This window comes from Oncorhynchus clarkii, chromosome 32 (assembly GCF_045791955.1).
Source record: "Oncorhynchus clarkii lewisi isolate Uvic-CL-2024 chromosome 32, UVic_Ocla_1.0, whole genome shotgun sequence".
Lineage (NCBI taxonomy): Eukaryota > Metazoa > Chordata > Actinopteri > Salmoniformes > Salmonidae > Oncorhynchus > Oncorhynchus clarkii.
The window spans coordinates 38,536,153-38,680,331 of record NC_092178.1 but is presented as its reverse complement, the minus strand read 5'-3'; the positions used below and the strand labels follow the sequence as shown (position 1 = coordinate 38,680,331).

The following is a 144,179-nucleotide window of genomic DNA, read 5'->3' as shown; positions in this document are numbered from 1 at the left end:
CAACACCAAACAGGCTACCTAAATATGGTTCCCAATCAGAGACAATGACTAACACCTGCCTCTGATTGAGAACCATATCAGGCCAAACATAGAAATAGACAAACCAGACACACAACATAGAATGCCCACCCAGCTCACGTCCTGACCAACACTAAAACAAGGAAAACACACACGAACGATGGTCAGAACGTGACACCTGGTTGGATTTTTTCTCAGGTTTTTGGCTGCCATATGAGTTATGTTATACTCACAGACATCATTCAAACAGTTTTAGCAACTTCAGAGTGTTTTCTATCAAAAACTAATAATAATATGCATATTTGAGCTTTTATGGCTTTTTAGCAGGCCGTTTACTCTGGGCATGCTTTTCATCCGGACGTGAAAATACTGCCCCCTACCCCAAAGAAGTTAACATACTGCAAGTTTGTTTTCAGTATGTTAACGTAAATTCCAAAGAAATTCACCACCCCACACACACACACAACTACAGGTAACTGGCTGTCAGTAAGTTACCGTAAAAGAACAGGATATATTTACAGTGTGGGAGAGGCTGAGGACAAATGACAAGGAGAAGAAAATAATTATAATAAGCAAAGAAAGACAGAAAAGTATGTGTGTACACTATACTGTATGTGTGTTGTGTGTGTGTGTGTGTGTGTGTGTGTGTGTGTGTGTGTGTGTGTGTGTGTGTGTGTGTGTGTGTGTGTGTGTGTGTGTGTGTGTGTGTGTGTGTGTGTGTGTGTGTAAAGTTCAGGGAAATCAAAACAGCTCAGCAACTTTGTCCGTCTCCTCTTCTACAGTTCGAAGAACAACAGCATTATTCTAACCATCGGCCTGGTCAATACATGTGCCTGTATATTGGTGATCAATCAAAGTGCCAGGACAGAATTGATCATGCTCAGTCAAATGTGACATATACAAGGCAGTGCAGTCTATGCGATGTTATTGCATTCAGTCAGAGACAAAGGCACTGTATCTCCATTAACTCCTCATTGTGCTGGTGAACTCATTTATAAAGAAACTAATTCATGCACATCAGAGTGATGCAAAAGTGCATGATGGTGTCCCTACAGCAACGAGGACACATACCAATTTAACTGTGAGCCAATTGGATGGGATAGTGCACAGTGCGAGGCTAGCCATTTTATATTATCGGCACGACCACGCAGTGTTGTATTTTGTTGCATGTTTAAGAAATACATTTGAACTTGAACACATTTGAAAAATCTCGTTGCAGAAATAACCGCTGTATGTGTTGTCTACATAAAGCTCTCAATCACTATCCTCTGTGTCTGTCCAAATCCACAGTTGTTGTTGGCAAATAAGCTCTGGTGCAACAGTATGTGCACAGCTTACTGAGAGGCAGAAACAAAGTTAGTTCTCAGAGAGAGGCAGAGAGGTGGGGTGATGACTTGAGGTTGCCTTCCAAAATGCGAATCGTACACACAATCCAACAGAAAGCCCCACCAGGCATACAATGAGAAGTCACTTAATTATAGGTAGACGCTAATTGCACTAGATTGGAGTCATTCTGATTGTGCATGCAGAGATGTCACCACATAATGAGTGACAGTGAGGGTCAAGCACTTAAATCACAATGCAGGGTCACAGGAGATAGCGAAAGATTCTAAAATTGCAATTAAGCCAGAATGATTAGACAGTGTGTTCAATGTAAATGGGGATGCGGGGATCAATATCATTATATGTGGCTTTCCTAATGGTGTGGACAGTAACAATCATACAGAGTCATAGCTGCACATAGCTCCACATCAGGGATATCACCCTGCTCACCCGTACCTGCTACACCTGCAATTAAATGATAATGCCAAGGAGAGGAGCTGGGAGAGGAGGTCCGTGGCTCCACAACAGAGCCACTTCTATCATGGCTAAGTGATGCATCTCCTTACCTCAGGTGTTGACATTGTGTGGAGACTGTAAAAGCATTGGAGAAGTAATGCACCATTATGATATCTAGTGCCTAGCACCCCAAACCTCTGGATGGGGAGCTGCTAACACGCGTTGACAGCAGTGACACCCTGAGGAAAAGGCGAATGGCTAAATTGACTATATAACCAATACTAATTGGTCAAATACACAGACATGTCTCATTACAGTGGGAGAGGATATAATGAAGCATGTTGTAAACCTGTAGAAATGGTTAGCGTCCCAAATGAACACCCTATTCCCTATTTAGTGCACTATGGGCTCTGGTCAAAAGGAGTGCACTGTATAGGGAATAGGGTACCATTTTGAGATGCAGCCTAGTTGAATGGAAGTAGAGGAGTGCAGCACAATGGTGACCTTCTCCAGTGTGTTTTAATTAGGGATAAGCTAGTTGTTATATACTAATTTAAATATTTGAATAGGTACTTACTTATTGCCTGTAAGTAATTTGTCATTGTTAATGAGCAATTTCTGTCTTATTGTAGTAGACCAAGAGAATATGGAAGGATGGAGGGATTGGTTTTGAGAAAGGGTGACGGAGAAAGAGAAGATGTAAAGGAGGAGGCAGGTGGCAGATGGAAGGATGTTTACTTGCATCTCTCCATTCTTCCATCCGTTTTTCCATGAGGGCCTCCATCGCTTCATTGCCCTCTCACTCCACAGGCCATCCCTCCATCACAGAGTGAAAGAGGGGAACGGACAGCATCGCCTAGAGCCAACGGAGCAATAGAGTGAGGGGGTGAGAGAGATAGAGAGAGGAAGAGACAGGGTAAGAGGTATAAGGAGACAGAAAAAATGACAGAGAGCGAGAGACAGAGACATGATTGCTAGACCAGGGCAGAGGAACAACCCCCCCCCCCTCTACCAGTTATCCTTCACCACCCTTCCCATGTTTATTCCGTCCTGGTGACGCTCTCCATGGCCCCATGGCTGTGTGACCTTTCTGTCTGTCATCTACCATCCTTCATCCAACCCTGTCACTCTCTTCTCAGCCCACATGCTTCTCACATCGGAAGGTCATACAGCGTCAGCTGGGTTTGAACCACACACACACACAGATGTAATTGTAACACAGTGCAGACTTCATGACTAGAAGTGACAGTTGAATATCTGACCTTTGACCCCAGACCCAGGCGATGCACACTAACCTCCTGTACTAAGTGAGAGATGACCGCTGGTTCTTTGTCAAAGCAAAGTGTCATATACAGTACATAAACTATAGAATTAAATATACACTCAGTGGCTCGTGTAGACAATTGCGCTGGAGGGGATGGCTTCCGTTTTACAGGCTCCTAACCAACTGGTCTATTTTGTGTTTTTCCACATTGTTTGCAACTTGTTTTGTACACAATTTTTCTGCTACCGTCTCTTATAACCGAATAGAGCTTCTGGATATCAGAACAGCAATTACTCACCTCGGACTGGACAGACCAAAGTAAACTGCCTGTTACTCAGGCCAATACACTAGGATATGCATATGCATGGTAGTATTGGATAGAAAACATTATAAAGTTTCTAAAACTGTTAAAATAATGTCTGTGTGTATAACATAACTAATTTGGCAGGCAAAACCCAGAGGACAATCCATCCAGGATTATTTTGTTGTTGTTGAGGTCATTGGACTTTTCAATGCTTTTCTATGGGAAGGTCTAATAATTAGGACCCAGATTGCAGTTCATATGGCTTCCACTAAATGTCAACAGTCTTTAGAAATTGTTTCATGCTTGTTTTTTGAAAAATGAAGAAGTATTCGTATTCTTTCGAAGTGTCACTCAGAAGGACTCTAGTCTTTTGGTGTGCATGACTGAGTGCACGCTCCTCATTCTTTTTCTCCGGTATTGAACACAGTTTATTCCATCTTAAATTTGATCGATTATTTACTCAAGGTTGGATCAGAAACGTTATTTGAATTGTTTAAGCGAAGTTTACAGGTAACTTTTTAGATTCCTTTGTTGCATGTTGGGCAAGTTGGAACAGGTGGATTTCTGAATCAAATGCACCAAATAAACAAACATTTTTGGGATATAAAGAAGGACTTTATCGTACAAAATGACCATTCATTGTGTAACTGGGGACCCTTTGGATTGCAAAAAGATGAAGATCTTCAAAGGTAAGTTATTTATTTTATCGCTATTTCTGAATTTCGTTATGCCTCTGCTCCGGTGAGGGCGCACACTTGGTTATTTATTTCCGGGAATGAACATACTATTTTCCGTCTTAAATTTGATTGTTTATTTACATATTAGGGTACCTGAGGATTGCCTGACTTGTTTGGACAAAGTATATTGGTAACGTTTGGGATTAATTTTGTATGCATTTTGAATGAGGGGAAACTGGTGGATTATTGAATGAAGCGCACCAACTAAACTGAGTTATTGGGGAGATAAAGAAGGTCTTTATTGAACAAAACATTTGTGATGTAGCTGGGACCTTTTGGATTGCCAACAGAGAAAGATCTTCAAAGGTAGGTGATTTATTTTATCGCTATTCTTGAGTTTTGTGGCACCTGTGCAGGTTAGGAATTCATGTTAATGCAGAAAGTGGGTGAGACACTGTCCTCAGACGATCAAATGCTATGCTTTCGCCGTAAAGCCTATTGTAAATCGGACAAAGTGGTTCGATTACCAAGATTCTACGGTAAGGAATGGTATATAACACTTGTATTTTTATGAATGTTTAATATTACTACTTTTGTTTTTTGAATTTCACGCTCTGCAATTTCACCAGATGTTGTCGAGGTGGGCATCCCGCTGATCCAAAATAAGTTAATGAGTCTGGCGCGAAGGATATACTGCTTCTCCGAGACCAGGCCCAAATCCCCATCATTTGAGTGAAGAAAATACGGAAATACAGGGGACAGACATCGGGGTGCATTGTTAGAATTCATCGGCGAGTGGTTAACCCGCCTCTACCATCCATTCTTTTGGCCGATGTGCAATCACTGGAAAAAAATGAATGATCTCCGTCCAAGACTATCCTACCAACAGGACATTAAAAACCTGTAATGTCTTGTGTTTCACCGAGTGGTGGCTGAACGACAACATAGATAATATACATTTAGCTGGGTTTTCCGTGCATCGGCAGGACAGAATAGCTACGTCTAGTAAGACGAGGGGCGGGGGTGTGTGTCTATTTGTCAGTAACAGCTGATGCGCGATGGCTAATATTAAGGAAGACTCAAGGCATTGCTCACCTGAGGTAGAGTACCTCATGATAAACTGTAGATGACACTATCTACCAAGAGAACTTTCATCTATATTTTTCATAGATGTCTACCGCCACAAACCGATGCTGCCACTAAGACCGCACTTAAAGAGCTGTATAAGGCCATAAGCAAACCAAAAAATTATCTTCCAGAAGCAGTGCTCCTAGCGGCCGTTGACTTTAATGCAGGCAAACTTAAATCTGTTTTACCTCATTTCTACCAGCATGTCAAATGCAACCAGAGATAAAAAAAATTAAAACTCTTGACGACCGTAACTCCACACACAGAGACGCATACAAAGCTCTCCACCGCCCTCCATTTGTTAAATCTGACCATAATTCTATCCGCCTGATTCCTGCTTACAACCAAAAACTAAAGCAGCAAGTACCAGTGACTCGCTCAATACGGAAGTGGTCAGATGACGCAGATGCTACGCTAAAGGACTGCTTTGCTAGCACAGACTGGAATATGTTCCTGGATTCATCCAATGGAATTGAGGAGTATACCACCTCAGTCACTGGCTTCATCAATAAGTGCATCGAAGACGTCATCCCCACAGTGACTGTACATAAATATCCATGGTTTACAGACAATGTCCGCACCGAGCTAAAGGCTAGAGCCGCCGCTTTCAAGGAGTGGGACACTAATCTGAGCACTTATAAGAAATCCCGCTATGCCCTCAGATGAACCATCAAAGAGGCAAAGCATCAGTACAGGACTAAAATTGAATCTTACTACACCGGCTCTTACGCTCGTTCAGATATGGCAGAGTTTGCAAACTATTATGGACTACAAAGACAAAACTTAGCCGCAAGCTGCCCAGTGACGTGAGCCTACAAGACAAGCTAAATAACTTTTATGCTCGCTTCGAGGCAAGCAACACTGAAGCATTCATGAGAGCACCAGCTTTTCCGGATAACTGTGTGGTCAACCTCTCCATAGCTGATGTAAGCAAGACCTTTAAACAGGTCAACATTCACAAGGCTGCGGGGCCAGATGGATTACCAGGACGTGTACTCAGAGCATGCGCTGACCAACTGGCAAGTTTCTTTACCAATATTTTCAACCTCTTCCTGACTGAGTCTCTAATACCTACATGTTTCAAGCAGACCACCATAGTCCCTGTACCCAAGAAAGCGAAGATAACCTGCCTAAATGACTACCACCCCGTAGCAGTCACGTCGGTAGCCATAAAGTGCTTTGAAAGGCTGGTCATGGCTCACATCAACACCATCATCCCAGAAACCCTAGACCCACTCAAATTTGCATACCGCCCCAACAGATCCACAGATGATGCAATCTCAATTGCACTCAATCTCATACTGCCCTTTCCCACCTAGACAAAAGGAACACCTATGTGAGGACGCTGTTCATTGATTACAGTTCAGCAGTTCAACAGTTCAGCAGTTCAACACTTGCTTTTCCATTCTAATGTTCAATCGAACAGTAACTGAATGCCTCAATGCCTGTCTGCCTCCTTTATATAGCATGTTATGGCAACATGACTCACTGTCTGGAGGAATCAACCATTTTCAGGAATAGGTTGGTGTACCTAATCTTTAAGATTATTTACTACAAGTTTTTTATCTGGTACTGGGCTACCTTCAGACAAGGCTTGTGAGCCTTGTGGACGTTTTTGTGAGAATACCGATTTTCAAGATGTGTCATGGTCTGACAAACATGCATTAAAACAAATATATCTAGCTTAAACAGACAGATTTTATTATGTTAATTAGATTTTTGCGGGGGCGCAGAAATTCTAGGGGGTTCTAATAAACTGGTCACTGAGAGTAGAACACTGTGCATGAATCCCCATGTCTGTAATTGGGCATTCACCAACACGTGAACCAACGCAGACATGACCAAATACCAATTTAATTTACGTTCAATTTATAAAGCCTTTATTATGCCTTCATAAGTACTACATCAATTATTACAAATCATCTATAACCATATGTCATGCTTTATAATGGGTTCATAAATGTGGCATAACTGTGTGACATAATCACCAATGTCAAATGTGACATAACCCACTTATGTAGAATATGATATAAATATGTGCTTTATAAAGGGTGACATGTTGTGTTAAAGCAGGGGTGTCAAAGTCAAATGGACGGAGGGCCAAATAAAAAAATCAGCTACAAGACGAGGGCCGGACTGTTCGAATGTTCATTGAAAAATTTTTAAATGACGCATATAGTCTAGTGAACCTAATTGAACCTACTGAAAACCTAACAAATATATTACAATATGATCAGATAAATAAAGCAATATTTTCTTATGGCTCTGTCAGTAATCTTTAATTTTCAACAGACACAAAAGACAAATTTCCTTTATATAAATATCCCCATAACATGAACATTAAATGAAAGAAACCGGTATTCAAGGCACCATCAGTAGACTATATTTTCTATTTTAGCAAAAGTGGGCTAAATTTACTTCAAAGAAAAAACAATAATAGCAATTTTCTATCATCCACTCAACTGAAATATTTTTAAAATATAATTGGATTGAAATACAAAAAAATAAAGTGAAAAAATCTATTAATCAAAAACAACACTTTGTTTAAGGAGAAGTAACATGCAGTGAAAACAAATATTAAATTTTAACTTTTAAACTTGAACTGAGTAAAAACTCTAAATATGTGATTGCACAGTAATGTTCACTTGTTTGAGGTTGAGGGTGATACTTGGTGGTGTCCCATCTTTTCCACAAGTTCATCAATGTTCGGGGTAAGGCTCTGAGCTGAAGAAATCCTCAGAATTGAGTGGAGGTGTTCAGCAGTAAGTCGACTTCTGTGTGATGTTTTGTTCAGGTTCATCAAAGAAAACAGTTGTTCACACAGGTATGTGCTGCCAAACATAGACAACGTTTGAGCAGCCTGGATGCGCAGCTGGGGCATTGTGCCGGGGAGGAAACGGGCGAACTCCGCAGCACCCACTGCCGCATATTTTGCCCTCAGTGCATCATTGCATTGGAGGTCAATCAACTCCATTTGGAGGTTTGGTGGTGAGCTTTCCACGTCAACAGCAAATGGGTTACCGAGCAGTTCCAACCTGCTTTTTTGTGCTTCAAAGTCAGCAAATCGGCGTCGAAAGTCAGCGGCAAGCATACCTATTTTATCAGCCAACTGTGTGCTCGGGAACGCACTGGTAGAGAGCTTCTCTTTCATGGTCTGGCAGCTGGGAAAGTGGCTCAAATTTTCTTTCCGCATCTGCGTCTCCCACAGAGTCAGTTTGGTTTTAAATGCCTTCACTGTACTGTACATATCAGAGATGACACGATCCCGACCCTGCAGCTGCAAGTTTATTGCATTCAGATGACTCGTAATGTCACACAGAAAAGCCATTTCACACAGAAACATTTCGTCTCGGAGTTGTGTTGTGTCTTTCCCTTTGCTGTCCAAGAACAGACAAATCTCCTCACGAAGCTCGAAACATCTTTGAAGCACCTTTCCCTGGCTTAGCCATCGCACCTCTGTGTGATAAGGCAAATCACCATGCTCCGTTTCTAACTCCGTCAGAAATGCCTTGAACTGGCGGTGATTCAAACCTTTGGCTCTGATAAAGTTAACTGTGCGCGTGATGATGCTCATTACATGCTCCATTTTCAAGGCTTTACCGCACAACGCTTCCTGGTGTATGATACAATGATAAGCTGTCAGCTCACCTGTCGCGTTTTCCTCTTGCATCTTTTCCCGTATCTTCGCCACCAGTCCGCTCCTGTGTCCACACATCGCAGGTGCTCCGTCGGTTGTCAAACCCACGAGTTTTTCCCAAGGCAGCTCCATCTCATTTACACATCTTGACACCTCTTCATACAAATCATGCCCCGTAGTTGTGCCATGCATAGGACGTAAAGCCAAAAACTCCTCTGTCACGCTTAGGTTGGAGTCCACTCCGCGGATGAAAATTGACAACTGGGCAATGTCAGAAATGTCGGTGCTCTCATCCACAGCCAAGGAATATGCAATAAAATCTTTTCCCTTTTTCACAAGCTGCTCTTTTAGATTGATGGACAACTGGTCTACTCTCTCGGCAATGGTGTTTCTGCTCAGACTCACATTTAAAAAGAGTTGCCTTTTTTCTGGGCAAACTTCGTCACAAACTTTAATCATGCAGTTTTTGATGAAATCCCCCTCCGTAAATGGCCGGGCTGATTTAGCGATCTCTTCTGCCAAAATAAAACTGGCCTTGACAGTTGCGTCCGCGTGTGTGTCCGCGTGTTTCGTTTCATAATGTCGTCTCAGATTATACTCTTTCAGTACCGCCACACTTTCTCCACACAGAAGACACACAGGTTTTCCAGCTACCTTCGTGAACATATACTCCGACTCCCACCTTGTTTGAAACCCCCGGTTCTCAGTATCCACCTTCCGTTTTGCCATTTTTGATGGGTATCTGAAAGTTAATTTTACTGTGATGCTGACGACTGCTGTGCCAATAAATATTGAAATGAAGCAGCCTACTGCTCGGTGCGTCACCTTTGCATTGTGGGAAATGTAGTATTGGTGCGTGTAAAAGATCTGCGGGCTGCCGGCTTGCTGCGGGCCGGTTCTAATAATAAATCAAGATCATCCCAGGGGCCGTAAAAAACCTTCTTGCGGGCCGGATGTGGCCCGCGGGCCTTGACTCTGACATATGTGAGTTAAAGGATGGCACACGTTATAACTTGAAGTGATGTTAGTCACGTTACACCTACTCTCGTTCCCAGGCACTTTCGCCCAAATGTAGGGAAGGTCTGGTGGACCAAAGCATCCAACTTGATTGATTTAGATATTTCCAAGACAACATCAAATGTCGTCCCTTAATGTGGTTTAAGCATTTTTGTGAACACAGAAAATCTAATTTAGTTGTTTTTCTATTAAAAAAGGTGTGAAAAATTGGGGGAAAACCAGAAGGAAATAGAGGAAATCCAAAAGCTGGAAAAACAAAACCGAGAATTTTCTTTGGGAGAAAGAAAGACAGAATTGGGTAAAAAAGACCCTACCAACGTCTTTAGCTGTGCATAACTGCACTTTAGAGCGTGTGTCATCCTGCAGTATTTTTTGGGAAAGTTGGGGTCAGGTCCAATATTGGCTAGGGAGCCAGCCAGCTAATGTTAACTAGCTAGCTAACAGCACACTTTAGCTTAAGACATATAGCTAGCTAGCTAGGTAAACAATGACCCTAGCTAGGTGAACACCGTTTAAGATCACACACATCACGTAATGTTAGCTAACGACTCAGCCAGCTAACGTTAGCTAGTTAAACAAAAGGGAACAAAGTGCCAACAATGCCACAGTGCTGGGAGCTAACCAACCAGGTCCAATATTATCTAGCTAACATTAGGCTCTAACTAGAAAAACAAATGGCTCTGAGAGACAAATAATGTCAGCTAGGGAGCCAGCCAGCTAACGTTAGCTAGCTAGCTAACAGTACACTTTAACTTGAAATGAAACAACTTTCTGTCAATGTAATATCTGAAAATATAGCTAGCTAACGCTAGACTATCTTACCTGTATACAACATCATGCATGATGGACGCGTCTCCCTGTCAGGAATGCCATACCACATAATCCGGAGACAGGTGTTTTCTCCATCTCTTTAGCTATCATACTTGAATTCCACTGATTTCAGAACTTGGCCCTCCAAAAAGTGGAGAGCAACACTTATTCAGCTCCATTACAAAAAAAAGCAGCGTTTGACAGGATTACCAACACAGACTGATGAGCTCAAATAGACAGAAGCCTTCAATATGGCAGACCAATCCAAACTACAAATGTCGAGCCCACTCATTATCTCAGCCATTCATGGCTAGCGGGAAGGTTGATTACTTTTTCTGTGGCTTAACTAACAAAGCTCGTAATTTAATTTTTTTTATTTATTTTTATTTATAGATGGCATATAAGTTTGTTGTTAAGGCACATAAAATGTCATATGTTCGAGAAGGCATTTCTGCCAAAAAACGCATTTTGATAAAAACATTTTTACGTTCAAACGGCTCTCCTGTGAAGTCGTGACTTGCGACATACACCTAGTTTCATGAATCGGGTCACAAATAAAGAAAAACCCTGGAATAAGTAGGTGTGTCCAAACCTTTCTTGTACTGTATATGTGACATATAATTAGTCACGCCTCTCCATTCTTTTGTATTACATTGCGCAACTCCAAACATACAGTGGATTGTGAAAGTATTCACCCCCTTGGCATTTTTCCTATTTAGTTGACTTACAACCTGGAATTAAAATAGTTTTTTGGGGGGTTTGTATCATTTGATTTACACAACATGCCTACCACTTTGAAGATGCAAAATATTTTTTACTGTGAAACAAACAAGACAAAAAAACAGAAAATTTGAATGTGCATAACTATTCACCCCCCCAAAGCCAATACAGCTGCAAGCCTCTTGGGGTATGTCTTTATAAGCTTGGCACATCTAGCCACAGGGATTTTTGTCCATTCTTCAAGGCAAAACAGCTCCAGCTCTTTCAACTTGGATGGGTTCCACTGATGTACAGCAATTGTTAAGTCATACCACAGATTCTCAAATGGATTGAGGTCTGGGCTTTGACTAGGCCATTCTAAGACATTTAAATGTTTCCCCTTAAACCACTCGATTCTTGCTTTAGCATCCTCTAGTGAACCTCCATCCCGCATGAGGGAGCATAATCATCGACTGACACTAATTAGCATAACACAACGGACATAAATATTCCTAGAAAATATTCATATTCATGAAAATCACAAGTGAAATATATTGAGACACAGCTTAGCCTTTTGTTAATCACCCTGCCATCTCAGATTTTCAAAATATGCTTTACAGCCAAAGCTAGACAAGCATTTGTGTAAGTTTATCGATAGCCTAGCATAGCATTTTGTCCAGCTAGCATCAGGTAACTTGGTCACAGAAATCAGAAAAGCAATCAAATTAAATCGTTTAGCTTTGATGAGCTTCGGATGTTTTCACTCACGAGACTCCCAGTTAGATAGCCAATGTTCCTTTTTTCCCAAAATATTATTTTTGTAGGCGAAATAACTCCGTTTGTTCTTCACGTTTGGCTGAGAAATCGCCCGGAAATTGCAGTCACAAAAACTCCAAATTAGCTCCATAATATCGACAGAAACATGGCAAACGTTGTTTATAATCAACCCTCAAGGTCTTTTTCAAATATCTATTCGATAATATATCAACCGGGACTGGGGGCTTCTTAGTAGGATAGAGAGAAACAATGGCCGCATTTGTCCTTTACGCACAAAACACTCTGAGAGACTTCAGCTGACCACTGACACAATGTTGACGTTCAGGCTCATTTTTCAAAATAAAAGCCTGAAACTATGTATTGTGACACTAGACACATTAGGGAAGCCATAGAAAAATGAATCTCATTCACTGCTCAATAGGGACGCATAGGAATGTAGAGCCTTCTAAATAAGAGTCCCTTCCTGTTTGGATTTTTCTCAGGCTTTCGCCTGCAACATCAGTTCTGTTATACTCACAGACAATATTTTTACAGTTTTGGAAACTTTAGAGTGTTTTTTCACTCATGACTGCACGGCCAGGCACGACTCCAACACCATCATTAAGTTTGCTGATGACACAAGAGTGGTAGGCCTGATTACCGACAACGATGAGACAGTCTATGGGGATGTCAGAGACCTGACCGTGTGGTGCCAGGCAACAACCTCTCCCTCAACGTGATCAAGACAAAGGAGATGATTGTGGACTGCAGGAAAAGGAGGACCGAGCACACCCACATTCTCATTGACGAGGCTGTAGTGGAGCAGTTTGAGAGATTGAAGTTTCTTGGCGTCCACATCACCAACAAACTAACATGGTCCAAGCACACCAAAACAGTCTTGAAGAGGGCACGACAAAACCTATTCCCCTTCAGGAGACTGAAAATATTTGGCATGGGTCCTCAGATCCTCAAAAGGTTTTACAGCTGCACCATCGAGAGCATTCTAACGGGTAGTATCACTGCCTGGTATGGCAACTGCTCGGCCTCTAACTGCAAGGCACTACAGAAGATAGTGCTTATGGCCCAGTACATCACTGAGTTCAAGCTTCCTGCCATCCAGGACCTCTATACCAGGCGGTGCCGGAGGAAGACCCTAAAAATGGTCAAATACTCCAGCCACCCTAGTCATAGACTGTTCTTTCTGCTACCGCACGGCAAGCGGAACCGGAGCGCCAAGTCTAGGTCCAAGAGGCATGAGACCCCCAAGCCATGAGACTCAAATGACTACGAAGAACAATGTCATTGCCTCCCCCCCCCCCCCCGCTCTCTTCTATGCTGCTGCTACTCTTTGTTATTATCTGTGCATAGTCACTTTAGTAACTCCACCTACATGTACAGTTGAAGTCGGAAGTTTACACACACTGAGGTTGGAGTCATTGAAACTCGTTTTTCAACCACAGGGGAGAGGAGAAAGAAAAGGAAGCGACAGGGAGGAGAGAGAATAGAGAGAGAGGAGGAAGAGAAGGAGAGGAGAAAAAAGGAGACAAAAAAGAAGAGGGAGGAAAATTAGAAGAGGGAAATGAAGGAGAATATGTATGGAGAGGAGAGAGAGAAGGGAGAGGGAGAGAATGGCCAATGACGATTCACTGAGCACCAGCAGCCAAGGGGACAGGAAGCTCTGAGAGGGCCTATTCACAGCAGGCAGCTGGTAGCACATTATACTCAGTTGTGTAAAGTACTCAAGTAAAAATACTTTCAAGTACAGCTTACAGTTGAAGTCAGAAGTTTACATACACTTAGGTTGGAGTCATTAAAACTCGTTTTTCAACCACTCCACAAATGTCTTGATAAAAAAAACTATAGTTTTGTCAAGTCGGTTAGGACATCTACTTTGTGCATGAAACAAGTCATTTTTCCAACAATTGTTTACAGACAGATTATTTCACTGATTATTCACTGTATTACAATTCCGGTGGGTCTGAAGTTTACATACGCTAAGTTGACTGTGCCTTTAAATAGCTTGGAAACTTCCAGAAAAGCTTCTGATAGGCTAATTGACGTCATTTGAGTCAATTGGAGGTGTACCTGTGGATGTATTTCAAGGCCTACCTTCGAACTCAGTGCCTCTTTGCTTGACATCATGGGAAAATCAAATGAAATCAGCCAAGACCTCAGAAAAAAATTGTGGACCTCCACAAGTCTGGTTCATCCTTGGGAGCAATTTCCCAATGCCTGAAGATACCACGTTCATCTGTACAAACAATAGTGCGCAATTATAAACACCATGGGACCACACAGCCATCATACCGCTCGGGAAGGAGACGCGTTCTGCCTCCTAGAGATGAACGTGCGAAAAGTGAAAATCAATCTCAGAACAACAGCAGAGGACCCTTTGAACACAAGTATCTATATCCACAGTAAAATAAGTCCTATTTCGACATTAACCTGAAAGGCCTCTCAGCAAGGAAGAATCCACTTCTCCAAAACCGACATATAAAAGCCAGACTACGATTTGCAACTGCACATGGGGAAAAATTTCGTACTTTTTGGAGAAATGTCCTCTGGTCTGATGAAGCAAAAATAGATTTTTTTTGGCCATAACGACCATAGTTATGTTTGGAGGAAAAAGGGGGAGGCTTGCAAGCCAAAGAACACCATCTCAACCGTTAATCCCGGGGGTGGCAGCATCATGTTGTGGGGGGCTTTGCTGCAGGAGGGACTGCTGCACTTCACAAAATAGATGGCATCATGAGGAAGGGAAATGATGTGGATATATTGAAGCAACATCTCAAGACATCAGTCAGGAAGTTAAAGCTTGGTCACAAATGGGTCTTCCAAATGGACAATTGTCCCAAGCATACTTCCAAAGTTGTGGCAAAATGGCTTAAGGACAACAAAGTCAAGGTATTGGAGTGGCCATCACAAAGCCCTGACCTCTTTCCGATAGAAAATGTGTGGGCAGAACTGAAAAAGCATGTGCGAGCAAGAAGGCCTACAAACCTGAATCAGTCACACCAGCTCTGTCAGAAGGAATGGGCTAAAATTCCCCCAACTTATTGTGGGAAGCTTGTGGAAGGCTACCCCAAACGTTTGACCCAAGTTAAACATTTTAAAGGCAATGCTACCAAATACTAATTGAGTGTATGTAAACTTCTGACCCACTGGGAATGTGATGAAAGAAATATAAGATGAAATAAATCATTCTCGCTGCTATTATTCTGACATTTCACATTCTTAAAATAAAGTGATGATCCTATCTGACCGAAGACAGGGCATTTTTACTAGGATTAAATGTCAGGAATTGTGAAAAACTGAGTTTAAATGTATTTGATTTGGCTAAGGTGTATGTAAGCTTTCGACAACTGTACCTATCACCTCAATTACCCCGCCACCGGTGCCCCCGCACATTGACTCTGTACCGGTTCCCCCTTTATATAGCCCCTCTATTGTTATTTACTGCTGCTCTTTAATTATTTGTTATTCTTATCTCTTACTTTTTTTTAGGTATTTTCTTACTGCATTGTTGGTTAAGGGCTTGTAAAAGTAAACATTTCACCTGTTGTATTCGAAGCATTTGACAAATACATTTTGATTTGATGGGGCGAGGGGAAGGGTAAGGGAGTGATTTTGGATTAACTTCTCTCTCTCTCCAAGTGGCCTGCTCTTTCTCACTCTTTCTATGTGGCTCTCCCTCTCTCCCTCCATTCTTCCCTCCTCCATCACACTCTCTCTCTCCTTCTGAGTGGACACTCTCCCTAGCCTTCTCCCCTGCCCGTAAGGATGACCTGCTCTCTCTCACTCTCTTTGCTCTCTTTCTTCCTCTGAGTGGCCCTCTCCCTCTCCCTCCCTCTCCTACTCTCTTGCAGTGTTTATTCAAGAACTTTCACGGTCACTGCACTCTCCTCTCACAGGGCGGAACTCTACTCTCTCTGTCTCACTCCCTCTCTCCTTCACGCCCTCTTCCCCCCCTCTTTCTCCTAAACACACTGTCTCTCAAGCTATTTCTCTATCCATTCCTCATGTTACATTCTCACTCCTTCCCTTTTCTCCTTCTCTCCCCGCTCCTTTGAAAATTCTAAAATTCACAGTTGCTTCAAAGACTTCGCAGGCCTCCTATCCTTCTTGTCAGAGCCTTTTTAGATCTGAGGAAAGAGAAAACTGTACCAAATATAACTCACTCTCAAGATCACGTCCCAAATGGTCCACTATTCCCTACATAGTGCACTACTTTTGACCATGGCCCATAGGAAATAGGGTGCCATTTGGGAAGCTGACAAAGAATATGCCACTTAGAGTCTCAGAGACACATAATTGTTAAATGAAAGGAGGACCTTCCTAGGAAGAATGCAATTATCAAAAAGATGATGCCTTGAAAGCTATATCACATTATGGTCTATTTAAAAGCCTTGAGAGGGCCATGGTATTACTAATTTAAAAAGTGACAGTGGACAGTAATCTGGTTCATCCTATGCATAATATCCACTATGTTAACGATATGTGTTCTGGAACTTGTTTTACCATACATATTGAACCAGTATTTTAAAATGAAAATCTGATCTATCATCATGACAGACATCATATATGACAAATGATCATGCATTTCTTTTCTCACCTCCGCATAAGATGTTTATTAAACAATACAGATGGATTAATTGATTAAAATATGATTTTCATTGCTCAGTCAGTTTCAAAACATGTGGAAAGTCCATGGAGAACATGGTATGAGTGATATCGCCTGACGGCTACAGGATGTTACGTGCTGTACTACATTGTTTTACTACATTCATTCACTGTTCACTGTTCAATACATTACATCCAACCTTTTTCTCCTGTGTTAGCCTTGACACGCTCTGAGTGGTTCCTGTATGTCTAACATACTGTACCATAGCTTCCAGTTACATATATTGTTGACGTATGTCATCTCAATATCAGTTTTATACTACAACTTCCAATATCAGTCGTGCTACAATACCATTGACAGTTACAGCACTACAGAAATGTTTCGGAATTTGCCACATACTTTTGCTACGTACTCTCTTGCTAAATTTCTTTAGCACTACTCTACCTCCTTTGAGTCTCCGAATCTGTGTTCTGGAATGACAGTAATGTATTCTAGCCCTCTCAATGGTCTTGATGGCTCCTCTCATCTCTCTTTTACCTTAGGGACCAGCTTGTTGTTGTGGGAGTTGAGAACTGTGTGCCAAATGGCAACCCTATTCCCTATAAAGTACACTACTTTTGACCAGTCAAAAGAAATGCACTATATAGGGAATAGGGTGTGCCATTTAGGACACGGCCAAGGTCTGTTGACTGCTCTTTTTTTTAATGTGTTTTCTCACCTGTTGGTCCCATCTTCCTCACTTTATTATGGGTGTACAGTGCCTTGCGAAAGTATTCGGCCCCCTTGAACTTTGCAACCTTTTGCCACATTTCAGGCTTCAAACATAAAGATATAAAACTGTATTTTTTTGTGAAGAATCAACAACAAGTGGGACACAATCATGAAGTGGAACGACATTTATTGGATATTTCAAACTTTTTTAACAAATCAAAAACTGAAAAATTGGGCGTGCAAAATTATTCAGCCCCCTTAAGTTAATACTTTGTAGCGCCACCTTTTGCTGCGATTACAGCTGTAAGTCGCTTGGGGTATGTCTCTATCAGTTTTGCACATCGAGAGACTGAAATTTTTTCCCATTCCTCCTTGCAAAACAGCTCGAGCTCAGTGAGGTTGGATGGAGAGCATTTGTGAACAGCAGTTTTCAGTTCTTTCCACAGATTCTCGATTGGATTCAGGTCTGGACTTTGACTTGGCCATTCTAACACCTGGATATGTTTATTTTTGAACCATTCCATTGTAGATTTTGCTTTATGTTTTGGATCATTGTCTTGTTGGAAGACAAATCTCCGTCCCAGTCTCAGGTCTTTTGCAGACTCCATCAGGTTTTCTTCCAGAATGGTCCTGTATTTGGCTCCATCCATCTTCCCATGAATTTTAACCATCTTCCCTGTCCCTGCTGAAGAAAAGCAGGCCCAAACCATGATGCTGCCACCACCATGTTTGACAGTGGGGATGGTGTGTTCAGCTGTGTTGCTTTTACGCCAAACATAACGTTTTGCATTGTTGCCAAAAAGTTCATTTTTGGTTTCATCTGACCAGAGCACCTTCTTCCACATGTTTGGTGTGTCTTCCAGGTGGCTTGTGGCAAACTTTAAACAACACTTTTTATGGATATCTTTAAGAAATGTCTTTCTTCTCGCCACTCTTCCATAAAGGCCAGATTTGTGCAATATACGTCTGATTGTTGTCCTATGGACAGAGTCTCCCACCTCAGCTGTAGATCTCTGCAGTTCATCCAGAGTGATCATGGGCCTCTTGGCTGCATCTCTGATCAGTCTTCTCCTTGTATGAGCTGAAAGTTTAGAGGGACGGCCAGGTCTTGGTAGATTTGCAGTGTTCCGATACTCCTTCCATTTCAATATTATCGCTTGCACAGTGCTCCTTGGGATGTTTAAAGCTTGGGAAATCTTTTTGTATCCAAATCCGGCTTTAAACTTCTTCACAACAGTATCTCGGACCTGCCTGGTGTGTTCCTTGTTCTTCATGATGCTCTCTGCGCTTTTAACGGACCTCTGAGACTATCACAGTGCAGGTGCATTTATACGGAGACTTGATTACACACAGGTGGATTGTATTTATCATCATTAGTCATTTAGGTCAACATTGGATCATTCAGAGATCCTCACTGAACTTCTGGAGAGAGTTTGCTGCACTGAAAGTAAAGGGGCTGAATAATTTTGCACGCCCAATTTTTCAGTTTTTGATATGTTAAAAAAGTTTGAAATATCCAATAAATGTCGTTCCACTTCATGATTGTGTCCCACTTGTTGTTGACTCCTCACAAAAAAAAAATACGTTTTATATCTTTATGTTTGAAGCCTGAAATGTGGCAAAAGGTTGCAAAGTTCAAGGGGGCCGAATACTTTCGCAAGGCACTGTATATTCTCCTAAACCCAATGAACAGTATCGGAGAGAGTTATGTAAAGAATAGAGTCTCATTGAATAATGGGAGTCTGGGAGAGACATAAAACCAGATATTTTTCTCTCCTTATGTTTTCTGCTTCTCTCTCTGGGTGCCCTCCTGCGGTCTGCTGTGCCTCTGTGTTTGTCTTCTAAATTGAATTAATACACGTAAGACACACGCACACATTCCGAGAGAGAGAGAGACTGTTGAATAATTCACTTTTATAAACTTTTCTTGGCTCCAAAAACTGTTGGGCTGAAACTGCGCGAGGCTTTCGGTATCCAGGGGACATGTCGGTAGTCTAAAAACTATGTAATTCTTCCACAACGAACACTGTCTATGGCTAAACTCAGGAGTGCATCTTTCTCATCCCTTCATTCTTTCTGTCCAAGAGGAGAGAGAGAATGAAGGGATGAGAAAGAGAAAGACGCACTCATTAGTTTACCTGCACAGATGGTTTCAGAGGCTCCTCAGAGTCTTAATTATACAGGCAAATACTGTAGGAAAATGTGAAATTAAAGTTGACAGTTATTATGTGGCCGTACGACACAATATTTATTGGGGTTGCACCGGATTTTTGGGACTCAGGTGACTCTTTCTGCCACACAATCTTTTCTTTCTGTCCCAGGCATCTTACACAGAGCTCACTCACATTACTAAGTCCCCTAACGTCTGCTACAATGTAATAACTACTAATGTGTGTAGCAGTAATGCGATTATATGTGTCGTCACCTTACTTGATGTCACGATACTCGATACCAAAACAATATCAAGCTAAAAATAAGAAGGCATATGAATGGGACTTTATCCAGACAGATAAACTCAGCTACTGCTCTGTTCAATTGTAGGGTGTCTTTTGAGTTCAATAACATTACATTTTAAATTATTGAGTTTGTTGGCTGATTTCATGCGGCTACAGTTGACAAACAATCTGTTTCCCTTGCATGTGGGACTTGTTTTATTGTACTGATCAACAACATTTTCATAGACGTAGCTTATTTTATAAAAGTGTGCCTTGTCTCTTTAAACATCAAGAGAGAGATCGCCTGTAGGAGCCCTATCCACACCACAATCAGTTCTCTGAGGCAATAGATCATCTTTATGAAAGACGTGATAAAGACTTAAGTGAATTAATAAAGTTTTGTTAGCAATCATCTTTGAAATGATGTTATAGCTTTAGCTGTAAAATAGCAAGGAACTTAGCCTTTAAAGCTGGAAGTGACCGGTAGCTTCTTGCATTGTAAAGTGTTCTAGCCTGTATGGACATTATTTTCCAAACAGTCATTAACAGTTTCAACATTTGTATATGCTGTGATGCATTATTAAAGAGTTTTAACTTCTGTGCATGAGAGGGGAGCTAACATGATGCAGCCCAGACTCCCAGTGCAGGCTAAGTTTCAGTATACTGTGCAACACTAGTGAGAACATACCATATAGAATTACTGTTGAGTAACTCAGCTTGGATACCAAACACATAACTCCTTCGAACGTCTACATATTTGTTTTTGATTTATATCTGATGCCCCCATCATTTTTGTTGACTAGATGTAGGCCTAGTTTATGTTCGGTTTAAGAAGCTTGTTTGGAATAGAGCAAGTCCTACTGAGCTCTTCCCTATAGTAATACCATATACAGAACCCTTCGGAACATCTACATATTATTATTATTTTTTCTGAGGCTTCCGATTCTTAAACACAGTATTGCGGCCCGACCAAACACTTATGTGCTGTGTTAATCCGTCCCAGCGCTGTTCTAACATAGACTTCGGCCGATCCACTCCCCATGCACGTCATTATCAGGGGCCTAAATCCTGATAAAGACACTCCTTACACGGTGCACCATGATCCGGGGTGAGAAGCAGGAGTTGTGCTTTGCTTACCCACAGAAAGCCCTGAGCAAACACAGCAGCTGGAGAGGGTGACACTGATAGGGGCCGCGAGGCTACAGTCTGAGAGAGATGAAGGAACAGAGGAGAGGAGAAAGAAGAGGAAGAGACAGGGAGGAGAGAGAGGAGAGAGAGAGAGAGGGAGGAAGAGAAGGAGAGGAGAAAGAAGAGGGAAATGAAGGAGAATATGTATGGAGAGGAGAGAGAGAATGGAGAGGGAGAGAATGGCCCATGACGATTCACTGAGCACCAGCAGCCAAGTGGACAGGAAGCTCTGAGAGGGCCTATTCACAGCAGGCAGCTGGTAGCACATTATACTCAGTTGTGTAAAGTACTTAAGTAAAAATACTTTCAAGTACAACTTACAGTTGAAGTCGGAAGTTTACATACACTTAGGTTGGAGTCATTAAAACTCGTTTTTCAACCACTCCACAAATTTCTTGTTAACAAACTATAGTTTTGGCAAGTCGGTTAGTACATTTACTTTGTGCATGACACAAGTAATTTTTCCAACAATTGTTTACAGACAGATTATTTCACTTATAATTCACTGTATCACAATTCCAGTGGGTTAGAAGTTTACATACACTAAGTTGACTGTGCATTTAAACAACTTGGAAAATTCCAGAAAATAATGTCATGGCTTTAGAAGCTTCTGATAGGCTAATTGACGTCATTGGAGTCAATTGGAGGTGTACCTGTGGATGTATTTCAAGGCCTACCTTCAAACTCACTGCGTCTTTGTCACGCCCTGACCACAGAGATCCTTGTTATTCTCTATGTTTGGTTAGGTCAGGGTGTGATTTGGGTGGGCATTCTATGTTCTCTATTTCTTTGTGTTTGGCCGAGTGTGGTTCCCAATCAGAGGCAGCTGTCTTTCATTGTCTCTGATTGGGGATCATACTTAGGCAGCCCTTTTTTTTTCCCCTCCTTCAGTGTGGGATCTTGTCTTTGTTTGAGTGCATGTAGTTTGCACAATGAAGCGGTTCGGTTGTTGTATTGTTTTTCTTGGTGGAACATTTAAATAAAACAATGTACGCCTACCACGCTGTACCTTGGTATCCTTCTGATGACAAACGTTACAGTCTTTGCTTGATATCATGGGAAAATCAAAAGAAATCAGCCAAGACCTCAGGAAATTTTTTTAGACATCCACAAGTCTGGTTCGTTCTTGGGAGCAATTTCCAAACTCCTGAATGTACCACGTTCATCTGTACAAATAATAGTACGCAACTATAAACACCATGGGACCATGCAGCTATCATACCGCTCAGGAAGGAGATGCGTTCTGTCTCCTAGTGATGAATGTACTTTGGTGCGAAAAGTGCAAATCAATCCCCGAACAACAGCAGAGGACCTTGTGAAGATGCTGGAGGAAACAGGTACAAAAGTATCTATATCCACAGTAAAAACGAGTCCTATATCGACATAACCTGGAAGGCCACTCAGCGAGGAAGAAGCCACTGCTCCAAAACCGCCATAAAAAAGCCAGTCTATGGTTTGCAATTGCACATGGGGACAAAGATCCTACTTTTTGGAGAAATGTCCTCTGATCTGATGAAACAAAAATATATAACTGTTTGGCCATAATGACCATCGTTATGTTTGGATGGAAAAGGGTGAGGCTTGCAAGCCGAAGAACACCATCCCAACCGTGAAGCACAGGGGTGGCAGCACCATGTTGTGGGGGTGGAGGGACTGGAGCATTTCACAAAATAGATGGCTTCATGAGGAAGGAAAATTTTGTGGATATATTGAAGCAACTTCTCAAGACATCAGTCAGGCAGGAAGTTAAGCTTGGTCGCAAATGGGTCTTCCAAATGGACAATGACCCCAAGCATACTTCCAAAGTTGTGGCAAAATGGCTAAAGGACAGCAAATTCAAGGTATTGGAGTGGCCATCACAAAGTCCTGACCTCTTTTCTATAGAAATGTTGTGGGCAGAACTGAAAAGGCGTGTGCTTGCAAGGAGGCCGACAAACCTGACTCAGTTACACCAGGTCTGCCAGGAAGAATGGGCCAAAATATACCCAACTTATTGTGGGAAGCTTGTGGAAGGCTACCCCAAACGTTTGACCCAAGCTAAACATTTTAAAGGCAATGCTATTAAATACTAATTGAATGTATGTAAACTTCTGACCCACTGGGAATGTGATGAAAGAAATGAAAGCTGAAATTAATCTCTCAACCATTATTCTGAAATTTCACATTCTTAAAATAAAGTGGTGACCTAAAACAGTGAATTTTTACTGGGATTAAATGTCAGGAATTGTGAAAATGTTTGTTTAAATTAATTTGGCTGAGGTGTATGTAAACTTCCGATTTCAACTGAAAGTAGTTTGTTTGGGGTATCTGAAATTTACTTTACTATTTTTATTTTTTGACAACATTTACTTTTACCTCACCACATTTCTAAAGAAGATAAAGTACTTTTCTCCCTGACACCCAAAAGTACTCGTTACATTTTAAATGCTTAGCAGGACAGGAAAATGGTCTAATTTACACACTTATGAAGATAACATTCTTGGTCAGCCCTACTACCTGATCTGGCGGATTCAATAAACACAAATGCTTTGTTTGTAAATTATGTCAGAGTGTTGGAGAACGTGCCCCTGGCTATCTGTAAATTTAAAACTTCAAGATTGTGCCGTCTGGTTTGCTTAATATAAGGAATTTGAAATTATTTATTATTTTACTTTTGATACTTTAAGTACATTTTATCAATTACATTTACTTTTTTTTTTAAACCAAATTATTTTACTCAGGTAGTAGTTTACTGGGTGACTTTCACTTTTACTTGAGTCATTTTTTTTAATACCATATGGACATTTAAAGGCTTTTAAATTTGCAAATAGGAGACACTTATAATCATGGTGTCAATTGAAAGGGAACACTGGGGATTATGGTGGAATGACAGTTCAAGTGCTTATTAGTGAATTTTTTTGTTGTTTTTGTACCGATATATGGGTGCTCTGTGGTAGGAGATACTGGAATACTAAGAGGTTAATATGATAGAAAACAAAACAGATTATTATTTATTATTAATTTGCATATTTTATAGCCAATATCTAATCTCTGTTGTTTTTATGAATATTCTTCGCAGATTACATTACTCTCATCATTGTTATTGACAGCTTGCTGGGGAGAACTAGACAAGGAAAGGTCAAACCCCTTCCAGGTCATTTCCTTGAAGTTTGACAGCGAGGTACAGAGGGGGAAAAAAGCACCTTTAGATAATTCAGAGTGAACAGGAAACGAGAAACAACAGCATGTAATGTTTACAAGATGTTGTATTAATTAGGAAAAGAAAATCTAATGCGGGCGGCATATTAAGAAGTGAAATCAGATCTTTACGCTTGCCTCACAGAATTCACAGTCCATTCCTTTAATGACATCTACACATGCGCACAAACACACACACACACACACACACACACACACACTAATATACAAATAAGCCAACACATACAATTTCACACAAACATAAAAAAGCAAAAAACAATACTATTAGCATCAATGTGCAATGATCGCATTGACAGTGTAAAAGGGTAACCATAATTAGATTTTCCCCTTTGATAGGAATGATGATAAATAATCCCTGTGAAATCCTGTTGTCAAAATGAACTGAAAATGCTAAGCTTGATCCATGTGTAAACAAAATACGCTCATATCTATGTTTTACAACACACTAACACTCTGCTTGCCCTTGACCTGTCGTTTGCCCTCCCCCTGTTTTTGTAATAAACTTTTGTTACTTCGAAACTGTCTGCATCAGGGTCTTCAAAATATTAGTAATGGCATAATATATACTGTAGGTCCAGTATTCAGTCTTTAAGGACTGTCCTTATCAGCTGACCAGACCACTCGTGTGCGGCATTGGGCGCATGTTGATTTTGTCCACTCACACCAGAAACGATCAGGACACGCAGTTTGAAATATCAAAACGAATCAACTTAATTGATTTGGGGACAGGTCGAAAATAATTAAACATTTATGGTAATTTAGCTAGCTAGCTTGCTGTTGCTAGCTAATTTGTCCTGGGATACAAACATTGGGTTGGTATTTTACCTGAAATGCACAAGGTCCTTTACTCTGACAATTAATCCACAGATAAAAGCGAGTGTGGACCTCAGTTCATCTTTCAATCACCCATGTGGGCATTTGCGCCTAAAAACCAATGAGGAGATGGGAGAAGCGGGACTTGCAGTGCGTCAAGCATCACAAATAGAACCAAGTTATATTTTAGTGCCTGGCTACGCAGACGCTCTTTGACAGTGTGAGCAGTGCGTGTGCAATGATTGAATAATGTATGCGTACATTTATTTTGCAACGCTCGCGCACGCACTGCCAAGCGGTGTAGTCAGCATGTCAGTCTTTAAATGGAGGAAAAACAGATTTGTCTTTAGGAACAGCAGTCTTTCAAAGTAAAAGTGACCCTAATCCTGTGACCCTAATTCAACTGATATTGTTTATCATTGATTGTATGGAATTTAATCAGTAAAGAAGGCTGTCCTCAGTAAAACTCCATTTAGACTTGATTACTCATCACACCAAGGCTCTATGGGATTGAAATGGGCATCGAGTAGAATCCAATATTCTACCTTGGAAGACAACCTGCACCATTCCCTTCTTCTCTTCCTATCTGCTCCAGGAGGATTAGAGAGGAGGATATTTTTGGAGGAGAGAGAAAGGTGGCTACTGCCAAGCTCCTCTTTTCCCTTCGGACCTGCGTGTTGAGAATAACCGTCAGAAGTGGGAAGAGCCCCGTAGTTGTGGACAATACGGGCGCTTTTTACAACAGCCTCGGATCAAAGGAGGGAAGCCAAGAGCCACGAGGCGCCCACGGGGAGAGCTGGGATTAGCGGGATTAGCCCAAACGCTCCAGTGATAGGACTCTATCCTCCTGGACAGATAGGCAAACACTGGCAGCCCTGGAAGTCTGTAAGGGCACTGTCTCTGTAATACAGCGTTTAGGACTAGGACTGACTCCCAAATTACACTCTAATACCTATTTAGGGCACTACTTTTGACCAGGACCCATTGGGCTCTGGTCAAAAGTAGTGCATTATGTAGGGAATAGGGTGCCATTTAGGATGCACACTATGGCTCAAAGAGGGGACTGAGACTGAAGCACCTTCTAGCGGCCTGGATTCTTCCTTCTTTTGTTTATCACATGCAAAATGGATGGTCTTTGCTTTACATCCTCCATGTTTTGGGCCCAACATGCTCTCCTCCCTGAGTGATTTTCTTTCTCTGCACCTATACTTAGAGCTTTGTCTCACCGATAAATTATCCTGAATTTGCATAGCGTAATCTGATTCTCAAACAATGCCCCTGATAATGGAGAGAAGACAACATTGTTTTTCTCTCTATTATTATATTCTCCAATCAAATATAAATAAGGCTGCCCAAATCCAAATCAATAATAAACCATAAAATAATAATATAGCTACCATCCATAAATACACTGTGTACAAAACAGTGTACAAAACATTAGGAACACCTGCTCTTTCCTTGACACAGACTGACCTGGTGAATCCAGGTGAAAGCTATGATCCCTTATTGATCCACTTCAATCAGTGTAGAGGAAGGGGAGGAGACAGGTTAAAGAAGAAAGTTTAATCATTGAGACAATTGAGATATAGATTGTGTATGTGTACCATTCAATGGGCAAGACAAAATATTGAAGTTCCTTTGAACGGGGTATGGTAGTAGATGCCAGGCGCACCGGTTTGAGTATCAAGAATGGTCCAGCCAACTTGAGTCAACATGGTCCACAATCCCTGTGGAACGCTTTTGACACCTTGTAGAGTCTATACCCGACAAATTGAGGCTGTTCTGAGGGCAAAAGGGGGTGCAACTCAATATTAGGAAGGTGTTCCTAATGTTTTGTACACTCAGAGTACTTGTTTATGGATCACATTAGTTTAAGGTGCCAAGGAATGAACAAAATTCTTGCACATACTTACATTACGGTTGTTGGCATCTATGTTTTTCTATGATTTGTGCCACTGTTTTAATCTATCTTGTGTGTATTGGTATGTGCAAAACACACAAACTATACATCCTCATGTGTGTGCATGTAACCGTAGGGTCCATGTGGAATACGCTTCCCACGTATGACAGCACAGAGCTGCGTATGGAATGGGTCACATGCTTTTAGCTGGTGTCACATGACGTCCATGTGGAGTTTATAAAGCAGTGAGATGCCTCACCTGAGACCCTGTACCACCATCAATCACACAGACAACCATATGCTGAGGCTGTGTAATAGGGTGCCATTTGGGAAGTACCCTCTGACTAATACTACTGTAGTCACCACTGCATACAGGATAGGCTCTGGCAATGGGGCCCAGCTGCACAGCGTTTTGTGATTCATTCTCAAGTCTTGTGTTGTGTCGGTTGTGTCTTAGGAGTCAACCGTGCACTGTTATTTATCGCTGCCTTTGTTAGTCCCTGTGAGGGATACCCTGGTCTCTGGTGACGCTGTAAACTGGTTTAGTCTGGGCCTCTCGTTGTTTACCGGTGTCTTATCGTGGATTCTTATCAAGGGAGAGAGTAGGAGAAGAGAGGAGGAGAGAGATTAACAGGACATTCCCTCTCCAGCTTTCAGAGGGATATGAGTGAATTGCTTGCATATGTAGATGTGTCTGTGTCTTAAGCCAAATCTCTTTCTTAGCAAAAAATGGTGACGGTGGACTCTTTGGTGATGGAAATCATTGTTATACAGTATATTAAGTGACTAGTGATACATTTATTACATCCAATTATTAAAGTGGCTAGAGATTGAGTCTGTATGTTGGCAGCAGCCACTCAATGTTAGTGATGGCTGTTTACCAGTCTGATGGCCTTGAGATAGAAGCTGTTTTTCAGTCTCTCAGTCCCAGCTTTGATGCACCTGTACTGACCTCGCCTTCTGGAGGATAGCGGGGTGAACAGGCAGTGGCTCGGGTGGTTGTTGTCCTTGATGATCTTTTTGGCCTTCCTGTGACATCGCGTGGTGTAGGTGTCCTGGTGGGCATGTAGTTTTCCACCGGTGATGCGTTGTGCAGACCTCACTACCCTCTGGTGAGCTTTATGGTTGTGGGCGGAACAGTTGCTGTACCAGGAGGTGATAAAACTTTGTGAGTGTTTTTTTGGTGACAAGACAAATTTCTTCTCCATTTCAGTTTGTCCGTGATGTGTACGCCGAGGAACTTAAAACTTTCCACCTTCTCCACTTACTGTCCCATCGATGTGGATAGGGGGATGCTCCCTCTGCTGTTTCCTGAAGTCCACGATCATCTCCTTTGTTTTGTTGACGTTGAGTGTGAGGTTCTTTTCCAGACACAACACTCTGAGGGCCTTCGCCCTGTAGGCTGTCTCGTCGTTGTTGGTAATCAAGCCTAACACTGTAGTGTTGTCTGCAAACTTGATGATTGAGTTGGAGGCGTGCATGGCGACGCAGTCATGGGTGAACAGGGAGTACAGGAGAGGGCTGAGAACGCACCCTTGTGGGGCCCCAGTGTTGAGGATCAGCGGGGTGGAGTGTGTTGTTCCCTACCCTCACCACCTGGGGGCGGCCCGTCAGAAAGTCCAGGACCCAGTTGCACAGGGCGGGGTCGAGACCCAGGGTCTCAAGCTTAATGATGGGTTTGGAGGGTAATATGGTGTTGACTGCTGAGCTGTAATCGATGAACAGCATTCTTATATATGTATTCCTCTCGTCCAGATTGGTTAGGGCAGTGTGCAGTGTGATTGCGATTGTGTCGTCTGTGGACCTATTGGGACGGTAAGTAAATTGGAGTGGGTCTAGGGTGTCAGGTAGGTTGAAGGTGATATGATCCTAGTCTCTCAAACACTTCATGATGACAGAAATGAGTGATCAGTTACCTTAGCTTTCTTGGGAACATGAACAATGGTGGCCCTCTTGAATCATGTGGGAACAGCAGACTGGGATAGGGATTGATTGAATATGTCCGTAAACACACCAGCCAGCTGGTCTGCCACATGCTCTGAGAATGCGGCTAGGGATGCCGCCTGGGCCGGCAGTCTTGCGAGAGTTAACACGTTTAAATGTTTTACTCACGTTGGCTGCGGTGAAGGAGAGCAAAGAAGTTGTTTAGTTGGTCTTGGAGCAAGACATCGGTGTCCTCGATGGGGCTGGTTTTCTTTTTGTAGTCCGTGATTGACTGTAGACCCTGCCACATACATCTCGTGTCTGAGCCATTGAATTGCGACTCTACTTTGTCTCTATACTGACGCTTAGCTTATTTGATTGCCTTGCGGAGGGATTTGGTTATGTTTCCGGTCGCCTTGCCATGATTAAAAGCAGTGGTTCATGCTTTCAGTTTTGCGCGAATGCTGCCACCAATCCACAGTTTCTGGTTGGGGAAGGTTTTAATATTCACCGTGCGTACCACATCACCGATGCGCTTGCTAATAAACTCACTCACCGAATCAGCGTATACATCAGTTATTGTCCGATGCTATCTGGAACATATCCCAGTCCACGTGATCAAAGCAATCTTGAAGCGTGGAATCAGATTGTTCGGACCAGCGTTGAACAGACCTGAGCATGGCGTTTCCTGTTTCAGTTTCTGTCTATAGGGTGGGAGCAACAAAATGGAGTCATGGTCAGATTGGTCGAAAGGAGGGAGAGGGATGGCTTTGAATGCGTCGAGGAAATTAGAGTAGCAATGGTCCAGAGTTTCATTAGCCCGGGTTGCGCATTCGATATGCTGATAAAATTTAGGGAGCCATGTTTTCAGATTAGCCTTGTTAAAATCCCCAGCTACAATAAATGCAGCCTCAGGATATGTGGTTTCCAGTTTACATAGAGTCCAATGAAGTTCTTTCAGGGCCGTCGAGGTGTCTGCTTGGGGGGGATATACACAACTGTGATTATAATCGAAGAGAATACTCTTGGTAGATAATACGGTCGGCATTTGATCGTAAAGAATTCTAGCTCAGGTGAACAAAAGGACTTGAGTTCCTGTATGTTGTTATGATCACACCATGAGGCATACACCCCGCCCTTCTTTCCTCCCAGAGAGATGATTGTTTCTGCCGGCGTGATGCGTGAAGAAACCGGGTGGCTGTACTGACTCTGATAACGTATCCCAAGTGAGCCATGTTTCTGTGAAACAAAGAATGTTACAATCTCTGATGTCTCTCTGGAAGGCAACCCTTGCTCGAATTTCGTCTACCTTGTTGTCAAGAGACTGGACATTGGAGAGTAGTATACTCGGGTGGGGTGGGCAATGTGCCCTTCTACGGAGCCTGACCAGAATATTGCTCCGTCTGCCCCTTCGGTGGCGTCGTTGTTTTTGGTCGCCTACTGGGATCCAATCCATTGTCCTGGATGGTGGTTCAAACAGAGGATCCGCCTGGGGAAAGTCGTATTCCTGGTCATAATGTATGCAAGTTGACGTTGCTCTTATATCCAATAGTTCCTCCCGGCTGTATGTAACAAGACTTAAGATGTCCTGGGGTAACAGTGTAAGAAATAATACGTCAAAAAAACGAAATACTGCATAGTTTCCTAAGAATGTGAAGCGAGGCGTCATCTCTGTCAACGCCAAACACAATATACATTGGGTCAGATAACTCTTGGATAAATCTCACCGGAATCAACCCAAGCCCCAAGAAATGCATTTGGGCCAGATAACTCTCAACATGAATTGGCCCGAGCCCCAAGTAATACATATGGGCCAGATAACTCTCACCGGAATCAGCACGAGGCCCAAGTAATACATTTGGGCCAGATAACTCATACTGGAATCGGCCCGAGCTCAATCCCCGCATCCTAGCCGTAAGTAATTCTGCCGAAGGTGGCCCAGACTCAGCCGAATCTGACTCTCAGCCGAGTGCCCCGACTCTCAGCCGGAATTGGACCAGATCCACTGTGCTAGCTGGGTAAAGTAATAAAGTAATTTTTAATGAGTTATACCAGTCTTTAAAGGCTTTCATGTTTTAGAGTCCTATAGGACTACAGTGGGCAACAGTCAACTACATAATTATAACCTAAACAGGTGAATTAAAGTTAAGAGTAAATGTTTTTGAGGTAGAAATATAAAACATTTTAGGATGTGAATTGGATTGGAATTGAATATTTTTATGTATTTTTTTATGTTTCTGAAATAATATGTCAAGGATTTACAAGACAAATGATTAAACAGACTTTAAAGAAAACAAAATAAAACATTGAAATACAATGAAAAGACAGAAAGACGATTTGCACATGAGAGAATGTTGAATAAAATAATTGAGAGAACCTTTTAAAGAGAGGCCACGTTCTTCTGTTTCATAATTTATCCAGTGTTACAGGAACAATTATCTGCTGCACCAGTCCCAAAACTGGGACCTGTAAACATGTTCTCTTTGTCTCCTAGTGTATTTGAACAATGCCACTTCATATAATGTTTACATCGCCTACATTACTCATCTCAAATGTATATACTGTACTCTATACCATCTACTGCATCTTGCCATCTTGATGTAATACATGTATCACTAGCCACTTTAAACACTGCCACTTTTGTATGTTTACATAGCCTACATTACTCATCTCATATGTATATACTGTACTCTATACCATCTAATGCATCTTGCCATGCCGTTCTATACCATCACTCATTCATATATATATTTTTTTATGTACATATTCTTATTCATTCCTTTACACTTGTGTGTATAAGGTAGTTGTTGTGAATTTGTTAGGTTAGATTACTCGTTGGATAATAATGTATTGTCAGAACTAAGCACAAGCATTTCGCTACACTCGCATTAACATCTACTAACCATGTGTATGTGACAAATACAATTTGATTTGATTTGATTTGTGTATGTGATTGTGTGTCTGAGTGTGTGACGGAAAGAGCATGTGCTTCTTATGCAGCATGTCACATAACAAAAGCATTGCACCCCCTGACAGAAAGAAACTTGGAGGTGACAGAACAGCCATAGCAACAGGAACAACACACACACACACACACATATTTTTTGTATTACAATCCTTGTGGGACCTACAATTGATTTATATTCAAATCCTATTTTCCCTAACCCTAACCCAACCCTAATCTTTACCCTAACCTTAACTCAAAACCCTATCCTTAACCCCTAACTGTAGTAACCTAACTCCTAACCCAGTGGTTGATCACCAAACATTTCTGTAAAAACCCAATGCTGTTGGCAGCAGGTGCACTTGATTCAGCAGCCCTAGTGCCGGGGAAGGCAAAGTGTTCCCAATTTTAACCATTTCAGGAGTCTTATGGTAGATCTCCTCCTACCTGTCAGGCCCAGAGAGCAAATCAAGTGCACCTATAAGCCTGCCGCTGGCCAGTCAGATACACTATATATACAAAAGTATGTGGACACCCCTTCAAATTAGTGGATTCGGTTATTTTAGACACACCCGTTTCTGATAGGTGTATAAAATTGAGCACACAGCCATGCAATCTCCGTAGACAAACATTGGCACTATAATAACCTTACTGAAGAGCTCAATGACTTTCATCGTGGCACCGTCATAGGATGCCACCTTTCCAATAAGTCAGTTCGTCAAATTTCTGCCCTGCTAGATCTACCCCGGTCAACTGTAAGTGCTGTTATTGTGAAGTGAACATGTCTAAGAGCAACAACGGCTCAGCCGCGAAGTCTGTCCTCGGTTGCAACCGCCTCTGGAAGCAACAATAACTATTCGTTGGGAGTTTCATGAAATGGGTTTCCATGGCCATGGCACACAAGCCTAAGATCACCATGCGCAATGCCAAGCGTCAGCTGGAGTGTTGTAAAGCTCGCCACCATTGGACTCAGCAGTGGAAACGTGTTCTCTGGAGTGATGAATCACGCTTCACCATCTGGCAGTCCAACAGACTAGTTTGGCGAATGCCAGAAGAACGCTACCTGCCACAATGCATAGTGCCAACTGTAAAGTTAATGCTACAGCATACAATGACATTCTAGATGATTCTGTGCTTTCAACTTTGTGACAACAGTTTGGGGAAGCCCCTTTTCTGTTTCAGCATGACAATGTGCGTGCATAAAGCAAGGTCCATACAGAAATGGTTTCTTGAGATCGTTGTGGAAGAACTTGACTGGCCTGCACAGAGCCAGGACGTCAACCCCATCAAACACCTTTGGGATGAATTGGAACACCGACTGCGAGCCAGGCCTAATCGCCCAACATCAGTGCCTGACCTCACTAATTCTCTTGTGGCTGAATGGAATCAAGTCGCTGCAGCAATGTTCCAACATTGAGTGGAAAGCCTTCCCAGAAGAGTGGAGGCTGTTATAGCAGCAATGTTCCAACATTGAGTGGAAAGCCTTCCCAGAAGAGTGGAGGCTGTTATTACAGCAACGGGGGGACCAACTCCATATTAATGCCCATGATTTTGGAATGAGATGTTCGATTAGTAGGTGTCCACATACTCATGTAGTGTAGCTCACCATGTCTCCACAGTTTCCTCAAGCCATAGACTGTAAAAAAGAAGCCTTGAACGAACAGCAAAGTTGATACTGTGAAATTTCAGAACTTTTAAAACCATGACAAGACACTCAACAAATATAGCAAAAAGCTGCTGTTTGTATGTGTAAGTTCGTGTTTGAGTTGTTATTCAGCTCTGTCAACACTTTGGTGACAGTGCAGGTAGCCTGGCGGGTAGAAGCATTAGGCCAGTAACCAAAAGGTTTCTGGATCAAATCCCCGAGCTGACAAGGTAAAAATCTGTCGTTCTATCCCTGAGCAAGGCAGTTGACCCACTGTTCCCCGGGTGCCGATGAAGTAGATGTCGATTAAGGCAGCCCCCCCCACCTCTCTGATTCAGACGGGTTGGGTTGAATACGGAAGACACATTTCAGTTGAATGCATTCAGTTGTACCGCTGACTAGGTATCCCCCTTTCCTTTTGTTCAACACCTTTATAAGCCATATAAGCTTTATAAGTGTATCCAGCACTGCAGCTGCAATGAATGGGTGTAATGTTTCGATAAGCTTGCATTGTTATTATTAGCAGTTTGCGTCTTTTAATATCAAGGAATATTTCACTTTCTCTGGTCATAGGAACGATCTGAGAAGAACAACATTGGCAGGGCAATTGAAGCATAGCCAATATGAAGTGATAATATATTGGGCCTATAGCCTAATGCACGAACCTCATTGCTACAGAACTGTTTTTAATTGGTAAATGTTGCATAGGCTTATTTTGTTAAGTCATGCTTAAAAAAAACTGAGTGGTAGATCTCCGCTTGCATTTTGATCCAGAAAGTGATCTAGACTCAGCAAAGGTTGGTGACCACTGCCCTAACCCTAATTCTAACCCTAAACCTAACCCCTAAAGCTTAAAATAGCCTTTGTCCTCGTGGGGACCTGAGAAATGTCCTCACAAGGGAAATGGTGAAGTATGTTGAGCACGTATCGATACAGTACAAATGACCTCTATCTTAAATGCCCAATCTCACCCCTTTTTGTCTCTTCCTAACAACATTATTGCCTCCTAGTATAGGTTGGCTGTAAATGCTTGTGATTTTACACAGCCAGGGTAAAGCACCCTGAGAATGGTGTAATAAAAAGAGGGTGTGTCCGAAATGGCACCCTTTTCCCTATATAGTGCACTACTTTTGACCAGGGCCCGCATGGTCAAAGTAGTGCACTATAGAGGGAATAGGGTCCCCCTTCGGACGCAGACAGTGAGATGTAACCACTCCCACAGCAGGGCCAAACTACAGCACTATCACCAGAATTATGGAACCCAAGGGAAGATTACCTCCTTTTTTTATTTTGTTCTGGGGAAGGAAGACAATCATCTCTTGTTTTTCTGCAAATCTGCATGTTTTATCCCTGCTATCTCTTTTTCGTTCACCTCTGCTTCTACTTCTTTGTCTGTATCTTGCTGTCTCTCACTTTCGATCTATTCTTTATTTTATTTCACCCTCTAACTCCTCTCACTCTCTTTTTCTCTCTAGATCTCTCTTTTTCTTCCCTCTCTCACTATAATAACCAGTCTGATTCTGGTGGCGGTGATAAATCCCACTATCTCCCCCTCTTTCTCTCCCACCAGCCAAATTACCAGCTGGTTACTATAGAGACATGTTTATAAATGCCCTTTCCTGTTGTTATTATTCCCAATCTGCCCTTTCTCTCACTGCCTCTCCTCCCTCGGTTTTCTCTGCCTAGCTTCCTAATGGAATTTTTTCAAATTTACCACAGGTGGACTCCAATCAAGTAGTAGAAACATCTCAAGTCTGATCAAGGGAAACAGGACGCACCTGAGCTCAATTTCGAGTCTCATAGCAAAGGGTCTGAATACTTATGTAAATAAGGTATTGCTGGGGTTTTTTAATATACATTTGCAAAAAACCTACCATGCAGGACAAATGGTTATGGGAATAATTACGCAATGTATTAGACCTGCCACCAACTCCAAAGCTACAGTGCCTTGCGAAAGTATTCGGCCCCCTTGAACTTTGCGACCTTTTGCCACATTTCAGGCTTCAAACATAAAGATATAAAACTGTATTTTTTGTGAAGAATCAACAACAATCATGAAGTGGAATGACATTTATTGGATATTTCAAACTTTTTTAACAAATCAAAAACTGAAAAATTGGGCGTGCAAAATTATTCAGCCCCTTTACTTTCAGTGCAGCAAACTCTCTCCAGAAGTTCAGTGAGGATCTCTGAATGATCCAATGTTGACCTAAATGACTAATGATGATAAATACAATCCACCTGTGTGTAATCAAGTCTCCGTATAAATGCACCTGCACTGTGATAGTCTCAGAGGTCCGTTAAAAGCGCAGAGAGCATCATGAAGAACAAGGAACACACCAGGCAGGTCCGAGATACTGTTGTGAAGAAGTTTAAAGCCGGATTTGGATACAAAAAGATTTCCCAAGCTTTAAACATCCCAAGGAGCACTGTGCAAGCGATAATATTGAAATGGAAGGAGTATCAGACCACTGCAAATCTACCAAGACCTGGCCGTCCCTCTAAACTTTCAGCTCATACAAGGAGAAGACTGATCAGAGATGCAGCCAAGAGGCCCATGATCACTCTGGATGAACTGCAGAGATATACAGCTGAGGTGGGAGACTCTGTCCATAGGACAACAATCAGTCGTATATTGCACAAATCTGGCCTTTATGGAAGAGTGGCAAGAAGAAAGCCATTTCTTAAAGATATCCATAAAAAGTGTTGTTTAAAGTTTGCCACAAGCCACCTGGGAGACACACCAAACATGTGGAAGAAGGTGCTCTGGTCAGATGAAACCAAAATTGAACTTTTTGGCAACAATGCAAAACGTTATGTTTGGCGTAAAAGCAACACAGCTCATCACCCTGAACACACCATCCCCACTGTCAAACATGGTGGTGGCAGCATCATGGTTTGGGCCTGCTTTTCTTCAGCAGGGACAGGGAAGATGGTTAAAATTGATGGGAAGATGGATGGAGCCAAATACAGGACCATTCTGGAAGAAAACCTGATGGAGTCTGCAAAAGACCTGAGACTGGGACGGAGATTTGTCTTCCAACAAGACAATGATCCAAAACATAAAGCAAAATCTACAATGGAATGGTTCAAAAATAAACATATCCAGGTGTTAGAATGGCCAAGTCAAAGTCCAGACCTGAATCCAATCGAGAATCTGTGGAAAGAACTGAAAACTGCTGTTCACAAATGCTCTCCATCCAACCTCACTGAGCTCGAGCTGTTTTGCAAGGAGGAATGGGAAAAAATTTCAGTCTCTCGATGTGCAAAACTGATAGAGACATACCCCAAGCGATTTACAGCTGTAATCGCAGCAAAAGGTGGCGCTACAAAGTATTAACTTAAGGGGGCTGAATAATTTTGCACGCCCAATTTTTCAGTTTTTGATTTGTTAAAAAAGTTTGAAATATCCAATAAATGTTGTTCCACTTCATGATTGTGTCCCACTTGTTGTTGATTCTTCACAAAAAAATACAGTTTTATATCTTTATGTTTGAAGCCTGAAATGTGGCAAAAGGTCGCAAAGTTCAAGGGGGCCGAATACTTTCGCAAGGCAATGTACACTTAAAGAGGTAATGATTTAATCCCCTGCTTCACAAAATATGTATATGGGTCTTTGTGTTGTGATAATGCCACATGTTGTGAGTCAGATCATAATCAGAAAGTACTGTGAGCTTTCAGCTTCATGACTGAAGCTCATTCTACATTTGACACATTTGGTTTTGCAATAGAGATGGCCTCTTTTCTAACTTCTTTAGCAAAATAGTACAGAAAAGGCTCGGCTGATGCCAAAACTGGCTATGATACAGAGCAAGACAGCAGGGATGGGTTGCCGTGACATCGATGACACAATGTGTGTCACCCCTCCTCTGTATTACTGGCATTTAGCGGCATGTCTCTCAATCGCAGCTTGAGGCCTTGCTCCGTTCCTTCTCGGGACAAATATCACAGAGACTCAGCAATAATATTAAGAATTGACTCGGTGGCAATATGATTTGTGTAAAGATATGGTGTTGATACCCTTATCGCATTGCAGGGCTTGGTTAATGTACCCAGCATGGTTATGATCACAGGGACTAATGTTTTGATATGGTAGGATATGTGGCAATGCTTTAAAACAATCATACCATGTATAATGTCCTATTTATCGTTAATGGTGCAGTGTAGCCATTTAGTTTTTTTGCCAAACAAACTTCTTATCTGGTTAACTTCTCCAGTCAGAGTCTGTGTGCCATGGCACTAGAGACGAGCCGGGCATTTCATTCCCCCTTGTTCCCCTTGCTGTCGCGACTCCGACCGAAGGTGGCTCCCCTTCCCGTTCGGGTGGCGCTTGGCGGTCGTCGTCGCCGGCCTACTAGCTGCCACTGATTCTTTCCTCCCCCTCCTTATGTGTTTATTGAGTACACCTGTTTTGAGTTGGGTATAATTAGTGAGGCTTTATTAGTCAGCCGGCCCGCCTGGTTCTTTGTGCGGGATTCATTATTGTGACTTTCTGTTTTGTGTAACTTGTGTGCACGTCTGTGGGTTACGTGTTTCCCATTTTGTGGGTTTTGCTGAACAGTTTAAGTCCCCGTGTTTGGGGCGTTTGTTTTGTTATACGCCCTGTGTTTTCGTGGGGTTGGCTTATGTTCGCCGTTTTGTGCGTTAAATTAGCACTACCCTGAACTCTCTGCTTCCTGCGCCTGACTTCTCACCCACTACACCCAGAACGTTACACTTGCTATAATTTTTACGTACAAAAAAAAGGAATAATAAACTCATTTAATTCAAATGAAAATGCACCACATTTCTGCCTTAATCCTAATTTATTTGCCTTAATTGAGCCTCGATTTGGTCTCCCAATGGCTGCTCTTCACACACAACTTCTGCCTGCTCTTCACACACATCCACACAGACAGACACACTGTATCACATCATAATTAGGTCCTTTATATATCAAAGCATTCACTATGACATTAATTATAACAGTATAATGTAATCATGTGAAAACGTGCTGGTGTATAATGTGCTCAGATACTATTTCCTCGCTCGTTTATCTTTTTTACCCACCAAACTGGCTGTTGGTCGATCTATTTGTCTCGGTGTTCCTCCGTTCTCTTCATTGCTCATTAGAGTCATTTGGTAAATGGATATCTCTCTGATGGTTTTCTTTATCCCCCTCTACCTCCCCCTCCTTCTTCTCATAGCAAATGAGGAAAAGATATCTTTCGCTAATGGGCGCTCTGAATAATCGGGCTGTATGTTAGGGGATTTAATTGTACAGTCAAATTTTTTTGATCCCTTTTTCTGCTGTTCTCCTGCCTCACCCAAACGACTGTGGATCCATCCAGACCTGAGATCTTATGTTCACTCTATTTGTTCTTTCCCCCTTACTCTACTGTCAGTGTTGGTTTCCCCTCTCTCCTGCAATGATACCTTTAATATTTTCTTTATGTATAAAGTGCTGCAGATATTGCTCTGCATACATATTGTGATTTTTTTTCACTCTTTTTCTCTCTCCCTCTCTCTCCCTGTTGGGAAATGAGGAATCCATTTGGAAGAGTGGGGGATTCAGAGAGCGTGAAAGAGAGGTGGAACAATGGCAACACTCTCTTCCATTCTCCCTTTATCTCTCTGGTTGCTGTATCTGGTTGTTATCGAAGGCTTGATGGCCAAAATGCGTCCATTGTGGCTGCTGATGATACAGCTAAGCAGTGAGTGCACTGCAGGCCGTCTTTTTCATATTTCATGCAAGTACCTGCTGAAGTACCTGCTGGAGGGCCTGTTGTCCGGACCTCTGGCAGTCTCTATGGGGGTGCCACAGGGTTCAATTCTCGGGCCGACTCTTTTCTTGGTATATATCAATGATGTCGCTCTTGCTGCAGGTGATTCTTTGATCCACCTCTACGCAGATGACACCATTCTGTATACATCTGGCCCTTCTTTGGACACTGTGTTAACAAACCTCCAGACGAGCTTCAATGCCATATAACACTCCTTTCGTGGCCTCCAACTACTCTTAAATGCTAGTAAAACTAAATGCACGCTCTTCAACCGATCACTGCCCGCACCCACCCGCCCGACTAGCATCACTACTCTACAACTATAAAAACCTAGGAGTCTGGCTAGACTGTAAACTCTCCTTCCAGACTCATAGTAAGCATCTCCAATCCAAAATCAAATATAGAATCGGCTTCCTATATCGCAACAAAGCATCCTTCACTCATGCTGCCAAACATACCCTTGTAAAACTGATTATCCTACCCATCCTTGACTTCGGTGATGTAATTTACAAAATAGCACCCAACACTCTACTCAGCAAATTGGATGCAGTCTATCACAGTGCCATCCGTTTTGTCACCAAAGCCCCTTATACTACCCACCACTGCTACCTGTATGCTCTCGTTGGCTAGTCCTCGCTACATATTTGTTGCCAAACCCACTGGCTCCAGGTCTTCTATAAAGCTTTGCTAGGTAAAGCTCTGACTTATCTCAGCTCACTGGTCACCATAGCAACACCCACGCATAGAACATGGTCCAGCAGGTATATTTCACTGGTCATCCCCAAAGCCAACACCTCTTTGGCCATATTTTCTTCCAGTTCTCTGCTGCCAATGACTGGAACGAATTGCAAAAATCCCTGAAGTTGGAGAGTTATATCTCCCTCACCAACTTTAAGCATCAGCTGTCAAATAGGCATATCGATCGCTGCAGCTGTACACAACCCATCTGTAAATAGCCCATCCAACTACCTACTTCATCCCTATATTTGTTTTTCTTTTTCTGCTCTTTTGCACACCAGTATTTCTACTTGCACATCTTCATCTGCACATCTATCACTCCAGTGTTAATTGCTAAGTTGTAACTACTTCACCACTATGGCCTATTTATTGCATTACCTCCTTACTTCATTTGCACACACTGTATACAGATTTTTCTATTGTGTTATTGACTGTACGTTTGTTTATCCCATGTGTAACTCTGTGTTGTTGTTTTCGTCGCACTGCTGTGCTTTATCTTGGCCAGGTCACAGTTGAAAATGAGAACTTGTTCTCAACTAGCCTACCTGGTTAAATAAAGGTGAAATAAAACATAAATAAAAAGTACCATGTGTTTTTCTGGTGGTGTAGTCAGTCAACATACAGTATAGTGGTGTATAATGTCTCTGGCGTCATGGTCCTTCTCCATTTGGCCTGAGGCGAAGCATCTGTACACATCTGCAGCGATGGAGTATCCCCCATCGCCTCATTATCTGAGCTGGAGCTGCTTAGTGATTTATTTACCTGCTCACCGTATGATGCCCAGGCAAAAGTCAAAGAGTGAGATAGAGAGAGAGAGAGAGACTGGGCGAGGAGAGGTGAGGAGAGGGCAATAGAGGGAGCGAGAGACTGGGCGAGCGAGGTGGGGGGAGGGTGATGAAGGGAGAGAGAGACTGGGCAAGCAAGGTGAGGAGAGGGGGTGGAGAGAAAGAGTGATTGGGAGTGTGAGGTGAGAAGAGGGCGATGAAAGAGAAAGAGAGGTGTTAAAGCGATGATAATGTGCTGACAATGAGTGTAACAGATGGAAACATTATGTTCAGATTTACAGATTGAAATAGAGGCAAAGAGTTAGGGGAAATGATTGTCGACCGAGATTCAATGTGCTCATTCACATTTGTGTATTGAGCTTAGTTAGAATCGAGACATGATTTAATCATACAAAGTTGGGAAAATCACTCTCGAGTCAAAAAGATGACAAACCACATTAATCTGACTCTCTCCATTCATACACTACAAAGCTCAGTGAACACTTCCTAGCAACCAGATATGAGAGAATGTGGCTGTTCCATATCTATAACATCATTATAACAAGTTGACGGGGTGACAGCCAGCAGGAGCTTGCCAAGGTCAACCCAGGGCCTCTGAGCCATCACTTTTATCCTCAGCCAGTGCCATGCGAGTCGCAGGAGCGCTCCCTCTTTCTCCCAACCAACACCCGGGTCCCCTCTGGATCTCCAGGCTTTGCTAACTCAGCCGTGTAAGTACATCTCTCCCGACTGTTGGAACTAGCCTTCGTGGGGGCCCCGAGCTGGCTTTGCCACACTGCACACGACGAGCGAAGAGGCATGCACCGCCGATTTCACTGGAAGGGAGACAGGCGCTTAGAGAGAAATCTCCCCAGCACCACCACCACTACCACCCTCCACCCATCTCTCTACCCTCGAGGTTCGGTGCCAGTCAGCCAGGTCACAGCCAAGTCCTGCTGCTGTCTGGAGACGTATGATGGTTGCGTTCCAAATGGCAACATATGGTTGTATGCCAAATTTCACCCTATTCCCTACATAGTGCGCCTATTGGCCCTGGTGAGCCCTATTAGCCCTAGTCAAAAGTAGTGGACTATATAGCGAATAGGGGGCCATTGGGAACTCAGGCTCTCCAACTCGTTTCCACTGTAGACTGTGTATGAGTCTGTGAGGATTTGATCAGGATTTTCCAGTTGAAGTGCTAAATGACCCTTTTAATGTCACCGGCAAGAACACAGAGCCATCTCTCGATTTGGCGGGAGCCCTTCAGTGGCAGCCAAGCAGAGTTTGATAGAGTGTGGAGGTTCTAACAGGCAGGAAACCTGGTGACCTTTCACTGTTTTTGACGCTCTGACTCGATTGCCCTTTCGAAAATGCTAATACTGAATGGTTTGCCATAAAACGGGCCCTCGGCAACAACAAAAAAAGGGTTCTAGAGTACCACTTTCCAGGAAGCAGTGAGAGAAGTTTGGGGTCATGGCTCTAACTGATCCAGAACCAAGTGTATTCATTGTCCTAAAGTGTGTCCCAAATGGTACACCATTCCCGATATAGTGTACTACTTTTGACCAGGGCCGATAGGGCAGCCACAATGTTTTTGAGCCACTATTCAAAAGCCTCCAAGCATTATAGATTCAAACAACATGTGAAACTCAGAGTAGTTTCTAAGTTTAAAATATAACTTTTGCAATTTGTCGGTGAAAATTACAAAATCAATCAAGTCTCTTGCCGAGACTTTATGATTAAAACTGTTTTTTTTCTTCTTCAGGCTGAGAAATTATTTATTTCTCGTTAACCATCTAGTAAGCCCTGAGCCCTTAACTTCTGGAGCTGTCTCAGAAACAAGAACAACATAAAAGCAACTTCATTATCAGAAAATGTATTAATTGGTGTGCAAAATGTGATTGAGTGCAATTGTCAGAACAAAAGAATGCAATGTGGCCTTTAACACAAGCACCTCTTCACAGCCAAATCAAAAGCACACAACTGCTCTGCCCAGGGCTCAGAAGTGGATCACCTCCATCTCAATTATCGAGGGCTGATGATGGTAATAAGCTGCTTCGGTGCGATTCACAACACCTCTAATAATGAGACATCCTCAATCAGAGAAAAAAACCTGACAACCTTTATCTTTCAGAAAAGTTTGACAGGAGAGTTGCAAAGTAAGTGTATCTCCTCAAATATCTCCTCGGGTATCTCTTTTCATCCTACATCTTATCCTCTTTATTCATACACTTTTTCATCCTCTCTCACTCTTTTACCATGGTCTCTTTCAAAACCTTAATTAGCATTAACAAACTCATCACATTATTAGCGACTCAATTTGGTACAAAGATAAAGCGAAAAAGAACAATGAAGTGTGAAGGGCTTTACTGTATTAAGTGCTGCTCTTGCAGATATTAGTTCATTAGAGGAGAGAACATGCTCAACCAAGATGGCTGTCATAGTTTTAAGTCCATGGCTGCATCCCAAATGGCATCTATTTCCTTTATAATGGACTACTTTGGACCTTTTTGCCATTTGGGACAGCCTATTTTTCTATGTACTGAATCTCTGCAGATGTTTATATACTACTGAAGTCATTGGCAATGCGGTGCCTGAAAGGGCATACAAGCTGTGTCACTGGTGAACACTTGACCCCTCTGATAACCTCATTGCTATATACCACTAGACTACTGCCTAATAATGCTCCTCCAAGGCATTGCACTTCCTCCTTTACAAGTGCTTACAATTGAGAGATCCTGGTCCCCTGTCTAAAATAGCTCTCCGGGCATCGGCTCAGCTATCCCCCCTGTCGTTCACCCTGACCAGCACAATAGATGGTAGATGAAAGTGGTTTAAATAGAGGCAGATATTGCACTGTGGCTTTCAGCCGGCTGGCCCACAGACAGCCAATAGCGTCAATATCCCTGTCGGAGAGGAGAGGCTGGGTGAGCCATCTATCCATCAGACAGGGACCATGCAGGCCAGGCAGCACAAAAAGCCCGAGACCTCATTACAACGGACCAGTGTCCGCGCGGCCGTCTGCCTGGGCCGCTCATTGACCAGTCGGCTGAGCAATGAGCGAGACTGAGAGAGCAGGGCTGCAAATTCCTCATATCGGTCAGGCCATTGACCACCCGTCCTTGGCTGCTGCGCCCCCGCACCCTGCCCCCAAGCCAGCCCATCGACAATTATTCAGACAGTTAATTAGGTCAGTCAGCTCCTCCAGCCCCGCAGGAGGAACAATGTGCAAGACGGCCGAGACTGACCTACTGACTCTCCTTCAGTGGAGTGTCTGAACATCGCTGGCTGTAATCGGTCCAACACCTAGGGACGGTTGACCTAACCAAATTCATGATTAAACTTGTGACCCTCCACTGTACTGTAGACCTGCCAGCCCACCCTGCGATGTTCCCAGGCATATGACGTGGTACGACCATGGGCCACGTGAAGGATTGGACTGTGCTTAATTTTTCTCTGATAGCATGCAGACATCAGATTGAGGGGAATGGATTGATCTAGAGCAGGGTTTTAAAGGCCATAGATTCCACAGGCTTTTGTGCTAGATATTCATGGCAACCTTACCTAACCACCAACATATAGATAATAACTTACTGGAAGTTGCACATCTTACATACTGACTATAACTTTATTATACCTTGCATATCAAACCTGATTATAAGCTCTGACAAGGTTAATGGACTAAGCCTTGATAGAGGTGACAGTGAACTGCTGCCCTTCAAGGCATGTCTTCTCAAATCCTGATTTAGTGGTTGGATCCAAAAACCTGCTGTGTCATATTCTTATATAATTTATCTTACTAAAGCCCAATACGCTGTTTATTTTCCAAATGTAAGGCCATAATTCTGTCAGTGTCCTCCTTCCGAAAGCACACGGGGAAAGGTTTATGTCCATGCCAAGCCCCCCAGTCTGATCGGGATTGCGACATTTCCTCTCCTACCGGAGGGCCTCAATGCACCTCACCCCCGTCGACGTCCAAAATGCTCCAATTCCTAAGGAGCAATATCTCCTCCTCACAGAGAAAACGGTCACATGCTCCATTATTTCAAACGGAACTTTTGACCTAAAATTTACAGAGAGAGGAGGCGAAAAATAACCCTTGACGTGACACTTTGGAGTTCAGTCGGCATGTTGTTGTTTGAATGGATGCTACAGGAATATCCTTATTTTATTTTAGACATAGGATGTTAACAGGTTGTGAATGGATAACAAAAATATCTCCAATTATTAAGAGACAATCTACATTTAGGTGACTATATTTCTATTCAGTCTCTATTCTTGTTTGGTGCTGATGTCACTACAACTCAGTGTCCAAGGGAGTAAACCAGGTTCCTAAGGCTTTGATCCTGAAGACTTAGACTAATATTGCCTTTGACTCTGATTCACTCTGCCAGTGAGTTCACTCTGCCAGCGTAGTTTTCTTCTCATAGATTCTCATTAGTGTTGGGTGGTGAAACAAGAGAGGATGTAGAGTGCAACTCAGCCAATCCAAAATGTACTCCACTGTACCATCAACACCTCAAGACAATGAGAAGCACATCCAATGAAATGATGATGCTCACTATCAAACTATTACAGTACATTTACACACCACAGTTATGGATTGATGTAAACAGAGAATTTGAAAGAGTGAGAAATAAAGAGAGCGATGGAAGGAGGTGAAAAGGAAAGAGAAACATCTATGGATTCATTGAGCACCTTACTTAATTGCTTCCGTAATCGATTGTCGTCCTGTGGCTTGGGCGACGTCCCAAATGGCAACCGTATGCTTTATAGTGCACTACTTTTGACCAGGACCCATAGGGCTCAGTAGTGCACTATAAAGGGAATAGGGTGCCATTTGGTACGCAACCGTGGTTAGTTGAGACTGCTGATTTGGGAGGAGCTGGATATTGACCCTGTTGTTGATTGTGCATTTCCTTTATACATAACCAATTCTCAGAGGCTTAATAAGAGAGAAGCACTATAAAAAGAAACGCACACTTGGCTCTACCAAATACTTGAGGTACGGTACAGTCAACTATCATCTCTTAAGTTGTTTTGCTTACCCTACAGTTTTCTCAAATAGAAGTTATGGCTTCCAGGCTACAGCCTGCCATCATGCTTGTCAATATTTGTTCCTGTACCTGTCAAGTGTTGTTGTATATAGCTTATGTAAGGTACTTTTTTTCAAGGTACTGCTCCATATTTTTTTTTAATATATTTTTTTACCTTTATTTAACTAGGCAAGTCGGTTAAGAACAAATTCTTATTTACAATGACGGCCTAGAAACAGTGGGTAACTGTTCAGGAGAAGAATGATAGATTTTTACCTTGTCAGCTCGGGGATTCGATCGAGCAACCTTTCGGTTACTGGCCTAACCACTAGGCTACCTGCCGCCCCTTTATACATCCAGCTAGCAATGAGATGTGGAATTATTTCTATTGATTTTTAGTCAATGGTAAGAGAGCACTAAGACTTTCCCCAATACCTTTGAACATCCTCCCTCTTATCTCCCTCCTTTCTCTTCCCTCCTTCTTTCTACTGTAATACTCCATGCGTCACTAATGCTAATAAACACACTGTACTTTTTGTCTTTTCATCAGACCCATGCTGCTCTCCCATCTCTTGTTTGTTCCTTTCCTCTCTTCAATATTTCATGCCATTGAAAGTGCATCTGTTCTGGCGTTTTCCCATGCCCTACCACCTCCTGACTGTTAAAACATGATTTGCTATCATTAGACATCCCGCTCCATGACTCTTTCACCCCCCTTGCTTCTCAATCATCTCCATTGGGACCATCATGTTTCTTGATGATGACCCTCGCTGCAATGATTGCCCTCATTTATTTCATTTTTACCCCATATTTGTATGCCACTGTTCCATTATTGTCACTACCTCAATTTTGCAAACACGCTACCACCATTTTGCACGCACACACACGCATGCACACACACACAAAAGTCAATCACTTATTGTTCATGTGTCTTGTGCCTCTGTTATGATATCTCTCATCAATATTGCTAGGACATACAGCATGCCCCCATTCCCCTTCTCCCTTCTTTTTCATTCACCACGATCCTTTACCAATCCCCAGCTCATTCCCTGAAGGTTCACCCTTCATCCACTCATTCACTTTCTCTCTCTCTCTTTTCACCATGTCCTGACAATACAGAACATTGTTCTTGATGGCTTGGCAGATGCCATTATCCCTGGCCGATATCTTCACAATCACATTAGCCATTTGTACAGCTGGGTACTTGCTGGAGCAAATCAGGTTAAGCACCACGCTCACCTACCTACCTACGGTACATATTACCACATTTGACTCGGTGTACCGCGTTATTGTAATTTTATTGTGTTACTTTTTTATACTTTAGTTTATTTAGTAAATATTTTCTTAACTCTTATTTTCTTAAAACTGCATTATTGCTTAACGGTTTGTAAGTAATAATTTCACAGTAAGGTTGTATTTGGCGCATGTGATACATTTGATTTGATTTGAGCAGTAAGGTCCACCTGGAGTTCAGACCTGCCATCCTCCTAATTTCCAATAATCATAACAGCCACGCTATGGTGTTCTTTGTCTTTCTTTCTCCTCCTCCCTAAACTTTCTTTGACCAAATATTGTTGTTGTCTTATGAATAATGGTTGGTTACACTCATTAAATGTGTTTATTTTGGATCCCCCTCATACACAGAATTCTGTGAACACTTCATTCAAAGTGGGTTTTTGGTGTTTGAATTTAAAATATGAATATTATTTAGTGAGATAAGAAATGAAAGAAACAAAGAGAGAAAAATAGAGTGGTAAATAGAGATAGGACAAAATGGATGAGAAACAAAGCGCAACATTTAAAACATATATTTAAATATTTGTATATTAATTATGTTACGAAGAGATAGATTGATGATAACATATTATCTAAATAATCAATGTGTCCATACCGATACCATTCATGAATTAATCATTATGCATATAGAGTAAACAAGGTAACAACTTACTCTAGTGTAAGGCTACAAATGTCTGCCTTACAGTGCCTAGCATCGTTGAAAGAACAACATGCTCGTGCACATCCGCAACACATCAAATTTAAACACATTTGATTATTGATGATATGAAGAAATCCACCAGAGACCATGCCTCCCTCTCCCATACTATGTATGTACAAAGCCTACATTGAGAAGCTCACAGTTTCACACGCATACATAGGCCTACCCTTCCATGTATAGGGGCTACTGTAGGGTTCATGTTTCTCAAATAGGAATAGGTGAATATTAAATATATCCATTTCAATATTTTTGGATCGTCATTGACAGTATATACAATATGAGGTGTAGAATATACAAAAGAGAATGTTGGTGAAGAGGTGCAGGGATTTGCCAAGGAGATGCAGTGAGGGGTGAAGGGATGACAAATGGTAGTAGCAAGTGATCTGGCATAGTAAGAACAGACAGATGCAACAACAGAGAAGAGGGAGAGTTAGGGAAAAGTGTTAGTAGCCTACTCTCTCTTTCTCTTTCATCCCCCTTTCCCAGTCACCACGGCAACATGCCTGGAGGGCACTCAAGAGAGGCGTCATCACTGACAAAAACAACAGAGGGGGAGAGTGAGTGAAGGGAAACGAGAGCAAAATAGACCGTGTGTGTGTGCGTGCGCGTGTGTGTTTGTGTGTCTGGGCATGAGAGAAGGGGTGTGAGTAGGAGAGAGTAGGGCTGACCTACTGTGCTTTTGGCATTTAGAATTTTCTGCAATTAAGTATTTTAAACTTGAACTTCAGTGAGAACTAATCACAAGATACAAATGATTTAGTAGGCTATACCCAAGGACAGTTTACAGACACCCACATTAAGGGGACTAAATCAAGCCTCACATCACCAAAATCACTTTTATGAAAGTTACACCAAAGATATGATAAAATCTGTTTTGGCCTACAGAATGAGCATATTTAATCAAACACAGTAATGACTAAAATAGTTAAATTAATAGTAATTACTTCACTGGCCAAAAGCATGGTTTTACAATCCACCAATGATGAAATTGAACAGGTTAATTAATATCTCTTTGGGATATTAAACATGCGCACGCGCATCAAACACACACGCGCACACACAGTGGTGGTGGGGCGGGGCTGCTGGATGGACAGAGCGAGCGCATCGTGTCTATCAGAGGGCGGGAATGTAGAGTCAATGGGTGCGCAGCGTGTGGCTAGTCTGGACGCGGCGGCAGGTAGAAACCTAAAAGTCTCAACGGACACAGACTGAGTTGAGGCTAATTTCAAATGACAATGTAGACAATTACATTTACAGTCGAAAAGAAAAAGGAAACCTACCAACAGGAGGATAATGTAAACACATTTTAATGAACTTTGATGATACCATTTCAACGCCAGCTGTGCTTGTCCAAGACGAAAGGTTGTCTTGATGTGAGGCTACATTGAGGTGATTTGCAACGTTTCATCAACACGGGACTTCAGTTGTCATTGTCAAATATTGCAGTCTACTTTGCCTTATCACGTCTCCTTCTGAACACTATTGTTTTCAGTCTGTGGAGAGGATTAGGGAACATAAAAGGAATACTCAAAGCACAGTGACTTAAAAGTGCGCAGCAGGCAAAGTAAGTAAACATAGGGTTGGGGAGGAAACCGGGTTCGTAGTCGCAATGGAATTAGGAAACTTCAACTAGGTTGTGTTACCGCTGGGATGTTGACAGCGACCTGCTGTTTGGGACGGAGGGACTGAGAGCGAAGAAGGTAGGCTAGAGAGAACGAGGAACAGTGGGATTATGGCTCTCGCAACCGTTTCTCTCTGTCTAATAGCGCTCGCCTTTACACATTTGCACCAGACGCGTGCCAACGACCGACATGCCGTCTATTGGAACAGCTCAAATTTACAGTAAGTAAACTAGCCTACAGATATTGGCGTAATACAGTAGAACAGACTATCATCTTGGTTTTATTTGTTGCTGTGGACCTACTTTGACGACAGATGTCAGTATTAGGAATTGATCATCCCTAATTTCTAAAAACGTGAAACAAAAATAATCCAAGTTTAAATCATGAAGTGTGACTATTTTACAGGATTCTAATGTGAACTGATAGGCCTATGTATAAATCATTCGGTCAATTGTGTGATAAATGCCCACTGTGCCTTTTTAAAATAAGCATGAAAAGTAGCCTTTATGTTTATGCCATAACTTTATTTTCCCCTTCCACAAATTGTAGGCTATTTCTACAGGGAATGACGGATTTTGCCAATTGCCAATAACACACACACACACACACACAGTATAATAGCCAATAACAGGCAGCTGTGTTATTGTAATGTTCCTTTCCACCATGTTAGCGGGTACCCTGGTGTTCTATATGCATATTTAATATGGCCAACTCAGTTCTCGCTGTCCATCTCTTCCTCCACCATGACTCGTATCTCTCTCCCTCTCTCTCTCTCTCCATTTTACACACAATCCTACGCATTTGAGTGCAATCCATTCTGATATTGCCTGCCATCTTTGTCCCCCTTCCATCCTACTACAGTAGGTTACAATACTGTAGGTAAGCGTCTCCATACCTCTAACTCTGCAGCAGAGATCGATTGGGTATCTGGTGCCTTTGTCCTCTCATTATTTTACATTGAATCCATCATTTCACATTGTTTTATCTTCTCCCCTCACCCCACCTCTTGCTCTCTCTCTCTCTCTCTCTCTCTCTCTCTCTCTCTCTCTCTCTCTCTCTTTTTCTCTCTCTTTCTTTCTTTTTCTCTCTATTTGTTTTCCTCCTCCTTTCTCCCATTTATATTCACCTCAGACACTGGCCTCTCCCCTGTATGGCCTCTCTTGATCTCATACTTGGTTATTTTCCTCCCTTTCTCTTATTTTTCTACTGTCTCTGATGGCCAGCCTGTCCCCATCAATTCCTTTTTTTGTGTGCATCTCATTACCATCCCCCATCTGCTCCTGTTTCATCATTCACCTCCAAAACCCAGGTTGTACCCCAAATGGCACCCTATTCCCTTTATAGTGCACTACTTTTGACCAGGGCCCATAGGGCTCTGATAAAAAGTAGTACACTATATATAGGAAATAGGGTCTCATTTGGGACACATTCCCAGAATGAAAGGTACACAAAGATAATTACATAGGATAAAGTTGTTTGAATGCATCTGAAAGATAATTAATTAAGGATTCTGGGCATGTGAGGCTTACAGACAGTTTTTTATAATCAAGGTATCTCAATCACACAACAAACAGTGCAAATGAACGCCTCATAAAAATTCCAACCAGCTCTGGTTGCGATAGCAATTAACTATGTCAGTGAGAATCTGAATAGAGGAGAGGTATATTAGATGAGACTCATTAGCATTGCTAGTGCATGTTCAAAGTGCTGTGAGGATTTTGCAGGTTTGTGAGCGTCACATTCTGTATTAGTATTATCTATCATTGTTCATTATTAATTTGGCGTGTGTTCTATCCAGAATGACGTGCACTGCGTGAGGAGTACACCCAGGCATTGTATGGTGTAATCATTCATCAAGTGTTGGCACATCAGCACCTTAATATAAAATTTATATGAATATATTTTAATTTTAATATACTCCAATGAGTGTTTCAGTGTGGGATGTGTGTGTGTGTGTATGTATGCACGTGTGTGTTTGTTTGTAATATCTTCCCCTCTACACTGAGATAAGTATCTGTAGAATAATGCAAAAATTGACCCAGTTTGCAGGTAGCAGACAAATCCACAGAGGCTATGGCAGGAATACTGATAGGCCATCAAGCCTCATAGGCCGTAGGCTTTAGGCCACTCCAGCACCGCTTTAAAACAGACGACTAGTTTGAAAAGGAAAGACTGGGATACCGTAACAAAAGTTGGAGATACAAGAAGTGCCCTGATTGCAGCAGTCAGAGTTGCAGCACAGTTATCTACCTCCATCTCCTTTAGAAAGAGTTGCTCCCAGCTTCCGCTCACAGAGGAATGCCTAAGCCAACTCGTTAAAAATGTCCCTGCTAATGGCTGACTGAAGCAGGAAAAAACACACACGCAGGCCATTAAATCATCTCGCATCTGAGGCCATCTGCCAATTAGAGAGGGGAGATGTGGAACATCTTGAGGAGCACATGTGAGTGGTGTTGGCCTTGCCAGTGACACAGTCTGAGTCCCAAATGGCATCCCATTCCCTATATAGTACACAAAAGTAGTGCACTATGTAGGGAAGAGGGTGCCATTTGGGACACACACACAAACTGTAGCGTCTTAATTGGATGTTCAACATGATCAAAACAATAATGTGGCTATCAATCATTCTCAATGTCGCTCCTAAGGATCATAACTTAGCAGGAGATCAGGGCATACAGGTCCTTTGCACAGGTGTGGGAGGGAATAGCAAGGAACCCATGGTGTAAAATCAGCCTACCATTGCCTCCTAGACAAGATGAAATGTGGAACCTCAGTGTGTTATTGCGCTATGTGCGTTCATTGTACGACATATTGTGAACCCGATTTGAGACCTGAAATTGAGTCTGTCAGGCCTCCAAACCAAAGAAAGAAAGAAAACACTGCCTGCATGCATCCCTCCCTGCCTGCCTGGTTGGCTCACCATATCCGGTGTTACAAAATAAATTATCACCTTGACAAATAGCTTCCCTGAGAGTAAGAGGCGTGGGGGCTCCTCATGATCAATGTGGAGCGGAGCTGCTGTCTTACTCAACCGCCCCTCTGAAGATGTGTGGGTGGAGGACCAGCAACTCAGAGCTGGTGGCACTGTGTGGTTGCGGAGGAGAGGGGAGCCCCAACACACTTTGGGTAGAGAGGTTTCTGATCTTCTCAGTGAGATTATTTATAGGGAAGATGAATGATAGATAAACACACAGAGGGAGACAAATAGAGATGGAGAAGAGGAAAAATGTGGAGAACGGTTTTGAAAGAAAGGGGTCGGGAGGAGTGATGGAGAATATGGAGTGCTGGTAGAGTAATGGAAAGTGTGCCAAGAAGGTAGAGTGAGGCAGAGGATATTTTGAGAATGATTAAGAGAGCCCAAAGACAGGGAGGGAGAGTGAGGCAGTGAGCTTTTCTGGAAATTAAAGTTATTTGGCGAATGTGCTGCGGCTGCTGCTTCTGGAGAGATTATACTTATGGGAGGTGACCCGTGCTAATGTGGACACGCAGGGTTATTCATGTGGACCAGTGCTCGGAGACAATAGCAGAGGTCTGGCCCTATGCAATACTGTGCAGTGCAACGCGTGAGACACAAGTGGATTTTCTAGCTGATTACATGCAAGGCTGTCTGTCTGGCTTGCTCACTGAACAGTCTTGGCAATTTTGCATACAAATGTATCTTACTCAGTGACATTCAATTTGTTCTTTTCAACATTCGTCATACCACCGTGACACGCAACCGTCTCAAACTGCATTATATATTTACTTATTTCCTGCCTTGTAGTTGATGGCTATAGTGCTGAATGGGAATCTGTGAGCAACACTGATTCCAAAGAGAATGAAAAAGAGAATGGTGCTGGAGAGAATAGCAGCTGTTTTACGGGCTCCTGATCAATTGTGCTATTTTGTGTGTTTTTTTGCGTTGATCGTAACTTTTTTTTTAACATAATGTTTCCGCCATTGTTTCCTATGACCAAAAAGAGCTTCTGGACATCAGAACAGCTATAACTAACCTTAATTTGGATGAGGACTTCTACTTCAATGAGTCAGAGATGAAAGACATCACATGCGCTGCTGTTACTGTTTATTGTATATCCTGTTGCTTAGTCACCTCGTACGCCTGCACATCGCACAAAGCAGCATGCCTTGCCCTTAACTGCACACAAAGAACTAACATCAACTACATGCATGATAATCTTTCATGGTTGAGGGTTTAGGAGAAATGTTCTACTTTTCTTCTAGTCTTTTCAAGAAACATTTGTGTGTTGAAAATGCCTAACCACTTGTATATTTGTATACACTTCAAACAGATATGCATAACCCACCAGACACACCACTATGGGTTTCTTCACAGTACCCAAACCAAAAACATATTTAATGCGGCGCTCAGTTATGTATTGAGCCATGTCATCGTGGAATGCTCTACCACCAGAGGTTACTCAGGCAAAAAGCAAGTTTAGCTTTAAAAAACATCTTGTATCGCTGCACCTCTCATCTTTCTAAAGAACTGAATACGAATGTATATATGAATAGTTTGTAAATAGTATTTTTGTTGTCTCTTGGTGTCTTTACTATATATACAGTCAGGGCCAAAAGTTTTGAGAATGACACAAATATGAATTTCCACAAAGTTTGCTGCTTCAGTGCCTTTAGATATTTTTGTCAGATGTTACTAGGGAATACTGAAGTATAATTACAAGCATTTCATAAGTGTCAAAGGCTTTTATTGACAATTACATGAAGTTGATTCAAAGAGTTAATATTTGCGGTGTTGACCCTTCTTTTTCAAGACCTCTGCAATCCGCCCTGGCATGCCGTCAATTAACTTCTGGGCCACATCCTGACTGATGGCAGCCCATTCTTGCATAATAAATGCTTGGAGTTTGTCAGAATTTGTGGGTTTTTGTTTGTCCACCCGCCTCTTGAGGATTGACCACAAGTTCTCAATGGGAATAAGGTCTGGGGAGTTTCCTGGCCATGGACCCACAATATCGATGTTTTGTTCCCCGAGCAACATAGTTATCACTTTTGCCTTATGGCAAGGTGCTCCAATCATGCTGGAAAAGGCATTGTTTGTCACCTGTTCCTGGAGGGTTGGGAGAAGTTGCTCTCGGGGGAGAAGTTGCTCTCGGGGGATGTGTTGGTACCATTCTTTATTCATGGATTGTGTTCATGTGTTCTTAGGCAAAATTGTGAGTGAGCCCACTCCCTTGGCTGAAAATCAACCCAACACATGAATGGTCTCAGGATGCTTTACTGTTGTCATGACACAGGACTGATGGTAATGCTCACCTTGTCTTCTCCGGACAAGCTATTTTCCGGATGCCCCAAACAATCGGAAAGGGGATTAATCAGAGAAAATGACTTTACCCCAGTCCTCAGCAGTCCAATCCCTATACCTCTTGCAGAATATCAGTCTGTCCCTGATGTTTTTCCTGGAGAGAAGTGGCTTCTTTGCTGCCCTTCTTGACACCAGGCCATCCTCCAAAAGGCTTTGCCTCACTGTGCGTGCAGATGCACTCACACCTGCCTGCTGCCATTCCTGAGCAAGCTCTGTACAGGTGGTGCCCCAATCCCGCAGCTGAATCAACTTTAGGAGACGGTCCTTGCGCTTGCTGGACTTTCTTGGGCGCCCTGAATCCTTCACAACAATTTAACCGCTTTCCTTGAAGTTCTTGATGATCCGAATAAATGGTTGATTTAGGTGCAATCTTACTGGCAGCAATATCCTTGCCTGTGAAGCCCTTCTTGTGCAATGATGACGGCACATGCTTCCTTGCAGGTAGCCATGGTTGACAGGGAAAGAACAATGATTCCAAGCACCACCCTCCTTTTGAAGCTTCCAGTTTGTTATTTGAACTCAATCAGCATGACAGAGTGATCTCCAGCCTTGTCCTCATCAACACCTGTCTTAACGAGAGAATCACTGACATGATGTCAACTGGTCCTTTTGTGGCAGGGCTGAAATGCAGAGGAAATGTTTTTGGGGGATTCAGTTCATTTGCATGGCAAAGAGGTACTTTGCAATTAATTGCAATTCATCTGATCACTCTTCATAACATTCTGGAGCAAATTGCCATCATACAAACTGAGGCAGCAGACTTTGAACATTAATATTTGTGTCATTCTTTTGGCCAACACTGCACAGTTGAAATCGGAAGTTTACATACACTTAGGTTTGAGTCATTAAAACTCGTTTTTCAACCACTCCACAAATGTCTTGTTAACAAACTATAGTTTTGGCAAGTCGGTTAGGACATCTACTTTATGCATGACCCAAGTAATTTTTCCAACAATTGTTTACAGACAGATTATTTCACTTATAATTCACTGTATCACAATTCCAGTGGGTCAGAAGTTTACATAAACTATGTTGACTGTGCATTTAAACAGCTTGGAAAATTCCAGAAAATTATGTCATGGCTTTAGAAGTTTCTCATAGGCTAATTGACATGATTTGAGTCAATTGGAGGTGTACCTGTGGATGTATTTCAAGGCCTACCTTCAAACTCAGTGCCGCTTTGCCTGACATCATGGGAAAATCAGAAGAAATCAACCAAGACTTCAGAAAAATCTGGTTCATCCTTGGGAGCAATTTCCAAATGCCTGAAAGTACCACGTTCATCTGTACAAACAATAGTACGCAAGTATAAACACAGTGGGATGACGCAGCCGTCATACAGCTCAGGAAGGAGACGCGTTCTGAATATACACTGCTCAAGAAAATAAAGGCAACACTTAAACAACACAATGTAACTCCAAGTCAATCACACTTCTGTGAAATCGAACTGTCCACTTAGGAAGCAACACTTATTGACAATAAATTTCACATGCTGTTGTGCAAATGGAATAGACAACAGGTGGAAATTATAGGCAATTAGCAAGACACCCCCAATAAAGGAGTGGTTCTGCAGGTGGTGACCACAGACCACTTCTCAGTTCCTATGCTTCCTGGCTGATGTTTTGGTCACTTTTGAATGCTGGCGGTGCTTTCACTCTAGTGGTAGCATGAGACGGAGTCTACAACCCACACAAGGGGCTCAGGTAGTGCAGCTCATCCAGGATGGCACATCAATGCGAGCTGTGGCAAGAAGGTTTGCTGTGTCTGTCAGCGTAGTGTCCAGAGCATGGAGGCACTACCGGGAGATAGGCCAGTACATCAGGAGACGTGGAGGAGGCCGCAGGAGGGCAACAACCCAGCAGCAGGACCGCTACCTCTGCCTTTGTGCAAGGAGGAGCAGGAGGAGCACTGCCAGAGCCCTGCAAAATGACCTCCAGCAGGCCACAAATGTGCATGTGTCTGCTCAAACGGTCAGAAACAGACTCCATGAGGGTGGTATGAGGGCCCGACGTCCACAGGTGGGGGTTGTGCTTACAGCCCAACACCGTGCAGGATGTTTGGCATTTGCCAGAGAACACCAAGATTGGCAAATTCGCCACTGGCACCCTGTGCTCTTCACAGATGAAAGCAGGTTCAAACTGAGCACGTGACAGATGTGACAGAGTCTGGAGACGCAGTGGAGAACGTTCTGCTGCCTGCAACATCCTCCAGCATGACCGGTTTGGCGGTGGGTCAGTCAGGCAGGGTGTTGGGTGGCATTTCTTTGGGGGGCCGCACAGCCCTCCATGTGCTCGCCAGAGGTAGCCTAACTGCCATTAGGTACCGAGATGAGATCCTCAGACCCCTTGTGAGACCATATGCTGGTGCGGTTGGCCCTGGGTTCCTCCTAATGCAAGACAATAGTAGACCTCATGTGGCTGGAGTGTGTCAGCAGTTCCTGCAAGAGGAAGGCATTGATGCTATGGACTGGCCCGCCCGTTCCCCAGACCTGAATCCAATTGAGCACATCTGGGACATCATGTCTCATTCCATCCACCAACGCCACGTTGCACCACAGATTGTCCAGGAGTTGGCGGATGCTTTAGTCCAGGTCTGGGAGGAGATCCCTCAGGAGACCATCCGCCACCTGATCAGGAGCATGCCCAGGCGTTGTAGGGAGGTCATACAGGCACGTGGAGGCCACACACACTACTGAGCCTCATTTTGACTTGTTTTAAGGACATTACATCAAAGTTGGATCAGCCTGTAGTGTGGTTTTCCACTTTCATTTTGAGTGTCACTCCAAATCCAGACCTCCATGGGTTGATAAATTTGATTTCCAATTATATTTTTTCTGTGATTTTGTTGTCAGCACATTCAACTATGTAAAGAAAAAAGTATTTAATAAGAATATTTCATTCATTCAGATCTAGGATGTGTTATTTTAGTGTTCCCTTTATTTTTTTGAGCAGTGTATATACTTGTGTATTGTTAAGTCACCCGTTTGGCGAAGTAGGCTATGATTCAATGATAAATTAACAGGCACCACATCGATTATATGCAACGCAGGACAAGCTAGATAAACTAGTAATATCATCAACCATGTGTAGTTAACTAGTGATTATGTTAAGATTGATTGTTTTTTATAAGATACGGTTAATGCTAGCTAGCACCTTGGCTCCTTGCTGCACTCGCATAACAGGTAGTCATCCTGCCACGCAGTCTCCTCGTGGAGTGCAATGTAATCGCCCATGATCAGTGTCCAAAAATGCAGATTACTGATTGTTATGAAAACTTGAAATCGGCCCTAATTAATCGTCCATTCCGATTAATCCGTCGACCTCTGGGAAATGTTAACGATACAGCATACAATGACATTCTAGACGATTCTGTGCTTTCAACTTTGTGACAACAGTTTGGTGAGAAGGCCCTTTCCTGTTTCAGCATGACAATGCCCCTGCGCACAAAGCAAGGTCCATAGAGAAATTGTTTGTGAGATCAGTGTGGAAGAACTTGACTGGCCTGCACAGATCCCTGACTTCAACCCCATCAAACACCTTTGGGATGAATTGGAACGTCGACTGCGAGCCAGGCCTAATCGCCCAACATTAGTGCCTGACTTCACTAATGCTCTTGTGGCCGAATGGAAGCAAGTCCCTGCAGCAATGTTCCAACATCGAGTGGAAAGCCTTCCCAGAAGAGTGGTAGCTGTTATAGCAGCAAAGGGGGGACCAACTCCATATTAATGCCCATGATTTTGGAATGAGATGTTCGACGAGCAGGTGTCCACATACTTTTGATCGAGTAGTGTTTTTCCAGTTACAGTATTATACAATAAAGGGACTTCTTGAGACATGATCCAGCTATAGATTGATGAGAAGACTGGTCACGTCGTAGAATATAGAGAAGAGGCGTATCTCTTGTATGGAAAGCTCTTTCTAAGAGGTTCATAAGATTGGTGTGTTTCAAATGGCACCCTATTCCCTATATATTGTAGTGCACTATATAGGGAATAGGGTGCCATTTGAAACACACCAAATTCCCACCATGAAAATTCCACTCAATAATGAGGGAGAGAGCTCTTGAGTAACATGATGCCATTTGGGACACAACCACTGTGTATTTTCTCTCTGTTCATATCAAGAGCCCTACTGGGGAAGTGTCATGGGACTAATCTGAAAGTTAGGGCATGCATTCTTCAGATTAACACAAGAGAGAACACACAAGGCCCCTTCACGTGCCATCAAAAGTCATTAGTATTCCAGGCGCTCCAAGGTTATAGAGGCTGCACTTAGCTGGCTCTGTAAACCCACAGGAGATAGCCCTGATCCAGACAGGTAGAACCAATTTCAGACTCAATGATTTGAATGCAAATACTCCTACAGAGGAGGCCTTCCAACTCTCAGCCTGAGCCTCCTCCTCTAAGTTCTACTACAGTGTATGGTATATTAAGCTAGTAGTGGTATGAGCAAGGACATACTAGAAATTGGCACGGGCATTCCTAACACATTTAGTGGAAATGTCCTGTATTTACCAAATCATGAGAGCAAACCACCACACAAGTCAAGAGTTATCATAAAGTCCATCTTTAATTATAATGAGCTCCATCACAACCCTGTGACTCTCAGATCAATTCAGTGTCTATAAATGAATTCTCTGAGAGTGCTTACACATTGCAACTGAGATCCTTTATAGCAAAGACACACATAGCCAGACAGCATTGGCTATAAATTATCGTTCAGCCTTGTCTCCTAAACTATGTTCTTATCTCGCTCTTGGTACCACTCAGGACCAGCACCATTACCTCACCCAATAGCATATATCAAATACACCCCCTCCTGGACAAGATCACAGAGAGACAGTGACTGGCACACAGACATTGTGGAGCCAAGAGATAATTGGTTCCCCCTCAATCATCCCTTCACATGGTTTAAAAGATATGTTTACATATTAAGACAAGCTTGACCTCTCCCCTTTCTGTGGCCCAAGTAACTGAACCCTGACAGAGAACAGATAACTGCAAACGGCCAACAGTATTATCCAAAAGAAGACATTCTAATGACAAATATCTCACATAAGCATGCAATAAAATGTTTTATTCATTTTATTGCATGCTTATGTGAGATATTTGTTACCTAAATAATTCTGATTCTGCTACTACACACACCAGCCCATTATTTTCCAAGGCCCCCCCCCCATTATTTTATTTTCCAAGGCCCCCCATTAATAGCCAAATAATGATACTTCTGCACAAAACCCCCAATTTAGACAGGCCCAAATAAGCTTAAGATGGACCAGCCCTTCTGGCGTTTGCCAGTACTGCTCTATGGCCAGTTCGTCTCTGGAGTGTGTTATGTTATCAGTGTTGTTAGGTTGCTGCCAGGAAATTGCATTGCTCTTGTGAAGCAAATTGTTCCCCATGTAGAAAAATATCAACGCCATTGATAAATGGATGGTCACTGGCCATAGTATCTTGTCATAGATTTGCTACAGGGCCTGGAAAATACGTTATCGTTTGTCGATAAGAAAACCTCTCTGGTGTGAAGATTGGGTCTGTAGTTTTTGTTAGCCAGTACCTATTTAATAGATAACTTAACTATACTTCGTAATTGAACATTTTTGGTGGGAAAAATCACTTACTCACAAGGCTGTGCTTTGTCATATGTGACTCAGTGTTTTTTTACATTGGATAAAAGTAGAGACTCACACTATGATATATCATTTTGTAGCTCTATTGTTGAGGAACAATGGGAAAGTAATTCTGCTTTGAAAGTTGACAAACTTGTTAGCTAACTTTTGAGAAAATGACCTTTGAATGTTTTGGTATCTAGTGAAGAGCTCTTCTATGTCTACAACCATTCAGCATCGTTCACACCCTCTGAAAGCTTTAGCCCCACCCATCTTGTTTCGCCCTCGGAGCGTTCAGAGTGCACACTTGACGCTCTGGCCGATGATTTGTTTACCTATGGATAACATGAAAACAGCCTAACCAGCTCTGCTGGCAACAATTTCATTACGCTTCTTTAAAGACATTTACTAACACCGACCATATTCAACACGTGATGTACACTTTTTAGCTTAAGACATGTTGCTACCTTGTCACGTTTGTTGAATGGAGGAGACCAAGGCGCAGCGTGATGTGAATACATGTTACTTTTAATGAAGACGGACACTAAACAAACTATACAAAACAACAAAACGAACGTGAAGCTATAGTATAAATGTGCAGACACAGGCAACTAACACATAGACAATAACCCACAAAATACCCAAGGAATAGAGTGGGGGAAAAAAGTATTTAGTCAGCCACCAATTGTGCAAGTTCTCCCACTTAAAAAGATGAGAGAGGCCTGTAAAATTCATCATAGGTACACTTCAACTATGAAATATCCAGAAAATCACATTGTAGGATTTTTAATGAATTTTTTTGCAAATTATGGTGGAAATCATAGACATACATAACACCTAGACTAATAAACACCCATAGACATACAAACCCCCTAGACAGGAACAAAAACACATACAGTGCCTTGCGAAAGTATTCGGCCCCCTTGAACTTTGCGACCTTTTGTCACATTTCAGGCTTCAAACATAAAGATATAAAACTGTATTTTTTTGTGAAGAATCAACAACAAGTGGGACACAATCATGAAGTGGAACGACATTTATTGGATATTTCAAACTTTAACAAATCAAAAACTGAAAAATTGGGCGTGCAAAATTATTCAGCCCCTTTACTTTCAGTGCAGCAAACTCTCTCCAGAAGTTCAGTGAGGATCTCTGAATGATCCAATGTTGACCTGAATGACTAATGATGATAAATACAATCCACCTGTGTGTAATCAAGTCTCCGTATAAATGCACCTGCACTGTGATAGTCTCAGAGGTCCGTTAAAAGCGCAGAGAGCATCATGAAGAACAAGGAACACACCAGGCAGGTCCGAGATACTGTTGAGAAGAAGTTTAAAGCCGGATTTGGATACAAAAAGATTTCCCAAGCTTTAAACATCCCAAGGAGCACTGTGCAAGCGATAATATTGAAATGGAAGGAGTATCAGACCACTGCAAATCTACCAAGACCTGGCCGTCCCTCTAAACTTTCAGCTCATACAAGGAGAAGACTGATCAGAGATGCAGCCAAGAGGCCCATGATCACTCTGGATGAACTGCAGAGATCTACAGCTGAGGTGGGAGACTCTGTCCATAGGACAACAATCAGTCGTATATTGCACAAATCTGGCCTTTATGGAAGAGTGGCAAGAAGAAAGCCATTTCTTAAAGATATCCATAAAAAGTGTCGTTTAAAGTTTGCCACAAGCCACCTGGGAGACACACCAAACATGTGGAAGAAGGTGCTCTGGTCAGATGAAACCAAAATTGAACTTTTTGGCAACAATGCAAAATGTTTGGCGTAAAAGCAACACAGCTCATCACCCTGAACACACCATCCACACTGTCAAACATGGTGGTGGCAGCATCATGGTTTGGGCCTGCTTTTCTTCAGCAGGGACAGGGAAGATGGTTAAAATTGATGGGAAGATGGATGGAGCCAAATACAGGACCATTCTGGAAGAAAACCTGATGGAGTCTGCAAAAGACCTGAGACTGGGACGGAGATTTGTCTTCCAACAAGACAATGATCCAAAACATAAAGCAAAATCTACAATGGAATGGTTCAAAGATAAACATATCCAGGTGTTAGAATGGCCAAGTCAAAGTCCAGACCTGAATCCAATCGAGAATCTGTGGAAAGAACTGAAAACTGCTGTTCACAAATGCTCTCCATCCAACCTCACTGAGCTCGAGCTGTTTTGCAAGGAGGAATGGGAAAAAATGTCAGTCTCTCGATGTGCAAAACTGATAGAGACATACCCCAAGCGACTTACAGCTGTAATCGCAGCAAAAGGTGGCGCTACAAAGTATTAACTTAAGGGGGCTGAATAATTTTGCACGCCCAATTTTTCAGTTTTTGATTTGTTAAAAAAGTTTGAAATATCCAATAAATGTCGTTCCACTTCATGATTGTGTCCCACTTGTTGTTGATTCTTCACAAAAAATACAGTTTTATATCTTTATGTTTGAAGCCTGAAATGTGGCAAAAGGTTGCAAAGTTCAAGGGGGCCGAATACTTTCGCAAGGCACTGTACATCACCCATGTCACACCCTGACCTAATCAAAATAATAAAGAAAACAACGAATACTAAGGTCAGGGCGTGACATAGCTAGGTAATTAATGAACCTAGCTAGGTAAACAACATGTAAAATCACACATGTAACATTAGCTAACGAGCCAGCCAGCTAACCAACCCAATTTCGTGGTATCCAATTGTCCCATCGCTGCAACTTCCGTACGGACTTGGGAAAGGCAAAGGTAGAGTACCATGCGTCCTCCGAAACATATCCCAGCCAAGCCGAAATGCTTCTTAACATACTGCTCGCTTAATCCGGAAGCCAGCCTCACCAATTTTTTTGAAGGAAACATCGTACACCTGGCAACTGTGTCAGCATGCATGCGCCTGGCCCACCACAGGAGTTGCTATTGCGCTTTGGGACAAGAACATCACTGCTGGCCAAACCCTCCCCTAACCCGGATGACGCTGGGCCAATTGTGCGCCACCCCATGAGTCTCCCGGTCACGGCCGGCTGCGACAGAGCCTGGACTTGAACCAGGATCTCTAGTGGCACAGCTAGCACTGCGATGCAGTGCCTTAGACCAGGCTAACTTTAGCTAGTTAAACAACAATGAACATAGTGCCAAATCATGTTGTTACTACAATGCATGAATATGCTGGGAGCTACCCATCCAGGTTCAATGTTAGCTAGGTAACATTACGCTCTAACTAGCGAAGCAAACAGCTGTGGGATACGACTAACAACGTCAGCTAGGGAGCCAGCCAGATAATGTTAGCTAGCTAACTGTACACTTTACCTTAAAACATGTAGCTAGCTAGGTAAACAATGAACCTAGTTTGGTAAACAATGTATAAAATCACACGTTAGCTAACGAGCCACACATTAGCTAACGAGCTAATGCCAGCCAGCTGACGTTAGCTAGCTAGCTAACAGTAAACTTTAGCTTGAAGTGAAACCACTGTCAAAATTAGAAGAGTTTAATAACTGAAAATGTAGCTAGCTATTTTACCTGTATACTTCATCATGCATGATGGACGCATCTCCCTGTCATGGATGCCATGCCACAGTTGCCCTTAGTTTGAGGATGTAATCCGGAGACAGGTGTTTTCGCCATCTCTTTAGCTATCATACTCTAATTCCACTGATTTCAAAACTTGATCCTCCAGAGAGTGGAGCTATGCTGCTCCACTACATTACACACTTTTTAAAAAAAAGCAGCGTTCGACAGGATTACCAGCACAGACTAACCAGCTCAAATAGACAGAAGCTTTCTATATGGCAGACCAATCCAAACTCCTCTCTCGGCATGTCCAGCCCAATTATTATCTCAGCCAATCATGTCTAGTGGGAAGGTTGCTTTTTCTGTGGCTTAACCAACAAGGCTCGTAAATTTAAAACTTTTATTCTTATTTGCAGATGGCATACAAGTTTGTTATTAAGGCACATGAAAGTTCACATGTTCAAGAAGGCATTTCTGCACCATTTTTTTTTTTAACGTTCAAATGGCTCTCCTGTGAAGTCGTGAGTTGCGACATACGCCTAGTTTCCTGAATCGGGTCACATATCTTGTTGTCTTAACATCCCCCTACAGGCCTTAAGCCATGTCTTTGCTGTAATACTGCTGAGTATTTTACAACAATGCAGTCACATGAACAGGCAGCGGAACGGAAGCTCTCCTCGAGTTCATTGGATGGGAGTGCTTTTTAGTCTATCTATCAAGGGGGCCAATTCTGAATATGGATGTAATAATTAGGTATTCTGTTATAATTGAGAATTTGCCTATTGAAGCTGTAATTATAGGAAGGTCTGAGACCCTTTGGCAGCTGTCGTCTCTGTAATGAGAACATCTAAAGAAAATTGAAATCTCTCTCCAGTGCTTTGCACATTCAAAATGACTAAATGTAATTTGACCTCCTTCAATGGCAGCAGGCAGCCACTGCTGCCTCCAGAAGTTTAATATGTCCGGTTATGTTGAAGGGGGACAACTTCAAGCGAAACAGTTCTATTACAAATATGATAGGGGAAGTCTTTAGAACTTGAAAGTCAAATAAGTGGAATGGACAGGAGGCCACTACCTCAAGGCATGGATGGAAGAATAATTATTGTTAGTAAGCCATATAGGGCTGGGGAGCCTTGATGGCAGAAGTCCCACCTTTGCCAAGCCAAAAGACTAACCTAAAAGCAGCCCATTTTACAGAAAAGCTAATAGTATTATTTGACATACAAGACAAGAAGTTTGTGTCATTGTGTTTTGCATAGATTGCAACTCCCAAACTGCTGACCTAATTCTCCTCCCCTCTGGGCTCCCGAGTGGTGCAGCGTCACTACTGAGGCACTGCATCTCATTGCAACAGGCGTCCCTACTGTCCCTGGTTCGAATCCAGGCTGTAAAACATCTGGCCGTGACTGGGAGTCCCATAGGGCGGCGCACAATTGGCCCGTCATCTGGGTTTGGCCGGGGTAGGCCGTCATTGTAAATAAGAATTTGTTCTGAACTGACTTGCCTAGTTAAATAAAAGGTTAAAAAACTTAAATTAAATATATTTGGTTATGGTTAATACATGAGCTACGGCACATGCATAATCATGCCTTTCTCTTCACACACATGCACATGTTGTAATCTCTGTGTTATTGTCATTGATGTATACAGGAATATATGTGACTCAAATCTCACTCATAGTGTCCTCTATCATTGGACGTGTTCTCTCTGGTTCACTAGTGTGTAGTAGTAGTAGTGTGTGTGTTTGTTTGTGAATTCGAAAACGAGTGTGGGTATGTCTCAAGCGATGCAGTGAGGATGTGTGTAAAAGTATCTGTTATGTTCGGTGTGTGTGGGTGGCTTTGTTTGCTGTTCTATTTCAAGGATAGTGCAGTATGTGTATGTTATTTTTGCCTGTGCGCCTATGTTCTTATGTCTGTGTAATGGGTACTGTAATTGTTACTTTAGTGTCTTTTTCAGATTTTGCGCTTAATGTATAGTTGGGTGCGTTTGTGTAGACTGCAGTGTTGTGTGTGTGTGTGTGTGTGTGTGTTAGTGTGTGTCAAGTGATTGTGCAGAACAGAACAGTTCAGTATGTAAACTGGGAGACACACAGAGAGATGAGCCTAGATTCCAGGTCCTCAACACATTGTGTGTGGGTGTGCTGAATATCAATGTCCTGCTGCACTCTCTCTTTCTCTCTCAATGTATTAACGTGTATATGAGTGTGTGAGTGCATGTGTCTTGAGTCTTGGTGTGTAAGACTTTGCATGGAAGGGACAGTATATGTCTTTGATTGGGTGGCTGTGTGTGTGTGTGTGGGTGGGTGGGTGGGTGGGTGGGTGAATATCTAGCCTATCTGTGATTGTCTGGGAGTGATTGTCTGGGAGTGCAGAATACTGATTCAGCCTGTTTTCAATGTCTTGCTCTCTCTCGCTCTTTCTCCTACCTGATGTGTGTTTTTCTTTCTGACTGAGTACACGGCAGACCATGGCTGCTGCTATGTGGGGATGCTCCTACATCAAGAGTAGCCCTTCTCTTCTGTCTTCACTCTCGGTGGTGTATTTGAAGTGGTTCTTCCCAGCCTTCTGTTGCTGTTCTGTTCTCACCTTGTGTGGAGACAATGGGAATTCTCAGAAGACCACACTAAACCGCATTGCCGTGCGTTGGAGGAGAGCGGACACTGCCGCACATTAACCCCCTTTCATTTACCATGCTACAGTATTGTGTGTGTGCGTGCGTGTGTGTTGGCTAAAATCTATTTGTGCTAGCGGCAGGCTGTGTATGTGTGTGTTTTTTGTGCATTTCTGTTAGTAAATATAGGAGATACATGGTTATGATAAATATATTTTCTTTTACAGCAGTTAAAGGATTATGTGCCATTTCCCTAGAGAGGGAGAGCAACAGAAAGAGGTAGAACAAGGTAAGGCAGAAATAACCAGCTAAAGAAAGATAGGAATATTGGAAGAATGGCAGGAAGAGAGGTAGAGGAGGTAGCTAGCTATAAGCCAAGGCAGAGATGTAAAAGAAGATAGGAGATGGAGGGGGAGGGAGAGTTGGCATATAGAATATTAATGTCCCTGTGTCAGGGAGTGGAGTTTATTCACAGACCAGCACCCCACTCGCTCGCACGCACACACTCATGGTATCTTTCTACACACAAACAACATAAGCACAATACTTGGGTACTCAGTTACTTGGATCAGACTAATTAATCAGACACTGACAATTCACATTGGGAATGCTTTCAGAAACACAATAATTGTCCACAAGGACCAAAATGTTAAAACACAAATCTTGGAGAGAGAAATGTTCACATACTGTAGTCCTTCCAAAATGACTCACTACACCAGACAAAACTAGCATGTAAACACCTAATAATTCAACTCATGATGTATTCTTAACTAATTGAGAGGTGACCCGTTCCTTAATTCCCTATCTTCTACCTGTGCTACAACTTTGGCCTTGAACACCTGTTCAGTTGGCCGACTTCGAGACCGCAAACATTGACTCACTCCCACACACACCAGTTACTGCTGTATCAGGACTTGGAAATCCCTGCCAGCGTCTGGATATAGATATATATATATATACATACACACACACACACACAATTAGAATGTGAGCAGGGGTGGGTTTGTGAGGGAGAGACACCCTCTCATTCAAGGGTGACAGCCAAACAGACAGGCTCAAGCACACTGCTGTCTGGAATGGGAAAGAGAGAAGGTGAAACCAGAATTAATATGGTGGGAGAGAGATTGTATACTGTCAAAGGGTAGAAGATGTGTGGAATATATTCTGTTAAATGATGCAGGGAAAAAATAAAACATGCTGGTTAAGGTGGTTGTTCATGATGGATAAGCAACTGTAGCATATTAAAGCAATGAGGTTTTCCTTGTGAAAATTGGTCAAGCCTGATATATACCACCAAGCCCTTTGTACCCAGAAGCACAGAGTAGGCTAATATTAGCAACAAAGAGGTCTGTGGCTGAGGAAAAATCCCCAAACTAATTGTATATAAACGTCCTCTCACTGTCAACTGCGTTTATTTTCAGCAAACTTAACGTGTAAATATTTGTATGTACATAAGATTCAACAACTGAGACAAACTGAACAAGTTCCGCAGACATGTGACTAACAGAAATGGAATAATGTGTCTCTGAACACAACATAAAAGTCAACATAAAAGGTAACAGTCAGTATCTGGTGTGGCCACCAGCTGCATTAAGTACTGCAGTGCATCTCCTCCTCATGGACAGCACCAGATTTGCCAGTTCTTGCTGTAAGATGTTACCCCACTCTTCCACCAAGGCACCTGCAAGTTCCCTGACATTTCTGGGGGGAATGGACCTGGCCCTCACCCTCTGATCCAACAGGTCCCAGACGTTGTTGTTGTTGTTGCCATCCTGTACATGTCCCGCAGGTGTGATGTTCGGATGTACCGATCCTGTGCAGGTGTTGTTACACGTGGTCTGCCACTGCGAGGACGATCAGCTGTCCGTCGTGTCTCCCTGTAGCGCTGTCTTAGGCGTCTCACAGTACGGACATTGCAATTTATTGCCCTGGCCACATCTGCAGTTCTCATGCCTCCTTGCAGAATGCCTAAGGCACGTTCACGCAGATGAGCAGTTATTTGAATGATAGGGTCCTGAAAAAGGCACATTTCTTTTTTTGCTGAGTTTACAAGATTGTCTTTGTTTGATGTTATGTTTAGTAGATTGGAACACAAGCCCCACTTCACAGTCAAGTCTCTCTCAAAATAATGCTGGATTTGTAAAAACTCAACATTGTACATTTCTGCCAATAGCCATAAATCACTATTGAAGCCATATATGCCAGTATAGGACACTCCTGGTGCAGGGTATCATAAAACTGCTGAAATACTGTTTACAGTTGCTATTTCTCATTATTTTACACATATTGTGTCTTTTTGTGGTGTTTATCCCACTAAAACTTAATTAATTTGCAGTCAACATGAATTACAATCAATAGTTACATTACGGTTGAACTCCAACTGTTATGTTCGTCATCGTGGAAATTACCGGACCAAGGTGCAGCGTGGTGAGCGTACATTTTCCTTTATTTATGTCAATGTCGCCAACAAAACAAAGAATGAGGGAATGACCGTGAAGCTTACTAGGGCAATAGTGCCACTAACAAAGATAACTACCTACACAATACAAAGGAAAAAAGGCTGCCTAAGTATGATTCCCAATCAGAGACAACGATAGACAGCTGTCCCTGATTAAACATTTAAAATAAAGAAAAACTAGAATGCCCACCCTAGTCACACGCTGGCCTACCCAAAATAGAGAATAAAAGCTTCTCTATGGCCAGGGCGTGACAGTACCCCCCTCCCCAAAGGTGTGGACCCCGGCCACAAAACCTGACTTTAAAGGGGAGGGTCCGGGTGGGCATCCCTTACGGCGGCGGCTCTGGTGCGGGACGTAGACCCCCCTCTGCCTCTGGCTCCCCCCACTTTGGTGGCGCCTCTGGTGTCGGGGACCCTCATCCCGACTCAGGACTGGGGACCCTCGCCTCTGGCCCCGGACTGGGGACCCTCGCTGCAGGCCCCGGACTGGCCCATGGAGCAGGCACAGGACTCACCAAACTGGGGAGACCTACTGGAGGCCTGGTCCTTAGAGGAGGCACAGGATGAACCGGGCTGTGGGGGAGCACTCTTCCAGGCTGAATGCCCACTTTAGCCCGGCACCTCCAGAGCGCAGACACAGGTCGAACCGGGTTGTGGGGGAGCACGAGAGATCTGGTGCTTAGAACATTCACCGCTCCTCTTGGCGGAATGCCCACTTTAGCCCGGCACGTGCGGAGCGCCGGCTTAGGACGAACCGGGCTGTCACAGCGCACCGGGGAGACAGTGCGCAGAGCCGGCGCAGGACTCACCGGGCTGTGGAGGCGCATTGGAGGTCTGGAGCGTAGAGTTGGCACAAGATGTGCAGAGCTGGGGAGGCGCACAGGAGGCCTGGTGCGTGGGGATGGCAGTCTTCACCAGACAACTAGCACGCACATCAGGACGAGTATGGAGAGCTGACTCAGGTGACATTAAACTGAGGACACGCTCCGTAGGGCGAATGTCGTGCCTCATGCACCAACACAACAGCTCTCTCCTAACTCTCTCCTCCAATCTCCCCATCAACTCCTTAACTGTCTCTGCTTCACTCCCTTCACTCCCCTCCCAAGTTCACCTTCTTCTCCCCGACTCGCTTCTGGTTCCAACCTCGGCTCCGCCGACCGTCCCGTGTGCCACCCCCAAAAAAGTTTTGAGGGCTGCCTCTCCTGGCCACGCACGTAGTTCTGTCACGTTCGTCGTCGTGGAAATGACCGGACCAAGGTGCAGCGTGGGGAGCGTACATTTTCCTTTATTTATGTCAATGTTGCCAACAAAACAATGAATGAGGGAACGACAGTGAAGCTTACTAGGGCTATAGTGCCACTAACAAAGATAACTACCCACCAAATACAAAGGAAAAAAGGCTGCCTAAGTATGATCCCCAATCAGAGACAACGATAGACAGCTGTCCCTGATTGAGAACTATACCCCGCCAAAACATAGAAACAGAAAACATAGAAATAAAGAAACTAGAATGCCCACCCTAGTCACACCCTGGCCTACCAAAAATAGAGAATAAAAGCCTCCTCTATGGCCAGGGCGTGACACCAACAGTTGTTTCTGTTTATATGATGTGCCATATGATGCTTAAATACCATTTACAGTTGCTATTTTTCTCTACTTATGATGTTGTGTATTTTGTTTAGTTGTTATCTAATTAAACAAACACATTTTCAATCAACATTAATTAGGTCTGTACTAGTTCCATAATTCTAACTGTTCTGTAATTCTAGCAGCCGTTTCTATGCACGTGATATATCATGTGATGCCATTAGGGATCTTAACGGTTCATCAGTTAGCTGCTGGAAATACATTTTACCATTCATGCTTATCGGTCTAAAGGTTTATTTGCATAATTTTGTGGAATTAAATTGGTTGCGTTTGTAATTCCGTTAGTCGTCATGTATCTTATTTATCACACGCTCACAGCATACAACGCTTGGTTGAGGAGCGGATTGATGTATCACCTGTCAGATGGCGTGAGAGCAGCTCCTCAAAAAGCTGGTACTGGAATGAAACATGCATTTATAAGCCCAGCCATTGCGCAACAAATAACCATTCTAAATGCAATCACATGTTAAAACTGTTTTGATGGCCTTGATTAAAAGAGCTTCTATTTTTATTTCTCAATCTCAATTTATTAACTAAAACCTGCTTCCCATTCACCATTCAAGTACATTGGCTTCCCATTCGCCATTCAAGTACATTGGTGGGCGCGACACCCACCACTTTACAATATGGGCTTGAGGCAGTATAATTGTTTGAAACCTAAACGATTTACTTTACTACAAATAATGATGATTGTCTTACCTTCCTTCAAAGTAGCGTAGCCAAAATCCAACCATAGAAATATGGAAGCAATTATTTTATAAAGACTTCCTCATGCCATTAAACAACTTTCTTTCTTTGTCCAGAAGCCAAAGTCTCAATTCTAGTCATACAACAACTAGGATGGGTTGTTAATATCTTTCCCCTCTTTCTATGTTTCTAACAGATTTTCATCTGTGTCACATTAGGTGCGAGGTTTAGAATGGTGTTTTCCCACGGAACGGTTGCATTTTGGCAACCGTTTGAAAGTTATGTTTTTTCATTATTAGTTGCTTCATTAAAGCAGTTGCATGTTTAATAATAGGCTATAGCCTTTTGACTGTAAGACAATAGGCTTGCTGTTGTTGCATACATTCAACTCTTAATGAAAATTGTTTTATGTTAGTCACATCATTTTACGGTTTGTAAATATTTTTACAGTTTGTTGACCAGTTAATGCAGGTCGGTTAGTCAGAAGCAAAATGTACCGAAATGTGCATCCTAGATGCCATATACAGTATATTAGGTGCAGCTAGTTCTCAGTAGAATAAATGTAATATCTGATACATGACACGAGGAAGATACCAGTCTCATTATAAAATGCCAACACCATTAGTATTCTTGCTTCGTGCTTTGCATACAAGGTTCCAGTTTTTAATCCCCCACCCCCCCAAAAAATGTAATTGCAGTTCTTAAGCAACAAGCCCCCCCACCTCATTAGACAGCTCATCAGCAATCTATCAGCACATGTATTATTTATTAGCAGAACTACATTAATTGTAAACACACTGCAGGTTCCTTATTTAGTTTTCAGTACATTTGAGCCTTAGTGTCAGGCTATTGTGTAGAAGTGCTCGGTGCCTAAGCAAATTATGCATTTCTACTTCATAATAAGGACTTATTCCCACTACTGCACAGAGCCGGTTAGTTCGCTATCAGCCACTCAATAGCCTTGTATGCAAATGTCAATTTTTCAATCAACCTTGTGTTCATTCACAGGCACTCGATACCTCAGCCTTGCCCAGGGTTCCATTGACCACCAAGGTGATCTCATGAAATCACACCTTTAATCACTCAACTCCAGGCTCATGCATGGACCCAGGTGGAGTGACTGAGGCCCACGTTAGCTAGCCGCTGTATTGTAGCTAATGTTACTGTTTGGATTCTTTTCCCAGTATGTCTAGGTTTACTTCTGTCAACCACTGGAATTAGAGAAACTGAACACAATGGACTTGGGCTTATATGTAGAAGCACAAAACAAAGCATTAAGTAGATAGCATGTAACATCACAATTTGACTTCTGTTCTGATTCCTTTGGCTGAAAACTTGAATTAGATTTGTCAGTCATTGTGGGAGGAACTAGGCTACCCCTGATCTCCATCCAGATCCAACACCTTTTTAGTAACCACATCAGTCCCTTCACACTTTTTAGTCCTGTCCGTCTTTCCACACAGCATCCAGGTTCAATCATTGGAGCAATTTAGTGGGACTCGCGCCAATACATATCCAGCTATTTACCCCAAGACTCCAGACCACACTCCTAGATGCCAGCTACATCTGATTCCATGTAGTGCACTATAAATGCAAAGGGTATCATTTCGATGCAGTTACCTCTGATTCCAAGAATCCAGTGCCTCTGATTCCCAGCACCAACCTGCAGGTGTGGTCCTCACCTCCAGAGCAGCTTACTATTAGCAACTGCTATCATTGGTATTCATTTCTCGCTCTTAATTCCCCAATAGTATTTTTAAAAATATTTTGCTTGACAGAGGACTATGGGTTAAACACTGGGGGGAGCGCTCCATCACGACTACATTTTATCCAATTAAATACAGATTTAATCAGGCCGGCAGTCAGGATGTGAATACGGAATGTTAACTGAAGGCTTGTCGGTGTGGGCCGGGTTGCCGTGGGTTTCCAGCCCGGTAACAGAGGATTGGCCTTGTGGGCGAGACAGAGGGAGGCCCTGATTCTGACTTGTAAATTGGGCCGGAGTCCATACAAATATTCCTGGACAGTTAGCTTTTTAATGAGCAATTACCCTTCTCACTCACTTTCTGATTTCTTATTTTCTTCTCCCTTTCTGTGTGAAGACGGTGAAGCCCCTTCAAACATCCCCTAACCCGCTGATTTAGTGTGTTAAGTTGCTGAGGAGGCTTGAGACACAAGGACGTTCCTTTGGGAGAGAGGCGTGATTTACTGTTGATGTAAACACTTGATTAATTAATGATTTAGTGATTGGATTATATGTGCAGCAGGGCTGAAACGATCTGGAAGAGTTTCATCTTTAATTTACTGGCAGACAACACAAGCCTCTCCGGTTTAGGACGTAGAAGAGACAGAAAACACCCTTTCTGTGCCAGAGAGAGACCTGTCCGTAATGGTTGTGGCTGATTGTAAAAGCATCCTCCACCGTGGAGAAGCACTTATGTGATCTGAAATACAGCTCCCCAGTGGCCCATCAAGGTCCTCTGAAAGTGCTGTGTCACCTTCAGAGTTTCTGGGGAGAATTGCTAGATGCTGCTAGGCCTATTAATAAGTGGTTGTTGGAGACGCTGTATTTCAACTTATCCTGATACGTAAGGGTTGTTTTAAATTACGAGGAAAGCAGTGATTACAAATGTTGCAATTTGATATAGCTTAGTGGGCTATGTTTATGTGAATGCGTGATAGCTGTGAAAATGACATTATGGCACTTTCTCATGTACTGTAAATATCACCTTGATTACCCACATCTCACACAGTGTAAACACTCGGCAGCATTAAGTGCACAGTTTAGTCTCTAAATCAATTCCAAGCTGGCAGCCCTCTCCCTGTAATTTTTCAATAAGCTGTTGGTTTGTGTCCCATTCAACACTTCAGTCACTTACAGCATCTTAATGTAAACATGTTTTGCCTCAACAGTCTCTTTCATGTTGGTTGTGATGAATTCGGTTTTGCTATCAAATCGTGCCTTTTTTTCCCTATTTACTATTTTGATTCAGGGCATAGCTGAGGCTTTGAATAAAAGATTCAGAAACTAGTAGCATTTGATGTGGTATGATCATTTTTCAGCGTGGCTTGTGTGAAAACTCAGAAATAGCAACAGACATGCACTAAGTGTACAAAACATTAAGAACACCTTTTGCGCCTAGAACAGCCTCAATTCGTTGGGGCATTGACGACAAAGTGCTGAAAGTGTTCCACAGGGATGCTGTTTCCAATGCTTCCCACAATTGTGTCAAGTTGGCTTGATGTCTTTTGGGTGGTGGACCATTCTTGATACACACGGGAAACTGTTGAGCTTTAATAATCCAGCAGAGTTGCAGTTATTGAGACAACCCGGTGCGGTACCTACTGTACTACCATGCCCCGTTCAAAGGCACTTAAATCTTTTATCTTGCCCATTCACCCACTGAATGGCACACATACACAATCCGTGTCTCATTTGTCTCAATGCTTAAAAGTCCTTCATTGACCTGTCTCCTCCCCATCATCTACACTAATTAAAGTGGATTTAACAAGTGACATTAATAAGGGATCATAGCTTTCACCTGGATTCATATGGTTACCCTATGTCATGGAAAGTGGTGTCCTTAATGTTTTGTATGCTCAGTGTATTTCGAGTAGAGCGTCATATAGGGTATCAAAACAAAAAAACGCAACATAGTGTAATCCGATAATTACACCTTTAAAATAGTTTTTTTCCCACCTCTAATTGGTAGTCATATAATTAGATTCCATGTTGAGAGGAAGTCACCTCAACTGTTATTTCCAGGTGTAAATTAGTTGAAGAGAGAGAGGTTTCTCCGAACCCCACAGATTGCTGTGGTCCTCCAGGAGTAGCACTGCTCACCCTCTGCCCCAGCCTTATATCTCAAACAGGGCTGTGTTTGAAGTGCTCGGTTGGGTGCCTGCATTCTGCACTCGACAAGAGCTGCGGCATTGGGTGGCAGCCCCCTGTAAGTTTCTTCTGTTTTGCATTTGCATACCGAACAAACAGGAAATTGTGTTCATTTGTATGCAAATGTGTTTGTCCCCAAGGCTGGGATTTTGAATTAAAAGTTTTACCGTCCCATTAATTCCAAATTACACACAGGCACTGACATGGGCCTCTCTTCCTGGCAGGGGGGTCCTTCCTGCCACCCGAATGCAGCCCTGTCAGTTTAGGCTGTTTAGTTTGCCATCTGCGAACAGAGTTGGAATTTGGATTAATTCTGGTCTGTTGATTTGCAGATTGATCGTCTGCGTCACGTCGCAATCTTCTCTTAATTATCACGCAAAAATATGCAAAGATTTGGGCTGACTGATATTCCGGTATACTATGGTAGACAAACGAGAAAAGGCCTTGGAGTTGTTGACTGACAGGGAATGAGGAAAATGGTAAATGAGAGGGAGTGGTGAAGGCTGTCCTCTGTGCACCTCATCAGCCTCTCTCAAAAATATATGACCCTTCTATGATGTCTGGCATGTATACTGTAGGCTGATACTGACAATCAGAAAATGCATACGTGACTTGTGTTGTCCATTATGGTGAATAGAGAGATAGAAAGAGGATGTTTTGGGCTCGTTTCTATTGTCAGCATAAAGTCTACTACCCACATGCACAGAAAGTGTGAAATTCATTATGGATTTAGTGGAACCATACGAGTGCATTTCTCAATGATAAGCCCTAATACTAACCTAAGAATAGCTCGTGCTACAAACCTACCAGCCTGGAAGGAATCCAGCATGTGGAAAAATACATAAAACAAAAGAATGAGAGAAAAGATTCATTAACGAGCGAAAACGGCCCGATCAATAGATATTTTCAGCTAAATTACAGTCCTGCCATCCTTCCAAGCTGCACAGATGTCAAGATGGAGAAAATGTACTTCATGTCTGAGGAATCGAGGCTGTAACCATCTCCCCTAAAATCCTACAGCATCCAGTGATGGGGCACTGAAACAGGGACAACATAATGGATGCCTATTGGAAATCACATTAAGCTGCTATCAGAGGGTGGGTCGCAAATGACACCCTATTCCCTACAGTGTGCACTACTTTTGACCAGAGCCCATAGAGCCCTGGTCAAAAGTATTGCACTACATAGGGAATCGGGTGCCATTTGGGACACAGGCCCAATATGGAGGGCTGATACCACCGCTGTCACTGTACCTCACTGTCCCCGAGGCCAGTCTCTCTCTCTCTAATAACGGAGGCGATCATCACAGTGAAATATGAAGCATGGCACCGGGCTGCAGCCAGGCCTTCAAGAGAGTAATCACTGATATCACTCACATGTGACGGTGCTGTAGTCCATCACAACCGAGGAGGATAGAGAGATCTGAAAGGAGGACTGTTTGGGTGGAAGGGGATGAAGTGAATGAGTGATGGATTTAGGGAGGCTTATGGAGGATGAAAGAGAGTGAGAGAGGAGAGATGAGATGGGGAGAGATATTGAAGGATAGGAAAGTGAAGGGAAGGAAGACATAAAGGTGTTATCCAAAGAGTTAAAATGGCGCTGGAAGAAATGGCAGCAGTTTTACGGGCGCCCAACCAATTGTGCTATTATGTGAGGGTTTTTCGCGTTATTTTTAACTTATTTTGTACATAATGTTTCTGCAACCGTACCTTATGACAAAAAAGAGCTTCTGGATATCAGGACAGCGATCACTCACCCCGGATTAGACAAAGATTTTTTCTACAACAAGGAGGACACACAGGACATTCTCCAAACACCCCACAGGGCCGACATCCCCGTTATTTGCAAGAGGAAGCAACGCAGGTACAGAGGACAAAGAGCCGGATGCCTGGTCAGGACCCGGAGAAGGCGACTGGGAAAGCTGCCGTTACTGTCAATACTACTCGCCAACATGCAATAATTGGACAATAAATTAGACGAGGTACGATCACGAATATCCTACCAACGGAACATTAAGAACTGTAATATCCTATGTTTCACGAAATCGTGGCTGAATGACGACATGGATATTCAGCTAACGGGATACACGCTGCACGGGCAAGATAGAACAGCACACTCCGGTAAGACAAGGGGGGGGGGGTGTGTTTATATTTGTAAACAACAGCTGGTGCACGAAATCTAAGGAAGTCTCTAGATTTTTCTCGCCTGAACTAGAGTATATTGTGATAAATTGCAGGCCACACTACTTGCCTAGAGAGTTTTCAGCTATACTTTTCGTGGCTGTTTATTTACCACCACAGACAGATGCTGGCACTAGGACCGCATCTGACCGCACTCAGTCAGATGCTATGCCCTGCGACGAACCATCAAACAGGCAAAGCGTCAATACAGGGCTAAGATTGAATCATACTACACCGTCTCCGATGCTCGTCTTATGTGGCAGGGCTTGCAAACTATTACAGACTACAAAGGGAAGCACAGCCGCGAGCTGCCCAGTGACACGAGCCTACCAGACGAGCTAAATCACCTCTATGCATGCTTCGAGGAAAGCAACACTGAGGCATGCATGAGAGCATCAGCTGTTCCGGACGACTGTGTGATCATGCTCTCCGTAGCCGACGTGAGTAAGACCTTTAAACAGGTCAACATACACAAGGCATGTGCTGACCAACTGGCAGGTGTCTTCGCTGACATTTTCAACATGTCCCTGATTGAGTCTGTAATACCAACATGTTTCAAGCAGACCACCATAGTGGTGGTCAGACCACCATAGTGGTGGTTCTTGACCAACCTGTGCCCAAGAACACAAAGGCAACCTGCCTAAATGACTACAGACCCGTAGCACTCACGTCCGTAGCCATGAAGTGCTTTGAAAGGTTTGTAATGGCTCACATCACCACCATCATCCCCGAAACCCTAGACCCACTCCAATTTGCATACCACCCGAACATATCCACAGATGATGCCATTTCTATTGCACTCCATACTGCCCTTTCCCACCTGGAAAAAAGGAACACTTATGTGAGAATGCTATTCATTGCCTACAACTCAGCGTTCAACACCATAGTACCCTCAAAGCTCATCACGAAGCTAAGGATCCCGAGACTAAACACCTCCCTCTGCAACTGGATTCTGGACTTCCTGACGGGCAGCCCCCAGGTGGTGAGGGTAGGTAGCAACACATCTGCCACGCTGATCCTCAACACCGGAGCTCCACAGGGGTGCGTGCTCAGTCCCCTCCTGTACTCCCTGTTCACCCACGACTGCATGGCCAGGCACGACTCCAACACCATCATTACGTTTGCAGACGACATGAGTGGTAGGCCTGATCACCGACAACGACGAGACAGCCTATAGGGAGGAGGTCAGAGACCTGGCCGTGTGGTGCCAGAATAACAACCTATCCCTCAACGTAACCAAGACTAAGGAGATGATTGTGGACTACAGGAAAAGGAGGACCGAGCACGCCCCCATTCTCATCGACGGGGCTGTAGTGGAGCAGGTTGAGAGCTTCAAGTTCCTTGGTGTCCACATCACCAACAAACTAACATGGTCCAAGCACACCAAGACAGTTGTGAAGAGGGCACGACAAAGCCTATTCCCCCTCAGGAAACTGAGGTTCTACAGCTGCAACGTCGAGAGCATCCTGACTGGTTGCATCACTGCCTGGTATGGCAATTGCTCGGCCTCTGACCGCAAGGCACTACAGAGGGTAGTGCGTACGGCCCAGTACATCACGGGAGCTAAGCTGCCTGCCATCCAGGACCTCTACACCAGGCGGTGTCAGAGGAAGGCCCTAAAAATGGTCAAATTCCCCAGCCACCCCAGTCATAGACTGTTCTCTCTACTACCACACGGCAAGCGGTACCGGAGTGCCAAGTCTAGGACAAAAAAACTTTTCAACAGTTTTTACCCCCAGCCATAAGAATCCTGAACAGATAATCAAATAGCTACCCGGACTATTTGCATTGTGTGCCTCCCCAACCCCTCTTTTTACGCTGCTGCTACTCTCGGTTTATCATATATGCATTGTCACTTTAACTATACATTCATGTACATACTACCTCAAATCAAATGTATTTATAAAACCCTTCTTACATCATCTCAAAGTGCTGTTCAGAAACACAGCATAAAACCCCAAACAGCAAGCAATGCTGGTTTAGAAGCATGGTGGCTAGGAAAAACTCACTAGAAAAGCCTGAACCTAGGAAGAAACCTAGAGAGGAAGCCGGCTATGAGGGGTGGCCAGTCCTCTTCTGGCTGTGCCGGGTGGAGATTATAACAGAACATGGCCAAGATGTTATATGTTCATAGATGACCAGCAGGGTCAAATAATAATAATTGCCAGTGCTCCCACACATTGGCTAACCTGGCTATCTGCATTGTGTCCCGCTACCCACCACCCGCCAACCCCTCTTTTAGCCTACTGCTACTCTCTGTACATGTACATTCTACCTCAATCAGCCTGACTAACCGGTGTCTGTATGTAGCCTCGCTACTTTTATAGCCTTGCTACTGTATATAGCCTGTCTTTTTACTGTTGTTTTATATCTTTACTGTTGTTTTATTTCTTTACTTTCCTATTGTTCGCCTAATACCTTTTTTTGCACTATTGGTTAGAGCCTGTAAGTAAGCATTTCACTGTAAGGTCTACACCTGTTTTATTCTGCACACGTGACAAATAAACTTTGATTTGAAGAATATGGTGAAAGGAGGAAGAGGCAAGAACAGGTTGGAAAGAGTAGAGGGAAGAAACATATTATTGGGTTCATACTAGTTAAAGTCCCCTGTCATACATAGTTTCATTATAGGGATTGAGATTCCTTGTTTAAATATTGTGTGGTCCAGACAAAATGGTTTTAGAAAAAACGTGATTAGTTTGAACTACCGGCTTTTAAAACGTCTGCTGTAGAGTTAGGCGTATCAGAGACTCAGCATGTAAAATCTTGAGGTCCAAAGACTAGATTGGGTCACACACAGGAATAGAGCTGATGAAAGACAATTGGCTGACTTCATCTGCAGAGAGAGAGAGGGGTAACTTTGTTTCAAATGTTCTAAGAGAGACTAGTGCTGTAAGATTCCACATTGAAATTGGACTCAAGTGGTGTATCGAACCATCCCTAGACTGCTGTTGCACTTATTCAGTTGACTGACTCCTACATAACCACATCACTACTTAATGAAACCTGTCTGATAGCACAGGTGTTTTAAATTATGTGTTGGCATGGCAGAATTGGCAGAGGTTCCTAAAATGTCCTTTCCCCGTCTGGGTGCCGAGGGCCAATTGTAACTGTTAAGGAAGTCTGTGGGGAAAGGCGATGCGTGGGAGGCCAGAGGACGGAGAGAGGAGGGAAAGAGGATTAAAGGTTAAAGCAGGTGGCAAGAGAAATGTGCAACAGTTTGATCCAAGGCCATTATCACATCCCTTAACCCCCCATAGCAAGTCCCCTCTGCTCCGCCGCCCCACTGCCCCCGCGTATTAGCAGTGAATAGTACAGAATTAAATTAGGCCGTTCTGACGTATCTTGAAAGCTCCCGGACCCAGGACGCCGCTGCCATTCAAATAAAGCCCATTCTGTAAGGCGAGCTGGAGTGACCGGTGACGCGACGGGGGTCAAACGGGAGAAAGCGAGAGAGAGAGAGCAGGCGGGCACTCTGCCACTGTTCAAAAGCACACACGAGGGTGAGTGAAGAGTGGGCTGCAGCAGCACAGTAGCACAGTGGAGGCTGATAAGGCCTTAATGGCCCTGGTCACAATGATTCACACTCACAGTGGTGTTGGAGGAAATTTCGGGCCCCAGTGCAAATTCGCATTAGCAGCGAGTCTCTATTCTGTGCCTCAGAAAATAAAACAAACACACAATTGTTCCAGACGTCCCGTGAAGTTCCGCAACAAAAGTTTAGCTGGAAACCTTCATATGAATGCAGATTCACATGGTACGTTATTACTGTAAACCTGGGGTGCCTGCCCATTCCTGTCTCTGCCTGGTCCTTGAATATACGTAGTCATCCAGCTCCCACAGCTTTTTATTCAAAAGGCAGAACTGGTTCAGCCTTCTAGTCCCAGTGAGTCAATTTTGTCAAATCATTGACTTTAAATTGATCAATTAACTCAATTGACCCAAATTATTATAAATTGTTGTGATAACCGACTAATTCTTCATGCTTGTAGTATCTCAGAATCCTCACAGGAGTAGGCCTGACCAAACCAAAACATTACTCAAAGTTGCGAGAGAGAGAGAAAGAGAGCGAGAGAGAGAGAAAGTGCGGCAACTGTGAAATATATCCTATTTAGTGCCACTCGATTAGAGGTCGACCGATTATGATTTTTCAACACCGATACCGATTATTGGAGGACCAAAAAAGCAGATACCGATTAATCGGCCGATTTTCTATTTATTTATTTGTAATAATGACAATTACAACAATACTGAATGAACACTTATTTTAACTTAATATAATACATCAATACAATCAATTTAGCCTCAAATAAATAATGAAACATGTTAAATTTGGTTTAAATAATGCAAAAACAAAGTGTTGGAGAAGAAAGTAAAAGTGCAATATGTGCCATGTAAGAAAGCTAACGTTTAAGTTCATTGCTCAGAACATGAGAACATATGAAAGCTGGTGGTTCCTTTTAACATGAGTCTTCAATATTCCCAGGTAAGAAGTTTTAGGTTGTAGTTATTATAGGAATTATAGGACTATTTCTCTCTATACCATTTGTATTTCATTAACCTTTGACTATTGGATGTTCTTATAGGCACTTTAGTATTGCCAGTGTAACAGTATAGCTTCAGTCCCTCTCCTCGCTCCTACCTGGGCTCGAACCAGGAACACAACGACAACAGCCACCCTCGAAGCAGCGTTGCCCATGCAAGGGGAACAACCACTCCAAGTCTCAGAGCAAGTGACGTTTGAAACGCTATTAGCGCGTGCTAACTAGCTTGCCATTTCACTTCGGTTACACCAGCCTCATCTCGGGAGTTGATATGCTTGAAGTCATAAACAGCGCAATGCTTGATGCACAACAAAGAGCTGCTGGCAAAACGCACGAAAGTGCTGTTTGAATGAATGCTTACGAGCCTGCTTCTGCCTACCACCGCTCAGTCAGATACTTAGATACTTGTATGCTTGTATGCTCAGTCAGATTATATGCAACACAGGACATGCTAGATAATATCTAGTAATATCATCAACCATGTGTAGTTAACTAGTGATTATGATTGATTGATTGTTTTTTATAAGATAAGTTTAATGCTAGCTAGCGACTTACCTTGGCTTACTGCATTCACGTAACAGGCAGGCTCCTTGTGGAGTGCAATGAGAGGCAGGTGGTTAGAGTGTTGGACTAGTTAACTGTAAGGTTGCAAGAATGGATCCCCCGAGCTGACAAGGTGAAAATCTGTTTGATCTGCCCCTGAACGAGGCAGTTAACCCACCGTTCCTAGGCCGTCATTGAAAATAAGAATGTGTTCTTAACTGACTTGCCTAGTTAAATAAAGATTAACTAAAGGTGTAAAAAAAACAAAAAAAAACAAATTGGTGTCCAAAAATACTGATTTCCGATTGTTATGAAAACTTCAAATCGGCCATTCCGATTAATCGGTCGACCTCTACACTCGACTGATCAAAGGGATGCTATTGAAATCGTTGGGGGGCTGAATGTCTGACTATCTAGATGCACGCTCATTCAGGGAAAAAGAGAACTGCCCGGGAAGAGGGGATCAGTGGAGTACTATCATAAAGGAGTGCCTCACTTAATTCACACATGGCTAAACTGCAGACACGGTGTGCGGCGCCACGTGCACAAAAATCAATTGACCAAAGCAATTCCTTTAATGAAACACCACATCCAAACTCTCCCTGACAAATGCCAAAGCAATTGGCTATAGCCGTACCTCTTTTTGCCTGTTTGCTTTTTTCCTTTCCTAAGCCTATAGAAAGATCTGTGCCTTGTTAGCAGCGAGTGACTAGCCAACAATGTGAAACGGCTTGCAATATTTAATATTCCTCAAAATGCCTATTTGCTGTGCTCTTTGTGTCTGTGTTTCTTGCTTGTTTCAGCATTATGCTTAAAGCATCTTCCCTTCATGTGACAATTCCAGTTTCCTTATTTCCCATGTAATCACAATAGCCACAGCGAGCGTGCGTGCGTGCGTGCGTGCGTGCGCGTGCGTGCGTGCGTGTGTGTGTGTGCGTGTGTGTGTGTGTGTGTGTGTGTGTGTGTGTGTGTGTGTGTGTGTGTGTGTGTGTGCGTGCGTATGCGCGCCTGTGTTTAGATGAGTTGTGTGGGGATGGCGTGCCATTGTTTACATATTGTGGCTGTAGTGTAGGCGTTTTTTATTTGTCCCTATCTGTCAGCTGCACAAAGAGGATGATTTGCCCCTCGCCGAGAACAGTGGCTGTGCTCAAACTGCAAATAACTGTAATATGAATTTATCACTAATTCCCAAGCTCTCTGGAGAGGGGGTATAGAGGTGTGCTGGAATGGCAGCATAGCACGCAGCCACCTGTCACAACCTGAAAAAACAGCAGGTACCGCAAAAACAGCCGACCCGTCGGGACCTTTTTTCCACTGTAATTGTCATATACCTCATTCATTGGATTACAGCTTTAATTGGGCCTCATAATTACCACTTATTGTTCTCACTTATTGTTTCTGAGCTCAATTTGTTTGTTTCTGTTCACGCTTTGGCAACACAAAATATTCTTTTGTCATGCCAATGAAGCAATTTGTGTTCAATGCAATTGCATTTAATTTAATTCAAGGAGAGCAGAGGAATAGAAATCAGGAGGGCAAGAGGTAAAAAGGCAGCGAGCATGAGAGGCACCTGCGGACATAGGAAATGAAATGGGAGGGTTTTGAAATTAAATGGAGTTTTAATCATTCTCTCTCCGTTTGAAAGGGCCGTTGGTTTCAACTGACAGACAAAACCTGCAACGAGAGTCTTGGATTATTAACCAAAAATATAAACAATATCAATCTTAATTATATAATGTATCAGTCTGTTTGTAGGAGTCCAAGCTAGAGATGTGTACTCTCTGTTGGTGGTGTTGAATGGTGACGGTCTGCTAGAATACAGTATTAATATTTTCCTGGGCAGCAGTGAGTAAATAGATTATCTTCAGTGCCCTAGGTCATCTCCATATCATTATAAAGAGATTAGTGTGGTCTGGGATCCAATAATCCTAGATAGGATCTGAGATTCATTACAGTTGCCTAAACCTTGGATTATGTGTAAATGTTTTATCCAACACTCAATAATCAGAGATTGAGGAAACACTTTCACACTTGCTAATGCAAAGAGGTAAACTCAATGGTGATTGATTGAATTAATCGTCAGGCATGGAATTAATTGGTCCCCGTAATCCCCATGACAATGGCCTATATCACTAGTGTTGGGTTTGACATTTTGAACATTAAGATATTAAATAAGTGATAGAGAAAGAAGCATAGAATCAAAGGAGAAAGTTAAGGGTTCTCTGTAGAAGGACAGATAGCTGTGGAATGTGTTGGGGGACGGGAGCAGAGCACCGTGTTGATATAGGGAAGACATATGGATATCTGTGGATCAAGGGTGAGGGGTGAGGTCAGTTCCCCTTAAGGGAGTAATCTTAGGCATAAACTAAGGATTGGAGAGAGGGAGTGTCTTAAGTAGGATGTATATAAACTTTCATGTGAGAAATGTTTTGCTGTCTGAATACAGCTGTACAGAACCTTTAGGAAGAATTAAACTTGTTTCAAGCTTCTCTAGTGTCCGTGGGTTATTTACTCTGAAAAATAAGAACCTAACAGTAGTCAACACAATATTGTGATATCACTTACCAAGTAGTCAAAAAAACGACCTAGCTACCAGTCATTAAATATTATATTTCAATACTACAGTATTTGCTACATATTTATTACGTACATAATATATCTAACAGACCATGTCCAACTCCTATTCGGTCCAGAGATTCGTGGCCCCCATCTATAGCCTCCAGGTTATATAGTAGCTACTCTACTGTTGCCCTACTGTTACTCTACTGTGACCAACCGGCTAGAACTGGCTGCAATTTCCCCTTGAATCAGAGCCCTGTTCACCTTAGTCATCAGTAATGACTGGCCAGTAAACACTACAGTACTCTGAGCGACCAATAAATTCAGCCTCTACACAATCCATCTCTGGACCAGCCAGGCCTGATTTAATCTGTTTCCCAAATTACACTCTATTCCCTATTCAAGTTTCAAAGTTTATTCGCCATGTGCACAACAGGTGTAAAACAGTACAGTGAAATTCTTACCTTGAGAGTTCTTTCCCAACATTGCAGTGGCAATAATATAGATAATAATATAAAGTATAATAAAATAAAACACAATAACTACAATGTGAGTTAAAGAAACATGAGAATAGTATATACAGGTCAGTACCTTATTTAATGTGCAGGGGCACTGGAGTGGTTGATGTGGGTTTATACATAAAAAGTACAAAATACATGTAAACAGGGCTGAAAAGTGATTGGTGGCAGGAATATATTAATACTTTTTATGTAATATAATATTTTCCAACATGCTCTATTGAAGGGAGATTTTCTAAAATGATTTGTTTGAATGTAATTTGTGTTTTTACAATGATTGGTTGTACATTGATTGATTGATTGATAAATGTTATGCTACACATACATTTTTCTAAACTAATCCAATCTGTTAGTAATTAGATTTATTGTACCAGTTACTGAGATGGTTGTTCCAGTTTAGGTCAAATCAAATTTTATTAGTCACATGCGCCGAATACAACAGGTGTAGTAGACCTTACAGTGAAATGCTTACTTACAAGCCCCTAACCAACAATGTAGTTTAAAAAAACAAATAATTAAAGAGCAGCAGTAAAATAATAGCGAGACTATATACAGGGGGTACCGGTACAGAGTCAATGTGCGGGGGCACTGCTTAGTCGAGGTAATTGAGGTAATATGTGCATGTAGGTAGAGATATTACAGCGACTATACATAGATAATAAGAGTAGCTGCGGCGTAAAAGGGGGGAGGGGGCAATACAAATAGTCCGGGTAGCCATTTGATTAGATGTTCAGGAGTCTTATAGCTTGAGGGGTAGAAGCTGTTTAGAAGCCTCTTGGACCTAGACTTGGCGCTCCTGTACCACTTGCCATGCGGAATCCGAGAGAACAGTCTATGACTGGTGTGGCTGGGGTGTTTGACCATTTTTAGGGCCTTCCTCTGACACTGCCTGGTATAGAGGTCCTGGATGGCAGGAAACTTGGCCCCAGTGATGTACTGGGCCGTACACACTACCCTCTGTAGTGCCTTGTGGTCGGAGACCGAGTAGTTGCCATACCAGGCAGTGATGCAACTAGTCAGGAGGCTCTCGATGGTGGATCTGAGGACCCATGCCAAATCTTTTCATTCTTCTGAGGGGGAATAGGTTTTTTGTGCCCTCTTCACGACCATCTTGGAGTGCTTGGACCATGTTAGTTTGTTGGTGATGTGGACATCAAGGAATTTGAAGCTCTCAACCTGCTCCACTACAGCCCAGTCGAGAAGAATGGGGGCGTGCTCGGTCCTCCTTTTCCTATAGTCCACAATCATCTCCTTAGTCTTGATCACGTTGAGGGAGAGGTTGTTGTCCTGGCACCACACGGCCAGGTCTCTGACCTTCTCCCTATAGGTTGTCTTGAGGTTGAGGTTGTCTCAGTATTCAATCTTCCCTACCCTGGCAGTCATTCTGAATGCAGGATCCGGGTGATTAACAATTCCACTTGTTGGATATCCTAACTCTGGCTGGATTTCAATAGGAATTACACATCACTTTGCAAGCTAGCATAATGTGACTTGCAGGCCTGATGTGGCCTGTAAACCAGGAGATTCCTAACACCCTTCATAGAGGGTTCTAGGTAGAACCATTTACCATATACCATAGAATGGTTCCCCTTATGGGGCCAAACCGAAGAACCCTGTATGTTTCTACTTAGTACCTTGTGTAGTTGTTAGCCATTTAACAGGCTTAAATATAAGCTGTTTAGGAGTCTGTTGGTCTGAGCATTGCCAGATGGGAGCATTAGAACTATTAGAACTATATTTACTATTATAGTGCAGTACTGCTGATCAGTGCTCTATAGAACCTGGTCAAAAGTATTGCACTATATATTTTTTTTAAAAGCTTGACATTTTGCAAGGTGAATTCTCTTAAGATGCACCATCTTGTTTTCAAGAATGTTTAAAAAATACAAACAATTACAAGAATTTATTCAACTACTGTTGAATAAAAAGTATCTATTTTTTATTACATTAACAGCATAAAAAAGTTGATGTACAAGTACTAATAGTCCTACAAATAATACAAACTACTGCTACAACTACTAATACAATTAATAAGACTAAGTATCTATAAAATATACAGTACCAGTCAAAAGTTTGGACACACCTACTCATTCAAGGGTTTTTCTTTATTTTGACTATTTTCTGCATTGTAGAATAATAGTGAAGACATCAAAACTATAACATAACACACACGGAATCATGTAGTAACTAAAAAATAGTTTATTTTATATTTTAGCTTCTTCAAAGTAACAATTATTTGCCTCGATGACAGCTCTTCTTTGCCTTGAACACACTCTTGACATTCTCTCAACCAGCTTCATGAGGTAATCACCTAGAATGCATTTCAATTAACAGGTGTGCCTTCTTAAAAGTTCATTTGTTAATGCGTTTGAGCCAGTCAGTTGTATTGTGACATGGTATGGGTGGTATGCAGAAGATAGCCCTATTTGGTAAAATACCAAGTCCATATTATGCCAAGAAAAGCTCAAATAAGCAAACAGAAATGACAGTCCATCATTACTTTTAAGACAGTTTCTTCAAGTGCAGTCGCAAAAACCATCAAGCTCTATGATGAAACTGGCTCTCATGAGGACCTCCACAGGAAAGGAAGACCCAGAGTTGCCTCTGCTGCAGAGGATAAGTTCATTGTGTGAATCAGACATTTGTGGTCAAATTGTTGCAAAGAAATCACTACTAAAGGACACCAATAATAAGAAGAGTCTTGCGTGGGCCAAGAAACACAAGCAATGGACATTAGACCGGTGGAAATCTGTCCTTTGGTCTGATGAGTCCAAATTTGAGATTTTTGGTTCCAACCACCGTGTCTTTGTGAGATGCAGGGTAGTTGAACGGATGATCTCTGCATGTGTGGTTCCCACCATGAAGCATGGAGTAGGAGGTGTGGGGGTGCTTTGCTGGTGACACTGTCTGTGATTTATTTAGAATTTAAGGCACACTTAACCAGCATGGCTCCACAGCATTCTGCAGCGATACGCCATCCCATCTGGTTTGTGCTTAGTGGGACTGTCATTTGTTTTTCAACAGAACAATGAACCAAACCACCTCCAGGCTGTGTAAGGGCTATTTGACCAAGAATGAGAGTGATAGCGTTACTGCATCAGATGGCCTCAACAATCACCCGACATCAACCCAATTGAGATGGTTTGGGATGAGTTGGACTGCAGAGTGAAGGAAAAGCAGCCAACAAGCATATGTGGAAACTCCTTCAAGACTATTGGCAAAGCATTCCAGGTGAAGCTGGTGGAGAGAATGCCAAGAGTGTGCAAAGCTGTCATTAAGCTAAAGGGTGGCTACTTTGAACAATCTCAAATATAAAATATATTTTGATTTGTTTAACACTTTTTTGGTTACTGCATGATTCCAAATGTGTTATTTCAGAGTTTTGATGTCTTCACTATTGTTCTGCAATGAAGAAATAGTAAAAATAAAGAAAAACCCTTGAATGAGTAGGTGTCCAAACTTTTGACTGGTACTATACACACATCCATATTGACAAATGTCTTCACATGGTGATGTTTCTACAAATATTTTTTTTGTTAACATTTGAAAAAGGGCTTTCTTGAATTCATTGTGTGATTTTAATGCCATGATTTTTGTAGGGAGATGATTCCAGTCATTTGGGCCTTTTGTATTTGAAAAATCTTACTCTCACCTCATGATGTACCCTTGGAATGTGTAATTGCTGCTGTTGTTGAAAGTGGTAGTGTGATTTTTTTTAAAGTTAGTTGTTCCTTAGTACTGTATATACAGGGACATTTAAGTTGATACATTTAAAAATAAATTAGTAATGATGCAGTTGTCTTCTGTTTGCATGACAGACAATTTAGGGATCCATACATTGTGCACTTTTGGGTCTTATTATAGCTTCCAAAAATTGAATCTGCAAAGATTGTAATAAATTACATCTATTTTGCAAAGTAAGCTGTTTTAATAGATGTCACCATAGTCTAGAATTGGAAGCAGCAGTTGGGTTACTAAGGTATTTCTAATGGATATCCCTATATAGGGAATAGAGTGTCATTTGGGATGGAACCTAAGCATTCAGACCGACAAACTCCCTGGCATGGTCAGGTCTGATTTGTTTGCGTCCCAAATGGTGCCTAATCTCTATATAGTGCACTACTTTTGAACAGGACCCATAGGGCTCTGGTCAAAAGTAGTGCATTATGTAGGGAAAATGGTGCCTTTTGCAACACTGCTGATGGATGACTCATGTTGTTTTTGATCATAAATTAATTGCATTAAATCAAATCAAATAAATAAATAAATACACACATCTAAGTAAAGGAATGGAATAAGAATATATGAATATATGGATGAGCAATGACAGAGAGGCTTAGGCAAGATCAATTAATCAAATTTATTTATGAAGCCCTTCTTACATCAGCTGATGTCGCAAAGTGCTGTACAGAAACCCAGCCTATAACCCCAAACAGCAAGCAATGCAGGTGTAGAAGCACGGTGGCTTGGAAAAACTCCCTAGAAAGACCAGAACCTAGGAAGAAACCTAGAGAGGAACCAGGCTGTGAGGGCTGGCCAGTCCTCTTCTGGATGTGCCGGGTGGAGATTATAACAGAATATGGCCAAGATGTTATATGTTCATAGATGACCAGCAGGGTCAAATAAAATAATCACAGTGGTTGTCGAGGGTGCAACAGGTCAGCACCTCAGGAGTAAATGTCAGTTGGCTTTTCATAGCCGATCATTCAGAGTATCTCTACCGCTCCTGCTGTCTCTAGAGAGTTGAAAACAGAAGGTCCTGGACAGGTCAGGGTTCCATAGCCACAGGCAGACCAGTTGAAACTGGGGCAGCAGCACGGCCATGTGGACTGGGGACAGCAAGGAGTCATCAGGCCAGGTAGTCCTGAGGCATGGTCCTAGGGCTCAGGTCCTCTGAGAGAAAGAGAGCGAGCGAGAGAATTAAAGAGAGCATACTTAAATTCACACAGGACACCGGATAAGACAGGAGAAATACTTCAGATATAACAGACTCACCCTAGCCGTCCCGACACATAAATTACTGCAGCATAAATACTGGAGGCTGAGACAGGAAGGGTCGGGAGACACTGTGGCCCCGTCCTACGATACCCCCGGACAGGGCCAAACAGGCAGGATATAACCCCACCCACTTTGCCAAAGCACAGCCCCCACACCACTAGAGGGATATCTTCAACCACCAATTTACCATCCTGAGGCAAGGCCGAGTATAGCCCACAAAGATCTCCGCCACGCGGTGCCAGACGCCACGCGGTGCCAGACCGGACAGGAAGATCACGTCAGTGACTCAACACACTCAAGTGACGCACCCCTCCTAGGGACGGCATGAAAGAGCACCAGTAAGCCAGTGACTCAGTAAGCCAGTTAGAGGCAGCACCAGTAAGCCAGTTAGAGGCAGAGAATCCCATTGGAGAGAGGGGAACCGGCCAAGCAGAGACAGCAAGGGCGGTTCGTTGCTCCGGTGCCTTTACGTTCACCTTCACACTCCTGGGCCAATCATGGGACCTACTGAAGAGATGAGTCTTCAATAAAGACTCATGCAATATATGGTATAAAATACAGTAGATACATATGAGATGAGTAATGCAAGATATGTAAACATTATTAAAGGGGCCGGCAGGTAGCCTATTGGTTAGAGCATTGGACTAGTAACCGAAAGGTTGCAAGATCAAATCCCCGAGCTGACAAGGTAAAAATCTGTCATTCTGCCCCTGAACAAGGCAGATAACCCACTGTTCCTAGAGGAAGAGGCACTGTTGCGCCTTCTTCACCACACTGTTTGTGTGGGTGGACCATTTCACTTTGTCTGTGATGTGTAAGCCGAGGAACTTAACTTTCTACCTTCTCCACTGCTGTCCCATCGATGTGGATAATGGGGTTCTCCCTCTGCTGTTTCCTGAAGTCCATGATCATCTCCTTTGTTTTGTTGACATTGAGTGAGATGTTGTTTTCCTGACACCACATTTCGAGAGCCCTCACCTCCTCCCTGTAGGCTGTCTCGTCGTTGTTGGTAATCAAGCCTACTACTGTTGTGTTGTCTGTAAACTTGATGATTAAGTTGGAGGTGTGCATGGCCATGCAGTCATGGGTGATCAGGGAGTACAAGGAGGGGGCTGAGCATGCACCCTTGTGGGGCCGCAGTGTTGAGGATCAGCGAAGTGGAGTTGTTGTTTCCTACCCTCACCACCTGGGGGCGGCCCGTCAGGAAGTCCAGGACCCAATTGCACAGGGTGGGGTTGAGACCCAGGACCACCTGATAAGCTTGGAGGGTACCATGGTGTTGAATGCTGAGCTACAGTGAGGGAAAAAAGTATTTGATCCCCTGCTGATTTTGTACGTTTACCCACTGACAAAGAAATGATCAGTCTATAATTTTAATGGTAGGTTTATTTGAACATTGAGAGACAGAATAACAACAACAAAATCCTGAAAAACGCATGTCAAAAATGTTATACATTTCTTTGCATTTTAATGAGGGAAATAAGTTTTTGACCCCTCTGCAAAACATGACTTAGTACTTGGTGGCGAAACACTTGTTGGCAATCACAGAGGTCAGACGTTTCTTGTAGTTGGCCACCAGGTTTGCACACATCTCAGGAGGGATTTTGTCCCACTCCTCTTTGCAGATCTTCTCCAAGTCATTAAGGTTTCGAGGCTGACGTTTGGCATAACTCGACCCTTCACTCCCTCCACAGATTTTCTATGGGATTAAGGTCTGGAGACTGGCTAGGCCACTCCAGGACCTTAATGTGCTTTTTCTTGAGCCACTCCTTTGTTGCCTTGGCCATGTGTTTTGGGTCATTGTCATCCTGGAATACCCATCCACGACCCATTTTCAATGCCCTGGCTGAGGGAAGGAGGTTCTCACCCGTGATTTGACGGTACATGGTCCTGTCCATCGTCCCTTTGATGTGGTGAAGTTGTCCTGTCCCCTTAGCAGAAAAACACCCCCAAAGCATAATGTTTCCACCTCCATGTTTGACTGTGGGGATGGTTTCTTGGGGTCATAGGCAGCATTCCTCCTCCTCCAAACACGGCGAGTTGAGTTGATGCCAAAGAGTTCCATTTTGGTCTCATCTGACCACAACACTTTCATCCACTTTCATCCGGCATGTATATGTGCTTTCTTGAGCAGGGGGACCTTGCGGGCGCTGCAGGATTTCAGTCCTTCACGGCGTAGTGTGTTTCCAATTGTTTTCTTGATGACTATGGTCCCAGCTGCCTTGAGATCATTGACAAGATCCTCCCGTGTAGTTCTGGGCTGATTCCTCACCGTTCTCATGATCATTGTAACTCCACGAGGTGAGATCTTGCATGGAGCCCCAGACTGAGGGAGATTGACAGTTCTTTTGTGTTTCTTCCATTTGCGAATAAGCGCACCAACTGTTGTTACCTTCTCAGCAAGCTGCATGGCGATGGTTTTGTAGCCCATTCCAGCCTTGTGTAGGTCTACAATCTTGTCCATGACATCCTTGGAGAGCTCTTTGGTCTTGGCCATGGTGAAGATTTTGGAATCAGATTGATTGATTGCTTCTGTGGACAGCTGTCTTTTATACAGGTGACAAACTGAGATTAGGAGCACTCCTTTTAACCTCTCTGCGCACGGAACCTAACCTAACCTTAAACATTCATGAAAATACAAGTGTCTCACGTATCGAAAGCCTAGAATCTTGCTAATCCAACTGCGTTGTCAGATTTAAAAAAGGATTTACTGCGAAAGAATACGGTGCGGTTATCTGAGCATAGAGCCCCATAAAAAAATCTATTTTAACCAGCACAGGTGTAACATAATCACAAACTGCATTAAAATAAATAGTTTACCTATGACGATCTTCGTCTGTTTGCAATTCCAATGCTCATTGTTACACAATGAATGATCTTTTGTTTGATAAAATCCGTTTTTATAGCCTAACACAAATCATTTTGTGAACCGCTTGTGTCGTGAATTCCGTCTCATTCCATTTTCGACGACACATTCCAGGTAAATAACCCACACAGAACGTGACTTTTCCAGTCATGTTTGGTTTCACTGCAATCAACTGGTTTGTTTGTAACACAATCAAACGTGATGGGCCATTTCGCGGGATGTATTGACTGAAATAAACCGATTTGAAGACAACAAGTCATGACATCATTGTGCACCAATGATTTGCCCGCTGTTTCGTTGATTGACTGTCTTTTAACCCAATGACCACTGATTGTCTTGAAATCTAGCTGGGTAAAAGGCTAATGAGCTGAGCTAAACGGCAATACGCCATGTTTATGTGTTGCAAGACCAACCCATGTAGTAAGCTCCAGCGTAACGAGAGTCATTCGCTATTGAAGTTTCATACCGGAAAGAGAAGCACATATTACGCACTGCATTGTTTGGTGAACGCGCAGATTCAGCTGTTTATATATCAATCATTATGGCGACTAAGTCAGGGAAAGCTAAATCTAAGTCTAGATATACAGATGTACACACAATTTTAGAATAAATTGATTGGGAAAGTGAGACAGAGATTGTTGTAGGATGCTTCATTTAGCGATTGTGGAGGAATATTTTTTGAACGGGAGAGGACATCGTTTTGGACTGGTAAGTTCTTATCATGCTAATGCCCTTGTTTGAAATTAATAATATAAAATATTATTTGTGATTTAAAAAAAAAAAAATTTTTGAAGCAATATATAAACATGTAATGTCATGAAATGTGAGATGCGTGTGTCTGCCACCCCACCCCAACCCACATGAAATAGCCTATTTGAAGCTGTTGAGGAGAGGGCAGGACCACATCAATGGCCAAAGTGAAATGGAGAAGGTAGATACAGCTGGTCTGTTGTAATATAATAAAGACAGTAGATCTAGCTGGTCTGTCATAATATAATAGAGACGGTAGATCTAGCTGAAATGTCATAATATAAAAGAGACAGTAGATCTAGCAGGTAATAATAATATAATAATATATTCAACCTAATATATTCAACCTTCAACTCTCTCTATATATATATCTGTTTATTATACCTGTTGATAAAGGGCTCATATGTGAATCTGTTCTAACTGAACATTTTATTTCACAGTGACACTGACTCCGAATGGGAGTCTTATCCGGTGTCCTGTGTGAATTTAAGTATGCTCTCTCTAATTCTCTCTTTCTCTCTCTTGGAGGACCTGAGCCCTAGGACCATGTGTCAGGACTACCTGGCATGATGACTCCTTGCTGTCCCCAGTCCACCTGGCCTTGCCGCTTTTCCAGTTTCAACTGTTCAGCCTGCGGCTATGGAACCATAAACTGTTCATTTTTACTCTTGAGGTGCTGTCCTGTTGCACCCTCTACAACCACTGTGATATCAACCTGGCACAGCCAGAAGAGGACTGGCCACCCCTCATAGCCTGGTTCCTCTCTAGGTTTCTTTCTAGGTTTTTGCCTTTCTAGGGAGTTTTTCCTAGCCACCGTGCTTCTACACCTGCATTGCTTGCTGTTTGGGGTTTTAGGCTGGGGCTATATAATAGATTTGATTTGATAGAGGACTGAGGGTCTTCCAAATATTGAAAGTATGTAAATAGTTACCCATGTTATTTTGTAAATGTATATATATATTTTTTTTCATATATTTTTTAATCAATAATTATTTTTCCCCCCCATTTTTTTTTTGGGGGGTGGGGGTTGGGGGGTGTGTTAGAATACCATTCTGGTATTTTGTATATAGTTATGTGTTACAAAATGTATACCTTCACCAATTTGGCCACTTGGGTACATTTGGGCTACTTGTGTGGGACACCTGGGTGACTTCATGATCAATGTCATGTAGCACACTCATTTTGGAAGTTATCATTCTGAAACTTTGCACATGTACTGTTGCCCTCTTATATTTTTCACTGAAATTGTCCCCATCATCCTCTCTGAATGTACGTTTTATCTTGTTCATTTTAACGATACAAAAATAAAAAACATATGTTTTTTAAAATTGTTTTATCTAAACCAGATCTATTGTGTTATATTCTCCTACATTCAATTCACATGTACACAAACTTCAGAGTGTTTTCTTTCAAATGGTACCAAGAATATGCATATCATTGGTTCTGTGCCTGAGCTACAGGCTGTTAGATTTGGGTATGTCTTCAGGCGGAAATTGCACAAAGTAGGGGGGGAGCTGTAAGAGGTTAAGAGTGTGCTCCTAATCTCAGATCGCTACCTGTATAAAAGACACCTGGGAGCCAGAAATCTTTCTGATTGAGAGGGGGTCAAATACTTATTTCTCTCATTAAAATGCAAATCAGTTTATAACATTTTTGGCATGCGTTTTTCCGGATTTGTTGTTGTTATTCTGTCTCTCACTGTTCAAATAAACCTACCTTCAAAATTATTGACTGATCATTTCTTTGTCATTGGGCAAACGTACAAAATCAGCAGGGGATCAAATACTTTTTTCCCTCACTGTATAGTCAATGAACAGCATTCTTACATAGGTATTCCTCTTGTCCAGATGGGATAGGGCAGTGTGATGGCGATTGCATCGTCTGTGAACCTATTTGGGGTCGTTAGCAACTCAAAGAGGATCTAGGATGACCGGTAAGGTGGAGGTGATATGATCTTTGACAAATTTCTCAAAGCACTTCTTGATGACAGCAGTAAGTGCTACGGGGCGATAGTCATTTACCTCAGTTACCTTTGCTTTCTTGGGTACAGGAACAATGGTGGCCATCTTGAAGCATGTAGGGACAGCAGAGTGGGGTAGGGAGAGATTGAATATGTCCGTAAACACACCAGCCAGCTGGTCTGCGTATGCTCTGAGGACACGGCTAGGGATACTGTCTGGGCCAGGAGCCCTGCAAGGGTTAACACGTTTAAATATCTTATTCACATCAGCCACGGAGAAGGAGAGCCCACAGTCCTGGATAGCGGGCCACGTCGGTGGCACTGTATTATCCTCAAAGCGGGCAAAGAAGGTGTTTAGTTTGTCTGGAAGCAAGACGTCGGTGTCCGTGACGTGGCTGGTTTTCCTTTTGTAGTCCGTGATTGTCTGTAGACCCTGCCACATACGTTTTGTGTCTGAGCCGTTGAATTGCGACTCCACTTTGTCTCTATACTGACATTCTGCTTGTTTGATTGCCTTGCTGAGTGAATAACTACACTGTTTATATTCAACCATATTCCCAGTCACCTTTCCATGGTTAAATGCGGTGGTTCAAGCTTTGTTTTGCGCAAATTCCGCCATCTATCCACGGTTTATGGTTAGGATAGGTTTTAATAGTCACAGTGGGTACCACATCTCCTATACACTTCCTTATAAACTCACTCACCGAATCAGCGTATACATCAATATTATTCTCTGAGGCTACCTGGAACATATCCCAGTCTGCTTGATCAAAACAGTCTTGAAGCGTGGATTCCGATTTGGTCAAACCAGCGTTGAATAGTCCTTGTCATAGGTACATCCTGTTTGAGTTTCTGCCTTTTGGAAGGGAGGAGCAAAATGGGATATACACTGCTGTGACAATAACTGAAGATAATTTGTTTGGGAGATAATACATTCGGCATTTGATTGTGAAGAATTCTAACAAAAGGACTTGAGTTCCTGTATGTTGTTACAATAATAATTTTTCTTCCCTGAGAAATGTTTATTCCTGTCGGTGCGACGCACAAAGAATCCAGGTGGCTGTACCGACTCCGACAGCAACAGAGTATGTTACAATCCCTGATGTCTCTCTGGAAAGCAACCCTTGCCCTGATTTCGTTGACCTTATTATTTAGAGACTGGACATTCGCGAGTAATATACTTGGAAGCGGTGGGTGCTGTGCACTCCTCCGAAGTCTGACCAGAAGATCGCGCCATCTTCCTTTTCTCCTGCAGCATTGTTTTGTGTCAGCCTCTGGAATCAGTTCAGATGCCCTGGGTCGTTCAGACAAAGGATCCGCTTCGGGAAAGTCCTATTCCTGGTAAGTTGACGTTGCTCTGATATCCAATGGTTCTTCCCAGCTGAGTGTAATAACACTTAAGATTTTCTGGGCTAACATTTGTAAGAAATAATACATAAAAAAACTAAATACTGCAAAGTTTCGTAAGGACTTGAAGCGAGGCAGCCCTCTGTCGGTGCCATCTTGGAACATTATTACAGGTTGCTTGTTGTAATTAATGCCGATGATTATGTGTTACTAATGCCAATATGCTAGAGTGCAAATTACCAAGTCGACGTTTGTGATGACTAACCTGTTGTCACAAATAATTACTGTTTTCTACCATGTAATAGTGCAGTCCCTAATGCTTTGTTGGTTGGTTGTACCACTGTAAACTTGGAGTGATTATTTCCGCTGGATACGCATGCATTCAACATGCCAATCAAAATCTAAATGCACTGCAACATTTAGTGAGTAGCATGTTGAAATCAGAGAGAGACAGAAAAAACAGGTTGAAGCTATGCTACAGTCTTTGACATCCATTTATTTTCCCCAGTCTAACTTCCAGTCTCCAGCCAGCCTTGATCTGGTCAGCTGCCCTTTCCCCTCTTTCTCCCTTGTTCTTTATTGACTGTAGAGTGTAAAGGTGTGTTAAACTAGCATCAATGTAATCGTGGGCATTAGCCCTTTGAACTAGAGATTGACCTATTAATCGGAATGGTCGATTAATTAGGGCCGATTTCAAGTTTTCATAACAATCGGAAATCAGTTGGCCAATTATTATTATTATTATTATTATTATTTATTTTTTACACCTTTATTTAATATTTTTTTAACTAGGCGAGTCAGTTAAGAACACATTCTTATTTTCAATGACGGCCTAGAAACAGTGGGTTAACTGCCTCTTTCAGGGGCAGAACGACAGATTTTCACCTTGTCAGCTCGGGGGATTCAATCTTGCAACCTTACAGTTAACTAGTCCAACACTCTAACCACCTGCCTCTCGTTGCACTCCACGAGGAGACTGCCTGTTACGCGAATGCAGTAAGCCAAGGTAAGTTGCTAGCTAACATTAAACTTATCTTATAAAAACAATCAATCAGTCAATCATAATCACTAGTTAACTACACATGGTTGATGATATTACTAGTTTAACTAGCGTGTCCTGCATTGCATATAATCGATGCAATGCGTATCTTTGCTCCAATGTGAACCTAACCACGAACATCAATGCCTTTCTTAAAATCAATACACAGAAGTATATATTTTTAAACCTGCATATTTCGCTAAAAGAAATCCAGGTTAGTAGGCAATATTAACCAGGTGAAATTGTGTCACTTCTCTTGCGTTTATTGCACGCAGAGTCAGTGTACAGTGCCTTGCGAAAGTATTCGCCCCCCTTGAACTTTGCGACCTTTTGCCACATTTCAGGCTTCAAACATAAAGATATAAAACTGTATTTTTTTGGGGAAGAATCAACAATAAGTGGGACACAATCATGAAGTGGAACAACATTTATTGGATATTTCAAACTTTTTTAACAAATCAAAAACTGAAGAATTATTCAGCCCCTTTACTTTCAGTGCAGCAAACTCTCTCCAGAAGTTCAGTGAGGATCTCTGAATGATCCAATGTTGACCTAAATGACTAATGATGATAAATACAATCCACCTGTGTGTAATCAAGTCTCCTTATAAATGCACCTGCACTGTGATAGTCTCAGAGGTCCGTTAAAAGCGCAGAGAGCATCATGAAGAACAAAGAACAAACCAAGCAGGTCCGAGATACTGTTGTGAAGAAGTTTAAAGCCGGATTTGGATACAAAAAGATTTCCCAAGCTTTAAACATCCCAAAGAGCACTGTGCAAGCGATAATATTGAAATGGAAGGAGTATCAGACCACTGCAAATCTACCAAGACCTGGCCGTCCCTCTAACCTTTCAGCTCATACAAGGAGAAGACTGATCAGAGATGCAGCCAAGAGGCCCACGATCACTCTGGATGAACTGCAGAGATCTACAGCTGAGGTGGGAGACTCTGTCCATAGGACAACAATCAGTCGTATATTGCACAAATCTGGCCTTTATGGAAGAGTGGCGAGAAGAAAGACATTTCTTAAAGATATCCATAAAAGTGTCGTTTAAAGTTTGCCACAAGCCACCTGGAAGACACACCAAACATGTGGAAGAAGGTGCTCTGGTCAGATGAAACCAAAATTGAACTTTTTGGCAACAATGCAAAACGTTATGTTTGGTGTAAAAGCAACACAGCTCATCACCCTGAACACACCATCCCCACTGTCAAACATGGTGGTGGCAGCATCATGGTTTGGGCCTGCTTTTCTTCAGCAGGGACAGGGAAGATGGTTAAAATTGATGGGAAGATGGATGGAGCCAAATACAGGACCATTCTGGAAGAAAACCTGATGGAGTCTGCAAAAGACCTGAGACTGGGACGGAGATTTGTCTTCCAACAAGACAATGATCCAAAACATAAAGCAAAATCTACAATGGAATGGTTCAAAAATAAACATATCCAGGTGTTAGAATGGCCAAGTCAAAGTCCAGACCTGAATCCAATCGAGAATCTGTGGAAAGAACTGAAAACTGCTGTTCACAAATGCTCTCCATCCAACCTCACTGAGCTTGAGCTGTTTTGCAAGGAGGAATGGGAAAAAATGTCAGTCTCTCGATGTGCAAAACTGATAGAGACATACCCCAAGCAACTTACAGCTGTAATCGTAGCAAAAGGTGGCTCTACAAAGTATTAACTTAAGGGGGCTGAATAATTTTGCACGCCCAATTTTTCAGTTTTTGATTTGTTAAAAAAGTTTGAAATATCCAATAAATGTCGTTCCACTTCATGATTGTGTCCCACTTGTTGTTGATTCTTCACAAAAAAATACAGTTTTATATCTTTATGTTTGAAGCCTGAAATGTGGCAAAAGGTCGCAAAGTTCAAGGGGGCCGAATACTTTCGCAAGGCACTGTATATGCAACAGTTTGGGCTGCCTAATTTGCCAAAATTGTACGTAATTATGACATACATTGCACAACCTTCAATGTTAACAGGAATATTTAGACTAATGGATGCCACCCCTTAGATAAAATACTGAACGGTTCCGTATTTCTCTGAAAGAATAAACGTCTTGTTTTCGAGATGATAGTTTCCGGATTCGACCATGTTAATGACCTAAGGCTCGTATTTCTGTGTGTTATTATGTTATAACTAAGTCTATGATTTGATAGAGCAGTCTGAGCAGCAGGCTCTTAAGCATTCATTCAAACAGCACTTTCGTGCATTTTGCCAGCAGCTCTTCGTTGTGCGTCAAGCATTGCGCTGTTTATGACTTCAAGCCTATCAACTCCTAAGATTAGGCTGGTGTAACCGATGTGAAATGGCTAGCTAGTTAGCGGGGTGCGCGCTAACTAGCTAGCGTAGCGTTTCAAACATCACTCGCTCTGAGACTTGGAGTAGTTATTCCCCTTGCTCTGCATGGGTAATGCTGCTTTGAGGGTGGCTGTTGTCGTTGTATTCCTGGTTCGAGCCCAGGTAGGGGCGAGGAGAGGGACGGAAGCTATACTGTTACACTGGCAATACTAAAGTGCCTATAAGAACATCCAATAGTCAAAGGTTAATCAAATACAAATGGTATAGAGAGAAATAGTCCTATAATTCTTATAATAACTACAACCTAAAACTTCTTACCTGGGAATATTGAAGACTCGTGTTAAAAGGAACCACCAGCTTTCATATGTTCTCATGTTCTGAGCAAGGAACTTAAACATTAGCTTTCTTACATGTGTAACGATTCTCGTCTGAGGAAGAGTAGTCAAGATCGAACCAACACCCAGTGTGGTAAGTGTCCATGTTAATATTTGAATATAACAGAACTCGAAACAAAAATGACAACGAGAATGTAAGAAATGAAACAGTCCTGTCAGGTGAAACAACACAAAATAGAAAACAGCTACCCACAAACACAGGTGGGAACAGGCTACCTAAGTATGGTTCTCATTCAGAGACAACGATTGACAGCTGCCTCTGATTGGGAACCATACCAGGCCAAACACATAGAAGTACAAAACCTAGAACAAAACCTAGAATGCCCACCCCAACTCACGCCCTGACCAAACAAAATAGATAAAAAAGGAACTTAGGTCAGGCTGTGACAGTGACAAAGGTGCGGACTCCGGCCGCAAAACCTGAACCTATAGGGGAGGGTCTGGGTGGGCATTTCACCGTGGTGGCGGCTCTGGTGCGGGACGTAGACCCCACTCCACCTTAGTCTTGGCCCACTTATGTGGCGCCTCTGGAGTGGCGACCCTCGCCGCCAACCCCGGACTGGGGACCCTCACAGGGGGCCCCGAACAGGAGGGAGACTCTGGCGGCGCTGGACAGGCAGGAGACTCTGGCGGCGCCGGACAGGCGTCAGTCCGTAGCCTGTTCCCACCTGTGTTTGTGGGTAGTTGTTTTCTGTTTTGTGTTGTTTTTCTGTTTTGTGTTGCACACGCACACGATTGACAGCTGCCTCTGATTGGGAACCATACCAGGCCAAACACATAGAAGTACAAAACCTAAAACAAAACATAGAATGCTCACCCCAACTCACGCCCTCATCCACCACAAAATAGAGACATAAAAAAGGAACTTAGGTCAGGACTTGACATCATGGCACATATTGCACTTCTCCAACACTTTGTTTTTGCATTATTTAAACCAAATTGAACAAATTTCATTATTTATTTGTGGCTAAATTGATTTTATTGATGTATTACATTAAGTTAAAATAAGTGTTCATTCAGTATTGTTGTAATTGTCATTATTACAAATACATTTTAAAAATCGTCCGATTAATCGGTATCGGCTTTTTTTGGTCCTCCAATAATCGGTATCGGTATCGGCGTTGAAAAATCATAATCGGTCGACCTCTACTTTGAACTGCCCTTAATCTGACTTTAAATAAACTCATAAGGGGGCTGCATTCTCTCGTAGGCACCCACACACAAGCACACGCACACAAACCAACACTATTGGAGAGAGACTTATTCTGGGCGCTTATACATACGTGCGTCCGTGCGTACATTTGTGTGTATTTATGACTGTGTGCAGTTGCCCATTATTATGGGCATAGTAGCATGCCCATACAAAAGCCCTTCTGTTGGCACGTTGTACTAGAGCCATGCTCGAGACGCTACTTTAATTGGAATGTAATTGGAGAAGCCCCATTGATCATAAATCACATTCAGCTCCCTCTCCTCCCTCAGTGCAGCTAGCACTCTGCTATGCTTTCCTCCCTCCATCTTCCTCCCACCCTCCTTCCTTCCCTCAATTTCTCCCTCCCTTACAAAGTACGTCAGTCATGTGCAGTGGAGCGACGCAGAGGAACAAGGCCCCCTACTGGGTCCACAGCGCTAGGGTCAATGTACGTCTGGGCACAAACCACTGGAAACAGGGATGGGGAAAGAGAGAGAGGGGATAGGGAGATTAGGAGGAAAGACAGGAAGGGAGAGAATTAAATAATGTGTGATAAGCCCCCAGTCCTATTGTGCGATTTCTTCCAGTGTTTAGTTAAGTGAGATTTGCTTTGGGTGTTTTATTGTTTCCGAATGCTTCAGAGAAGTCAATTTGTTGCCTCATTTGTCTACCGCTGAGATGCATCAGCAGCATTTCACCGGCGTCAGAGTCGAGAAATTATTTCTTATTTAGTCTGAGTATAGATGTGAATCAGGGTTGAGGAGATTGACTGTGCTCCATGTTAAATGCGGGCTTTACAATGAAAAATAAGTTCACCATTTGGAGAGCTCATGTAACAAATTGATTCTGAAGTGGAAGAGGAAAACACAAGAGAACGTTAAAGGAGGCAGAGAAGCTTGTGGTGAAAGAGTCGGATGACACAGGGTCAAACTCTTATGAGACTGAAAAGTGTATCGCAAGAAAGATCGATCGATGAGAATGTGGAGAAAGAGACTCAGAAGAATGGGTATATGTAAAGACAGGATATAAAGGAGGAAGACGATAATTTGGACTGACTTTGCGGTAAAGCACAGCAGTAGAGGGAGACATGGAAGGATGATGAGAAAGCATTGCAAATGCAAAAAAGTGGTTAAATAGATAAACAAAAGAGACAAAGGGAGAAGAGAAGGAAGAATGAATGAAAGGGTGTAGGAGACAGAGAGAGAGAGAGAGAGAGAGTGGGTGGGAGGTCGTGAGTCAGGGGAGAGAGAGGGGCGAGGGAGGGAGGGAGAGAGAGGGGGTGAGGCTGTTGTTTTAAGATCAGTATGGATGAGTGCGTTTACCCTCTGGGGAGGGGGCCCGTTGGCTCTCTCTGTCTGTCATTCCACTCGTTTATGTCTCGCTCCGAGGGAGAGGTAAAGGCCACTGTGTTTGTGTGGGGGGAGGGGGGGGGCAATAATGCTCTTTTCATCATTGAATGCATCTTTTTTCCACCCTCTTCCTCATTTTCCCTTTTCCTTTGTCCTCTCCATCTCGTTTTTCCGCCTCCCTCCCATCTTTCTACTCCCCCTCTATTTCTGCTCCATGTAAACTCTGGCGTGTGACTTGTGGCAGGTCTTTGGTTTTCACTCCACCAAGCATGGTCGCCATTACAGGGTACCCCTCAGAAAATGTTGTTTTGGTAGTGTTGTGTTTTTTAGAGGACGTTCTAAATTCCAATTTCAGCCTCATCGGTAGACCACGTGTTTTGTATGGCCACCAGCGTCTTCACTTCCATTTACTATCAATCCCAGGTGTATTGAGCCTGTGAAGGTAAACAGTAGAAGATGATGACATTATCTGAGATGGCTGTTTTTTTGTGTTTTAAACTGTTTAAACAACACATCCACTAAAATGTGACCGACATGAAGATAAAATGGCCGATAAGAATGTCCATGTATTGGCTATAACCACATACGGAGATCAGATTAAGCCTAGTCCTGGACTAAAAAGCTAATTCAATTGAAAATCCATTTAAATGCTTAATCGGTGTATGGAAAACCACCCCAAAGAGTAATGATAGTTTATTTAATCAGGTTACTCTTTTCAGAAACTACCATCACTGTTTTTGGGGACCTTATATTGTACTGCACATGGAAAGTTTATTAAGGTAGTTAAACTAGAATATAGGTGATTGGGAGGCAAGATCCCCCACAGGTTAAGTATGGAATCTGCCTAAAATGCTTATTTTTACCTGTGCATGTGTGTGTGGGCCTCTCTCACAGCAGGTGTAGCCAAAGTGTGTTACACTAATGTCATCCTGTGTCCGTCCTCCAGCTAAAAGCCAGGAGCAGTCACCTCTACACTTCTCTCAATGTCACCTTGCCCTCTCTCTTCCACTTTCCTCTCTCCTCCTCTCCAAGCCTCCTCTCTCTGTTTGTCATTTTTCATCATCTGTTTGGGTTTCCTAATCTCTGTCCTTTCTCCTGTATGCGTCTCAATTCATCATCTCAACTTGGGTCTTGTGCTGAGGGTTACTAAGTCACTGATATACAGAACAGTAGGAATAGATGATCACAGACACTGACAGAGGGAAGGGGGGGCACGCCCTTCTTCCCTCCATCCATCCCTCATCTATCCATCTATCCATCACTCATCCCTATCTTTCCCCTCTGTGTTTCTTCTTCCCTTATCTTTGTCCTTCCATCTGGATTTCACATATACTCTGACACCTCTACCCTCTCTTCTTTTCCTCCTCCTGGTGCTCTGTCGTTTGACAGATGTCAATCACACACACGCGTGCACACACACTGCCAAGGTAGCAGCAGCAGGGAGTTGTTGTGACCTGTGTGTGTGTGTGTGTGTGTTTGGCTTTCCGTGTGTGTGTCTGTATGTATCCGCCAGGCACTACCTCACATAAGTGTCCTGTACTGTATAAACACTAGCCCACCAGAGCACAAAGCATGTCGACTAGCAGATCACAAAAATCTGAAACACTTAACCCTCACTAGTGCTGTTTGGCAAGTCTCGAGCCACACACACTCCAGTGTGTTCTGTAGGGTAGCCTATGTTACGCACGATTACGTTGATGCCCTCCTTTCCATTATGCTCCAGCTGCACATTTGAATGCACGCCTAAACATGCCATTCGTACGCTCACATGCTCGTTTAAATAGCATACAACATCAACTGTGTTTCTATCTTTACGCACATAAGGTCACATTGAGTTCCTGCATGCTCCACTGAACAAACTGGCTGCATTAGGGCCTCGCAAAATAGTCTCTCCCTGAACTCCAGCTGCTCAGGCTATCTGAAATTCTAATCACCAAACACAGGCATTACCATTATGATGACTATTCCTGCTATGCAGGCAGCTAAGCTTTCTACAAAGTTTAGGTTAAAACGTGAAGGCCAAAGCCATTTCTTTAAAAAAAAAAAACACATTGTGTTTATCCACAAATAATACAAATCACAACTCTCTCCCTCCACCTCTCTCTCTTTGGCTGCCTTTCCCCGTTTCGCTCCAAGTTTAGTTATACATTACCCATCTTTTCTTAATAATCTCTCCCTCTTATCTTTCAATTTTCCCCCTTTGCCTCCCTCCGTCTCGGCCTCTCTTTCTTCTCCTCTGTGTAAAGCACATCACCTCTCCTCTATCTCCATTTCTGTGCTGCCGTTCCTTTCTCATCCCCCCCCACTGCCTCCCCCTCTCCCCTTATCTCTTCCCCCTATATCCCTTCATCTCTCCTTCTTTACCTCACCTCTTCTCTATCTCTCTGCCTGACTCGCTCTGCATTCCGTGGTCCCTCGCTCCCCACCCTCCGTGCTGTCCCCCTGGCCCTGACTGAAATTAAAACCTGACCATGATGGCTTGGTCTGTCCACCTCTCCCGCCAAGGCCCAGCCATATGGGCCTAAGAAATAAACCTTGAAGTATATGATAAAGTACATCAAAACTGCCACGGACCCGCGGCTCTGTAGGCACTGTATATTTTTAGACATCATTCCACATTTTTACAAGCTGTTTCTGTGCCTCTTTCTCCACCTTCCTCTCTCTTCCTCTCCCACCCCTCTCTCTTCCTCTCACCCTCTCACCCTCTTTCTCTCACCCCCCTCTCTTCTTCTCTCTCTCTCTTTGTTATATGGTCTGTCTGAGAGTGAGACGAGAGTCTGCAGTGATTAACACTGATTAAAGTAGTTACACTCATTCAGTGTCGGTGTGTAGACATTTTACTTGTACCAAAAGTCCTCACAAGAATAGTAAACCAGCAAAAATTCAGAGAATTTAGAACATTTTGCCAGTCCCCAAAATTAGGGTTAGGGGTTAGTAGTTAGGGTTTAGTAGTTAGGGTTTAGTAGTTATGGGTTAGGAGTTAGGAGTTGGGAGTTAGGAGTTGGGAGTTAGGGGCTAAGGTTAGGGTGTGTGTGTGTGTGTGCGTGCGTGCGTGTGTGCGTGCGTTAGAATTAGGGTTAGGAGTTGGGAGTTAGGGGTTAGGGAAAATAGGATTTTGAATGGGAATCAATAGTTGGTTCCCTAAAAGTCCTCACAAGTATACAGTAGTAAGACACAACTGTGTGCGTGCGTGCGTGCGTGTGTGTGTGTGTGAAACACACGGTGGGTATGTGTGCATGTGAGACTGGGTGTGTGTTAGACTGTGAAAGTGTCAATCATCTGGCCAGGGTGTCAGAGTAGGGAGAGGCACAGCTGTGGGATCTTGGCAGTTCAGATGGTTCTGTGTGTATGTGTTTGTTCTTGTGTGCGCATGTGTGTGTGTGTGTGTGTGCCTGTGTGTGTGTGCTCACTCCCGTGTGCATGTGTGTTTTCCCCTTTGTCTCATTCTCACCTTGTCTTGTTTCCATAAACACCACCATCACAGATGAACACAACCCCAGTTTTTAACCCAGAAGTGCAATATCAATGCAGTCTGTAAAAAACCTCCTCCATCTTTTTCTACTATGCTATTTTGTCCTTCAAAATAGATATGGTCCCATATTAGGCTACGTTAAAGTGTTTATTCTGCCCATTGAAAGTGTTGCCCATGTAGTCTTGCATAGTGCACCCTATGGGCTGTGATCAAAATTATTGCACTATATAGGGAATAGGGTGTCATTTGGGACGCATCCACTGTATGGTGGATCGAGCATGATGCCCTCAGCCACACCAAGACCCTGACTGCATGGGGTGTTTTTGGTTAAGTGACTCTTTCAGCTGCACAGATTCAGACCCAAATCTAAGAAAAACTATATTAATTATGAAAAGGCACCAGCACATTGCTGAGCTGCAGTACCATCCACTCTAGGGGGGGGGGGGGGGGGGGAGAGCGGAGGAGAGAGAGTGAGGGAGGGAGTGGAAGAGAGACAGAGCTGGAGACACAGAAGGTGGGAGCTCAGAGCTGTATCATCCCAAATATAGCCAGACAGATATGGCTATCCTATCTGTTCGTGTTGTCTGGGCCACGGTACTACAGCCCAGGCCAGGCCAGCACAGGTTGGGCCCTAGAGCAAAGGCAGACGACACAGCCAAGGCTTTGTTGCAATCGTCTTCAAACACTCCTCGATACCGAGGTGTGACAACGCGCCAGGCAGGAATCTGCTGCCCACGACCATTCCAGCCACTTTCCAACAACTAGAGAGGAGAGATGGGAGGATACCTCTCTCTCGCCTCTATCTCTGCTGGGCACTTGTCGTGGTCTATCATTTTTATCTTCTCTGTAATCTGCTGCTTCTCAGCTGATGTCACTAGGTATGTCTGAAATGGCACCCTATTCCCTTTATAGTGAATAATGCTTCATAGGGCTCTGGTCAAAAGTGATGCACTAAGGAGGGGATAGTGTACCATTTCGGACACAGCCACTGTGCTGTAGTTTGGGGGCTGGGCTTTTCCATGATGAGATGGCAAAGCATACACATTCATTGATATGATCACCATAGGTACAGGCTACACACTACAACATGGACTTAATACATTTTAATACATACATACATTTTAGGATAGTACAAGATTATACATTGTGCTCTATGACCAGTGTTACAGGCTTTGGTTTTTCCATGTATGTTTTATGGTTGGACTTTAGCACGTATAGCTCATTAGCACGTAGGGCGCACCTTGTTAGTCAGTATTTGCTCCACCTGTGCTGGTTTCCATCTCATTAGTGGGAAGGTGTTTCACCTGTGCTGGCCCAGGTGATATTTAAGAGTGTCTGGCCCATTTTTTAAATTTAACCTTTATTTAACCAGGTAGGCTAGTTGAGAACAAGTTCTCATTTGCAACTGCGACCTGGCCAAGATGCAGCAAAGCAATTCGACACATACAACAACACAGAGTTACACATGGAATTAACAAACATACAGTCAATAAAACAGTAGAAAAAAGCTATATTCAGCATGTGCAAATGAGGTAGGATAAGGGCGGTAAGGCAATAAATAGGCCATGCTGGCGAAGTAATTACAATATAGCAATTAAACACTGGAATGGTAGATGTGCAGAAGATGAATGTGCAAGTAGAGATACTGGGGTGCAAAGGAGCAAGATAAATAAATAGATACAGTATGGGGATGAGGTAGTTGGATGGGCTATTTACAGATGGGCTATGTACAGGTGCAGTGATCTGTGAGCTGCTCTGACAGCTGGTGCTTAAAGCTAGTGAGGGAGATATGAGTCTCCAGCTTCAGTGATTTTTGCAGTTCGTTCCAGTCATTGGTAGCAGAGAACTGGATGGAAAGGTGGCCAAAGGAAGAATTGGCTTTGGGGGTGACCAGAGATATACCTGCTGGAGCGCGTGTGCGGGTGGGTGCTGCTATGGTCACCAGTGAGCTGAGAAAAGGCAGGGCTTTACCTAGCAGAGACTTGTAGATGACCTGGAGCCAGTGGGTTTGGCGATGAGTATGAAGCAAGGGGCAGCCAACGAGAGCATACAGGTCCTGCTCCTGTTGTCTTGAGAGATGATTTGTAGAAAAACATCCATTTGTCTGATTTTCCCTGTTTTAGTTTTGCTAGACTTTTTGGTTTGCTTCCGGTCATTAATTTCAGAACCCCTCCTATAACACCACCTGTTTTGGTTGTTGTCAGTGACTCTTTGTTAGTTCCGCCTTCTGTTTGAGTGACATTTTTTGGTTTTCTAGGTGGGGAACGTAACAACCAGTTCTGGAGTGGGATTTCAATGATGGTGGGTTCTGTGAATTTGGAAAAAATTAGATTGTTTATTATTATGCTGCACTTGGTTGAGCACACAAACTCAGCAAAAAAAGAAACGTCAACTGCGTTTATTTTCAGCAAACTTAATGTGTAAATATTTGTATGAACATAACAAGATTCAACAACTGAGACGTGAACTGAACAAGTTCCACAGACGTGACTAACAGAAATTGAATAATGTGTCCCTGAACAAAGGGGGTTTAAAAGCAAAAGTAAATGTCAGTATCTGGTGTGGCCACCAGCTGCATTAAGTACCGCAGTGCATCTCCTCCTCATGGACTGCGCCAGATTTGCCAGTTCTTGCTGTGAGATGTTACCCTACTCTTTCACCAAGGCACCTGCAAGTTCCCAGACATTTCTGGGGGAAATGGCCCTAGCCCTAACCCTCCGATGCAACAGGTCCCAGATGTGCTCAATGGGATTGAAATCCAGGCTCTTCACTGGCCATGGCAGAACACTGACATTCCTGTCTTGCAGGAAATCACACACCGAACGAGCAGTATGGCTGGTGGCATTGTCATGCTGGAGGGTCATGTCAGAATGAGCCTGCAGGAAGGGTACCACATGCAGGAGGAGGATGTCTTCCCTGTAACACACAGCATTGAGATTGCCTGCAATGACAACAAGCTCAGTTCGATGATGCTGTGACACACCGCCCCAGACCATGATGGACCCTCCACCTCCAAATTGATCCTGCTCCAGAGGACAGGCCTCAGGCTCATTCCATAAGCGATAAACGCGAATCCAACCATCACCCCTGGTGAGACAAAACCGTGACTTTTCAGTGAAGAGCACTTTTGCCAGTCCTGTCTGGTCCAGCGACGTTGGGTTTGTGCCCATACGCAATGTTGTTGCCGGTGATGTCTGGTGAGGACCTGCCTTACAACAAGCCTACAAGCCCTCAGTCCAGCCTCTCTCAGCCTATTGTGGACAGTCTGATGGAGGAATTGCACGTACCTGGTGTAACTCGGGCAGTTGTTGTTGCCATCCTGTACCTGTCCCGCAGGTGTGATGTTCGGATGTACTGATCCTGTGCAGGTGTTGTTACATGTGGTCTGCCACTGCGAGGACGATCAGTTGTCCATCCTGTATCCCAGTAGCGCTGTCTTAGGCGTCTCACAGTACGGACATTGCTATTTATTGCGCTGGCTGCATCTGCAGTCCTCATGCCTCCTTGCAGCATACCTAAGGCACTTTCACGCAGATGAGCAGGGACCCTGGGCATCTTTCTTTTGGTGTTTTTCATAGTCAGTAGAAAGGCCTCTTTAGTGTCCTACGTTTTCATAACTGTGACCTTAATTGCCCACAGTCTGTAAGCTGTTAGTGTCTTAACGACTGTTCCACAGGTGCTTGTTCATTAATTGTTTATGGTTCATTGAACAAGCATGGGAAACAGTTTACAATGAAGGTCTGTGAAGGTATCTAGATTTTTACGAATTTCTTTGAAAGACAGGGTCCTGAAAATGGGCCTTTTCTTTATTTGCTGAGTTTACATCCTCTGCCATGTAATTCCAGCTAATGCCCATCTTTGTCTTCTCAATATAGTTGGCGGTCCTTGACGAGCCAGCCAATGAACTGTTCATTGATTTTATTTGACAATTTAACATTTTTGTTTATTGTCTTGTCAAAACACGCACATTTTAACACTTGTCAGGGATGACAGTCAATTACTTATTTACATTGTGGTTCCTTATTTCCATTCATAAGAACATTGAATCCATATTAGAAGAAAAATAGTCATCCTGCAGTTTAAGTAAACTTGCAGACCATCTTTGTCTGGGTATTACATAGACAGTCAGAATACGGAACTTACTTTGGAGAAGACCTTGACATAGGTTCACTCACTTCAATGATTTATCACAGAGAATACCTTGAATGTATGTATTCTCTAAGTTAAGTTAAGGTCTTTATGTACCTGCCGCCCAAGTCATGGCCCTGAGAGAGCGAGAGATGGAATAGACAAAGAGAGATACCAAATGTTCTTGTGCCAGTCAATTATTTAGGAAGTAAAACATGGTCCATCATCCGCCGCTCTGCTTTTGCTACTCTAAACCTGTATGGCACCGACTCATATCAGGATATAGATTTAGCCGATACTTTAATTTTCCTCAGCACTGCCCCAGTGTCCTCAGTACTGCTCCAGGCAGAAAGAGGCCTTCTCTGGAGCATACATATTGCTTTTCTTTTCTGCTGTTTCTGTATGTGTATGTTGTAATTATTTTATATATACAGTGATATACAGTGCCTTCAGAAAGTATTCACACCCCTGGCATACACACAATACCCCATAATGTTAAAGTGGAATTATGTTGTTTTTTTTATTCTGCAAGTTAATAGAAAATGAAAAGCTGAAATGTGTTCATTCAATAAGTATTCAACCCCTTTGTTATGGTAAAGGGTGTGATAGTGTTTAACATGATTTTTGAATGACTACCTCATCTTTATACCCCACATGTACAATGGGCCTTATCTGTAAGGGCCCTCAGTCCAGCAGTCAATTTCAAACACAGATTCAACCACAAAGACCAAGGAGTTTTTCCAATGCCTCGCAAAGAAGGGCACCTATTGATAGATGGGTCAAAACAAGACATTGAAAATCCCTTTGAGCATGGTGAAGTTATTAATTACATTGGTGTATCAATACACCCAGTCACTACAAAGATACAGACGTCCTTCCTATCTCAGTTGCCAGAGAGGAAGGAAACCGCTCTCAGGATTTCACAGCCTGTACAGAATACAAAATATTCCAAAACATTCATCCTGTTTGTGACAAGGCACTAAAGTAATATTGCAAAGAAATTAACTTTATTTCCTGAATACAAAATGTTATGTTTGGGTCAAATCCAATACAACACATTACTGAGTACCAATCTGCATATTCTGAAGCATCGTGGTGGCTGCATCATGTTATGGGTATGCTTGTAAATTAAGGACTGGGGAGTTTCAGGACAAATAATAAACAAAATGGAGCTAAATTTGCATACCGTAGATTTGTGTGTGTGTGTGTGTGTGTGTGTGTGTGTGTGTGTGTGTGTGTGTGTGTACGTTTGCATAAATCGCTGCAGTTACTCTGGCTCAGACATAAAGTTCACCGTACTCTATTGGGCTTGCTGAGGTTGGCACTGTTGAAGGCCCAGACAATATGAGTAGCATTCTTTTATCCTCTCTCTCTCTCTCTCTTTCTCTCTCCCTTTCTACTTCTCTCCAATTTCCTCTCTTCCGTTCTATCCCTCTCTCTCACTCTCTCTTCCTCTCTCCCTTTCTCTTGCTCTCTCATACTCTCTCTCATCATTCTCCCTCTCCATCCTCTGTCTCGCTCTCTGTGCGAACCCAAAGGAGAGGCTTAAAGAGTTAGGTTTGTGAAAGCTAACACCCCACTGTAGCAGACTTCCTATGAGAGCTGCTGAGGCTCTCACACCCCACACTTCAAAGCTCAGACACTGCTCTTTGAAACCTTAGAAGTAGGTATGGTTCTGTTGTCTTATGGCTTCAGTGTATTTCTTCCTGGGTTTACTTTTTTATTCCTCGGGCTGTTCGCTGGCAATCTTTGTTCTTCTATTTATGTGTTTGTCTGTTGACTGTGTGTGTGTGTGTGTGTGTGTGTGTGTGTGTGTGTGTGTGTGTGTGTGTGTGTGTGTGTGTCTTACACAAGTCAAATGTAATGGATGGAGTCTGTTGCACATGTTGTTAATGGTTGCCATTCGTACAAGACCTGTACATAGCTAGACATGACTGCCTTGTCGACTTGATAGGTACTGAGGTGAGTCCGGTAGCCTCACCGACAGCACACATTCACAAACATTCTCTTGTCATTGGAGGCTGGTTCGATGTTGACGATGATGTGTTTTCTTGTATACCAACTATGGCAGATAATATTGTTGAGGGGGGACGCCAGAGGGAGGTGCTCATTTTGGAAGTGAGTTGCTCTTTTCACTCTTACATGGAGCAGGCCTTTGCTGACAAGTTACTGAAATACCAGCCCCTCAGTGTCACGCCTGAACAGCCTCGGTTAGAAAGTGCAAGCTTGTGGTGCTGATATTCGGGAGTCTCGGCCATCTACATAGGCTGAGAGTACATGGTATTCAGATTTCAGTCCTGCATAAGACCGAGGCAAAGCAGCTAACGAGGTACTGCTCCGTGTCAGCAGTCATGGGCAGCCTAGCTCTGTGGAGAAGGAGGTGCTATCTATATCCATAAGTGTCCAAATATCCGTGTCCTTAGAAATGTTGGAATCCTTCTCGAGTGTAATGTGATTTGTGGATTCAAAAAAAGTATTTCATATTTGTGTGTGTGTTTGCATGCGTTAGTGCTGCTAGAGTGCGTCTGTCTGTCCTATTGTGCGCACGTGTCTGTGCGTGCATGCGTGTCCACATACCTCCTCCGGGAGTCCTCTTACCCCTTGGCTCTTCTACACCGTTGTCTCATCAATGTGGCCTGTAGCCTGAGAGGAGGCATGTCTACAAGATAAGCACTGTGTTCTCGTATGCCTTCGCCGCTACACATGTGCCTGACATTCCCACTGAGATGGGCACTGTGATGAGAGTCTCCATTCTCTGACAGAACCCATTTACTGTGCGCTCTCAGAGAGCGAGCAGAGCGAGGCTCGTCCGCACCACAGCTTTTTGTATTGGTATCAATACAGCTCTTCTGAGAGAATGAGGTATTAGATGAAGAAAGAGAGAGGGAGAATGAGATCTGCTTTTCATCAGGAGGCACTTTGAGAATGAGTAAAGGTGAGACTGAGGCCTTTTAATATCCACTCACAATTAGAGACTCACCTTCAGAGATGGGGCTGTGTCCCAAATGGCTCCCCATTCCTTACAGTGCACTACTTTTGACCAGAGCCCGGTTTCCCAAAGGCATCTTAAGGCTAAGTTCATTGTTAGAATATAGGATCCAATAGTGAGGAACTTAGCCTTAAGATGCTTTTGGGAAACCGGGCCCTGGTCAAAAGTAGTACACAAAATAGTGAATAGGGTGCCATTTGGGATGCTGGCACACTCTCCTTTCATACCTCTGTTGATAGAACATAAGTTACTATAGGCTAGTAGTTCTGTACTTCTAAAGTACACTCTAAAGAATGTACTTCAAAGTCTGGTATTTATTTGTTGTTGTGTGACATCACTTGGTGGTCTTTCACTATCAGCTCTCCACCAATCAGAGAGCGGACAGTTTCCACCTACTCCCTCTATTGGCTGTTTTGCCTGAGATAGTGACTGTCACATGCTGGAATCACTACAGTCATCGGACGGTATTCATTTAGTAGCTCCAATCTGCAGCCAGACCTGGCTCCATTATGGGGACCTGTTTCCCTAATGTGTGCAGTCAGACTGAATTACAGAGACTGGTGGTGTGTAGTGTGTGTAATGTGTAGAGCAGCACCCACCACCACTATTCTGAGTCATCTCTGAATCATCACTACAGTATACTCCAGTCAGATCCAGGGCCAATCCCAGACCTGAAAGGCTGTAGCATCTAGCTCTTTTTTTCCCCCACGCGTCAGCATTTGTTTTCAGCCTCCATTTTGGATCGGAACACAGTAAACCGTGCGCTAATTACGAGGCTAACCCAATCAGCGGAGGGAGGATTTGCTGTAGACTGTGTGTACTTTTACTTGGAGACGATGTAATGACTTTTGGTGCTAAGGTACGGGGAAAAGCAGCAGAGCCTGTCCCTGTCTCGTCCCGCAACCCTGTCGGTCTTTTATTAGTTAGACGATTGGAGAAATCAGAGGAAGAAACTGATTGTGCATCACTATGTTACTGGTACATTTATTCCATGATTGCACCTGTGTTTCAACTGTAAATCCTTAATGGTGACCTTGAGGGAGATGATTGAAGATGTCATGATGTTTGTATTGGGATTGAATGAAGGTTGTTTGATGGTCTGACTAAGAAACCAACCTGAATGTGAGTGGCATGTATACAGAACAAAAATAGAAATGCAACATGCACCAATTTTAACGATTTTACTGAGTTACAGTTCATATAATAAAATCAGTCAATTGAAATAAATTCATTAGGCTCTAATCTATGGATATCACAAGACTGGGAAGGGGCACAGCCATGGGTGGGCCTGGGAGGGTATAAGCCCAGCCAATCAGAATGAGTTTTTCCCCACAAAAGGCATTTATTACAGACATAAATACTACTGAGCTTCATCAGCTGTCCTGTTGGCTAGTCTCAGACGATCCCGCAGGTGAAGAAGCCGGATGTGGAGGTCCTGCACTTGCACGGTTAGACATGGTCAGCGGTTGTGAGGCCGTTTGGACTTATAATATTATCTTCATTTTCTTCAATATCTTGCAACATTTGCTCACTGATGAATGCAAACCACACCAAAACATGGTCCTGTTCTGTTCTTTGACTATAGTTTGGCAGGAATGGTATGGACGTACTGCCAAATTCTCTAAAATGATATTGGCTGCGGCTTATGGTAGAGAAATTAACATTAAATTCTCTGGCAACAGCTCTGGTGGACATTCCTGCAGGCAGCATGTCAACTGCACACTCCCTCAACTTGAGACATGTATGGCATTGTGTTGTGTGACAAAACTGAACATTTTAAAGTGGCCTTTTATTGTCCCCAACACAAGGTGCACCTGTGTAATGGTCATGCCGTTGAATCAGCTTATATGCCACACCTGTAAGGTAGATTGATTATCTTGGCAAATGAGAAAAGCTCTCTAACAGGGATGTAAACAAATTTGTGCACAACATTTAAGAGAAATAAGCTTTTTGTGGGCCATTTCTTTCATTTCTTGGATCTTTTATTTCAGCTCATGAAACATGGGATCAACACTTGTTGCCTTTAAATTTTTGTTCAGTGTAGCTACACTAACACTACTAATACTAACAGTCAATGCTGTTACTGTAACAGCAGGGACATGAATGTAACTATAATGAACTATGTAACATAATGAATCATGTAACGGTATTGACCATTTTATGTGTGCGATGGCAATCTCAGACTAAAGTATGAAGTGAATGATAGAGCAGCGGAATAATTTAGTGTGAGTCGTCAGGCTAGGTCAGACAGCAGCGTGCATGTGATCAGCGTGTAGGTCTAGTGATCTACTATTACTAACAGTCAATGCTTTAACTGTGATAGTATTGACAGTGATGTAAAGGTAATGACCATATTGTTTATACTCATCCACAATGGAGAGGTTTGGTTGGATATGATGGTCAGAAAGCAGCCTGCATGTAAACAGCATGTAGATCTACTATTACTAACAGTCAATGCTGTTACTCTAACAGTATTATTGTCTGTGATGTAACGGTAATGGACATTTTGTTTATGCTCATTCACAATAGAGGTTGGTTTGGTTGGAAATTGGATTTTGTTTAGATCTTCCACTGCAGAACAGACCGCTAGTTTCTGTCCACTCTGGTCTCTTTCTTTTACAGTATCTTTGTTATTTATTGATAGCGGATGTATTCTCAAAATACTTGTTTTAGTGGTGCAAGGTACAGTGGTGCTATCTTTGTCTTTGTCACTCCCCTCTCTCCCTCGCTCCCCCCTGTCTTCACCAGCTTCTGCCGATTGTACTAACGAGCAGTGCTTTCACACTCATAGGAAAATGATGATGATACAGCAGAAACGACACAGAGACAATGCACAGCGGAGAGAGAGAGAGAGAGAGCGAGTGAGACAGGATGAGAAAGAAAGTCACCATCACTCTTTTTCCCCCTGCACTACTACATCTACGTGCATTCCTGGGGTGCACTACATCCCTCTGCCTCACTTACTCTCCATTTTATTCACTTGTTTGTCATCATTCACTGTGTTTTCCTCTCTTTGTCCTGCTTAGATTCCCCCACTAACCCTCCTCCACTTCCTCCTTTTCTCACTTTCTCTGTTGTTAAATCTTCCTCCCTTTTCCCCACCCGTCCTTGCCCCACCACCTAAAGTGTCATGGGTCACTAAGTGGACTGCTTATACACTGAACAAAAATATAAAATATGTAGGTCCCATGTTTCATGAGCTGAAATAAAAGATCCCCAGAAATGTTCCATATGCACATAAAGATTATTTCTCTCAAATGTTGTGCACAAATTTGTTTATATCCCTGTTAGTGAGCATTGGCAAGATAATACATGGCGTTGTGTGGGTGAGCGGTGGGGTTATGGTATGGGCAGGCATACACTACGGAAAACAAACACAATTGCATTTTATCGATTGAAATTTGAATTATTAAAAATACCGTGACGAGATCTTGAGGCCCATTTTTTTTTAATGTATCTGTGACCAACAGATGCATATCTGTATTCCCAGTCATGTGAAATCAGGGCCTATGAATTTGTTTCAATTGACTGATATCCTCATATGAACTGTTACTCAGTAAAATCAATACAATTGTTGCGTTCATATTTTTGTTTTGTATATAAGCCTGTGATTCAACACACCTACAAAGCATCCTCTTCCCTCCTCTGACTCTTTCTGTGCCTTTATGACAGAACTGTGATCTAACATTCTGTCCTTGTGTTATGTGTTATGCGTTGTGTGCTACTAAAGCCTCGGTGTTCAACACTCACTCACACACACCCACATGCACACATGATATACACACCCACTTGTAAATGCACACCCTCACTCATTCCTTTCTGCCTACTCTCTCAATGACAGAAGCTCCTTTCCCTATGTATTTATACCCCATTTGCATCCAAGCTTCCCCATCATCACATTCTCCATCATTCCTCTTCCTTTCCCTCTTTTACTATCTCTTACTCTAGTCTCCTCTCTCTCCTCCCCCCCTCTCTCCATCTCATTCCCTCTCTCTCTTTCCCCTCTCTCGTTTTCTTCCCTCCCGTCTCTCCCACTCTCTCTAAATATAGTCCCTTTGAAGCATGGCTGTGTTTCTTTTTACAACACTGCGAGACAAAAATCTGTCATCCAACATCTGAGAGAGGAGTGGGGTACGAGCGATGAGATAAGATTGATGCCAGGGAAAGAACAGTGGTTAAGGGATATGATATTCTTCTCTCTCTGCATATGTGTAATGCAAACAAAGAGAAGGGAAAAGACAGAGGTATCGATTGTGGTAGAGAAAAATACCCAGAAAAGGAGAAATGTTACTACACTATAATGAGAGGGAGGGAGAGAGAGAGCGAGGTGATCCTCATTTTGTAATTGAATAATAATCTCCCTTGAGACCTGACCTAGTATTGTGTCTGTGCGAGTGTGCATGTGTGTGCTTGTTCACTCATGTGTGCGTTTGCTCATTTTCTCTGTGTGTGTGTGTGTGTGTGTGTGTGTGTGTGTGTGTGTGTGAGAGAGAGATTGTAATTGAGAGAAAGAGTGCGAGAAAGAAGAGGGTGAGAGGAAACCCTAGGGCTGAATGCAACGCAATACTGCCGCCTAATGTTACATAGTAGTAAATACCGCTCCAGTTGTTGCAGATTTCCCCTGCCATTTATCCTGACACAGCTAAGGATATCTCACATCTAATAAATTGTCCTTTCCATCCCTTCAAGATAAGCATAATTATGATAATGAGTGTACAGTTGAAGTCGGAAGTTTACATACACCTTAGCCAAATACATTTAAACTCAGTTTTTCACAATTCCTGACATTTAATCCTAGTAACAATTCCCTGTCTTTGGTCAGTTAGGATCACAACTTTATTTTAAGAATGTGAAATACCAGAATAATAGCAGAGAGAATGATTTCTTTCAGCTTTTATTTATTTCACCACATTCTTAGTGGGTCAGAAGTTCACATACAATCAATTAGTATTTGGTAGCATTGCCTTTAAATTGCTTAACTTGGGCCAAACGTTTCGGGTAGCCTTCCACAAGCTTCCCAAGCATAAGCTGGGTGAGCTCCTGACAGAGCTGGTGTAACTGAGTCAGGTTTATAGGCCTCCTTGCCTGCACACGCTTTTTTCAGTTCTGCCAACAAATTTTCTATAGGGTTGAGGTCAGGGCTTTGTGACGGCCACTCCAATACCTTATCTTGAGAAGTTGTTTCAATATGTCCACATAATTTCCCTTCCTCATCATGCCATCTACTTTGTGAAGTGCACCAGTCCCTCCTGCGGCAAAGCACCCCCCCCACACACAACATTGTGCTGCCACCCCCGTGCTTCACAGTTGGGATGGATGTTCTTCGGCTTGCAAGCCTCCCCCTATTTCCCCCAAATATAACATTGGTCATTATGGCCAAACAGTTATATTTTTGTTTCATCAGACCAGAGGACATTTCTCCAAAAAGTACGATCTTTGTCCCCATGTGCAGTTGCAAACCATAGTCTGGCTTTTTTATGGCGGTTTTGGAGCAGTGGCTTCTTCCTTGCTGAGCGGCCTTTCAGGTTATGTCGATTTAGGACTCGTTTTACTGTGGATATAAATACTTTTGTACCTGTTTCCTCCAGCATCTTCACAAGGTCCTTTGCTGTTGTTCTGGGATTGATTTGCACTTTCCGCACCAAAGTACGTTCATCTCTAGGAGACAGAACGCGTCTCCTTCCTGAGCGGTATGACAGCTGCTTGGTCCCATGGTGTTTATACTTGCGTACTATTGTTTGTACAGATCAACATGGTACCCTTATGACATCATTTTCTGAAATTTTCCAAGCTGTTTAAAGACACTGTCAACTTATGTATGTAAACTTCTGACCCACTGGAATTGTGATACAGTGAATTATAAGTGAAATAATCTGTCTGTAAACAATTGTTGGAAACATTTCTTGTGTCATGCACAAAGTAGATGTCCTAACCGACTTGCCAAAACTATAGTTTGTTAACAGGACATTTGTGGAGTGGTTGAAAATACGAGTTTTATTATTTTATTTTATTTTACCTTTATTTAACTAGGCAAGTCAGTTAAGAACAATTTCTTATTTTCAATGACGGCCTAGGAACAGTGGGTTAACTGCCTTCAACTGTACATAGTATTGTTAACTGCCATGTTATTGGGTAGGATGTTAAATCATGTCACCTAATTTCCTCACCTAAGGCTAAAGCGTTGACTGTATACACACGCACGCACACACACTTCACATGTCCCAACCCTAGACTGACCTTCGGTACCTTCTAACACACTGGTACACTGTGTTCGGTCGCCGTGGGTGCATGGGACCCTTCACATGTCAGGGTATCCCTCCTCTCTGTGGTAGAAGAGCTACATGTCTACAATGGCATGATCTCCTTCCACCTCACTGACCTAGACTATGTCATGCTCATGGGAATAACATTAGGCTTGAAGGATTGGGTATTATTTTCTGCAGCAACCCTGGTTGGTTTTGGGAATGGGAATAGAGTGAGAACATTACTATTTGTATGCACAGGTAAAGTAGTCCCTCCCTGATAAGAGTTTTATACTATGCTGTTACTCATCGTTGTATTTTTTTCTTCTCTTTTTTTTTATTTTATTTTTTTCTTCTTCCTTCATCTCCCTCCACCTTTCTCTTCTTCCTCTCCAACCTCTCTCGCCAGTCTACGGACGGAGGGCTACACGGTGCAGGTGGCAGTGAATGACTACCTGGACATCTACTGCCCACACTACAACACTACTGCCGCCAGCCAGCGGGGGACACTGGAGCGCACTGTGGCCGAGCAGTACGTCCTCTACATGGTCAGCTACCGCGGCTACCGCACCTGTGACCCCCAGATGGGCTTCAAGCGCTGGGAGTGCAACCGGCCGCACGCGCCCCACGCACCCATCAAGTTCTCTGAGAAGTTCCAGCGCTACAGTGCCTTCTCCCTGGGCTACGAGTTCAACGTGGGTCATGAGTACTACTACATATGTGAGTGGAATATTTATATTAAGTGTATATAGAAGTCCACTACCGGTCAAAAGATTTAGAACACCTACTCATTCATTCTTTATTTTTACATTGCAGAATATTAGTGAAGACAAACTATGAAATAACACATGTAGTAACCAAAAAAGTGTTAATCAAATAGCCACCCTTTGCCTTGATGACAGCCTTGCACACTCTTGGAATTCTCTCAACCTGCATCATGAGGTGGTCACCTGGAATGCATTTCAATTAACAGGTGTGCCTTCTTAACCTCTCTAGGCTAGATAGGACGCTACCGTCCCACCTGACCAACATCCAGTGAAAGTGCAGGGCGCCAAATTCAAACTACAGAATTGTAAATATTTAACATTCTTGAAAATACACATGCAATATGTCAAAATAAGGCTTAACTTCTTGTTAATCCAGCCACAGTGTCAGATTTTAAAAAGGCTTTACGGCGAAAGCAAATTATGCGATTATGTCCATTTATTTGGCGCGTTTGATCCAGAAAAACACCGGTTCCATCTCGCGCAACATGACTACAAAATATGTAATAAATTACCTGTAATCTTTGTCCAAACATTTCAAACAACTTTCCTAATCCAACTTTAGGTATTTTTTAACGTAAATAATCAATAAAATTTAAAACGGGATAAACTGCGTTCAATAGCAGATAAAAACAAAGTGGAGCGAGCTTTCAGGTCGACTCGACCCTCGTTCTGAACAGCCCTACTTCTTAATTTCTCAAAGGAAAAACATCAACCAATTTCTAAAGACTGTTGACATCCAGTGGAAGCGATAGGAACTGCAAGCAAGTACCTTAGAAATCAAGATCCACATAGAAAAGAGAGTGACCTCCAAAAAAATTTTCCTGGATGGTTTGTCCTCGGGGTTTCGCCTGCCAAATAAGTTGTTATACTCACAGACATCATTCAAACAGTTTTAGAAACTTCAAAGTGTTTTCTATCCAAATCTACTAATGATATGCATATCCTGGCTTCTGGGCCTGAGTAGCAGGCAGTTTACTTTGGGCACACTTTTCATCCGGACGTGAAAATACTGCCCCCTAGCCTAGAGAGGTTAAAAGTTAATTTGTGGAATTTCTTTCCTTAAAGCATTTGAGCTTATCAGTTGTGTTGTGACAAGGTAGGAGTGGTATACAGAAGATAGCCCTATTTTGTAAAAGACCAAGTCCATATTATGGCAAGAACAGCTCAAATAAGCAAAGAGAAACAACAGTCCATCATTACTTTAAGACATGAAGGTCAGTCAATACGGAAAATTTCAAGAACTTTGAAAGTTTCTTCAAGTGCAGTCGCAAAAACCATCAAGTGCTTTGATGAAACTGGCTCTCATGAGGACTCCCACAGGAATGGAAGACCCAGAGTTACCTCTGCTGCAGAGGATAAGTTCATTAGAGTTACCAACCTCAAAAATTGCAGCCCAAATAAATACTTCACGGACTTCAAGTATCAGACACATCTCAACATCAACTGTTCAGAGGAGACTGTGTGAATCAGGCCTTCACGGTCAAATTGCTGCAAAGAAACCACTACTAAATGACACCAATAATAATAAGATACTTTCTTGGGCCAAGAACCATGAACAATGCACATTAGACCGGTGGAAATGTGTCATTTGGTCTGGAGTCCAAATTTGAGATTTTTGGTTCCAACCGCCGTGTCTTTATGAGATGCGGTGTGGGTGAACGAATGATCTCTGCATGTGTATTTCCCACTGTAAAGCATGGAGCAGGAGATGTTATGGTGTGGGGGTGCTTTGCTGGTGACACTGTCTGTTATTTATTTAGAATTCATGGCACACTTAACCAGCATGGCTACCACAGCATTCTGCAGCGATACGCCATCCCATCTGGTGTGGGCTTAGTGGGACAATCATTTGTTTTTCAACAGGACAATGACCCAGCACACCTCCAGGCTGTGGAAGGGCTATTTATCAAGGAGAGTGATGGAGTGCTGCATTATTCTTTTTACCTTTGTTTTACTAGGCAAGTCAGTTAAGAACAAATTATTATTTACAATGATGACCTACCCTGGCCAAACCCAGACGACGCTGGGCCAATTATGCGCCGCCCTATGGGACTCCCAATCACTGTATCATGTGATACAGCCTGGATACGAATCAGGGACTGTTTTGACGCCTCTTGCACTGAGATGAAGTATCCTAGACCGCATAAGATTACCTGGCCTCCACAATCCCCCGACCTCAACCAAAATGAGATGGTTTGGGATGAGTCGGACCGCAGAGTGAAGGAAAAGCAGCCAACAAGTGCTCAGCATATGTGGAAACTCCTTCAAGACTGTTTGAAAAGCATTCCAGGTGAAGCTGGTTGAGGGAATGCCAAGATTGTGCAAAGCTGTCATCAAGGCAAATAGTGGCTACTTTGATTAATCTAATCTATTTTAATTTTTAACACTTTTTTGGTTACTACATGATTCCATATGTGTTATTTCATAATTTTGATGTCTTGTAGAAAATAGTAAAAAGAAAGGAAAACCCTTGATTTAGTAGGTGTTCTAAAGGTTTGGGCCGGTAGTATATAATAATGATGTAATGATGAGTAAGGAGCTGAGATACTCGTTCTCTACATAGTGTTATAGTCGAGTAATGACAGTAGGTTGCATGGGCTATCTATATAGCGCTTTCCCAAGTGCAGGTACTTTACGTCGTAAGTGGAAATTCGCTTCAGCCATTAGCATTGTGTAGCACTCACCCACATACCTTAGTAAGTTAGAGTTGGACTATTACAGCATTCAATTTGTGAGTCATTAAACTACTTTAGGTCATTTAACTCTTACACCACATTCCTAAATATACTTTGTTCTTTGTGAATAAACGTACCACTATACATGAACTGTTAAACTGCTTTAATAAACTATAATGAACATTTCACTTTGGTTGCATCCCATTTGGCACCCTATTCCCTATGTACTACACTTTTTTTTGTCAAAGGCATACATGTCAAAGTAGTGCAGTATGTAGTGAATATTGTGCCATATGGGACAAAACCATATTGTGCCAAGAAAGCCAAAGCCATGTTAGTTCATAGACTGGCCTCTAGATGGCACATGGCTGACCTGTATCTGTGTTCTGTTGAAGCCACGCCCACCCATCACCACGGCCACAGCTGCCTGAGACTGAGAGTCTACGTCTGCTGCTCCACGGGTGGGTCTCGCTCTCTCTCTCTCTCTCTCTCTCTCTCGTATACACACACTCAGTCACATGCACACACACACAGACACAGTTGACACAGGAGACCTGAGGCTACATGTTTTGACAGTGATTTCCCAGTGTTCTTATAGTGAGGTTATTTCTATCTCACTGTGTTCCAGGGTTGTATGATGATCTATGTTATTCTGTGTTCCAGGGCATTGGTAGTAATGTACAGTGTTATTCTGGGTCTCAGTGCTCTAATAGCTTTTGATAGGTAAATCTCTCTTCTATCCTGATGTGCTCTCTCCCTCTGATGCTTTCCCCCTTTCTCAGCCGCTCTCCTCTCTCTCGTTCTCTCCCTCTCTCTCTCTGCCTCTCTTCAACTTCCCTCTCTATCTCTCTCTTTATTTCTCTCTCTCTCTCTCTCTCTCTCTCTCTCTCTCTCTCTCTCTCTCATTTTCTCGCTCACTCCTCTCCTGCCCCCCTCTCTCCTCTCCCCATCACTCTGATAGTTGATTCTCTCTCTGATAGTGACATTCTGTGTTATTTTTACTCCAGTAGCCTCTCTCCCCTGCAGGCCTTTGATCAAAGCCCTGTGCTGAAAGCTCTCCCTACTTCTCTAACCTTGTCAGCATTAATACATCCCACACCCAGGCCAGTGTCAGCTCCTGTGTACACATCACCTTAACCTCCTCTCTGAGTGTCAGGGCTAATCTATTGAAGTGTCCACTTGGGGGGGGGGGGGGGGGGGGGGTATAAAGTGGATATAAAGTGTGTGTGTGTCCGTGTGTTTTCCAATGTGTGTGATAGTGTTTACTTTACAAACGACAACCGTTACTCTGCAAGGTCTGCTTAGTAGCCTAGCTATCATCTGAACCCAGTTGCTATTCTCATTCCACTTTATCTCTGCCCTATCCCTTTTGTTTTGAGACCATTTTTCTCTACAAATACACATACTTACCATATGCCTCGTATCTTGTGCCATATGCTACATCCCTCTTTGCAGTGCAATAGAATATGGATAAGCAATGTGCATTCTCATTTAAAATCTCACTGAGCTGATGTTAATGTAATGCCAAGTCTAGACTATCAGTGTGTGTAATACTTTCCCTCTCAGTAAATATGCCTTCATCTTCTGCTCGATAGCTTCACCTCATAGTATATCTTTATGTACTGGACTGGAGTATCCTGGCATTCACACAAGATGTGTCCCAAATGGCACGCATTCCCTTTATAGTGCATTACTTCTGACCTAGGCCTATACGGTGTACTATAAACTGTAGCACTATATAAAGTGCATTCAGAGAGAATTCAACCCCTTCCCTTTTTCCACATTTTCTTATGTTACAGCCTTATTGTAAAATGGTTTAAATAAAACATTTCCTCATCAATCTACACACCATACCCCATAATGACAAAGCGAAAACAGCTTTTCAGATTTGTTTGCAAATTTAATCAGAATAAAAACATATCTTATTTACATAAGATGTTTCTTCAACTTGATTGGAATCCATGTGGTAAATTCAATACAATGGACTTGGAAAGGCACACACCTGTCTATGTAAGGTCCCACAGTTGACAGTGTATGTCAGAGCAAAAACCAAGCCATGAGGTCGAAGGAATTGTCTGTAGAGTTCCAAGACAGGATTGTGTTGAAGAACAGATCTGGGGAAGGGTACCAAAAATGTTTGCCGCATTGAAGGTTCCCAAGAACACAGTGGCCTCCATCAATGGAAGAAGTTTGGAACCACCAAGACTCCTCCTAGAGCTGGCTGCCCAGTCAAACTGAGCAATCGGGGGAGAAGGGCCTTGGTCAGGGAGGTGACCAAGAACCCGATGGTCACTCTGACAGAGCTCCAGCTGTGTTGTGTGTAGATTGACAAATGTGGAAAAAGTCAAGGGGTCTGAACACTTTCTGAAGGCACTGCCTGCCAAAGGGGCTTCAACACTGCCTTCAGAAAGTGTTCAGACCCCTTGACTATTTCCACACTTGTTGTGTAACAACCTGAATTTAAAATGTCCCTGGCCTACACACAATAACCCATAATGTCAAAGTGGAATTGTGTATGTAAAATGTTGATAAGTATTCAAACCCTTTGTTATGGCAAGCCTAAATAAGTAAATAAATAATGAAGGGGCTCCCGAGTGGCGCAGTGGTCTAATACACTTCATCTCAGTGCAAGAGGCATCACTGCAGTACCTGGTTCAAATCTGGCAGTGATTGGGAGTCCCTAGGGCGGCGCACAATTGGCCCAGCGTCGTCCGGGATTGGCTGGGGTAGGTCGTCATTGTAAATAAGATTTTTTTTTTAAACGTTCAGGGATTTCACCATGAGGACAATGGGGACGAAGTTTAATGGCTGTGATAGGAGAAAACTGAGAATGGATCAGCAATATTGTCGTCACTCCACTATACTAACTTAATTGACAGAATAAATAGGAGGAAGCATGTACAGAATAAAAATGTTGCAACAAGGTACTAAAGTAATACTGCAAAACATTTGGCAAAGCAATTAACTTTTTGTCCTGAATGCAAAGTATTGTGTTTGGGGCAAATCCAATATAAAACATTACTCCTCCATATTTTCAATCACAGTGGTGGCTGCATCATATTATGGGTATGCTTATAATCCTTAAGGACTGGGGAGTTTTTCAGGATAAAACATAAATTAAATGGAGCTAAGCACAGGCAAAATCTGGTTTAGTCTGCTTTTCACCAGACACTGGGAGATGAATTCACCGTTCAGCAGGACAATAACCCAAAACACAAGGCCAAATCTTCGTTGGAGTTGGCAATACATCAAAATAGTTGTTTATCAATGATCAACATCCAATCTGATAGAGCTTAAATAATTTTGAAAAGAATAATGGGAAAATGTTGCACAATCCACGTGTGGAAAGCTCTTAGAGACTTACCCACAAAGACTCACTGTAATCGCTGCCAAAGGTGAATCTAACATGTATTGACTTGAATAGTTATCTAATCAAGATATATTAGCATTTTATTTTTCATACATTTGTAAAAAAAAAAAAAAACATGTATGAGTTTTTCTTCCACTTTGACATTACAGCGTTTTGTGTAAGTTGTTTACAAAAAAATGACAATTAAATCAATTTTAATCCCACTTTGTAACACAATAAAATTGGAAAAAAGTAAAGTGGTGTGAATAATTTCTGAAGGCACTGTAAGTAGTGCAATATATAGGGAATAGGATGCCGTTTGAGACGGAACCCGCTCTCTGGTCAAAGGTAGTGTACTTTATAGGGAAGTTTCTGTGTAAAATAAGGAGTGTGGGCAATAAATGACTTTGCATATTTGTGTTCCTCTCTCTCTAAGTCTCCCATGGTGATGATTCCAGTCAGACTCCACCTGACTACACAGTCAGGCCCAATATCAAAATACACAACATTGGTGAGTGCTCTCAATTCTATCCTGATGTGCTCTCTCTGACGCTTTCCCCCACTCTTGCTGCCCCCCCTTTCTTTTTCTCTCTCAGTAATGGCATAATATTATTTATATGGGTTCTGAATAGAGGTCGACTGATTAAGATTTTTCAACGCCAATACCGATACTGATTATTGGAGGACCAAAAAAAGCCGATACCGATTAAACAGACAATTTTTTATTTTATTTGTAATAATGACAATTACAACACTACTGAATGAACGCTTATTTTAACTTAATATAATACATCAATAAAATCAATTTAGCCTCAAATAAATAATGAAACATGTTCAATTTGGTTTAAATAATGCAAAAACAAAGTGTTGGAGAAGAAAGTAAAAGTGCCATGTAAAAAAGCTAACGTTTAAGTTCCTTGCTCAGAACATGAGAACATATGAAAGCTGGTGGTTCCTTTTAACATGAGTCTTCAATATTCCCAGGTAAGAAGTTTTAGGTTGTAGTTATTATAGGAATTATAGGACTATTTCTCTCTATACCATTTGTATTTCATTAACCTTTGACTATTGGATGTTCTTATAGTCACTTTAGTATTGCCAGTGTAACAGTAATAGCTTCCGTCCCTCTCCTCGCTCCTACCTGGGCTCGAACCAGGAACACATCAACAACAACCACCCTTGAAGCAGCGTTACCCATGCAGAGCAAGGGGAATAACTAGTCCAAGTCTCAGAGCGAGTGACGTTTAAAACGCTATTAGCGCGCACCACACTAACTAGCTAGCCATTTCACATCGGTTACACAAGCCTAATCTCGGAAGTTGATAGGATTGAAGTCATAAACAGCTGCTGGCAAACGCACTAAAGTGCTGTTTGAATGAATGCTTACGAGCCTGCTGGTGCCTACCACCGCTCAGTCAGACTGCTCTATCAAATCATAGACTTAGTTATAACATAATAACACACAGAAATATGAACTTTAGGTCATTAATATGGTCGAATCCGGAAACTATCATCTTGAAAACAAGACGTTTATTCTTTCAGTGAAATACGGAACCGTTCCGTATTTTATCTAACGGGTGGCATCCATAAGTCTAAATATTCCTGTTACATTGCACAACCTTCAATGTAATGTCATAATTACGTAACATTTTGGCAATATAGGCGGCCCAAACTGTTGCATATACACTGACTCTGCGTGCAGTGAACGCAAGAGACGTGACACAATTTCACCTGGTTAATATTGCCTGCTAACCTGGATTTCTTTTAGCTAAATATGCAGGTTTAAAAATATATACGTCTGTATATTGAATTTAAGAAAGGCATTGATTTTATGGTTAGGTACACATTGGAGCAACGACAGTCCTTATTCGCGAATACGCACCGCATCGATTATATGCAAAGCAGGACACGCTAGATAAACTAGTAATATCATCAACCATGTGTAGTTAACTAGTGATTATGATTGATTGATTGTTTTTTATAAGATAAGTTTAATGCTAGCTAGCAACTTACCTTGGCTTACTGCATTCGCGTAACTGGCAGGCTCCTCGTGGAGTGCAATGTAGTCAGGTGGTTAGAGCGTTGGACTAGTTAACTGTAAGGTTGCAAGATTGAATCCCCGAGCTGACAAGGTAAAAATCTGTCGTTCTGCCCCTAAACGGGGCAGTTAACCCACCGTTCCTAGGCCGTCATTGAAAATAAGAATGTGTTCTTAACTGACTTGCCTAGTTAAATAAAGGTGTAAAAAAAAAAAAAAAACTTGGCCAAATCGGTGTCCAAAAATACAGATTTCCGATTGTTATGAAATCGGCCATTCCGATTAATCGGTCGACCTCTAGTTCTGAATACCACCTTGCTAGGCACACACTCACACACATCATTATATTTATCTTTCTTTCTTTCTCTCTGTCTGTCACAAACACATACAACCACACACACACACACAGTTGTTCAATGGTGGCCGGATGGCTCATGACCGAGTTTATGGAGGAAAATAAATAAATACAGTAAACACACATAGTCCAAACAACCCAAATGCCTTGGGGCCTCCTGATGCATCTTTCTGTACTTTATGGATGAGTGGCATCAACAGAAAAAGGACACAATAGAAGTCATAACCCATAAACACTTGTGCAACCCTGATGGTCTCGCTGACCATGTTGAAGCTATAGAAATCTGGTTGCAATTTCAGTTTAAGCACCAGAATTAACAAATGGATTGATTTTTAAAAAAATAATAATTTCAACATTTAAAAAAAAATAGGACTGGTGAAGTTACACTACTGTTCAAAAATTTGGGGTCACTTAGAAATGTCCTTGTTTTTGAAAGAAAAGCAATTTTTTTGTCCATTAAAATAACAGTGCCATTGTTAATGTTGTAAATGACTATTGTAGTGGGAAACGGCAGATTTTTAATGGAATATCTACATAGGCGTACAGAAGCCCATTATCAGCAACCATCACTCCTCACTCCCCATCACTCCTCATTCAGAACAAGATTACTGATGAGTTTCAGAAGAAAGTACCTTGTTTTTGGCCATTTTAAGCCTGTAATCGAACCCACAAATGCTGACGCTCCAGATACTCAACCAGTCTAAAGGATGGCAGTTTTATTGCTTCTTTAATCAGGACAACAGTTTCAGCTGCGCTAACAATTGCAAATGGGTTTTCTAAAGATCAATTAGGCCGTTTAAAACTATAATCTTGGATTGGTTAACACAACGTTGCATTGGAACACGGGAGTGATGGTTGCTGATAATACGCCTCTGTATGCCTATGTAGATATTCCATTAAATATGAGCTGTTTCAAGCTACAATAGTCATTTACAACATTAACAATGTCTACACTGTTTTTCTGATCAATTTGATGTTATTTTAATGGACAGTTTTTTAAAATTTTCTTTAAAAAACTAGGACATTTCTAAGTGACCCCAAACTTTTGAACGGTAGTGTATGTCGCACATGCAGTTAACAAAAATATATGGAAATGTCTGCTCTATCCAAAATTACAACCAACTGATTGCAGCATTACTGCAATGGAAGGGGGAGGCAGTAATGAACTTGTCTGTTGGCCCTGCATTAAAGACCAAAATTGGTTAAAGAAAATTGTGATAAATAAAAAAGTATAGTGTTTAAGGATAACAGCTGCACCAAACAACAGCTGCGCCAAACAACAACAGCTGCGCCAAACAGGTTGAAAATAGTTGGGAAGAGATTTTCGATTGACCGATTCCGTGGCACATTGCTGATACACAAGACGACGCCTGATTCAAAACTTGCAACCAATAGAATGTTATATACAGTATATCACAAAAGTGAGTACACCCCTCACATTTTTTTAAATATTTGAGTATATATTTTCATGTGACAACACTGAAGAAATGACACTTTGCTACAATGTAAAGTAGTGAGTGTACAGCTTGTATAACTGTAAATTTGCTGTCCCCTCAAAATAACTCAACACACAGCCATTAATGTATAAACCACTGGCAACAAAAGTGAGTACACCCCTAAGTGAAAATGTCCAAATTGGGCCCAAAGTGTCAATATTTTGTGTGGCCACCATCATTTTCCAGCACTGCCTTAACCCTCTTGGGCATGGAGTTCACCAGAGCCTCACAGGTTGCCACTGGAGTCCTCTTCCACTCCTCCATGACAACATCACAGAGCTGGTGGATGTTAGAGACCTTGCACTCCTCCACCTTCCGTTTGAGGATGTCCCACAGATGCTCAATAGGGTTTAGGTCTGGAGACATGCTTGGCCAGTCCATCACCTTTACCCTCAGCTTCTTTAGCAAGGCAGTGGTCGTCTTGGATGTGTGTTTGGGGTTGTTATCATGTTGGAATACTGCCCTGCGGCCCAGTCTCCGAAGGGAGGGGATCATGCTCTGCTTCAGTATGTCACAATACATGTTGGCATTCATGGTTCCCTCAATGAACTGTAGCTCCCCAGTGCCGGCAGCACCCATGCAGCCCCAGACCATGACACTCCCACCACCATACTTGACTGTAGGCAAGACACACTTGTCTTTGTACTCCTCACCTGGTTGCAGCCACACACGCTTGACACCATCTGAACCAAATAAGTTTATCTTGGTCTCATCAGACCACAGGACATGGTTCCAGTAATCCATGTCCTTAGTCTGCTTGTCTTCAACAAACTGTTTGCGGGCTTTCTTGTGCATCATCTTTAGAAGAGGCTTCCTTCTGGGACGACCGCCATGCAGACCAATTTGATGCAGTGTACGGCGTATGGTCTGAGCACGGACAGGCTGACCCCCCACCCCTTCAACCTCTGCAGCAATGCTGGCAGCACTCATACGTCTATTTCCCAAAGACAACCTCTGGATATGACGCTGAGCACGTGCACTCAACTTCTTTGGTCGACCATGGCGAGGCCTGTTCTGAGTGGAACCTTTCCAGTTAAACCGCTGTATGGTCTTGGCCACCGTGCTGCAGCTCAGTTTCAGAGTCTTGGCAATCTTCTTATAGCCCACGCCATCTTTATGTAGAGCAAAAAATAAATAAAAAATCAGATCCTCAAAGAGTTCTTTGCCATGAGGTGCCATGTTGAACTTCCAGTGACCAGTCAGTATGAGGGAGTGTGAGAGCGATGATACCAAATGTAACACACCTGCTCCCCATTCACACCTGAGACCTTGTAACACAAAGGAGTCACATGACACCGGGGAGGTAAAATGGCTAATTGGGCTCAATTTGTACATTTTCACTTAGGGGTGTACTCACTTTTGTTGCCAGCGGTTTATACATTAATGGCTGTGTGTTGAGTTATTTTGAGGGGACAGCAAATGTACACTGTTATACAAGCTGTACACTCACTACTTTACATTGTAGCAAAGTGTAATTTCTTCAGTGTTGTCACATGAAAAGATATACTCAAATATTTACAAAAATGTGAGGTTTGTACTCACTTTTGTGATATACTGTATATACAGTATATAGATAGATAAATAAATGTATGCTGTGCATTTGGAAATTATTCAGACCCTGTAAAGTATACACTGGAAGCAGGTGCAGAAGGTAAGTTTAATGAAAAAAAAAAAAAAAACATGAGTGTACTGAATGTGAACAAAACCAATACTGCCTGATGACTGGGGCTACTGAGGGCAAAATAAAGGGAGAGTAAATCAAGGTGATGATGAAGTCCAGGTGTGCGTAACGATGGGGGGCAGATGTGTGTGATGATGATTGCCAGGACTGGTGGTTAGTAGTACACCGGCGACATCGAGCGGGGGAGTGGGAGTACGCGTGACAGACCCCTTGACTTTTTGTTATGTTACAGCCTTATATATAAAATATATTTTTTTTTAATCCCTCATCAGTCTACACACAGTACCCTATATGTAGACATTTTTGCACATTTATTAAAATAAAAAAAACAGATATATCACATTTACGTAAGTCTTCAGACCCTTTACTCAGTACTCTGTTGAAGCACCTTTGGCAGCGATTACAGCCTCGAGTCTTCTTGGGTATGACGCTACAAGCTTGGCATGCCTGTATTTGTGGAGTTTCTCCCATTCTTCTCTGCACATCCTCTCAAGCTCTGTCAGGTTGGATGGGGAACATCGCTGCACAGCTATTTTCAGGTCTCTCCAGGGCTGTTCGATCAAGTTCAAGTCTGGGCTCTGGCAGGGCCACTCAATGACTTTCAGAGCATTGTCCCAAAGCCACTCCTGCGTTGTATTGGCTGTGTGCTTAGGGTAGTTGTCCTGTTGGAAGGTGAACCTTTGCCCCAGTCTGAGGTCTTGGGCACTCTGGAACAGGTTTGTTTTATCAAGGTTCTCTCTGTACTTTGCTTGCTTCATCTTTCCTTCGATCCTGACAAGTCTCCCAGTCCCAGCTGCTGAAAAACATCCCCACAGCATGATTCTGCCACCACCATGCTTCCCCGTAGGGATAGTGCCATGTTTACTCCAGACGTGACGCTTGGCAAAAGAGTTCAATCTTAGTTTCATCAGACCAGAGAATCTTGTTTCTCATGGTCTGAGAGTCGTTTAGTTTTTTTGGGGCAAACTACAAGCTTGCTGTCATGTGCCTTTTACTGAGGAGTGGCTTCCATCTGGACACTCCATCATAAAGCCCTGATTGGTGGAGTGCTGCAGAGATGGTTGTCCTTCTAGAAGGTTCTCCCATCTCCACAGAGGATCTCTGGAGCTCTGTCAGAGTGACCATTGGGTTCTTGGTCATCTCTCTGACCAAGGCCCTTCTCCCCCGATTGATCAGTTTGACTGGGTGGCCAGCTCTAGGAAGAGTCTTGGTCGTTCTAAGCTTCTTCCATTTAAGAATGATGGAGGCTACTGTGTTCTTGGGGACCTTCAATGCTGTAGAAATGTTTTGGTACCCTTCCCCAGATCTGTGTCTCGACACAATCCTGTCTCAGAGCTCTGCGGACAGTTCTTTCGACATCATGGCTTGTTTTTTGCTCTGACATGCACTGTCAACAGTGGGACCTTTATATAGACAGATGTGGGCCTTTCCAAGTCATGTCCAATCAATTATAGAAACATCTCAAGGATGATCAATGGAAACAGGATGCACATGAGCTCAATTTCGAGTGTCATAGCAAAGGATCTGAATACTTAAGGTAAATCTGTTTTATTATTAACATATTTGCTAAAATTTCTAAAAACCTGTTTTTGCTTTGACATTATTGGGTATTGTGTGTAGATTGATGAGAAAAAAATGATTAAGGCTGTAACGTAACAAAATGTGGAAAAAGTGAAGGGATCTGAATACTATCCGAATGCACTGTATGTATATGGGAGATACAATCATCCCAGCTCTGCAGATTTTGCTGCGACAAGACGGAATCATTAGGTCACTTGTTTTGGTACTGCCAATATGTAGCTTGTTTTTGGTAGTAGGTTCAGCAATGGCTGAAGAATTGTAGCATTTACCTGAAGCTAACTCTGCATATAGCACTGCTGCGTGATTTGAAAAGTCATAGTCAATTGATGAATAACAAGAATTTTCTTAGAAAATTTTTTTGTCTTTAATTTACAATCTGTAGAAACTATGAGAATAGAAAGGTCCCGAAATGTTGTGAAACATCACAGCACAGTGGGAAAATATATTGCAATTATAATTCAAAACTGGATGGCCTTCAGAGATATATGGGAGGGGTTGAGGGTAGCTGGAAGGTGGGACTAAAAACAAACAAAAAATATAACTAATGTAAAATATAATGTGTCCGTAAAATGTACAGTGCCTTGCGAAAGTATTCGGCCCCCTTGAACTTTGCGACCTTTTGCCACATTTCAGGCTTCAAACATAAAGATATAGAACTGTATTTATTTGTGAAGAATCAACAACAAGTGGGACACAATCATGAAGTGGAACAACATTTATTGGATATTTCAAACTTTTTTAACAAATCAAAAACTGAAAAATTGGGCGTGCAAAATTATTCAGCCCCTTTACTTTCAGTGCAGCAAACTCTCTCCAGAAGTTCAGTGAGGATCTCTGAATGATCCAATGTTGACCTAAATGACTAATGATGATAAATACAATCCACCTGTGTGTAATCAAGTCTCCGTATAAATGCACCTGCACTGTGATAGTCTCAGAGGTCCGTTAAAAGCGCAGAGAGCATCATGAAGAACAAGGAACACACCAGGCAGGTCCGAGATACTGTTGTGAAGACGTTTAAAGCCGGATTTGGATACAAAAAGATTTCCCAAGCTTTAAACATCCCAAGGAGCACTGTGCAAGCGATAATATTGAAATGGAAGGAGTATCAGACCACTGCAAATCTACCAAGACCTGGCCGTCCCTCTAAACTTTCAGCTCATACAAGGAGAAGACTGATCAGAGATGCAGCCAAGAGGCCCATGATCACTCTGGATGAACTGCAGAGATCTACAGCTGAGGTGGGAGACTCTGTCCATAGGACAACAGTCAGTCGTATATTGCACAAATCTGGCCTTTATGGAAGAGTGGCAAGAAAGCCATTTCTTAAAGATATCCATAAAAAGTGTTGTTTAAAGTTTGCCACAAGCCATCTGGGAGACACACCAAACATGTGGAAGAAGGTGCTTTGGTCAGATGAAACCAAAATTGAACTTTTTGGCAACAATGCAAAACGTTATGTTTGGCGTAAAAGCAACACAGCTGAACACACCATCCCCACTGTCAAACATGGTGGTGGCAGCATCATGGTTTGGGCCTGCTTTTCTTCAGCAGGGACAGGGAAGATGGTTAAAATTGATGGGAAGATGGATGGAGCCAAATACAGGACCATTCTGGAAGAAAAGCTGATGGAGTCTGCAAAAGACCTGAGACTGGGACGGAGATTTGTCTTCCAACAAGACAATGATCCAAAACATAAAGCAAAATCTACAATGGAATGGTTAAAAAATAAACATATCCAGGTGTTAGAATGGCCAAGTCAAAGTCCAGACCTGAATCCAATCGAGAATCTGTGGAAAGAACTGAAAACTGCTGTTCACAAATGCTCTCCATCCAACCTCACTGAGCTCGAGCTGTTTTGCAAGGAGGAATGGGAAAAAATGTCAGTCTCTCGATGTGCAAAACTGATAGAGACATACCCCAAGCGACTTACAGCTGTAATCGCAGCAAAAGGTGGCGCTACAAAGTATTAACTTAAGGGGGCTGAATAATTTTGCACGCCCAATTTTTCAGTTTTTGATTTGTTAAAAAAGTTTGAAATATCCAATAAATGTCGTTCCACTTCACGATTGTGTCCTACTTGTTGTTGATTCTTCACAAAAAAATACAGTTTTATATCTTTATGTTTGAAGCCTGAAATGTGGCAAAAGGTCGCAAAGTTCAAGGGGGCCGAATACTTTCGCAAGGCACTGTATATGGTATGTATAAGCTGGATGTAGAAGCCTAAGTATTCGTTTACTCCAATTAGGGGAGGAGTGGTAGGAGTTGCGAAAAATAATAAAGAAGGGGAATATATTAAAATATATTCTTTATATATATATATATATATATATATATATATATATATATATATATATATATGTGTGTGTGTATATACTGAACAAAAATATAAACACAAAATGTAAAGTGTTGGTCCCATGTTAAAAGTTCCCAGAAAATTCCATTAGCACAAAAAGCTAATTTCTCTCAAATGTGCATAAATGTGTTTACATCCCTGCTAGTGAAGATTTCTCCTTTGCAAAATAATCCATCCACCTGAATGGTGTGGCAAATCAAGAAGCTGATTCAGCAGCATAATTGCACAGGTAATGTGCTGAGAACAATTAAAGGCCACTCTAAAATGTGCAGTTTCGTCACACAACATAATGCCGCAGATGTCTCAAGTTTTGAGAGAGCGTGGAAATGTCCACCAGAGCTGTTGCCAGATAATTGAATGTTAATTTCTCTACCATAAGCCACCTCCAACGTCGTTTTGGAGAACCGACCTCACAACCGCGTTGTGTGGGCTAGCAGTTTGCTGACGTCAATGTGTGAACAGAGTGCACCTTGGTGGCGGGGGGGGTTGTGGTATGGGCAGGCATAAGCTACGGGACAACACAATTGCATTTTATCGATGTCAATAGAGATAACGTGACGAGATCCTGAGGCCCATTGTTGTGCCATTCATCCGCCGCCATCACCTCATGTTTCAGCATGATAATGCACGGCCCCATGTCGGAAGGATCAGTACACATTTCCTGGAAGATCAAAATGTCCCAGTTCTCCAATGGCCTGCAGACTCAATGTACCATTTCCCGCCAATATCTAGCAAATTCGCACAGCCATTGTAGAGGAGTGGGACAACATTCCACAGGCCACAATGAACAGCCTGATCAACTCTATGAGAAGGACATGTCCTGCACTGCATGAGGCAAATGGTGGTCACACCAGATACTGACTGGTTTTCTGATCACGCCACAACCTTTTTTTAAAGTTATCTGTGACCAACAGATATATATCTCTATTCCCAGGCATGTGAAATCCATAGATTAGGGCCTAGTGAATTTATTTAATTTGACTGACTTCCTTATATGAACTCATTAAAATCTTTGAAATTTCTGCGTGTTGCGTTTAAATTTTTGTTCAGTATATATTCACAACAAAGATATGTGGTGTATTGGAAGTGATGCAGAGAATTACATTGATAGAAGGCACAATCTATCTTCCATATTAAAGCTGATCTCTTTTTTTTTTTAAACACTACTTTACACAATCAGGGACACTATTCCACCTAATACCGTGTCAATATTCTCTAACTTTGCAGCATACTAACTTCCTGTTCAGGTTAAAACTCACTTACAGTTTCTATGGAACAAACTCACTCAACGCCCCTCCCTGTCTGAGATAACATATTGATGAATACCTTGTCAGCTAATCTCATAGAGTTTAATAAAGAACTTTTTATTTGTGCAATTGTGGCATTTGTGACAGCATGGACATTGCTATTGAGGCTCCAAGTAGTCAATGTTCTTTTTCTTTTGTGTTTGAAAGAAGTGTAAAGCTAATATTGGTGGTCAAATCTTGTGTGTTTATTGTTTATTGTTGAGATTAGATGGTGGTGATTTAGCTTAAAGCCATTAACTGACCATAGGCCATCCAATTTGAAGAAGACCATGCTCTGATCCTTGGCTGATTGCTCAAAACCCATAGGAATCCCCACCCAGTTGACTGCTTTAAAAGGGTAGAGGCCCTCAATGGCATGCTAAAATGGGTTATATCCATCTGGAGTCCTCTATCTAACTTTATGGGCTGTCAGCTGGAACAGTCTCAGTTTACCACATGTACTCAACTGGACTCGGCCCTATCACTTTACCATATTACTTTATTTGACCATGTCACTGGTGTAGATGTCAGGGTTGTGTCATCGTCGTAGCCGACAGACATGTTTCCTAATATTTCTAAGAATGGTTTTGACGTGGCAGACGCGCACAGACAAACCGGTCGAGTTGGATGTTGTTCTTTCTCTTGAGTCAACGGGGGGGGGGGGGGGGAAGTCTGCTGCCACGTGTCATTCGTCGTATCAGTGTCACATCTTGTGTGTGTGTCTCTCTTAGTTCGTTAACTCTTCACTGTCTGTCCCCATAGTGGCCTATTTTTATTTTTTTCACCTTTTATTTAACTAGTCAAGTCAATTAAGAACAAATGCTTATTTATAATGACGGCCTACCAGGGAACAGTGGGTTAACTGCCTTGTTCGGGGGCAGAACGACTTTTACCTTGTCGGCTCGGGGATTCAATCCAGCAACCTTTCGGTTACTGGCCCAATGCTCTAACCACTAGGCTACCTGCCTATAGGGAGGCTCAGGATTCTGGTCACACATCCCAAGCTTACTCTGAGAATGAGATGTATTTTTTCCCTGTTCTCTCTTGCTCTCCAGCTAATGCAGGATTGTGCCTAATCAATGGGTTTGTTCTATGTTAATTTCATTTAATTGCAAATCCTGCTAGATGAAGCCGAATCATTAGAATAAAAATATGCATACATTTTAAAAGATGAACAACAAAGTGTGGTTATTCCTCCTCCCAATAGGGAATATGGCATCATATGTAGCAGCACAGGTGATAATTGCAGATTTTTGTTACATTTTTCTGTTTGTTCTCTACATGTGGATGTGCATTATTTGTATGCATTGCACAACATCGGCTGTAGATTGATTGAGTTAATGTGTAATTTGATGGTTTCTCTCACCCTCTCTCTCTCGCACTCTCTCGGTCTGTCTCTGTCTGTCTCTCTCGCTCCCTCTGTCTCTCTCTCTCTCTTTTTCTCTCTCTCCACAGATGAATTTAACCCTGAAATTCCCAAACTGGAGAAGAGCGTCAGTGGCAGCAGCCGATCACGCGATCGCCTTCTGCTCACCGTGGCAACACTGCTCATCTCCGCCCTCCTGGTTTCCTAGCGACTGTCCCCCCGAGTGACATCACATGGATATCTGAACTGCTTAGACTGAAGGGCTCTGTATCCATTGACCCCGGGTTCAATTAGAAAGTGAGAGGGAACCAAGTAAATGTCACACAATTCAACCAATCAAAAGCCAGAATTACAATCAATTTGACACAACTATAAAAAACAGGACTTACTCTCAAATCATACTCACTCAATTCTATCTTAACTCACCTGTAGTCACTGTTGATACACAGTTTGTGCGACGTCTTTGGTTCATGCATTGTCGGACATACACTACGTGCATATGTGCCACTGCATTTCATGCATTTGGTGTGCCACCACACGGACCAAAGCAGAAAATGGCATTCAGACTTAGACATGATACAGCCATCATGCCTAGACTGCCTCTGGCTACACACACACAGTTAAAGTAGGGCATGTGCAGTGGGATTTGTAATGGGAGTATGGCTGCCTGTCTATCTGCGAAGGAACTCGCATGACATTGTCTTCAGCTTGTCCCAATATGAAGGACCTTTGAGCTCTGTGGAGTAGGATGGCCATAACTGGACTGGGCTCCACTGAGCCTGACCAATGGACTGTCCAATAGGCTTTGATGGACGGAACTCAACTGGACTTGGTGTTGCTGCAGTACTGTGGACCATGCTGGACTCTGCCAATATTCACTGTACTGTGCTGTGCCATATACTTGCAGCCATTTCTCTACACTGCTGCCATTCTACCGGATGTTAACCCATCTTTTACTGTCATAGATACGAGTTGGTCACACCGAGGCCCAGGTGTTGATGGTGTTAACCGGAAGACAGAAATATTTTAAGAGAATCTCTATAAGGCTTTCGAGAGCCCTTATCCATCTCCTCTAGATGTCCTCTAACTGTGGCTTTGTGGTGCATAGAAAGGTCTAAAGCCCACATGTCAAAGACAAAATAGACGGTGCCCTTCAAAAACTGGTCCTAGATCTGTTTTCATATCTGCCTTCAAACCTTATTAACTGGAATTAAAGAGACTCTGCACCTGTGCTTTGAGGGCATTTCCAGAAGCACAGATCTGTGTTTTTGCCTGATGCATCTACCCATAACACTTTGTCTGGGTTCCAGGTAGCAATCTTGTATCAATAGTCAACAGAATGGTTTCTATTGCCACAAATTACAATATTAAACATTTCATAACAACAAATACCCTACAAATCCAGACCTGATTATTATTATTTTTTCCTCCATCACTTTCAAAGGTTACCGAATCAAGGCTGTTCATTATTACAATCTCAGTCACTGTGGTAACTACCAAATATAGTAGTCACAGAGCGGCAGGTGCCTGAGGAAACTGTGATTTGTGTCACAGATTACTTTAGTTTCCATTTTGTAAACATGCGTGAATTTGCAGACAGACAGCAGTCCACAGATTTACTGTTTTATACTATAAAGTCTGACAATATTAGGATTGCATTTTCGATGACAATGCTGTATGGTTTATTAACATTTATTTACACATTTGTTTACATTATTTATTGATTTGCTTGTTTATCCGTGTACATTTCCAAGTATTTTTTCATTAAGCTATTGTACCAAATTTTTTTTACTTTTTTATTTTTGCTAAAGCATTTGCTTCTGTTAAGTACAGTACATGGATGTATGCCAGTTAAGACTTTTGAGGAGAGGTGTAACTATTCTTCTCACATGTTATAAAGCATTACATTTAACCATAGCATTTATGCCTGCAGCACGGGGGAAATAAGAGGAGAGGTGATACTGGATAAAAAACATCACTCCTCCAGTGCTGCACTTAAAATTCTTGACACAAGAAATGACGATAGTGCATTGTAATATAACTTTATAAACGTGCTGGTAGGTGCTGGGTTTGTGTGTGTGTGTGGGTGTGTCAGAGAGAGTGAGAGAGAAAAGGCATTATTGAGAGAGAAAAACACATTGTTGTGCGTATGGAGGAATAAGGAGTGTGACTGTCTGCGCTTTCGAGTATGTGTGCATTTTAGACTTTTCGTATTCGTTGAGGGACTTGTTTGTAGGATCTGAATATGCAGGAGTGTATGAGAGATAGAGAGTATGTGCTTCAGTAATGTTAGCTTATGTTAGGGTCCGGGGGGATTTTAAAAAAGCATTTACTAATGTTGGATGGAGACAACAACAAGAATTGTGTTTACCTTTGACAAGAATCAATTTAAAAACATGTAAATTGAACTAAGAATGACAATGATTAAAATGATGACAATAAAAATCATACTTTTAGCAAAAGTCTTTATACATCTATATCCTAAGTTAAATGATTCAGTTGCTAAGTTGTTTTGTCAGGAACGTTCTTTATAAGAATGATTTAGCCAGGCACGTCACCCGTGATACAAGTCAGTATTTGATGTCCATCCATGTCTAAGGACGTTGGGAGATGACATGGAAACCAGCCACTAGGAGCAGCAGTGAGCGTTGTTACCTTCAAGGAGGCTTTGGTTAGGGCAGTTCCAAAGGTTGCTTGTTCGAATCCAGCGATAGAAAGTTGGTTTAAAAAAAAAAAATTTAAGCCTATCCCTAACCTTAACCCTTACCGTAACCATTTGTAGTTCATTCCTAACCTTAAGAATGATGAGTTAATGCCTAAAGTTAACCTTGGAATGATACGGAGAAGTTACTAAACACTTGACGTTTGAGAAACATGGATGAATGTCTAATTCTGACAGACTGTGAGAGCTTGTTGGATTTAGCACGACCTTTCAGTCTCCATTTATGTTTCTTTTTCGTCTTTGATCTTCTATCTCACCTCCACCTTACCTTGCCCTAAACTTTCTATTTCTCTTACAGTTTGTGTGTTTATCTTCCCTTTCTGTTTGGTCCTTGTCTTTTCCTGTTAAGATCCATTCCCTCTCTCGTATACTCATTTGAACTATTTCCATCCTACATACTGACACGCACAACCCACTCATCCACACTAACACCTTCATCACATGGCCTGTGCTTACAGTAATATATCTCCACTTGAGAGCACAAACGCAGCACCCATAAAACATAATGACAACGTGGGGAAAACCAACCTACTGCTCCATCTCTCTGTCTCTCTCTCCATCCCCCATTCTCTCGCTCTGCTCCCCACAAAACACCTGCAAGCCATTCATGTCTCCACACATCTCCATCTCCCTCAGTCTTTCTCCCCGTCCCTCCACCCCTCGCTCCCTGTGCCCCTGTCAGTTTCTCTCTAATCTTGGTACGCTAACCAGAGAAGTCTACAAAAGGGACTGACACATACAGTTGAAGTCGGAAGTTTACATACACCTACAGTGGAGCAAAAAAGTATTTAGTCAGCCACCAATTGTGCAAGTTCTCCCACTTAAAAAGATGAGAGAGGCCTGTAATTTTCATCATAGGTACACTTCAACTATGACAGACAAAATGAGAAAAAAAATCCAGAAAATCACATTGTAGGATCTTTTATGAATTTATTAGCAAATTATGGTGGAAAATAAGTATTTGGTCACCTATAAACAAGCAAGATTTCTGGCTTTCACAGACCTGTAACTTCTTCTTTAAGAGGCTCCTCTGTCCTCTACTCGTTACCAGCTTGGAAAATTCCAGAAAATGATGTCATGGCTTTAGACGCTTCTGATAGGCTAATTGACATCATTTGAGTCAATAGGAGGTGTACCTGTGGATGTATTTCAAGGCCTACCTTCAAACCCAGTGCTTCTTTGCTTGACATCATGGGAAAATCAAAAGAAATCAGCCAAGACCTCAGAAAAATTTTTTAGATCTCCACAAGTCTCGTTCATCCTTGGGAGCAATTTCCAAATGCCTGAAGGTACCACGTTCATCTGTACAAACAATAGTACGCAAGTATAAACACCATGGGACCACGCGTTCTGTCTCCTGGAGACGCGTTCTGTCTCCTAGAGATGAACGTACTTTGGTGCGAAAAGTGCAAATCAATCCCAGAACAACAGCAAAGGACCTTGTGAAGATGCTGGAGGAAACAGGTACACAAGTATCTATATCCACAGTAAAACGAGTCCTATATCGACATAACCTGAAAGGCCGCTCAACAAGGAAGAATCCACTGCTCCAAAACCGCCATGAAAAAGCCAGACTACGTTTTACAACTGCACATGGGGACAAAGATCGTACTTTTTGGAGAAATGCCCTCTGGTCTGATGAAACAAAAATAGAACTGTTTGGCCATAATGACCATCGTTATGTTTGGAGGAAGAAGGGGGAGGCTTGCATGCCGAAGAACACCATCCCAACCATGAAGCACGGGGGTGGCAGCATCATGTTGTGGGGGTGCTTTGCTGCAGGAGGGACTGGTGCACTTCACAAAATAGAGGACATCATGAGGAAGGAAAATTATGTGGATATATTGAAGCAACATCTCAAGACATCAGTCAGGAAGTTAATGCTTGGTCACAAATGGATCTTCCAAATGGACAATGACACCAAGCATACTTCCAAAGTTGTGGCAACATGGCTTAAGGACAACAAAGTCAAGGTATTGGAGTGGCCATCACAAAGCCCTGACCTCAATCCTATAGAAAA

General features: G+C 42.6%; 1 protein-coding gene across 1 annotated transcript; it reads left to right on the top strand.

Moving 5' to 3' along the window:
• Positions 1–48,916: 48,916 nt before the first annotated feature.
• Positions 48,917–141,893, top strand: LOC139392042 (ephrin-A3-like). Its single transcript, XM_071139695.1, has 5 exons — positions 48,917–49,605; positions 120,897–121,207; positions 124,325–124,390; positions 127,715–127,789; positions 139,527–141,893. The coding sequence occupies exons 1-5, from the start codon at positions 49,496–49,498 to the stop codon at positions 139,643–139,645; spliced, it is 681 nt and encodes a 226-aa protein (XP_070995796.1). The 5' UTR covers positions 48,917–49,495; the 3' UTR covers positions 139,646–141,893.
• The last annotated feature ends 2,286 nt before the right edge of the window (positions 141,894–144,179 follow it).

Excerpts from the sequence above, each read along its gene's own strand:
- LOC139392042 (XM_071139695.1), top strand. The coding sequence starts at position 49,496 with ATGGCTCTCGCAACCGTTTCTCTCTGTCTAATAGCGCTCGCCTTTACA. Across the intron at positions 121,208-124,324 it reads TCATGAGTACTACTACATAT|CCACGCCCACCCATCACCAC; the intron begins GTGAGTGGAATA and ends GTTCTGTTGAAG. Across the intron at positions 127,790-139,526 it reads TATCAAAATACACAACATTG|ATGAATTTAACCCTGAAATT; the intron begins GTGAGTGCTCTC and ends CTCTCTCCACAG.